Source organism: Motacilla alba, chromosome Z, assembly GCF_015832195.1.
Source record: "Motacilla alba alba isolate MOTALB_02 chromosome Z, Motacilla_alba_V1.0_pri, whole genome shotgun sequence".
NCBI classification, from domain to species: domain Eukaryota; kingdom Metazoa; phylum Chordata; class Aves; order Passeriformes; family Motacillidae; genus Motacilla; species Motacilla alba.
In genome coordinates this window covers 30,285,601-30,429,779 of record NC_052046.1, presented here as the reverse complement: position 1 = coordinate 30,429,779, position 144,179 = coordinate 30,285,601, and the positions used below count along the sequence as shown (strand labels likewise).

General features: G+C 41.4%; 3 protein-coding genes across 6 annotated transcripts; 1 reads left to right on the top strand and 2 right to left on the bottom strand.

Annotated features, from left to right (window-relative positions):
• Positions 1 to 2,565: 2,565 nt before the first annotated feature.
• Positions 2,566 to 7,044, bottom strand: LOC119696050 (serine/threonine-protein kinase PAK 3-like). The gene is made up of 9 exons (XM_038125565.1): positions 6,702 to 7,044; positions 5,955 to 6,018; positions 5,276 to 5,324; positions 4,854 to 4,966; positions 4,478 to 4,595; positions 3,628 to 3,727; positions 3,146 to 3,342; positions 2,906 to 3,043; positions 2,566 to 2,667 (listed from the first exon to the last, which is right to left on the bottom strand). Exons 1-9 carry the CDS (start codon positions 7,042 to 7,044, stop codon positions 2,566 to 2,568), a joined length of 1,224 nt encoding a protein of 407 aa, XP_037981493.1.
• Positions 7,045 to 23,407: 16,363 nt separating this feature from the next.
• FAM189A2 (family with sequence similarity 189 member A2) lies at positions 23,408 to 54,374 on the top strand. 3 transcript variants are annotated; one of them, XM_038123359.1, is made up of 11 exons: positions 23,408 to 24,080; positions 26,504 to 26,560; positions 35,798 to 35,908; positions 37,337 to 37,465; positions 38,233 to 38,340; positions 38,459 to 38,574; positions 43,410 to 43,539; positions 44,123 to 44,195; positions 48,705 to 48,854; positions 50,608 to 50,891; positions 52,029 to 54,374. In XM_038123359.1, exons 1-11 carry the CDS (start codon positions 23,832 to 23,834, stop codon positions 52,236 to 52,238), a joined length of 1,617 nt encoding a protein of 538 aa, XP_037979287.1. In that variant the 5' UTR covers positions 23,408 to 23,831; the 3' UTR covers positions 52,239 to 54,374. The 3 variants fall into 3 exon arrangements, with proteins under 3 accessions (XP_037979287.1, XP_037979288.1, XP_037979289.1); XM_038123360.1 differs by lacking the exon at positions 38,233 to 38,340; XM_038123361.1 differs by lacking the exon at positions 48,705 to 48,854.
• A 212-nt stretch (positions 54,375 to 54,586) lies between these two features.
• On the bottom strand, positions 54,587 to 141,400 carry APBA1 (amyloid beta precursor protein binding family A member 1). 2 transcript variants are annotated; one of them, XM_038123357.1, is made up of 13 exons: positions 141,254 to 141,400; positions 96,842 to 98,046; positions 86,239 to 86,337; positions 82,946 to 82,985; positions 79,144 to 79,289; positions 74,297 to 74,329; positions 73,065 to 73,151; positions 72,299 to 72,484; positions 68,774 to 68,953; positions 67,775 to 67,987; positions 60,268 to 60,387; positions 59,469 to 59,609; positions 54,587 to 58,130 (listed from the first exon to the last, which is right to left on the bottom strand). In XM_038123357.1, exons 2-13 carry the CDS (start codon positions 97,991 to 97,993, stop codon positions 58,059 to 58,061), a joined length of 2,469 nt encoding a protein of 822 aa, XP_037979285.1. In that variant the 5' UTR covers positions 97,994 to 98,046; positions 141,254 to 141,400; the 3' UTR covers positions 54,587 to 58,058. The 2 variants fall into 2 exon arrangements, with proteins under 2 accessions (XP_037979285.1, XP_037979286.1); XM_038123358.1 differs by lacking the exon at positions 74,297 to 74,329.
• Positions 141,401 to 144,179: the final 2,779 nt, after the last annotated feature.

The following is a 144,179-nucleotide window of genomic DNA, read 5'->3' as shown; positions in this document are numbered from 1 at the left end:
AAGCCAACAGGACTTTTGGTCCCAAAAGCTTTCACTAAAAGCAAGTCTGCTTCTTCTAGGTGCCATCCTAGTTGCTTCTGAAAAGCCTAACTTCTTCAACGACATTTAGGGCACAAAAGAAGCAAAGAGAATAAATTTCCAGAAGTATTGGAGGGTGCAGTTGCTGCTTGAGCACGCAGGTGCATGCTGACCTTTGCTCCGACTCCGTTTGGAGGCTGACCTCCCTTTGTTGCAGGGAGATGCTGGCTTAGCTCTTGACGCAAAGCCCCTCTCCTCCTGCTTGCTGCTTCTCTGGCAACTGGAAGTCCCAGAACATCCAGAAGAGCTGGGTGTGAGTCTTGGGCTGCCGCTGTTGTGTTGTGTTGTGTTGTGTTGGAGCTCTGGCAGCAGCCTGCAGCCCACTGCTCTGCAATGCCCTGCAGTTGTCGAGGCCAAAGGAGGCTCCTTTGGAACAGTCCAAAGCTGCAGCGTGACAGATGCTTACCCAGGCTTCACGTTCCCTGTAAGATTCCTTGCAGAAATTTGGATAGCCACATCCCAATAAAAATGAGGCTGCAGTCATTCCCTTCTCTGTCAAAATCTTGAGCTAGACCCAGGAGGCATCTTGAAAGTGGAACAAAACAGAAGGTGGGAGGGGGAAAAAGTGCACGCTACTCCTCTGGAAATCACCTCTGTTCACCCGTGGAATAATGGTCCTTGGCTTAGCTTGCTTGCCTGGTGATTTAGCACAGACGTGTCCTGCGATGGTGGACAGCACTGTGCCTTTAAAGGAACTTTGCCCTGGGCTCTTCACACTTTGAATGCCGAGGGAGGCATTTGAAAATCGATGCAATTGCTGAATGGCCCAGAAGCACCTTGAAATTCTGTTGCTGCTGCAGTTGTTGCCCAGAAGAGTTCCCCGCATTTGAAAGCATCTGGTTCTCCCCATTTCCAAGTCAGCTGGCATCAACCAGCCAATTGTAGGGGTAAGAGAAGGCAGCATGACAGCTTAGCGTGGAAAGCCGAGTGTAGTAGGCCCTCAGACTCCCCTCGAGCAGAGCCCTTTGGTGCCGCAGAGGTTTAAGAGAGGACACTGCTAGGAAGATGTGCCATTTCAGCCCTCCTTTACTTTTCAATAGCAAGTGATTGCCAGGAAGGGGGGACAAGCAGGGCCTGGTCCCTCCTCCTGCCGCGCGGTGCGGTGCCGCTGGCACTGAGGGACACCAGGACACGGGGGAATAACGGCTCTGCTAGGCAGGTGGGGCGGTGCGGGGCAGCTGTCAGGAGGTGCGTGGGGCGGGGCAGGGGGGAGAACTGTGAAGGGGGAGAGCCTTGGGCCGCTGGGAAGCAGCGCAGAGCCACGAACGGGACAGCCCGTCCGGAGCGCACACCTTCCCAGGCACTGTGCAGCTTAGGCACAGCGTGCCACGGAAGGGAACATTCCAGGGCTCTGGAGGGTTTAGAGTTTGTATTGTCAGTCCTGCTGAAAGCAAGGGCTCCGCCAGAGCATCTTCTGGTTACTTCACCACCGTCATCTTGGTCATTCTGTCCTCCAGGTGTCCTTCAGTTCAGGCTGACAGCTCGTAGCAGCTGAATCCCAGGTGATTCTGCTGAATCCCAGCTTCTTCTTTGGTAGCTTCATTCTACTGATGACGATTCCTTCATTTCTCCTTCCAGCATAATTCTGTTTTCCTACATCAACAATACTCTGCTCCGAGCTAAACAATGCTTCGTGAAGGAAGCTTTCTGTGCTCTATAGTGCTAATTTCATACAGCTTAGACAAGAAAACCTCAGAACATGACCTTTCCTATCTATGGCACAGCTCCTTCTAAAACTCAGGGGATGGCTGAAGCTCTGCCTAAAGACGATGCATCCCCTTTTCCCTCCTCTGGGCTGGCGGGGCACATGGGCCTCCTCAGCTGCAAGCGTCTCCTCTGCAGTCCTCCTGCGCTTGCTTTGCCCAGTTAGGCAAGCAAAGCTGCTGAGCTCAGTATGTTCTTTGGGCCTCTGGAAGGGACTGTCCACTTAGCTACAGCATGGCAAGGAAGGGAGTCTTACAACACTCTGGATATTTTAGACTTTTATTGTCATTCCGGCTGCAACAAAGTATCCCCTCACTACTTCTACATCTTCAGCATTCTGTCCCGCAGGTGGCCTGTTCAGGCTGATAGCTTGTAGCGCCTGCAGGGTCCAGTTCTGCTGCAGCACAGCTTTTCCTCTCCCAGCTTAATTCTTCTTAGGACAATTCATTCATTCCTACCTAAAAGATACCTCAGAGCTTCCCTAAATTAACACTACTCTATTCTAAGCTAAACAATCCTCTACTAGCTAAGCTCTCTACGTTCTAGAGTCCTTAAAATCGCTCCCTACATTTCCAAAAGTTTTCAAATTTAATCTTCTGAGGAAAAAAAAAAACATCAACTGAGGTATAAAGGGAAGACACCTAAACGGACCAAATTACAAAACCATGACATTTCCTATCTACAGCACAGCTCCTCTCAAAACTCAGGGGATGGCTGAAGCTCTGCCTAAAGACGATGCATCCCCTTTTCCCTCCTCTGGGCTGGCGGGGCACAAGGGTCTCCTCAGGCGCAGGCCTCTGCTCTCCAGTCCTCCTGCACTTGCTTGGCTGAGATGATCAGAGCAGCCAGGCTGGAGGCAGGCTGGCCTGAGGTCACAAACGGGTGCTGCCCAGAGGAAAAAGAGAACAGAAAGGAACCGTTACTTCCCATGATCACAGCCTCACGGGCTCAAGCAGCATTCCTCGGCTACCAGAAAGACGCACAAAGAGGAGCGAGGGCAGCCTGTCCCCCTGCGTCTTCCTGTCCTGTGAGCTGTCCCACCCACGTGGCCCACACTCCTCCCCATCCCTTGACGCAGGTGTCCTCCGCTCACAGGGCTTTCTGCCCCTTTGCTTTTTCTTACCTGCAGGAGTTCCTGGGCAGACCAGCGCCTGTCCTCGTCTGCCTGCAGGCAGCAGCGGAGAAAGTCGCGCAGGAGAGCCGAGTGGTGCCTGGGGTTCTGCAGTTTTGGGGGCCCGTTCCTTTCTATCAGCTCAAACACCTAGAGCAGACGGAGATGGAAGGAAGAGGACACTCTAGCTGCTCCTTTCCTAGCCACAACAGCTCTCTCCACACAGAGCGCCCTTTCTAAGCTGCACCTTACCCTGAGACGGGCTTCCCTCTGGTAAGGAGCTTCCCCTTCCACCATTTCCAGCCCCATGATCCCCAGGGACCAGATGTCCACTTTGGGGCCGTAGGCTTCTCCTCTCACCACCTCCGGTGCCATCCAGCTGGGAGTGCCGACGCTGGAGCTGCGCTTGCTGCGCTCAGGGCTGAGCTGAGCGCAGAGGCCAAAGTCCGCTGAGGAGACAAAAACAAAGGCTGTCAAAGCCAGCTGCCGCTGGCAAAGCAGGCAAAAGGATTGCCCACTCTCAGCCGGACAAGGCCCTGCTGAATCTAGCTGAAAAAGCAGCCGAGCTCTCCTTCCACGTGGCTGGAGCCAGCGAAAGAAGGCATCGGCCACTTCAAAAACACCCTCCCGCTTCCACGCACTTGGCCGAGCAGCGCTTCTGGCAAAGTGACAGTCGCCAAAAAGCAGCCCCGCAGCACATGCTGGAAATGCTGCACCTGAGCAGGGATACCCACCCAGCTTGACAGAGCCATCCATGCCCACAAGAACGTTGCCGCTTTTGATGTCTCTGTGGATGACTTGGCGGGAATGAAGGAAATGCAGTCCTTGCAGGCACTGCAAGAGAAAAAGGCGGGAGGGAAAGTTAACGCGCAGGATCCGATTTCATCCCACCAGAAAGGGAAGGGCTCGAGGAGACTGACTGACAGCTTTCTCGGGAAATTGGGAGCGAGGGCGCGGCATCATGGTGCTGTCAAGAAGAAGAGCTTGCTGCTTTCAACGCTCTTAGGAGCGTTGCCTGTATTTCCAAGCCAAGGCATCTGGGCTTCCAAAAGTTCCACGGGCCTTCCGTACGAGGCGCGCTACCTTTGGCTGGGAGGCGGCACGGCAGAGGTTTCTGGGGAAGCCTAGCGGCAGCAGAGGAGCGAGCAGCAGCTTGGGCCTGTTCCAGAACCCGTCGCCATCTGGGCTGCAAGGCTGGCCTTTGAAGCTGAGCGTATCTCTTTGCCCTTAGCTTGAAATTCTGCCAGCTGCATGCTGGCTTCCAGTGGCAAGGAATGTAGGACAGACAGACAGGCTCCAGGCAAACCTTCCGAGGCAAAGCTGAGAAGAGGAAGCAAGTGAAAGCAAGCCAGTGAGCGAGCACCAGCGCCAGAGGACAGACGGTATGGAAGAGTGCAAGAGCAGAGCCTAAGGAGCGCGGGGACGGCGGCAGGCAGCTCACTCCCAAATGCTCTTTCTTGTCCTCTGTGTCGTGACAGCAGCACCAAAGGAAAGCTGAGAGCGAGAAATCTCTGCTGCCCTTAACCTCCAGTTGGCAAGCACCATCCTGGGCAGGCCTGGGGAAGCACAAGCGGGATCCCTCACCTCCCGACAGACAGCGCCTATCTGTCCTTCCTCCAGGTACACTGCCCTGAGCACATCAAGCAACGTGCCGCCGTCCATGAACTCCATCGCCAGCCAGAGCTCTGCATCGACCAGGTAGCTGAAAGAAGAAAAGCACGGCATGGAGAGAGGGCAATGGGCACGGCACAGTCACCCGAGGGCCTGACCCAGCTTTTTGCAACTGCTCTCCAAGCCACGTGTGCCACAAGAGCTCACTGAACAGCAGGTCAACCTCCTCCCATGCTCTGGAGACGAGGAGACAAATCACAAGGAGCTCCATGCTCTGCCAGTGACCAAAGGGCATTGTCTCTTCTGCCTTGCACTCTCTCAAGCTGCACTGACATGAGAATAGCCCAACCTGTCTAAGTAGGTGACAATATTGGGATTCCTGTTGTCCCTCATGACCAGGATTTCACTGACAGCCAGCTCCTCGGACATCTCCTCCTGAAGCGACATTATCTTGATTGCCACCTAAAATGACATTGGCGACCCTTAACTGGAGAAGTCACTCCTTGCCATGGATCCCCAGGAGCACGGAGCGAGCGCTTGCGCAACGAGGCAGCGAGCTGTGCCAAAGTGCCTTGTCAGCAGACAGCAGAGCTGAGCAGAAGCACCAAAGCCCATCCCAAGTGCAGTCTGCACCCTGAGCCTGGACTGTACTTGAGAGGAACAGCCCCTGCTGCAGACATGGAGCGGCCACCCAAACCTCCAGGCAGGGCTCCCAGCAGCGGGGAAAGCGCTCCAGAGCTGCAAAATGTGATGGGGCTGGTGGCACTTTACCTGTTGTCCGGTGCTGGTGTCAAGGGCTTTATAGACAGCTCCGAAGCCCCTAGGAAGAAAAGAGCAGCAGAAAAAGCCCTTTATCCCTGGCAGAGACAGCAAGCCTAGGCAGGAGATCTGCCCAGGCTGCCTGGAGGCCTTTGAAAATGCCCGGCTGCAGCATCTCTTCAGCCAACAGCACATCAGCCCCTGAGCCTTCTGCCACGCAGGGCAGCGTGTCCAAGGAAACACTAGGGTCCAGCAGGAAGACCAAGGGCTGCTGGAAGTCTCGGAGGCACACGCCCTAGAAGGTCATTTCCAAAATTAAGGGCGGCTCCCTCTGTGTGGGGGTGTGCATGCGTGTGTGTGTGTGTCAAAAAAGGCGAGCAAAATGATAGTCAGAACGCTGTCTTTCAGCATCTGACGTTTCTTGGATGGCAAGGTGCTCTTTCAGCCCGTAAAGCTGCAGGGGCAGGGGATTTTCCAGGCGCTGCTCCTCATTGCTGCAAGCAAGACATTGCCAGCACCAACTTGTCTTGGAGGAGGCCTTGGGATTGCTGTGACTCAGCAGTCCCGGGAGGCGACAGGAGGTAAAGCCAGAGTCTGACCGTGGCTGGAGCTTGCCTGACTTCACGCTTGATATTGCACCGGCCAAAGACCTGGCCCACGGCTTTGTGAAATGAGCTGACGTCCCCCTTACCCTCGTCCAAGTTCTTCAAATGCCGTGTATCTGCTCATTGGCTCGCCCAGACTCACAATGCTCCCTGAAAGACAAAAGCGGCGCAGGGCGCTCACTTTCACACGGGGACGCCGCTCCCCAGACGATGCCAAATGCAGCCCCACTGTCGGGAGCTCGGGGCCCTCCGCGGTCGCTTGGCGCCCAACTGCTTGCACCAGCAGGTGGGAGGGCCATCTTCTCCACCTTTCATCGGGTGGCCTTTCCAAGAAGGACTTTCTTCCTTTCAAGCACATCATCCCATGCGGTAAGGCAAAATGATGAGCCCTCAACCACTGGGTCCTAAGAGGTCACAAAGGGCCTCGGCAGCCTCTGCGGTCACACCCACCGTCACTGGCAGGGCCGCTGAAAAGCACAAAGTGCCTGAGCTGGAGGAGGAGTAAGAAGGAGAGGCAGAAAACAGCTGGGGCCGGAGAGCTCCCTGGGGCCTAGCCACTTGCTAGGCGCCAGCCTTCTGCTCAACCAGGAACAATCTCTGCTTTTGTCTTGGGCACAGAAGAGGGCTCTGCCAGGCAGAGCCAAGGCAGGCCCAGCTGCCCTCACAGGCAGCAGGAACTCCCAGAGCCCTCCCACGCTGCCTCAGAGCACAACAACAGGTTCTCTAGAGAGGCCAAAGTGCCTCTGAGACCGAGGAGGAACTTCAGGCGCAGCCTACACCGAGACACGCACACAGCACGCTGCTCTGGCAGACAAGAAATAGGCCAGACGTACTCAGTGTCTTCAGGCCCTGCTCCTCTCTCGTCTCGGGCTGCTGGGCTGCGCTGCTGGATGAAGTGCCAGCAGCGGGGGGCGAGCTGGCTGCTGCAGGCGATGCTGGTCCGGCGGCACCTTGAATTGCAGAGCGTGTGCTGAGCTGGGACAAGAAAGGATTGCCCGTCAGAAGGGTGGCCGGCACACAGGGCCCGGAGAGCGCACGGCAAATGCAAGGCCTTCGGAAGGTGCTGTCAGCCGCCCTCAGGCCTCTCCAGCTGGGGCGTTCCCAATGTCCCCTTCTCAAAGGCCACGGGAAAACCCCAAAGGCTACTTTGATGCAGCAGCTCGTGGCCACTTCCATGCTCCATTTGCTCGCCTTTTCTGCAAGACACCGGCAACACGCTATCGATGGGGTGGCGAAGATCCAGCAAGAGATCAGAGCACGGCCCCAGAGCCTTGTTGCTTTCCTCCTCCTCCAAGAAAACCACGCCGGAGTTGGCATGCAACTGTCTGATCAGAAGGCCGCAGCACGTCCCTTCTCGGATCTCTTTCACTGAGTCCCCCTCTGTATGTCAGGCTTCAGGGAGCGGCCCTCCGCTGCTGCCTTCCAGGCCTGCCGAGACCCACCCGCCCTTTACAATGCAGAGCTGACGAGCACTCTCCTCTCCAATCTCTGCTCTGACCGTGCGGCAGCGACGCGCAGTCTACATTGTGCCTGAAGCTACTTAGTCCTGGAGAGCGGCACGTCCCCTCCAGGGGCCAGTGTCTCCCAAATATCCTGCAAGGCTGTCAACTGCGTCTTTGGGCCGCTCTGCCCGCTGAGCACAGGCAGCTTGCACTGACAATGGGCACAAGGGGCCTGTTTCCACGCTGGGAATAATTTAATGCTGCCTCTTGTCTGATGCCAAGAGACATTCTCGGGCCCTCTCAGCATCGCAGCAAAGTGACGCTTAAACGGCAAAGGTCAGAACCCACTGGCCAGGGCTCCCTGGCTCGGCTGAAGCAGCACTGCGTCACGGCAGGCACACAGCCCCAGCATCTTCAGCCACAAGGACCAAGGGCTGGGTCGTGCAAACCTTGAAGCTTGGCCCTGCGCCAAAGGCACTGTCAAGCTCAGCCACCGCTTACCGGCTCGGCGAGTTCAGGCTGTGGAGGAACAGCAGCTGGAGGCTTGATGTTCCTTTGCTCCTCTTCAGCCTCTTCCTCAAGAACAGAGGGAGCCAGAGGAGGTGCTGACCCTGCGGTTGAGTCCTGCAGACAGACAGAAGTGAGAGAGACTGGGAAGAGCCAATGGCGCAGCAGCTGCTTTCTACTGAGCTGCGTCAGCAAGCAGAATAAGGGGGAATCATAGACTTTGATACAAGTGGGTCTCTGAGTCGTGAAAACCCTGTGAAGATGGCGGAATGAGGTGGTGCTCCATCTTTCAGCCTCCCACGCTGGCACTCCACGCTGGACTGCAACAGGCCAAGCTCACCCAATTGCTGCACTAATCTGACACGCCAGCAACGTCACAGGTTCCTTGGGCACTCACCGAAGGACAGGCTTGTCTCCATCGGCGTGCCAGGTGACCTGCAGCGAGCAAGGCAAAAGGAAGCAGAGGCCCTTAGAAAAGTGCCTGTAATAATGGGGACTGCCACAGCACAAGACAGTCCCAACAGAGAGCATTTCCCTTGCCCAACATGCCTCCAGGAGCACCAGCTCTTTCCCACAGCAAGCAAGAGAACAACAAGGACCCTCTGTAGGCTCTGTCTACATTTGGGCCTCTTTTGCCAGGCGAGAAATAGAAACACGGCCATGGAAATGCCGGTTGTTCTTGAACCCTCTGAGATTCTGTTCTGCCCAACAGCTCAAGCAGCATTTCCCTCTTCTCTTTCCTGCATTTTAGATGTGGCTATTCTTTTTCATTGCATCCACTAATTCCCATCAAGTGCCAGAAGATGATACCCCAGGAAAGTTTCCACAGAGGGCCCCTTCGCTGTGGCAGCTCTCTGCTGAAGCTGCCCAGGAACAGCTCCTGGGTTCAGCAGCAAACCCTAACTGCACTGGAGTTTGTGCTGCATCGCCAAGGGAATGGCTATCTTGGCACACCGTGAAAGGGACGGACAAGGCCTCTCAGTGGCAGAATTTGGAGCAAAAGGTGCTTTCCTCCACTCCTGCAGAGACCCACAGAGTTGTTGCAAGTCCTGCTTCTGAGGACCTCTCCCAAGAGGCTGCAATTTGCAGGTGGTCCTGCTTGAAGCAGCAAGCTGAGGAAATGACAGACTGCACTGCCACGCACTCTATCCAGGGAGGGAACGCGACCGCTGCAGGTTACGCTGCAGATACTCTGCACCCGCCACCCAGTACAGATGCCCCCTTTCCAGCTGATGCTGCTGCCAGGAGATTTACCAAAGTGGTGGCATCTTAGTGGCAATTCTGTTCCCGAATAAAGGCGGCCACTACCGCGGCACGAAGAGCAGAGTGAAGCAAAAGCCAGGGGATGCCAGCCCCAGGATAAGCCTTTACTTACGGGTCAGCTGGGTCAGGAAGTAGCCAGAATAGGCAACAGAAAAGACGGTGCAAACCGCGGCACAGACTCGCCCGATCATTCTCGCGGCGCTGTGCGGGTTTGCCCACTGAACGCCACCCAAGGGAACAGCAAGACTCCTCTCGGGGTGCAGGCCGTCTGCTGAGAAGTCCTTGATCACAAGGATCCTCCTGCAGGGAGCGAGCGGAAGAGCTGCTCTGGGCAACCGGGCCTTGCGCGCACCGGGACAGCGCTGAGCTGACAGCGCTGTGACGTGGCACCGCTCCCTTGACCTCACAATAGCAGCTGCTCTGGCTTTGTTGCGCCCTGCAAGCAAACCTTCTGTTCAGCTGACGCAAAAGAAAAGCCTGGGAAGTTCTCCTCAGTCCTAAAGCAGCAGAAAAATGTCCTCACCGTCCATAAGCCAGTGCTCAAGGCATGCCAGGGGCACGCAGAAAAACGAGCCAGCCCAACTGGCATGCAAGAAATCCAAGCCAACAGGACTTTTGGTCCCAAAAGCTTTCACTAAAAGCAAGTCTGCTTCTTCTAGGTGCCATCCTAGTTGCTTCTGAAAAGCCTAACTTCTTCAACGACATTTAGGGCACAAAAGAAGCAAAGAGAATAAATTTCCAGAAGTATTGGAGGGTGCAGTTGCTGCTTGAGCACGCAGGTGCATGCTGACCTTTGCTCCGACTCCGTTTGGAGGCTGACCTCCCTTTGTTGCAGGGAGATGCTGGCTTAGCTCTTGACGCAAAGCCCCTCTCCTCCTGCTTGCTGCTTCTCTGGCAACTGGAAGTCCCAGAACATCCAGAAGAGCTGGGTGTGAGTCTTGGGCTGCCGCTGTTGTGTTGTGTTGTGTTGTGTTGGAGCTCTGGCAGCAGCCTGCAGCCCACTGCTCTGCAATGCCCTGCAGTTGTCGAGGCCAAAGGAGGCTCCTTTGGAACAGTCCAAAGCTGCAGCGTGACAGATGCTTACCCAGGCTTCACGTTCCCTGTAAGATTCCTTGCAGAAATTTGGATAGCCACATCCCAATAAAAATGAGGCTGCAGTCATTCCCTTCTCTGTCAAAATCTTGAGCTAGACCCAGGAGGCATCTTGAAAGTGGAACAAAACAGAAGGTGGGAGGGGGAAAAAGTGCACGCTACTCCTCTGGAAATCACCTCTGTTCACCCGTGGAATAATGGTCCTTGGCTTAGCTTGCTTGCCTGGTGATTTAGCACAGACGTGTCCTGCGATGGTGGACAGCACTGTGCCTTTAAAGGAACTTTGCCCTGGGCTCTTCACATTTTGTATTTACATCTGTGTATTGCAGTTTTTCAGGTGGAACATGTGAGTACCGCATGTGAGTAGGAAATAGGTTTGCCTTAGCAACCCAATACATGTACGCTAATTTTTAATTGTGAGGAGAATTTTCTCAAGTAATGTAGACTTGAAGACCTCACAGTATTTGATTGCCCATTCTGTATCACAGTAGTGCAGGGTGACTTTTTAACTCAGGACTTTCAGAAACAGAGATTACTAACCAAAATGGATTTACTCAAACTTCTACAAATTTACCTCTGCTTTGTGAGTAAAGTTTCCTTACTTTTCCTTACTTACTTACAAAAGCTTTCATTACAAAGCTTTTTCATCAACTTACAAATCCTCTCATTTCCCCTACTCTGGCCTTAATCACGAAAGTAAACTACCTGATTTTGAATTGCAGCTGAAATGCAACTGTTTGTTCTACTTTGTATAACTTTTCTTGCATGAGTTGGAAATACTCAGTTTTGCTGTGCTTTATTGCATACTTCATGATTGTAGTAGTGAAAACAGGCCACAGGAACTTCTCCCAGCTATAGAAAGTATGCGGAGTGGCATTATAAAGATGCTCTGGCAACATTCATTTTATGCTTTATGTATTAACTTCATTAAATTTATACTTCAGAGTAAATGCTACCTTTCAGGATTACAGCTCAATTATAGCAATTGAGTTCCAGTAGTCTAATTTTCCTGTAAGACTGGACAAGGAAAGTAATCATTTAGGAAAATGAGTTTTCCACACACAGGTGCAGTACTCTCATGTCTGGCTTATTCTTGAGAAAGTCTGAAATCGCTCTATCTCGTTGACTGAGCCCACAAGAAACTTAGTTTTTCTTGAAAAGAAAGTATACTGATCCATTAAATTACAAAATGTCATCTGAAACACCACTCCAATGTACTATGTACGTCTAGGACCAACAGCTCCAGGGTAGATCCCTGTTGTGGATGGATCCCTCAGAATTAAAATCAAGTATGCTTGGGAATCTGGAGTTTGATTCCAGATATATAGTCAAAAGTCACACCTTGAAACATAGCTCCCATCAGTTTCAAAATAAAATAAAATTCTTCCATATATATGCAATTCACAGATGAAGAGGAAGGGAGGGAATGTGCTGGAAGATTCTGAGAGAAGGAAAAAAATACTATAAAACTACTCGTCCTTGTCCACTATTCCACCTGAGTGAACTCCTTGCTGTTCAATTGTTAGAGTTATATTACAAAATGATCAGCCACTGTATTAAAGTTTAAAGTGTTAACTTAAGAGTTATGTTCCCTCCTTCCCGTACCACTGCTCTGAGGATGGGGCACATTGTCACTAATTTCTAATGCAGTAGATGAATATATTACTTCAAGTGGATTTTGTCCAAGAACACAATGTGGGCTATTCTAAGTAGTAATTAAAGTTGCAAGAACTGAGAAATTTGTCAGAACCCTATTTTTCCATTGCTTTTTGATTCTTGGTCCATAAATTCCTTTGACAAGCCAGATTGTTCATGGGACTAAATTTTCAAATACACTCATGTTTCAGTATGTCCAGCTCTCTCAGTTGCTAAAGGTTGGACATTTATACTTTTACTCAGACCCCGGGTGCTGGAGGACTGCTCCCAGGCACCTTCTGTAAGCAAGACCTGGGAAGGTGTCTGGGTGACCAAAAAGTTTACAGTATTCCATATCTATCTGCGTCCAAATCCTACTACTGTGTGTTTAGGGTGCAGCAGCACCATGGACCCAGAACTGCGGAGGAGGTGGAGGTGATGTCACTCCCTTCAATAAGGTTGGAGTACCTAGGCAGAGCACCCATTTTGCCTTTTGGCTTGCTCTCTCACCTCTTGTTTTACTTGTTTCTTGGCTTTTGCCTTAGAGCTGAGGTAGACTGGGCCCTTTTAGGCCCTCTTTTGCCTGATGTCATTTTGCCAAAGGCAGAGTGGTGTTTGGCATGTGTTTTTCTAGGCTCACAACAGCAGCAACTCGGCAAAGCTGCATCTCCCAACCAGAAACTGCTTCCAAATGACCTTTTCAAACCCTGTGGTGAATTTTGAGCTGTCCTGGGGCCAGGCCACCCCATGTCAGTGCTAACAGACTGTTTTTTCGCCCCCAACCACAGGCACAGTGCAGGGGACAGCAAGGCCAGCACTGCTGGAGTCCAGCAGGTGGCAGGAGGAAGCGGCTGGTGGCAGTGCTGACCCTATACACACTGGCTCTTCACCTCTGCCACTAGAACTTCTCTGTAAACTCCAACCTTCCTGGGAGGGTTTGCTGCCACCCTTTCCCTGTGTCTCTCTGACCACATAGCCACCCATGCAGGCTGCTGTTTTGAGGGGAGGGTCAGACACCATTTTCCCCTTGTCTCCCTGTGGCAGGCACCATCTTGGAAAGGGTATTTCTACCATTTTGCGTTTCTTCTTTTTCTGTTGGGGGGGGGGGAGAGATTTAGCAGTTCTGTAATAGTGATTATTTACTAGGGATTTTTGACTGTTTCAATTTTGCTTGTTAGTAAACTGCTATTTTTTTACTTATGTCCACTTGTATTTAGTTTCTCCTTATTGGTGAAAAGGGATTAAAACGACGGGGGAAAACTCATTTTAGAGTGTTCCCCTTTAAACTGCCTTAGGTGAGGCCAATTCCTGAAGATGGTGTGGACTTCAGTGGCCCCAGGTTTCATCACTTCATCTGAGGGCTGCAGGGCTCAGGCAGCTCCCTGCCTTGGCCTCTCGTTGGACTGAAGAGAATCCTGGGGAGTAGGGGCTCGTCTCTTTTGAGCATGCCAGGGCCTCCCAGGTGAGCAGTCCCTGACCTGGCCGGGAGTGGAGGGGCTGTGGCTATAGCCCTGGGCAGAGGGACCTGCCACCACTGCCCTTCCTGGCTCTTCCTGGGGTTGGTCCCATTCTGTGGGGACAGACACAGTTTGTGGGGAACCACAACTTCCATGGAGGGCAGCCTCTGATGTACCAGCTTCCTCGTCCACGTTGGAGCATGTAGTGCTGCTGGCAGAAATTCCCACGTAGGAGCTGCTGGAGGTAGAGCTGCTGGAGCTGGAGCTGGCAGGCCTAGTGCTGGCTGAAGGTCTGCGGGTTTCCTCCTCATCAACATGCGAGTGCAGCAGCCTCTGAGCTTCCTCACTGCACTGGCCCACAATGACATTGGTGAGGCCACGAACCAGTTGTGCTGTGCCTTCCCCGAGGCTGTTCTGCAGCCTCAGGACCAAGGTCTCCACATCCAGACCATAGACACAGAGATCATTCAGAATGCTGCTCTCCGCAGCCTGTACCAGCCACCACTTGCCCCGGAATATTCTCTGCAGCCTCTGGCACAGCCAGGGCAGCACAGGATCCAGGAGATGCTGTTGTTGTTGGAAAAGTTCTGCCCATTCCTCAGGCAGGATGTCAGTCATGGGCTCTGGCCCTGCACTTGCCTGCTGAGGTAGGGATAGAGTCTCCTGCGGAGAAGATGGAGGGGACACCACAGGATAATGGCAGCCATTTTCCCTCATCACTGGGGCCACTGTCAACTCTTCAGGAGTTCCTCCTGCCTGGCTGCTGGCTTCTGGTGACTCACTGGAGGGAGTGATGACACACTGTAGATAGTCCCATTCACTCAGCTCAGAGAACCTGATAGATCTTACCAGTGTTCTGCAGAGCGGGCACGATGGATTTCTCAGTGCCCATCGCAGGATGCAGCCCAGGCAGAACTGGTGGTGACAGGGCAGAGCAGAAGCCATATCATTCTGAATGCCCCGGCAGATAGGGCAACTCCAGTTTGTTCCCATGGCCATTTCTGTCCCCTGCAGCACGCTGGGCAGAGTTGAGGACCAGGAGCTGCTCCCCCTTGTTGGTGTCACACAGAGCAGTGTGTGACTACGTGAGAGCCTTCCTGATTGTCCCAGGGAGGGGAAGAAGAAACGCCAAGCACCATCAAGAAGGAAACCATTCTGGGTGCCTGACCCAATCACCCACCCCAATTTAGGAGGATGTTTTCCTGCACAGCCAACCTTCACTGCTGCAAACACCTGTGGTGCCCAGGTGACTAAGCCAGGCAGGGTCAGGGAAACAGTACTGATGGATCCAGGATGGGCATCAAGAGCTGCCAAAGACAGCCCCCAATACACCACCCAGCACTGCAAGAAGCCTGGCTACATCCTCCAGACCTTGCTCAGCAGGAGTCAAGCCTGGAGCCAGACTGGTCAGATTCTGCCAGTGCATGAATACAATTAACAGAGAGATGTGATGTCACAATCCATTCCCCAATGATGTTACAATCTGACACGGGGGATGTCACCTTCTACCACTCAGTGATGACATCATAGGATGCTCCCCACGTGTAGATGCAGGGTTCCAGGAGAAAAATAAAAGAGCAACTGTTAACCGATGGCCACCTTGTCAACTAGGCCATAGCACCAAGTGCCACATCCAGTTGTTTCTTGAATACCTCCAGGGATGGTGACTCCACCATTTTCCTGAGCAGTCTGTTCCAATGTTTAACAACCTTTTCCATGAAGAAATTCTTCCTGATGTTCAACCTGCACTTACCCTGGAACAGCTTGATGCTATATCCTCTTGTCCTGTCACTGGTAGCCTGGGAGAAGAACTCAGCCCCACCTTGCTACACTCTCCTTTCAGTTAGTTGTAGAGAGTGATGAGAGAGATCCTGACACCTTATAATCTCTGGCTAATCCAGTGGCTTTCTACAATGCAATGACTGCATCAGTGGAAAAGGGAAAAGTCACAGAAGTCATCTACCTGGACTTTTGTTAGGCTGTTGACAAAGTCTTCTGCAGTATTCTTGCAGCTAAATTGGAGACAGATGAGTTTAACAAATGAAGTGGTCAATGGACAAGTAATTTGCTGGATGGCCTCATTGAAAGAGTTACTGTCAATGTCTCAATGTTCAAGTGGAAATCAGTAGCATGATCTGTATTCCTGTGAACAAGAAGCATGAAAATAAGGAGCATCCAGGACTCACTGGAAGATGTTAGAAAGAACAACTCTCTTAAAGCATAAAGTATTGATTTAGAATTTGCTCTTGTCCTCAGCTTTCCAAATCACAGCATTTCTTGAGATTTAGGATTTGCACTCTACTAGCGTGATGTGGTTCATTTGAGGGGGCCCCCACGGTGTCCCCAGGGGGCCTCCTAAGCTGTATGTTTGCTGGTGGCAGCAGGCAGACAAGTAGACTCCACTCGGCTTCTGAGGGTGCTGATCAGATGAAGGCTGATTATTGGGGGTCCCACCCCCGGGAGCATCATGGTTTCTGAGGGGGAAGGGGGACGGAGGGGTAAGGCAGGGGGAGGGGGAAGAGAGGGAGAGCCTAGGGAGAAAAGGGGCCAAGAGAGAGCCTGGTCTCCTCCGCACAGCTTAAGAGGGAGATTCAAGGTGGGTGCGGAATAAGACTCGAGCCAATGGAATTACAGATACATGATACCGCAGGGGAGGATCACAGCTTGGAATAAACAGTACATTTTCAAGGGGTGAGACAGAGCACACCATTTAACTAAAATGCAACACCACACTAGTGTAAATGGAGTTGCAATACTAGTCTTTGAAAATGTAAAATCCAGTCCCTCATAAATTCTGTGGCAGTAACTACCCTGACCCGGTAAAGAGCCTCCACTTACAACATCTAAACTTTAACAGCTGAAGGCTGAAAATCTTCAGCTTATGTTTTACGTAAACTCCTAAATTACTGCTAATCTCTCTAATTACTCACTAGTTGCTAAAGTCAGTTGTTTATTACCGGCTTATTAGAGAAAAATTAAACCACAAAAAAAATCCATAATTCATTGCTCTGCTGTTACATGGCTCCCAGCAGAAGGGCATAAACTAGAGTTTACTTTGTCTGGGACTAAAAATTCTACAATTGGCATAAAGAGGCAGATGTCTTTTTCTGCACAAAGTTGTTCTACAAAACAAATTTTAACAAACTATGTCAAAATCAGCCAAGGCAAAAGTTAACATATACAGATCATAGATATAGAAAAATTGTGTTAAATGAAAAAGATTTTTTGGGTTGGATTTGGAGCTTTTAAAAAATGTTTCTGAGAGAAAGTAAAGCTACTTTACATCACTGAACAACTGGGCCTGACGTTAAAAACAAATGTGAAAAAACTAGATTATACTGAAATTTCATTCTGATCAGCAGGAATTTAGAATGGTTTATACAGCAGTTAAGTAGGATTTCAATATCTGATTAGCATCAAGACTGCATGTTCATCTCAAAAGAAAAATTTGTAATTGAATTTGTTTGAAAATAACTGAGATACATTACTTTGGAATGCTATGAGTGACTACATCTGTCATACCCATTTAGAAGTGGGATCTCTCCCTCATGAACACCCCATAACATGGAACACCTTGGGAGGCCAAGACTAAGTTTCTTCTATCCAAAATTAAACATTTATTTGGATTGTCCCAAATATTTCGATGTTGAAACAAAATTCCTTTTTCCTCCAGAGGAAGTGCAAAACAAATTGCTGTAGGTGACTCCCTTCTGAGGGAAAAGAAGGGCTCAACATGCCAACTGAACCCATCCCACAGGGAAGTCTGCTGCCTCCCTGGTGCTCTGGGAAGGCACAGGAGTAATCCCTGAGAAAATCCCTGATGTGAGAAAATCCCTGATGTAAGAAAATCCCTGATCTGGTACAACCCTGTGACTATTAGCCTCTATTATTTGTTCAAGTGAAGAGATTAAAGGACAATCAAAAGGACTTTGGGGCTTTGGGGCTTTTGGTCAAAAGAGTAGGTTTTATTCTCCTGAATTCCTTTAGTACCAGCACCAAATACTGAAAGGAACAGGAAAAGCAGCCTGATTAATACATGGCTTAAAGGCTGCTGTCATAGGTGGAATTTTGGGTTTATTTCCATGGGGTGGATAACACAGCACCAGGCCTGCTGGTGACAGGCAGCATCCATCTGTCTTGGAGAGGGAAAAGTATTATGGCTCATGAGCTACCACAGCTAACTGAGAGGGCTTTAAACTACATTTGATAGGGAAAGGGGATACAGCACAGGACAGCAGTTTAGGAAAGTGATTATCCCACTGTACTAAGCACTGATGAGACCACCTTGAGTACTGTGTTCAGTTTTGGACTCCTCCTTCAAAAAAGAAAAATGAAACGCTGAAGTGTTTCCAAAGAAAGGCAACAGAGCTGATGAAGTTCATGTCTTATGAGGAGGTTGTAGTGAGGTGCAGGTTGTCCTCTTCTGTCATGTCTCAAGTGAAAGGACTAGAGGAAATGACCTTAAGTGGCATCAGGGGAAGATCAACTTGATAATAGAAAAATTGCTTTTTACTGAAAGACGGCTCAGGCATTGGAATAAGTTGTCCAGCAAGGCGTTGGAGTCACCTCTGGAAGCATTCAAGAAGCATCTGGATGTGGCGTAAGAGTAGTTATAGTGATGCTCTGTTGATGATTAGACTAGATGATCTTGAAAGTCTCTTCCACCCTGAATGATTCTGTATGATTCTGTGTAATTTATCAGAAAACTACATTTTTAATTAAAAAAAAAAAAAAAAAAACACTACTAAGAAGTACTTCATCTGTCCCAGCATGACTTTAAGCTTCTCAAGTGGAGCACTGGTACGGAGCTCAGGCTAAGCATGACAGCCCTTGCACTCAAAGATGCCTTTTCTGGCTAGGGCCAGCAGAGAGCACAGGGTCAGCTCGTATCACTGCAGAGCTGGGCTTTGGAGTGGGTCACTCTGTCCTCTACTTTCTGGTACTTTGCCTTTTCCTGGTGTGACAGTGACGGCTACCCTCTGGGCTGTACGTTTGCTCCCGTTCATGCCTGTGTGAGGCTATTGGCTATTGGTGAGCTCACCTCTTCTGGGAACGCATTCTTGCCATCCAGGGCCTGTGGGCTGAATCACATCTACAGATGCCTCAGGTGTCTCTACCAGAGTGACCCTGAGGGCTCACAGCAGCCCACTTGATCAGTAAAGCCAACAAGAGTTAATGGCCATGAGGATGCAGCATGGCAGTCATGCCTATTTAGTTATGGTGTTTGCTGCTTGCTTTAAAAAACAAGTCACAAAGCTACAACTTTTGCAGTGCACCCCATACCACTAGCATTCTCTGTGTTCAGAGTTACCTGTGGTAGGTATTTTGAAGAAATATCAGAAAAAAACATGACATGCTTATTATGGCTTTTCCTTTCCTTCTTCAACTGCCTTTAATATTTTTTCCTGCTCTCTAAGGAGTATCAACCACTAGATAAACTGAATGCATCTGGAAACAAAGTTTCCAAAGCTTCAAAGAATATTGTGTATAAACCTTCTTTCTATGTTTTGGGTTTTTCTTTTTAATTTTTTTCATTTTGGTCATGTTTGCATTTGGTTTTGCTTTGGTTTCATTTTGGGGTTTTTTCATTTATTTGAAATATCCCTGTAGTGTTCATATGAACAGTGCTTTTGGTATTATGTACTTTTCCTGTCCATTATCTGCTATACTGTTCCTTTTCTTCTTCCTTTCCTCTTAAAATACTAATTTTTATATTAATGCATAGGGGCTTCTTTTTTCCACTGCTTAAAGTGAACTCTAACTGCATTAAGGAAACTTTACTGTCTGACCTTACAGGAGCCACTCTTGGCAGTCACACTCCCACCAGGAGAGACTTTCACTTCTGGGATCAAAGCCCCTTTGCAGATAGTATTAAGATATAGTACTAGGTAAGCAGATATAGTACTAGGCATTATTGCAGTTTTCCTCATCTTGCATGAGGAATGCCTAGCCAATCTTCCACTCATGACTCCTCTATAAGCATGACTCTGGTGTTTCTTCAGAACTTCTTCCATTGTCAGGTCTGCATGAGAAAGCACTACTACTACTACTCTAATGGGACTTGCAGGGCTGGGAAGAGTCAAGGGCCTGGGGGCCTTCTATCTAAGGGATTACTGTCACACACATGGAGACCAACTTCTGACAGGCTGTGCTGGTCTGAATGCTGTGGAGGTGGACATCCCATTGTGATGTTACAGGGTAGTGGAAGTAGATCACTGGCAGTGGACTGTGACATCACCATGTTGGTTGTCTCCTTGTGTCCCTTACTGTGTATATATGGATTTGGCCAGAGTCTGGCCTAGTATGGATTATGCCTGGACTCCTACTGAACATGTCCACAAGGTCTGGAGGGTAAATCCAGGCTTTTTCCAGTGCTGTATGCTGCCACTGGCAGCTCTCAGTACCCATCCAGGAGCCCTCAATAGTGTTTCCCCAGCCCTGACAGGCCCAGGCAGCTGGGCACAGCACAGGTGAGTTGTGCAGGGAAATGTCCTCCTGGGGGGGCCATAGAATGAGTGCTCAGGCTTGGGGAACTGGGAGGGTCCTTCTTGAGGGGCCTGAGCTTTTCATCCTCCCCCTACCCAGGACAGCTCATGACCACAGCATATCCCCATTTTGCAGTGTGTGACAACTTTTGGGAGTGCCAGCGATGGGGAGCATCTTCTCATTCTTAATTCGATCCAGACTGCCAAATGTCATAGAAAGGGCCACAGAAACAGAGTGGAACTGCCCCATCTGCCGTGATGCTCGAGATGACCTCACTTACGTGATGCCCTGTCTCCATCAGTTCTGCCTGGCTTGCATTATGCGTTGGGCAGAGATGCAAAGAGTGTGCCCACTCTGCAGAGAAGTGATAGAGGCTGTCAGGTTTTCTGTGCAGACAGACAGCTACATAGACTGTGTCTTCACAAGTTCTGAAGAGTCAGTAAATGCCAGCAGCTGGACGGGAATAACCCTAGGACAGCTGGTTAAAAACAGCCCCTTTGTGGAGTCCCCTTCTCGTGCTCGACGGGAGATACTACACACAGCAGGGCACCGGGGCGCACAAACAGAGCCCGTGGGTGGCCTCCTGCCTAGAGTGTGGGCAGAACTTTTCCAAAGAGAAGAGCATCTCCTTGACCCTGTGGTGCCCTGGCTGCGCCAAGAGCTGGAGGCAAAGTATGGGGTTAGATGGTGGATGGCAAGGATTGCAGAGAGCATTGTCTTGCATGCCGTGTCCCTCTGTGGTCCAGCTAAAAATGTCTTGGTCCACGTGCTGCAGGACTTCCTTGAGGAACATACAGAACCTCTGATCCATGGCCTCATCAGCATCATTGTGAATGAGTGCACACAAGAGGCCCAAAGGCTGCTACACTCTAATGCTGTCTCACAGAACAATCCTGTGTCCATCTCCAGCAGATTTCAGATGGATACTACCACTCCCCACCCAACCCCTGCCAGCAGGCCTGCAGGCTCCAGTGAGGAGCACCAACACAGTACATCAGAAACTGTCCTCCACACCCTCCATACATCTGCTCCCACTCCTGCAGAGCAGGAGGAGTTGGGGGAGGAGGCAGTGGCAGAGGAACCTGCCAGGGAGGAGACCAACAGCACTGTGGCCATCTTCCCTAGCCCTCAGGCGGAAAATCATGCCCCACAGGCAGCCCCTGCCAGCAGCCCTGTAGGATCCAGCATGGAGGACCAACCCAGCATATCAGAAGCTGTTCTTCACCCATCTGCTCCCATTCGTGCAGAGCAGGAGGAGCTGGAGCCAGCAGCAGTGGCAGGTGCGTCTGCCCAAGGCGACAGCCACAGCCCCTCCACTCCTGGCCAGGGTAGGGACCCCTTACCCAGGAGGCCTCGGCGTTCCAGAAGAAGGAGGGCTGCCAGCCATCTGGACTATCCCCAACCCCACAAGAGGCCACCCAACCAGCAGCAGTAGCACGGCTGCAGTAAGTCCTTATTAAAGAAAAAAGAAATCAATTGCTATATCCCTGATAAAGTCTCTGGGTGCTGCTTTCACTCCCTTCTCTTACTATCTTTTTCCGACCCTGCGCAACCTCATCAGCCAAGGGCCCTGGAGATCCAGGATGATATTGCGAGTGCCTCCTCCCACAGAAATTTCTTCTGCAGCCACAGCAACAGAAGTGTTTCTGAAAAAGCCTGGAAAAGGAGTATTGCATTTGCAAAGGAAAATGTGCAAAATCAAGGCTGCTTGTGCCTGTGCCCAGATGACACGACCATGCTGCTCCCTGCATTGCATTTCATCTGCAGCTGAGGGGACAGAAGGGGCCCTGTAGCTGCCTGGTCAGAAAGGTTTCTGGGAAAACAGGCCAGGGAGCTTCAGAGTGCAACTTCTCTGCATCCAAACACCATTCTGTAGGGATAACCAGAGCTCTGTGACTGGTCATAGAACACTGTCAGAGAAGATTTACTCTGGCAAAAGAGAATGGTAGTTTTGAGGCTCCTTGAAGAGCTGCATTTTTCATGAAACAATGCTCTCCATTGAAGACTCTCCCAAGTTAAGCCCTGACTGATCCTCAGGAACAGTCCAATGACCTTCCTGGAAGAAAGCTTTTTCATGCCAGAAAGAGAGAAACTTTTAAAAGAGAAAAAGAGGAAAAGGAATTTTTTGCAAGGTAAATTACAGCCGCAGAAGAAGAAAGCCATTATCAGAATCACAGAATCGCTAGATTGGAAGAGACCTTTAAGATCATCAAGTCCAACCCATGCCCTAACACCTCAATTAAACTGTGGCACTGAGTGCCACATATAATCTTTTTTTAAACACATCCAGGGATGGTGACTCTGCTAGTACTCTTGGAAAGCAACACAAGGGAAAGGGAACTGGGACTCCCAGTCAATGTCAGGTTGAACATGAGCCAGCAGTGCCCTGGTAGCCAGGAGGGCCAAGTGTATCCTGGGGAGCATCCGGCACAGCATCACCAGCTGGGCAAGGGAGGGGATTGTTCCGATGTGCTCTGTACCGGGCCTCCTCACCTCGAGGCAATTTTGGGCACCACAAAAATATGTTAAAGTGTTAAAGAGTGTCCAAGGAGGGCTATGAGGCTTGTGAAGGGTCTTAAGGAGAAACCTTATGAGGAATGGCTGAAGTCACTTGGTTTGTTCAGCCTGGACAAAAGCAGTCTGAGGGGAGACCTCATCACAATCTACAAATTCCTTACAAGGGGAAGAGGAGGGGCAGGCACTGATCTCTTCTCTGTAGTGACCAGTGACAGGGCCCAAGGGAATGGCCTGATGTTGTGTTAGGGGTTTAGGTTATATATTAGAAAAAGATTCTTCACACAAAGGGTGTGGGTACTGTAACAAGCTCCCCAGGGAACTGGTCACAACATCAAGCTTGACAGAGTTCCAGGGGCATTTGGACAATACGTTCGAGCACATGGTGTGACTCTTATGGATGTCCTGTGCAAGGCCAGGAGTTGGACTTAATGATCCTTGTGGGTCCTTCCAACTCAGAATATTCTGTGATTCTGTGATTTTTTTTTTAATTGGTAAGGAGCACTCTAAATACTGAATATTTTAGTTTAAAATAAATAAATAAATAAACCAAGAGATGCAAGTAAGAATGCAACTTCAAAAGTCACGTCTGCACCTTTCTCTGAAAAGGAGCAATGGCTGTTATCTAAGCCAATGACCCTTTTCAACATGTCTTATTTTCCTAAAGTACCAAAACCTGTATTTTTTATATTTCTTGAAGCTATGTTCTTGAAGCCAAACAGGTGTAAAATTGCTTTGGCTGAGCTGGAAAGTAGAACACACAGTTGAAAGAAATTCCAGAGCCTCCTTCCTTAGAGTGCATCAAGTGGAGGACAGACCACGGTAAAGCCAAGATTTTCCAGGGAAAACAAGGAGGAAGAGTACTGGGGGAAAGTGGGTAGGGAGCAGAGAGAAAGATATGAAAACTGCCGGGTAAAGATTCCTCTGCCCCGGTCTCAGACTACATGGCATCGGCAAGCACCCAGGCACGCTCATGCAAATACAAGACACAAGTCGTGCTGTCTGCCAAACCTCGTCCTCTGACGGGCTGGGCGCCAACGACGCGAAATGCAATCCAATGGCGTCCCGCACCCTCCTCCCAGTAAAGTTATTTTAAAACTTTACGCATAGTGCTCGGTAGCAACAGTGACCAGGGATAAAAGGACAAAGGAGAAGGGCAAGGGAGGGAGCACAGGAACAAGAGTTGGGGTAAACCCTAGCAAAGCTGTTGCAAAACGGCTGCAGCAGCATCAGCGGGGAGACCCGGGACGGGAAGAATGGCTCAGGGTCCGGGAGAGTCTAGGACAGAGTCGGAGCTCCGGAAAAGCACCTTGCGCCGGGCTCGGCGCTGGCTGCTAGGGGGGCCCCGGCCCCGCCGGGCGCTGAGGGCACTACCAGGGCCGCTCTTCCCCGCGGGGGAGCGGAGCGCAGCCCGCACGGGAGGCGAGGCTGCGGCAGCGCCGCAGGAAGTCGGCGCCCGAGGGGGCTGGCACAGGGGCGGCGGTGGGGCGGCCCCGCCCGGCCCGGCCCGCCGTCCGCAGCGGTCGCCCGCCGATAGCCGCCGCCAGCACCCGCAGTGTCGCCGCCGATGGTGCTGCCGGGGTCCTGCTGCCCTCTCCCGGGACTCGTCCCACCGCCCCAGGCAAGGCCCCTCCGCCTGGGAGCACCGCGGCGCTGCCGCCCGTGCCCCCTGCTGCTGTTGTTCCGATCGCTGCTCGGGCTGGGGCTGCTGCAGACCGGCCTGGGCTGCGCCCTGGTGGCTGTGTGCTTCGGGGCGCTGTCGCTGAGCAGCGCCCCGCAGGTGAAGAACGCGTGTCCCCTCTGGGCCGGCTCCTCGGTAAGTGACGGCCGCGGGCCGGGACGCGCCATGCTGGGGTCCGGCCGTGCGTGCTCGGCACCTGCGGGCCTGGCTGTCCCAGGGATGCGTGATCCCGCTCCTCCGCGACCGTTTGGAAACAGCCTCTGGGTAACGGGGTAACGGCCTTTTGCTGGCAGCTTTGTAGGATGTCTGCAGGACCCCAACGGAGTTACAAACGTCGAGACAAGTAAATAGGGGATTTATTTCCTGACGTGCGTTTTTGGAAAAACGAAAAACGTACTCGGGTATTTTGCGGTATCAGACAGGATTTTCAAAAATTGTTGAGTGTGTGTAGATGTTGCATATTTGTGCTTTGTGCCTTTGATCGTAGGCATAATGTGGAGATAAATCAGCAGTGTTCTTGGGGGAAAAAAAAGGATGGACTTAGCACAGCTTTGGAAGGACCACTGAAAGAAGTTATTCCGTATCCTCTTGGGCCCTGCTTTAAACCACTGCTTTATAAATATGGAATGTATACGAGAGTTTATATTGCAGAAGCTTGGCAGCAGTAAGCAGAAATTAGTAAGTGTAGCAGAGTCAGATTGATTGGTCCCAGTGTTTGGGCCCTCCAGCAATCAGAAAGTCACGTACTGGGTTGGACACTCAGCTCCTGCTGCCTCTGTGAACAGTACCAGCTTATCCCTCGCTTTAAACATTTCAATTAAATTGCCATGTTGTTCACCACCTGTAAAACTGCTCTCAGTGCAGTAGTTTGGGGATCAAGTAGTTCCTCTTTATCTGTAAAATGCAGTGCTCATCCTTGAATGTACACAGTCCTTGGTGGGTGAGGGAAATCCAGATGTCTGTATTTGGTATCTCTCTTGTGATCTTTCATCCTTTCTGTTTTGTTTTTTTCTTTTTTTTGATTCCAAATCTAGATTAAAAGAAGTTTATGTAACCAATGGACTTTCTTTGAATTCTGCACATAGAACCATGTTTGTTCTTTTAAAATGCTTTAAAATTACATTTGTAAGATAGAGGTATTCAGTATTTTTAATAATCAAGAAGGATGTTGGTTTTGTTTGGGGTTTTTTAAATTATATTTCTGAAACAATAGTACACTCAGAAAAGTTACTGAAATACTGTTTGGGTGTAAAAATATATGTGAAAATTTTAACACAGGAGCAACCTGGAAAAGCAGATGCCATTAAAAGCTGACTGATGTGTCTGGTTGGGTGCTTTTTGGTTTGGTTTTCTTTTCATTATGGATGCTACATGCTGACTTGTGAGGGGCATGTCAGGAAAATTTTGGGAAGGACTTTCTTTTCTTATCTTTAACAGATGTAATGAAATAAAATTGCTGTCATTAAGGAAAAAAACCTCCATCAGTATTGATGTGCTTTGTTATAAAATCATGTGTCCATTTTGCAGTCAGAGAATTCAAAAAATACTTTGTTATGAAACTGCAGTTATGTATGTGGTTTTGCAACACCAGTGGTGATATCAGTAGGTGTTTTGGCCAAGTCATATATGCATGTTACGCTAGATTAGATTGATCATGTCAAGTAAATGAAGTTACAGAAGGGATTTATTAAAAATACTAGAGGATGACTTCCTGCTTGTTCCAGTCTCTTTTTGGGGTAGGAGCTTGGCTGACTTAGTCATAATGTCCTTCGAGTTAAAAGTATAGCTGCTGAGAAACTTATTTGCCTTTCTTTATAGGGTTCCTGTTCTTCTATGAGACAGTATTTGGGTGTGCTGTTTGTTTCAGTTCTACAGCAATTCTTTATAATTTCTTAATTTTTGGTCCTGTAAGGTAAAGAAAGAATCATAAGGATCAGTTCTGTGATTTAGCAGGTTTGGTCTAAAAACTGCTGTTGCAGAAGGATGTGCTTTTATTTTAACCTTTTTCCTCACACTGATAGTGGCATCCATCTGACTTAATAGCAAAACTTTTCAGGGAGGTAGTGCTGGTGCTCTTTATTGATTTTGGCAGGGTACATGCTCTGGGTGTTAGCTCACCAGAATGGTCAGAAGTCAGCAAAAGGGAAGAACGAAGTAGGCACTTAATGAAGCGCTGAGATGATGATGGAGAGAGGGGAGGAAAAGGACAATTTTTAGATTTGCCTAGCCATGTTGCAGAGAACAAATACTTAATTGGCTGAAAGCAGTTATTTAAGACAAACATGAAGGTTGGAATTGCTGACGTACTACTGGTCCCCATGCATGTTTTCTGGGAGGGAAGAGTAAGAAACGAGCAGATTTAATTTGGTTGTTATTTCGCAGGATGCTCTTAGGAGCAAAGAACTTCATCAGCACGAGCATTCTCTGCTTTAAAGTGCATCTTCGTATCTTCCCAGCATTGCTGTAGTGTTCCAAACTACAGTAATAAAAACAGTGTAAATAGCATTTTGTGAACAGTTCTTTGCTTCTTGGTGATGCTACATTTTTTTATGTTGTAGGCAATCTTATGTGGAATCTTAGGGTTAACAACATGGAAGAGGCCAATGCGGCTTTTGGTAAGTATGGATTGGACTTTATAAGGAAATTATATTAAAAAAGAGCCTAATATAATAGTTGCTGGTAAAAAATAATCACTTCTTTCTTCTTTCAAAAAAGTAATGTCAAGTCTTTCTTTTCAAATTGCAGAATTATAATTATTTAAAGAGAAGTCAAAGACCATGCAAGGCCATATTCATTCCTGCATGGATGAAGTCCCCTGTAAGGGCAAGAGTGGACCATGTCTGGAAGAATTGTTAATGTTATTTAGAGCTAACATTTTGTGGTTTTGTATGTATAAGAAAATGCTGGCTTAGAACATGTAATTTAATTCTCCAGGTTAGAGCAGCTTAAACTGAAATGAAGGAGATGACTTTAAGTCCTAGCTTAGTTGTAGTGTTTTAGTTTTTGGCAATGGGTTTGAGAGCTAATTTAACACCTTACAGCAAGATCCAGTGCTAGTTTCATATACAGTTGACATTGCATTGCTGTGAGAGAAGTAGATTGATGTGCCGAGTGTGTAAACTGTTTCCATTTGTAAGTGAAATCTGAAGCTGTGTAGCTCTTAATGTCTAAGAGTTGGGATTTGAAAAGGAGTTGTGGAGTTGCTTTTGTTTGTGTGTGAGTTTAGGGAGTTTTTCATTTGGTTGGTTGATTTGGGGTTGTTTTTTGTTTATTTGCTTGGAATTTTTTGCCTTACTGTCACTTCTGATGACTTTTTTTCAGGCCAGGGCAGTTTAATTTTTCTGCAGCACTCTTTTAGGATCCGCATGGGTATCAGTGAGGAGTACCAAGGATTAGCTGTGCGAGCTGTGGATAGAATCATAGATTCATCAAGGTTGGAAGGGAGATTTGAGTCTCCCTTCATCAAGTCCAACTGTCATCTGAGCACTGCCCCAAATCCCTAAACTACATCACCCAATGCCAGATCCAGATGCCTCTTGAACACCTCTAGGGATGGTGACTCCACCACCTCTGTGCTGCATCCTATTCCAAAACATGACTACCCTAAGAGCAAAAAAAGCTTTTTCTAGTGTGTAATCTGACTCTCCCTTGTCTCAGCCTGAGGCCATTTCCTCTTGCCCTCTCACTGCAGGCACTGTAGCAGATACAGGCCCCGACTCACCTCAATCTCCTTACAGGGAGCTGCAAAAAGCAATGAGGTCTCCCTGAGCCTCCTCTTTTTGAGGGTAAACAACCCCAGCTCCCCCAGCTGTCCCTCATGAGAGGTGTTCTACAGTCTTTTCAGGAGCCTCGCTGCCCTTCGCTGGACAGGCTCCAGCCCCTCAGTGTCCCTTTTAAAGTGAGGGGCCCAGAACTGAGCACAGACTTGAGGTGAGGCCTCCCCAGTGCCCGGTACCGGGGCACGATCACTGCCCTCGTCCTGCTGGCCACGCCGTTCTAGACACAGGCCAGGATGCCACTGCCCTTCTTGGCCACCTGGGCACACTGCTGGCTCATGTTCAGCTAGCTGTCAACCAGCACCCTTAGCATCCGTTGTTATTTCTCAGTGTGCATTGGTTAATATGGGCAAATTTTTTAGGAGTTTTGTGGATATAGAGAGGAGCCTGCTGCTGTTAGAGACTTCCAATCTGGAAGGACCAAATGTTCATCAAGATAAATGTATGTGCTGTCAATCTCAAACTGCCTAAGGCTTGCACAGTACTCCTGTGTTAATACTGCCTGGGTTCTGTGCCGTTTCTATAGCATGTTGTTGCTCTTTCACTCTTTCACATCCTCCTTTGTATAAACCTTATTTTCCTTTCCTTGTTTTACCTAAATAGAAAACACAAATTCCTCTTGATCCCTTCTTTTATTTCAAATTATGTTTAGGATGGTCACATGCTGAAGGAGATTGCCCTGGGATATTATGCAGCAGGAAAGTTTTTGATGTGAAATTGATAAAAGCTCTGAGCAGCCTGCCATGATTTCATAGCTGACCCTACTTTTGAGCAAGAGATAACACAGGAGTTTTCCTCAGCTCTCTTACAGCCACAGTTATTCTGTGATTATGTAATTCTATGAAACTGTTTGAGTTTTTTCTTACTTGTATGTGTATTCTATGGAGGTTTGATTTTTGATAGCCAGATTAGATCAGCCTTGACACTGGGAAGCATTTCTGGTAAAAGAGCAGTGAAACCCGGGAACAGGCTCCTAGAGATGCGTTTGATGCCCCAAGCTGTTAGTGTTCAAGAGGCATTTTGGACAATGCACTTAATACTGTGCTTTGATTTTTGGTGAGCCCTGAAGTGGTCAGGCAGTTGAACTAGCTGATTGTTGTAGGTCCCTTCCAACTGAAATATTCTATTCTATGTGGAAAAATAAAAATAAATAAACATTACACTCTTCTTGAGGGTAAGGAAATAATGCCTTAAACCAGCTACAGTCTTTCAAGGACAGATTGTTAGTTTCTGTGAGCATATTTATGCTGTGCTAAATATCTATTATGTCTACTCTCTAGTAAATTGAATGTTTTCTCTAGGGAGTTATGAAGATGCACTATTACATGAATTGTAAAAGCAAGCTTCCTAAATGTCTCAGCAATGAGAATTGTTACACAGCCATGACTTAGAATTACAATATTCATAAGCAAGACTAGAAAACACATTCAGAACTAAAACATATCCATTTGTCATTTCTGACTGTCCTCCTCTTACAACTCCTTGTGTAAAGCCTTAGCACTCCCAGTGATGGTTTCTCACTACCTATGTTTGGGTTTTTGTGAAGGGTCAGGCTGTCATGGCTGCCACTTCAATCCAAGGCCTTGGTAATGGAGAAAAGAACCAGACTGTAGTTTTTTGTTTTTTTTTTTTTTTTTCTGTGATGGCAAGATTCTGGTGCTGCTGTTGCTTGCAGAAAGCACAGGACTGCAGTGCTGTGAGAAAGGAGCTGGGGGTGGGCTGTGGTGTTTCAGCCACTCATGTTTTTCCTTGGAGGGGAGAAAGGAAGGGAAACACATTGGTTACAGATGTAGTGTACCTTTAGCAGCGCCATCTGTGAAAAAACAGCAGTGAAGATGGCTGTGATAAGACCTTTTAGTAAATAAAATGGAGAGCCATTTTTGGGTTTTGCCACCCACGCTGTTTAACAGCTCTATTAACAGTTTGGAATGATACTAGATAAATAATATATCTGAGAGAGAGAGTACTGCAAGGCAAAATTAAGTCGTATATTTTGAAGGACATATTTTTGCAAGGAATGCCTAGCCTTGAGTAGTACAGCTGCTGAGAAGTCTGGTTTCAGTCCTTCCTTGGTTTTAGGTGTTTGAGGAATTCTCTTTCCTGGATATTGGTATCAAGTGTCAATCAGTTTTGGAAGTCAGGTTGTAATGCTTGTGCTTTGAAGCTGATTTTTCTTTGAGGTAATGCTGAGTTAACACTGGACTCAATGAACTTGGAAATGTTTATGATCCTATGTTTCTTCTTCCTTAGGACTGTCCAAATGTATTAATGTGGAAAAGGGAACTTACCACCACCTACCCTCCAAGTTACTTGGGTTTTGACTCTGAACTGTTCTGGGATCAATCTTCCTCTGTGTTACCTTCCTCAATGCATAGAATCTTTACTTTCTCTCTGCTCCTAAGCTCCTTCCTTTCACACAGCTTTAAATCTTAGTTTTACCTGAAGGAACTTAAATTCTTTCAGAGAGTACATCAGTTCTCCATTGTTAGTTTGATTGTGTACCTTTTGAGGGCAGTTCCTGTCTTTGACAGGTCATGCTAGCTACTATAGTGTCCGTCCTTTCTTGTATGCCAGATTGGACAGATTTGAGTTTATGTTGCAGTCCCAGGAGTTGTCAGGAGCCGTACATGCTTTGCCGAATGCAGAAGCCCTTAGCTAGTGAAGCATCCTTTCCTTTCAGTAATGCACAAATTAGTTACAAACCTGTAGAGTGCTTTTAAGTGACTCTCTGATTGTGTTTGTTTCTGATTTTGGGGTTTTTTTCACCAACTGAAACAAAGACTTCAAGTTAAGCATCTCTCTGGTGTCTGCTTGGTGCTTGAGTTCTGCTGCTAAAAAGGAGACTTAGCTGTGATCTAATGAAAGGGAAAGGAGTGCCAGTATCCAGCAAGACACTAGCCTGTTGTGCTGTGCAGAGTTTAAGTGCTGCAGCTGCAAGTACTGGGGAGCAGTTTGGTACCTGCAAAATGCATGGGATCAAGAGGTCAACAGAACACATGCAGGCTGGCTGGATATGACTCTTGGCTTTCAGCTCCATCAAGTACTGCATGCTTAATGTTGTTTGCTAGCATGGCAGCTTTTGTGTTCATACCTGACATTGTTTTCATGTAAAGCTTTGAGGGGTTTGACAAAAAAGTCAGAGTTGCGCATCCAGCAGGAGTCATTCAGTCTGGATGCTTCAGATGTTTTACAGTGTGGTCACAGAGGGATTTGAAATTTTTATTTCAAACACTTTCAATTTAAACGTATTAATATTTTTGGTTTATGACAAATATTTACAGATCTTACTTTGAAAACAGAAAAGTTTATGGAATTCAGACTTTATTTATAACCTGGAATTTTTTTTGAAGAATTTATTTGTGATAAACCTTGTATTTAACTGAAAATTTTTATCCAAAGAAAAATATGTTCCAGAAAACTTTAAATAAAGATTTCTTAGGGCTGACTACTGCTATGATATTTGCACTTTGACAGATTTTCATGAATTTAACTAAAATTTAATGTATAGATCAAGATACTTCATCCAGGTAATGTTCTTAAATTTTAGCTCTGCTAGTAACAGTGAACTGTGAACAGAAGCTCCATATCATATCCTTAACCCTGAAAACCAGTCTCTCCCTAGGCATGTGCTTTATGACAAGCAGTCATTTGACTTGTGAGAGCTACTGTAGCAGTATCTTTTTTTCCTCGATTTTAGAACTAAAATAGTTCTGTATTAACCTCTTTGCTCACACTCTAGACTGCAGCATTCAGTCAATGTCGTAATTATGCAAAGGTTTTAAAGTCAGTATAAGCAAATAGAAATACGCTTTTAAGTGTGAGATTATGAAAAGCCATTAAAAGCTTATAGCCATTTATATGCTGCAAAAGCTTTTGTCTCATACGTGGGGTGTTTTAGTGCTGCATTTAAAATACATGACTTTTTAAATTAATTAATTTGTCTTTTCTTGTGGGGCTTTACTGTAGGGCTTTACTTTTTACTGTGACCTTTGTTCACAGTTGTATTGTGGGTTTCCATATGGTGCAATGAATAGCCCTCACAACTGACAGAAATCGAATAAGATCCTATGAGTTTTAATTATTGCTATTGCTGCTGTGCATGTGGACAATTAATAGACGGATGTACTCTTTTCTACAGAATGTTTATAAAGAATATACATAGGCTGTAAACTGATATAAGAGTTGCTGAAAGAGCTGGTTTTTCTTTCATTTAAGTGCCTGCTTGAGCATCAGTCCTGCACGTGCATGTTCAAGTGGAAGCAGTTCCTCTCTGGCATTAGATACTTGCTTCAATGGCAGCAACAGCAGCAGGACAAAAAGGAGCTTCCCCATGCAGAATGTCTCAGAGCTTTACTATGCGAATTTATTCTTCCTTTGAGTCCTCAAAAGGCATTATGATACTTTTTTACCTGAAAAAAAGATCATACATGCAAGACCTTAGCAAATATTAATAGAATACACTTCACTTTCATGTAGTTTAATTCGTATGAAGGTTCCTCACAGCTTTCTGCAGCTGCTCACAGTCCGTGTGTACCTAATGCTCTGAAAATGAAGCTGTGAGCCAAATAAGGCCATAGTTTGAGTTGTTTCCGTTTTTATAACTGCAGTCATGACCATCTGTTTTGGTTTTTGAAATACCATGTTTGCCTTTCTCTTATTTTTTTTCTAAACTGAGAAGAACTTCTCTCCTCTGGGTAGGATCTTCTGTCATTGGGATAAAGTGTAACCCCTGTTTTTATTTGCAGGTGAGTAGATGTTTAAATTTGCATCTGCAGAAGAATATAAGTAATTAAATAAGCTGACAGAGTACAAGTTAGATTGGACAGTGAGTGACTGAATAGGTGGGCACAGAGGGCTGTGATCAGTGGTGAAAGCTGAGCCAGCCAAGGACCAGGGGTGAGCCTGAGGGGTGGAAGCTGAGGTGCCAGTACCACTGAAGTGAGTGCTCTGCACAGTGGTTCTGAGTGCACTCTCAGCGCAGGCAATGCCAAAGTGGAGGAATGGCTGATACACTAAATATTGCCATTCGGAATGACCTGGTCCGGCTGAAGATTGTGTCTCTTGAAGTTCAGCAATGGGGATTGCAAAGTCCTGCCTGCACAGGGAAATTATGCTATCACACAGTAGGGAACAACATGGTGGAAAGCAGCTCTGCAAAGAAAAACCTGGGGATCCTGGTGGACAACAAGCTGTCCATGAGACAGCAAAGTGCTCTTGTGGCAGAGAAGTCTACTGGTGTCCTAGGCTGGATTAGGCAGAGACTTACCAACAGTTCAAGGGATGTGATCCTTCAAACGCCTGGAGAGGTGTGAAAGCTGTGGCTGTTCAGCCTGGAGAAGAGGAGGCTCAGTGAAAATCTCCTGCATCTCCATTAATAGCTCATGGGAAGGAACAAAGAATAGTGAGCTGAACCTTTCTCAGTAGTGCTTACCACCCAGAGAAGAGGCCGTGAGCAGAACTGAGAAAATGGGAAACTCATCTGAACATGGAAGACAACTTTTTTGCTGTTATGATGGTTAAAAATTGGTGTAGGTTACATGTAGAGATAGTCAAAACTAACTGGGCATTACATTCAACAGCTTGCTGTAGGTCATAGAATCATGGAATGTTCTGGGTTGGAAGGGATCTTGGGGTTCCTGGTCCCTTGTTGTGACACCTACTTGAACAGGAGATTAGATTTAAATGGTCTCAAGAGGTCCCTTACAATCTCAGTTATTGTGTAAAAATGCTGACCAGTGATGAAGCAGAAAGAAAAAAGGTTTTTTCTCTTGATGGTCAATTACAATGTCTTGTCCACTGTCAGGATGTGTGGTAGAGAATTTTGTGGTTATGGTTCAGATCATGGTAGTATTTTAGATTGAATATAGAGGAATTATTCTTATCTTCTGCTCATTTGGCAGGATTTTCTGAATATTGGATTATTCAGTCAAAAATACACTATGTCTATAATAAAAACCAGATCAAGATTATATTGGCGTATGGTAGAATTTATTAGAACATAAATGCAGAAAATACAATCCTTGCATATTTATGATAATGCTCCTTCTCTTCCTCTTTGTTCTTTTATTTCTGACATTCCTTTAGAAAAAATATTAATGATTTTGTTTGTTTTTCAAAATTTTTGATTGGAAGTCTTGATTTTAACTGTAACTTTTTATATAGCTATAGACATAATTGTTTCCATTGCAGCTTCTGTACCACAGGAGACAACTTAAATGTGAGTTTGCTAGCTTGTTTTTTTTTTTAAATCTTTCTTTACTTTGGCTACATAACTTCTTTTCTCCATTTGTCATCAGCTGAAAAAGGACAAATACACCTCTTATTTTTCTTAATATAATTTAATGAGATTTGTGCTATAAATATGTTTTATGTTGAAACAGCTTCTATTTTACTTACAGTACTGGCTAATTCCTAATTATTGGTGCCCTGTGTAGAACCCAGTTGAAAAGTTTTCTTTATATGAAATACCTGTGTGTACCAATTTTTTTTCTCAAAGTAGTTTTTTGTTAGAAGAGTAACTAAGATAATTTAGGTAAAAGCATAAGGTATGGGTTTCATTCATTTGCATGCTGAGCATAGTGTAATTTTTAAAAAATCATTAGATTCTGTGTTTGTATGGAAAAAAAATGACACTCAGAGTGCTTTCTAGAACTAAACCCCTCTTATCTGTGGCTTTGTGATTAGTACAAAGCTAGAACAACATACTCTTCCTCTTAATAATTTATAAATTATTTTGTTTTTAATATGTCTAACACAAAGTAATCCCAGTCCTCTACAGAGATTCACTGATAGCTACATCAATTATTGTTTTCTTTGGGGTTAAAATCTGCCTTACCAGGATAATGTCATGGTCAAACTAGTAATGACTAGTAATGTTGTAATTGAGGAATTTAGCTTGCATGGTAATGCTCTTTGGGTCTTGTCCATTCATTGGGGATTATCTCCCTGAATCTCAAAAAATGGGGACATAATTTGTGCAACAGCTGTTACCTCTTTCTGCTTCAGATTCCAGGTAGCTAACCATGGTACATCAGATAAATTTATTTGGAAGGCCACAGTGTTCTTTGCATGTTTAGGAAGTCCTTGTTACTGGATCTTCTGTAAAGCTGTCTGGAGCAGGACTGAACTCATGTCCCTCATAGTGTCCTTCTCTTCCTCTGTTTTTTGTGATGTCCTACTTTTTTAATTTGGACAATTTTGCTACAAAGAAACCTGGGTGAGCAGATTGTTATTAAAAAGGATGCTTTAGGACATTAAGCATCTGATACTTGCTTTGTGGGATTGAATGCTTAAATAGGAATCTTACTTTAATTTGTCTCTAAAGTAGTAGTCTTACCCATAGTAGTTTTTCTTGAAGTACAGGATATTTTTGCCTGTATGAATAGGGACAGGGATGGTTCTTTTGTATGTCCAAAATCCATATCCAAAGTCATGTAAGCATATATTGTAAGGGCATAGGGGAAAGCAACACATCATTTATTCCACTGCTTCTGCTTGTCCTTTCTTCATGTATTTATTGCTCTTGCCGTTGCTCGATTTCTGGTGGTTTATAAATCTGAAAGTATTATCTGATGTACTAATATTCTAGTTTTAGTAGCCAGGAGGAAATAAAATCATGCGGCTCAAGTCTCTAAAGTGTTTCCATCCTTATTGTGCTGGGACAGATATTTTTCATATATTTGTGCTGCAGAATAATTCTGGAAGTGTGCGGAGTAAATGTTGGCTTAAGATGTTTCTTCCTCTTCAGGTTTCTTTACTGTTCTGAATGTGTTGAAAGTTAAACTTGGTGGAAGAGTATGACACACAGTGGAAGTTACACTCCAGCAAAACCTTTAATTGCTTGTACTATTACTACTGACATTTTCAATAGTCGCGTAACTAGTCCAGAATAAGGAGAGAGAAGACAAAGAATTTTAGGAATGGGTTAAGACACCTTGGGGCACTGAAGTCATGGGCAGTTTTGAAAAAGCAGAGATTAATTCCCAGCTCCAGTTTGTGAATGGGATTTGCTCTGTAATAGGTTCATTGAGTTAGGTTTCTGTGCCCACTGCAATTAACTTTGTTTTGGTGTTCCAGGTTAACCTTTTTGTTCTGCTGTCTATGATCAGTTTTATGCTGAACGTGACTGGATTAATACTAGGATGTCAAGGCATTCAGTTTGTGTCCGGGGTACCCAGATGCGATTTGGTGAGCACGCATACTGATTTACACGGATTTCTTCTCATAATGGCATATTAGCTTGCTGTGCTGAGATCACAAAATGTCCTGATGTATAGAGTTGCAAGTAATTAAAGGACTAGCACAAGGGATTTTTGTAGTAATGTAAAAATTATGACCCATTGAAAAAAGCCTCTGTGTGGGTAATGGTGAGCTACCTGCAAAATGCTCAGTCCATTGTAATCTGTGGATGGATTATTCTTCTTGCTTTGCCTCACCTGGGAAGGACCATTCTGTGATACCTTACAGCAGCAGCTGTGAGAAAAAAACAATAAGATAGATGAAATCATTGTAGCTTTTCAGAACACTTCACTTGAGGAAGATGCAGTCTGTACAAGGCAGGACAGAATGTAAAAGTTTTTTCTCAAGTGATTGTGATGAGAAATAGAAGAATTACTATTGATGAGCTGGAAACTGTGGAATAATTGAAATTTAAGGATGCAGTATATAGTCACTTGTTGATGAAGATGATTGTTTGTAAAAGCTTGAAGGACTTTGTGGGTTAATGGAACAGATCCTTGAATATCTATTTTCATTCGTTTATTCTTTCAAGAAAGCTATTATTGGTTCCTTGACATGCCCGTAGATATATTGCAGTGAGAGTCCAAGATTATAAACCCATGGGAATCTAGATTCATCCAGTATCACTGTACCAAAGCCATCATGAAAATTAATAATGATATTCCAAATGAGGTGGTCAAATATTGCAGGAGTTTCTGAGTTGTCTGTAGCTGGAAATACAGGGTACAGCAAAATGACATCCCTGATATCATCAATTATTTTGTAGGGTGGCTTGTGTAGGTGGAAGAGTGTCAACATTGTGACTCCAGAGGTTGAAAGTTAAAACCACAATTATTTCTAGATATGGAAGCATTGAATTTCTACTTTGAAAACTAAGATGATAAGATTAATTTGAAAGTGAAAGTTACAAAAAACAGTGGTGTACAGATATGGCTATTAATGATTTGACTGGGTTGAAATGATAGTTGTGGGTTTCATTCCATCTATAGAAATGGAAGATATATTCTTGAACCATAGAAAATGTGTACAGTTCATATAGAGTGGTTTACACAGCAGTCAGAGAAATAATTTCCAGGCTGTTATGCATTGGAAAGAGCATAGGTAATAAAATTGCTTAGTAATCAGTGCAGCTTTGATTACAACTAGGTTGTATTTAAATGTGTTAATGCATTACCCATAATGCTTCTCTCAAATAAGAAGTGTATAGTACAGCTTTATAATGCAGGAATCATTGGCATACCGAACTGTTCAATTATATGACACTGTATTTCCAGTCTGCTTTGTGGTCATGGGCTTAGTTTAAGACAATAAGTTCTATATTTTGCAGGTAAAAATATTGCATAAAACAATTAAAAAGTAGAAATTTGTTTCTTAAAGATGGATATGGATGAAAATAAGACTTGTTTTTGCTGTGAAGAACTTCATCCCACTACCTGCACAGAAGCAAAGGCTGTACTGAAGCTATACCATGTGAAGTCATGCAGTGCTGCTCACCTTCTTCTCAAGGTACCCTGCACACCCATCAATAGTACTGCTTTTCGAATGTCAGTGCTCATGCAGCAGTGCAGAGCTGAAGTGTTTACTGGGAAAAACTCTTGTCATTTTTCTGGTCTTCCACAATGGTCAGAAGCTCTTTATGGTGCTGTAACATGGCGGTTGGGGAGGGTTTCATGTCCGGGTTTTGACCAGCCCATTGCTGAGCCAATAAGCAGTTCTTGCCTGTTTTTTTGTGTTTAATTCAACCAAAACTGCTGTTGAATCCAGACAAGATTACAGGGGTAAATGAGATCTAAATTTTAGTTAATGATTTGATGCCTTTGTTAGTCTTTTGCACTGCTCAGCCTTTTGTGGCTTACAAACTGCTAAAATAAAGCTCCCAACCAACACCATCTTCAAATATCAAAAGGCTTTGACATTTCTTTAATGGTGATCATCTTGAATCTGTATTTCCCACAGAGGAGTTATGAGGAAGGTTATAATTCTTGGATGAGTAGATGGATAAATCACATCTGAGCTATATTAAACCCTTCTGGATCTCTCTGTCAGGTCAATAAATAGCGTAAAACAAGTTTTTGCAAATTACTCCAGTCTTGAAGATTGTGCTGAAGACTTCATCCCATACATTTCTTAGAAGTAATTGCCATGATCATCCCTGTGTTTTCTCTATTTGTTTTAGTTTTGTATTATCATTTATTTTTATTATTATTATTTTGACATTTACAAATACCATGATTTAATTTTTTTTTAATTTCAATAATCTTCATGTTCTTCAGAAGGTTCTCTTAGCTCTTAGTGCCCTGAATGCACTCACTGCCGCAGTTTGCTTCACAGCAGCTGCCCTGCATTACTTACTGACACTGGCATCCAGAAGATCCTGCACAGTAAGTGAGCACCAGGCATTGCCTGCCATGGACAGTGGTACAAACAGTATTAACAGATTATACTGTTGAGCCGTATTTATAGCTCAGAAGGGTTTTAACACAAGTTTCGTTTGAATAGGATGAATGTGAGATTGAAGGTGAAGATCGCAATTTGGATCCGGATGACTTTGTCCCACCTGTCCCACCTCCCTCCTATTTTGCAACTTTTAATGCTTGTACTCCACAATGTCACAGGTAAAACTGTACACTCCCTTTTTTTTAGTGTCTTTTGAAACACTGCCTAATCTTTTTATTTAAGGCTGTTTTCTCTGGTGAAAAAGGTTTGTGATTTTAGGGGCATTAAAAAAAAGAAGAAGAAAAAATCCATTGGTTTGGAGAAAGCATAAATACAGTGTGGGTAAGGGGGTAAAATTTTGTGGTTTTGAGTTAAGATTCTCTAGGAACTGTTTCTGGGTGAGAGAAATACTACTGCTTGACGCAGCTGAAGACTTACACGATGCTGTGAAGAGCAGGTGAGGGCAGCAGTGGGAAGCCAGACACAACCACTTGGCAAGCCAGAGACCCTGAATGGTGTTCCCCCCATGACCTGAGTCATTTTCCTTCTCCCTCTTGAGCTTTTAGGGCTGACTGAAGGGTGTGCTTTCACTGCACTGCATGGAAAAGTAATCCCTTACCCTGCAGATACTTATTGGCTCTTAAAAGTTGCAGGTTGGCTTTACTAGTTTATGACTCAGGTGGGGCTGTGTTGGAGTCCTGTATGCTGAGAATTTTCAACTTTCTGTGCTTAAAGGCACAGACCCACAAGAGACCACTGCATTTGACCTGAGGCTGTGAAGAAGGCTTCTAAAATTCATTGATAGTACTGGGATTACGGGTGTGTAGTTGGTTAGAAGTGTGTAATATCACGAGGTGGAAAACTTAGAGTTTGGCAATTTAGAATATGGAAATAAATATGAAGCAAGATGGAGGTTTTAGGGTGGAGACAGGTGGTTCTTCTTTACCACCTTCTTCCTTCTTCTTCATGGGTTTGGGTGATGTTTTGTAATTGGGCAGAAAAGTCTGCACTGCAGGCTTCCAGGGATCAGTTATTGGGTTAAAAGGGAAAATAATCTAGGTATCTGTTCTTAATTGGGTACTTCAGTTCTAAAAGACCTTGTAACAAGAAATTGTTAGCAATTTTGTGCTTTTTAATGAAAAGCTGCCAAACTCACAGTAGTGAGACTGTTTTACTGATAAGAAATAATAAATAACTGAGTCCAAGCATGAACTACCATCTCAAGTGCCTTCAGGGCTGCATTATTCTGTTCTGGACATACAATATTTATACAAAAAGTATTATGATGCTCAAGGAGACTGTATTACTCTTGTTCAAAATTACTCCTTTTTGCAGTGAGCAGGAGTGTTTAGTTTATTTCACTGTTTCATCAGGAATAGCATGCATGACTTTCAAGATTATATATTCCTGGCAGAGGTAATTACAGATTTTGAGATTGCCTAGAAAATTATAACATGGCAAAACAGTAGGATTTAGAATGAACAGGTCCTCTGAAACATCAGAGACTTAATTTGAATTCAAAATACTACTGAAATCCTCTATTTAAGTCTTGGTTCAAGCAGCTTATGAGAACAGAGTGGAATGTATAATGATCTCTTTGTAAGAATAATTATTTATGCTTTTCAGAGTTCTCCTGCTTTAAAAAGGACCAGTTGTTCTTTGTCTAGCATGTCATGTCATTCTGGATGGTTATCTCTTTCCCAGCAGCAGTGTGTGTGTGTGTGTGTGTGTGTGTATTAATTCATTCATTCATTCATTCACTTAATTTGGTGGTTTTGGGCACAAAAGAAGGAGGGTCTTCTGAACAGTATTTAAGGCTTCTGTGGTCTAAAATTGAGTAGCTACCTCGCTTGTGACTGTGTTAAAACTGGTTGATAGTAACACTGAAGTGTTGATGACATCTTTCTGAGGTCAGGCTACTTGTTTTAGGGTGTTCTGGGTAGTTACACAAGAGTGCAGAATTTAAAGCAACAGACAGGCTTTATTTCTGTTTTTGGAAGATGAGTAATTATGACTCAGCCCAGGCTGAATCCTGCAAGAGTGGCTGAGATGGGACGTGGCCATTTCTCAGTCAGCCTTCTCACATTTCTTCCTCCCAGATTGTACCCTGACCTCCTTTTAGCACCTGTGCCCTGGCTTTCTGTGCTGAGCTTCCTGGTCCCTGCATCCCAAACCTTTGTGTGCAAGGAGGGTGTGACAGGAACCACATTCTGGGAGGTGAGCTCCATCTGCAAGCTCCAAGACAGATATATCCCCTGAAAAGGGAAACACTACAGTCATCAAAATTTGTGCCAAGGACATGTTTGGAATGGGCAGGCCTTCTCTGCCACCCTTTAAATTGAAACGTCAGGGGTCCAGCTGTCAAAGACAATTGGTTTGCTCACTTGTTCATGGGAAACTTTTACATTTGTCGTATTTAATGGCAAAAAACAAACTAGCCTTTCAAGTGTCTGGTCAATTCCTACCTCTATTCTTGTTATTTCATACATTAAAAAATAGCAATTACATTAGTTTTCAGGGTTGGCACAACATAAACAGTGAGAGCTGAGTTTCCAGGTGAAAATCAAAATGTGAAGATTGACAGAAGTTGGCCTTTGATCCTTGTAGGTCCCTTCCAACTCAGGATATTCTGTGATTCTATTATAGTGTCACAAGACATGTAAATTTAAGGGAAGAGGTGATGTATGTTGGGCAGCAAGGCCTAGAAATCTACCTCAGTTCAGTTTAAAGTACTGTTTGGGTACCTCCTGGAAATTACTTTTATAATTAAGGGACTCCAGGGAATGCTTTTCTAGTTGAATAATCTGTAGTAAGTTTTACCATAATTGTTGGACATAGCATTAATTTTCAAGGTATGACTGAGCTGGGTAGGTCAGATCAGGCCTGTTTAAAAACAAAACTAAGATTCAAAATGTATATAACTTTGTGGCTTGTATTGAATGTAAATTCAGCATGAACATACTAGGAAAATGTGAGGAAGTAATGTCGATGGAGAATCTGTCTCCATCATACTCCAGAATTATTCTGAAGCCTTTTGGAACAGATTAAGTAGATTGTAGTTAAAAACTATTTTAGCCTATTTTGTTTTCCCCATTTTTAAGATTAAAGAAGATAATAGCCAGCTGTCAAAATACCTACTTTCCTAAGATTTCTCTGTGCATTACGTCCATTTGCCTTCACAGGAGCCTTTCATAAGAGGGCTTCCAGCTTCTCATTTTGAAAGTTTTATTCTTTTCCTCTCTGTGCAAGTGGTCTTGTATAGGTATTTCTGTCATTCTGTCCTTTCTAATGAGCTTTCAAGAAAAAAATTTTCACAGTCACCTTTGTTCCCTCCAGCCAATGTCCAGAGAAGCCCTAAATTCTGGGAAGAAGGGCTTGCTTTGTAGAGAGTAGCACCCACTAGTGATGGTGAATGAAACCTGACCAAAGTTCTGAGAGCAAAATATGGGTTTCTGTGTGTTTATGAAGGTTCCTGCTCAGCACCAAATCAGCAACTAAAAATTTAAAAAAAAAAAAAAAAAAAAAAAAAGAAAAAAGAGAAGAGCTGAGATGCTTTGGATCACAGACTTCTCTGAGGATTGTGTTGGGAACATCTTCTTGCCAGCTCTGCTGTTGACCACCACACTTTGTTACAGTGTTCCTGGAGCAATGTAAATGTATGTTTATAAAAATAAAGGTTTCTCCAGGCACTGTTCTGTTTTCTTCCTTCTCAGAGCTACCTCCTAAGAGAAGGATGTTGAAGTAGAAGGTCTTTGGGATTTCTCCTGTGGTAAAGGTTTCAGAGAGCTCTTTGGAAACTGAGGAGCAAGGTTAGCCATGAGGTGCATTTGCCTCATACAAGCCTTTGGAATTGGTCAACTGTCTCCGTCTCTATCTGGGAGCCTTCTCAGCAAACCCCGGCTGGCCCGGGCCGGAACACAGCGGGGGGGCAACCCCCAAAGCGGACCGACAGCGGGGGGACACTCTCTCGTGCCTGGGCGTGCTGCTGGCTGTTAGGCTATTTGCCTTTGCAGCAGAGAGAATTCTGGAGACAGCGGTAGAAGATAAAAGGCCGACTCTCAGCAGGAGGCCAAACCAAGGTTTATTCAGAGCCCCAGAGGGACCCTGGTTGCCTCAGGGCGGGGGCCTCTAGCTCAGAGCCCCGAGGGAAATGCGGAGGCTACATTTAAAGATGGGAGGGAACGGAAGGTATATACATTGCTTGACCAATAAAGATCCCCCAGGCATCAGGCCATGGGGAATGGACATTTGAGATAACATAGAGGACAGTAGTTGAGGGGCTGACCTTTGGCCCCTAGCAAATCACCCAATGACTTTGTCCGAAAGTTCTGGATATAGGGGATGGGATACCAAGTGATTGACAGGGAAACTAGGGAGGGGGGTTTGGGGATGATCTCAGCAAAAGGAAATGCCTAGATAGGCAAAAGGGAAGGGGCACACTCTGGGATAAACGTTTGGGAACAATAAGGGAATATAAAATCATGCAATTACAAAGTATTACAAAATATAAATGCACAATACTACAGTCAACCATAATATTGTTGCATCATCACAAAAACAGCCTTTAGTTTGAATTTGGCTTTTTCTGTGCAGCTGTATCTGAACATAAAGCACCAGGTCAGAAGTATCTTGAATTTAGGTTATAAGTGAGAACTCAGTGGTTCACAAAACTCAGAGCTAGGCTGTCACATTTTGAGTGACAGCCTGTACTTTAATATTTTGTAACAAAACGGAATCTCTGAAGTAAAACTGGAATGGGTTCCTCAACCCTGTACTGCTCAAAGATGTTTGAACTCTGGGGAACACACTGGAGAGGCACGTCTTAAGGAGCCAAACTGGGAATTACTCCTGCCGTCTTCTGAGACGTCTTGCAAATCTTGACGAGTCCAATATCTGTGACTTACATCCCAAAATCTGAGCTGGCACAGAAAGCCAGTGGAGTTTGGTAACAGGTGATGTTTTTCTGCAGCTGGAAAGCTATACTAACAGATTTGATCTGTGTTATTTATTGCAGCACACCTGTCTCTGATGTGATTTCACTGCACTATATTTATGTAACACGAATCAGAGGGGTTGAAGTGTACTGCCCTCTGGACCCGCCTCCACCATACGAAACTGTGTGCAGCTCAAAAAGCTCTGAGCAGGTATGGGCCACATGAGTTTAATGTCTGATTAAGTTTTTTCCACTCTAAGGGAGAGGTTGCACTCAAGCATGGTACATGTATGTCAGGAGGATACATTTGATTATGAATGTAAGTATCACCAAAGAGTTTAATAAATCACCTATCTCTGGAACTGAAAAGTTTTCTCCAGTTGGAAAACTGCCCAGGCATAGGGAGAAGGAGCAGAAAGAAATGTGGATTATACCTGTTGCTGGTTATTCTAAAAGACCTCCTTGCTTTACTTCACTTATTTCACTTACTACTCCCATGAAGGACTAGGTCAAGGTTTTTGCATCACTGGTCATCCTTTTTCACTGGTGTTTTCAAAAGACAGGCACTTTTTCCCAGAAAATACTGGGTAGGATAAAATTCACTCACCTGGATGATGAATATGAATATTAGACATGCACTGGCCTTGATTTTGCCATGGAATTAAACTCATATCTTACATTCTCTGTGTAGTTAAGAACAGGTATTCCATTTCTAAGGTGGATGTTGCAGTTCTTAGGAAATGCCAGAGAAGGATGGTGACTTGCGATTTTTCAACTTTTGCATTTTATTCCAGGGAGGTGCACTTGAAATAAATGGCGTGGAAGATGTTGATTCAGGGGAAGTAAGTGGCAGGCAGTCCTCTCAAGGTAAAAAGTAATTTTAATGTTTGTTCTAGAATGTTCCCTCCAACACATACAACTTAATGCAGCAGCAGCAGCATTAGTGCTTTGAAAGACAGCCACCATACTGCAAACCAGAGATACAGAATCATGATTGTTTTGGGGGTGGGAACAAGGATTAATATTTAAAATGTTTAATAGCACAACAAGTTGTTTTCATGCAAGATACAAAAAGGAGGATATGTTTAATTTTTAGTAACCTAAAAGTTATTTTTTGATACTAAGTATTTTTTTTATATCCATATGTTTCAAGAAATTATGTCCAGCTCCAGTGCTTCCATTTGCTTAGTGTATGTGATGGGGCCTGTTAACATTTTGCTGCTGGTAAAAATAGGAAAAGGATAGAATAATGCAGTACTGTGTGGAGCTAAACTGGGAATTACTCCATTATCTAGCCTGAACTGGAAGAATTACTAAGTAATTTCTGCATCCTGGTATGGGACATAGCAAAACTACTGTTAAGAGACCACATCAAGCTTTGCTCTGCACTGTTTTAGAAAACCATGCCTACGGCTCCAAGGCTTTTTAGGCTAATGTTTGTTGCAATGTAGGCTTATGGCTGAACGTAGTTAACTTCCAGCTTTTCCAGTACAGCCCATAAAAATGTGTTCCAATTTTCATTAGGATTTGGCAATTATGGCAAGATTGTCTCATTTGCAATTTCCACACAAGAGAGTAAAGACTGGGGCAGGGGGGAAGCCCCAAATATTTCATTTGCCTGAGGCCTGTCTTCTGCCAACCTGCTTACTGAACTGTAAAAAAACCTTGGGTTTGAACTGCGTTAGTTGGAATTGCTGCAGTTATTTGGAGTCAGGGGAAAAAAAAGAGTTTGCAGAAAATCATGCTTTAGCCAAATGTCAACTCTGTCAAAACCCCTTAAACTCTGACAGTCTGCCTTAAACCTCTGAAAACAAGAACTTGGGTGCTTATGGTGTCTTGCCAGTTGTGATAATCAGAATGAAACCTTTTGCTACAGCTCCTCTGGATTGCTTTATCAAAGCTTTCCTACTGGTAAAACTCCTGTTGCTTTCTCTGAGCTTCCTGTGCTCAAACAAAAAGAGGTTATCAAATACAAGGATACACGTTAAAAAGCTACGAGGACTGGAAACAGGAAGAAAATAGCATAGAAAATGCACTTGCAGTGAACGACAGTCAGGAAAGTACTTTGTTTTGTTTTGTCTTGTTCTGTTTTGTTTTGTTTTGTTTTGAAAAAAGGCTCTGATGAGACATTGTTTGAGGCATTTGAATTTAAAAATTTCCTTTGGAAGAATCAGACCTACCTGAGCACATATGGCAAAGGGTACCCTCCGCTCTATCATCCTAACTGGTTTGTCCACTATTTTTTTTAACAAAAATGTCTGTAAAGAGGCATTTAATTATCAGACTGCCTGTTAAATTCAGATAAAAAAAAGAAAGTAAGCCTCTTAAGAAAGAAAATTACACTGCTGCTGCTTCTACATGCCAAGGCTTCCTAGAATTTAGGAATAAAAGAAATACATAGAGCAGTATGTCTTCCTTTATTTAATTGGAGAGGTGTACTACATCTGTCTGGAATGGAATTTATTTCCTTCCGAGCAGCCTGTGGTGCTGGTTTGGATTTGTGAGCTGGGGGGAGTGTTCCTGTGTTGTCACTGTTCAGGGACTGGCTGGGCATCAGTCAGCTAGTGGTGAGTGACTGCTTTTGCATCACTTGTTTTCTTTTGAGTTTCTTGCGTTTTTTCCCTCCCCACCTCAATCCAGCTGTCCTTATCTCAGCCCATGAGTTCTGCCCCTTTTGTCCTTCAATTCTTCTCCCCATATCACTGGGGAAAAGTGAGAGTGACTGTGAGGGACTGAACTGCCTGCTGGGAGTTAAACCATTGTAGGAGGGAAATATAAAGGGGGGGCTTATGTTGGAATTGTGGCAGAGGAAGTCTGTGGGTGGTCTCAGCTGATGCAGTGTAGCAGTCCATAAATAAAACTTGATCTTACAGTTGCAGCTGGTAGGCTGTCATGCCAGGGCATTTGTATATGATGCTGTGATTCCCTTGGCATCATCAGGGCTGATCAACTGAGCATAGCTCCCAATGGAAGTTAAAGCTGTGGACTACTCTGCCAGCAGAATGAGGGGAATCCTGACTGCTGTCTGCAGGAGGAGTTGTAAAGATTCTCTGTGCCAGTTAAAATTGTTTTACTGACTTCATAATCACTCCTGTCCATCAGAAAGGGATTTCCCCTGCTGACTGTAGTAGGCAGGCAATGCAACCTTTTGCTGGTGGCAAGAAGTCCTTAGTAGCTGCTCTGTATCATCACAAACTAGGTGTATGCATTTCCACTACAGACCACCATAAGACAATTATCTCTCTGAAACATTAACATTATTAAGGATTATGTTAAGATCACAAAATCTGTTGATTAATCTGTGTAGAATTTAAAAAAAAAACAACAAACAACCTCACCAAAGTAACAGCATCATTGTACCTCCAGGGCTTACTGGTAACACAGCTCCACTGGTGTTGAAAAGTTTAGATTGGTGATGGATTCTTTAATCCTGCATAATTCTGGGTCTGCCATATTTTGTTGCTGGGCCTTACCTTCTGATTTGCTAGGCTGGTACCTGTTTTGTATAGGTTGTGTCACTCTTTCTTCTCTTTAGAGATTCTAAGTTGCATTTGTGTAGATGATAAGGTGCTGTGCTCAACAAGTACATATCATCAAAGCCTAAATTTTCTTGATGCTCCTGCCACTGCCACATACCTGTTAAGAGTGACACAACAGATTTCTGCTGTGTTCTGAATAAAAGACTGTTTACATGAATTTGGTTTTGTACTGGGTTTGCATGACCGGCTTTTGGTAGTGACAGGGAAGCTGCTGGAAGGTTTGAAGCTTTCTCTATGCCTGGCAGAGCTCCAAAGATGGACCTGCTGCTGGAGAAATTTGGACCAGTTAGAAATTATGGTAACACCTCTCTGACAGCATATCTAAGAAGGGAAAAAAAGCTACTTTGCAGGTGTATTGGGGGTCAGAGAAGAGTGAAGTGAGAGTATGTGAGAGGAACAGCCTTGCAAACACCAGGGCCAGTGGAGAAGGAGGGGCAGGAGGTGCTCCAGGTGCTGGAGTGGAGATGCACAGGGATGCAGAGATCCACCTGCAGGTGATGGAGAACCCCCCACTGGAGCAGGCTGGTGTGTGCAAGAAGGCTGTGAACCCATGGGAGGCCTGTGCTGGAACAGGCTCCTGGCAGGGACCTGCAGACCTGTGGAGAGGGGAGCCCATGCTGGAGCAGGTTTCCTGGTAGGACTTGTGCCCATTTGGGGGACCCAAACGGGAACAGGACTGACCCCATGGAAGAGCGACCCACACTGCAGCATTTTATGTACAACTGTTGCCTGTGGAATGGACTCAAGCTGGAGAAGTTCCTGGAGAACTGTCTCCTGTGGGAGGGACCCCACACTGCAGCAGATGACTCCTCTCCCTGAGCAGCTGCAGGAATGTGTCATGAACTGACCATAACCCACGTTCCCTGTGCTACTGTGCTGCTGCAGGGCAGAATATAAAGCCCAGAGGAGGGATGGGAAAGGTGTTTTTAAGATCTGTCTTTTCTTCTCATTATTCTGCTCATTTTTGGATAAAATCAGCTGATATCCACGAGCCAAGTCTGTTTTGCCTATGATAGTAATTGATGAGTGATGTCTCCCTGACCTTATTTCAGGTCATGAGCCTTTCATTATATTTTTTCTCCCTTGTCCAGTTGCAGAGGGTGTGGCTGTGGTAGGTACCTGGCATCCAGCCAGAGGCAGCCCACTACAATTTTTTTAACTTCTGAATGATCAAGAAAATTGTTTTTTGTAATACGCTGGGTGCCACTAGATGGAGGTACAGAACCAAGCTTAGTGAGAAACATACACAGCTGCATCCTGTCCTGTTCATTAAGTTTTAGCACATAGTTTCACTCTTCGGAAAAGGAGGAATGGGAAGGATATAGCATATCACAAGCATCCAGGAAAATATTTAAGTAAAGATTTTAATTCCTTTTTAGGGGCTGGTCACTGTTTTACAAGATACGTAATTGCAAAAGTTGACCGACCTCTCTGATCATATGCTGTCATATCTTGGTACAACTGCCTATAAGCAGGAGGATTTGGGGCTCTGTGAGATTTAGTTTTTTGCCAGTAAAGCTGTAGTTCCCTTCCCTCTGATCAGGTAGTTTAAGATGAGTTTTGTACTAGGGTGTACTGGACTGCAGTCTTCTGCTACTCCAGTTACATAAGGCTAAACAGGTTTTGGCAAACATTTAAACAAGGTTTAGACCGATGTTACTGTTCAGTAAGTGTGGGTCTGTGCACACATACATGTGCCTCTAGACCTTTGTGTCCAGTCATTACAGATTTGCAGATTTCCCCATTACAGATGGGGAAAAAAGTCAGTCTTTAATAATGGCTTCTACAGATTAGCTTTATGTTGACTACTCCTACTTTTCTGTTTCTGATTATTCAGCTGAAGAAATTCAGGAGCCTTCCAGCAGAGTGAGCCTTTCCCCTTCAAATGCCAGCTGTGTGCCTGCAGGAAAAAACAGGAGAGCCTTCAGTCCCTTGTGGAAATGTTCTAAAAGTGACCCTGTGCTCCTGCACTGCCAGCTGCCTCAAGGTGACTCTGTTTTCTCTGTCAGTGATTGTGTAATGGTTCTTTGAAAGAACTTTTCAGAAGTTTGGTACATCAAACCTAGTACCTGCAGAAATCAGCTACTGTTTTCCCAACAGAGCACCTACATAACAGCAGTACTTTGTGCTTTGCCAAACCTTCTCCACCTTAACTCCTTAATCTTGCTGCTCTTTAGGTTTTCATATTTAGGAACAGGGTGTGTAGCAGGGTCTGGGTGTGAGGGAGGGGTAGTAGAAAATGAGGAGAGAGAGCACGCAGGATTCCTCAGTGCACTGACATCTAAAGTCTTACAAGTGCAGTTGTCAATGTGAGCAATTTAAAGCAAAATTGGCTTGGGGATTTGGTATTAGCTTATAAATTCACTCCCCTTTTCTCAATCCTCATATTGTCAAAAGAAACCCTCAGAAACTCAACCCATGGTGGAGAGTTGATGAAATTGCTTTGGTGTCAGTGATCTAATTCTAATCCTGTTGCTGTGGGAAAACTGCTAATGTGACTACACAGTCCGTGATACTGCTGACAGTCTTGAAAAATGCAGCCAGGAGTCTTGCATTTTTTACTAGAGGATATTGGAATCCCCACAGTAGCTGCTGGTAGGTACCAGCACTCAAAATGTAAGTGCCAATGGGGCATGTTAGTAACAGCCATTTATTCTGGATATTGGGATCATGCCTATCTGGATTACACTTGCTGTTTTTGTGGAATGTTTTCATGGCTCTGCTGTATCGTGTTTTTTCTTGTCCTTCTATCAACTTCCACCACAGCAGCCCAGAGAATCTGCTGCTGAAGCAATAGCTACATGACACAGAGCCTATTCATAGCTGTGAAAGCAGAGTGCTTCCAATGTACAGAGACCCCATGTCAGGAGCATGTGGAAGCTTTAGGCTCGGTGTTACTGAGGTTAGGTCTGTTCAGCAGTTAGATCTGAGTTAGTCACAAGTGCTACAGAATAGGAACTCACTTCAACAGAGGAATTTGCTTCAAGTTAGTGCTCTTCTTGCTGGGAAGTTTTGCATCTCCTCCTAATATTTTTTGGTCTGAAGCCTACATCAGAGTGCTTCTTGAACAATCTGTAGGTGTGGTTTTGGGGTTTTTTGGTTTTTTATTCTTTTTAATGGGGTCAAAATTCGGTAACTTGTTTATACCAAAGGCATTGAATTTTTGGCCAAAGGCAGTGAAATTGATTCTGTATTGTCCTTTGTTTAGTCATTGCAAGGTAATTTTGAATGCTTTGGTGTGGGTTAGGTTGTTTTGGTTTTTTTCCATTCAATTCCTACTTTGTAGTATTACTAGCTTCCAGCTTGGCAGGTAGTTATTTTGAGGTACAACTTGTCCTCTTGACTCGTACTAACTAAAAGTTATAAAGAGTTTAGGAGACATCGTAAAAGCCTTCTACCTTTATGTTTACATTAACACTCAACAGGCATTTCGGGTCTTTTCAGATTAGAAACAAGAGAAAGGAACCAAGTGTACACAAAATGACTAAGAGCTTTCCAAAGGGGAAGAGTCCCTCCAAATGCTTTGACATGTAATATGCACTCAGTCACAGCTATGCCTATTTTACAGGCATTTTGAGTAAATCCAGTAGAGTGAGCCTTCCATGCCACCCTGACCATGCCAGACTGTTAAGTTGTACAAGGTTAAACCATGTGCTGCATCCTCATTGAATGAGGAAGGGAATCTCCGGGAATACCATGAACTATGCAGATTGTTTGCTTTGTTTTGTCTTTGTCTTCAGAGACAGTGCTCAGGTGTGAAACTGCAACACTCAATGATGTAAATCCACTGCATGCTGTCACCTTGCGGAAGAGTTCAAGAGCAGGAGCTTCGAGGGGAAGACCCCAGTCTCTGATAGACTATAAGTCTTACATGGACACTAAACGGCGTGTGGCATGGATCCTTGAGCAGTCCTGCAGCATGAGCCCAGACATACATGACTTGGTGGAAAATATCAAGTCTGTTTTAAAATCAGATGAGAAACATATGGCAGAAGCTGTCACTAGTGCCACTTTCCTTGAGCAGGTATTTCATTACTTGTACTGATCAGATGATGTGGAAACCCACCACCCCTAGTTTGGAAGTATAGGTTTCTATTTGCCAGTCTGTGTGTCAGAGTTTTTGGACTAAATTTGCTTTCTTCAGCTGTTCAATTTTCATGTAGGGAGTGTGTGAGAGGCTGTGACATTTTCTGCTCTATCAGCTAGAAGACACGAGTATGTGTGTATTTAAAAACTGAGTCAGTCTTCTGTTGAGGAATCATGAACTGTAAATAACATAACAGCATTTTATACTGAGTGTGGCAGGAGAGAGGGAGATGATGTTATAAATAAGCATTTGCTATTGCAAACCAGAAGGAATGGAGGCTGACAAGGAAATTTTTATGTCAACCCACTAGAAGCAACTTTTTTGAGATTGGCTCCCAGGATAAAACAAAGACCTAGTACTAAAGAAAGAAATGCAGAAGATAGAAAATATGTGCTTACATTAATGGAATGAATATCCAGAAGTTTCAGACACTGCAGACTTCATCAAACAAATGTTCTGGTAACTTACAGACCATTTGGGTAGATAAATTGATTCATGCATAGCACAAGTGATTTGCTGTGACAGCTGATTTTGGTTTGGGTTCTCATGCAAAACGCATCAGTGTCATTTAGGCTCTGGAAATAAAGTGGGATTTCCCACTGCAGCCTTCAGGCAGCAAAAGCCTTGACAAATTTGACAGGAACAGGAGGGAAAAAGGCTCCTTATGAGAATTTAATTTATCACACAGGCCTGAAGGTTATTACAGTTCAGTGGCTTCTACAAGAAAGCAACATTTAGGTTCCTGCTATAACAATATCAGACATGCCATAGGTTGGAGTGAAAGAATTCCTGTGCACCTTTAGTTTCCCCTTTTTGAGGGGAAACTAAACCAACCTAACAAAAACCCCAAAAACAACAGCAAAACAAAAAATCGCTCCACTCCTTTTCCCAAGTAGGACTGCTTTTCCTATGCCTCCTTGGCAAATGCTAGGGGTTTTATAGCTTTTTAAATTACTCTTTAATCATAACAGACAGCACTACAACTAGCTTCTTCCTAGTTGGGTAAAAAAACTATTTTAACAGAACAAGAACCAGAAAACAAAACTGATTTAAACTTCTCTTTTCTTTTTAAAGGCGATGACAACACCTGCCCAGCAAGCCGCATCATTGAGAGTCCATGTGTTGCCTTCCAGATTGCATCCTGGATTGCTGTACCTGGAGAGCTGTGGTGACTTGAGTACTTTCACCACAGAGGGAGAACAGCTAGCAGAGAGGAGGATCCAAAGAGCAGAACATGAACGGCCTCACAGTGTTATTGGTGTTGTCAGAGAAACTGTGCTTTAAGCTGGCTTTTTGGCTATTCCTCAGCAGAGCACTTCTGTCAACATACACATACTGCAGAGGAAAACCATCTTTGGCAAGTGGGTGGATGGGTTTGTCACTAATCACCTTCTTTTTTAATACTCTTATGCACAGACTCCAAAGGGTGAAGATCATTCTACAAAGAGTAATGAGCAGATTGAAAGCTGACCTTTACTGGGCTCTCAGCTGCAGCTCATCTGTTCGTGATACACTGGTGCCCTGCATCTCTGTGAAGTTTGGTAAAGTGTAGCTGTGGGGTATGATGATACATCATTCTTGTGGAAGGAGCTGTCAAAAGCAGTACTGAAGAACTTCACAAATTTTTGGCACTTTGGTTTAAATTAAAATCTCCTGTCATAAAATGGAGACCTTCAGATACAAACTAAGTTAGTAAAAAATGGTGTACAGAATTGTAAAATCATTCTTTACAAAGGAAGGTTGTTGATGGGCAAACTGTACTAAAAATAAAATCTGTCTTCAAGAAGTGCTCTTATGGTTCAGTAAACTTCTCTCTTAATGGCGGAACATTATTTTTGTCTTAATGATGGAACAACATCCAAACCCAAAAGCACAGGTGTTTTGCAACAGGTGGTGCTGGCTTGTTACTGTCCTGGGAAGAAAGGCACTCTGTGTGTAGTTTCATTTAAAATGCTGTTTGTTGCAGTAGGTGCTATGAACAAAGAAGCTGATATAGTTAATTTTATATTCCTTCAGGTGCTGCGAACCCCAGATTGTGCAGCATCAGCAGGGCACAAGTTATGGAGATCCCACCATTTTACCCCATTGAGGTCATTTGACGTAATAAAAAATTTTCTTAGAGAACAATTCTATTCATCACTTCAGCAGTCAAAAGGGCTGTTCATGTGGGACCTTACTGCTGCACTTCTAGACAAAGGCAGGGACACACATGCACTGCTGGGTGGTAGTTACCATTTTGAGTGCCACTGGGGCTGCCTGCAGGCTCTCTACTTAAAATAAACCATCTAAATTTATTCTGTGGCCAAGGGACATCCCTGGAGGTCCATCTGTAGGAGCAGCACAAAGCACAGCACAGGCCTGGCCCTACTCAGGTAAGAGGCACGTGGATCATGAACTCTTCATGTACCATGATTTTGGGTCAGGATTGCTCCATATGTTTCTGCATTGAACAATTATTTGAATTACAGTCCCACCACTGACACTGTCAGTCCCTGCAGGTCACCAGCATCACTCCTTCAGCCTGCAAGGCTCTACAGGGTGCTGGAACTGGGGTGGGGTCTGCTTGTCCTCTGTGTGGATCCCAACCATTAAAAACACTGAAGGAGGGGGCAAGAAACATGTCCCCTGTGTATACAGCAAATCTGCTGACATTTTTTTCTCTGTACTGCTGGAGTTAGGTCTTATGTTTATCCACCAAAATGCAGAAAAGTTTGTAACACAGAAATTGATATGTACAGATAATGGTAAGAATAAATAGGAGAATGGAGGGTGGTACACAAGGGAATGCAGAACTCAAGCTCAGCCTGTCTACTGCACCCTTACCAGGGACTTCACAATTTCTTCTGTCATTTAAGCAACTAAGGTGAAATATTTCATTCTCTGATGTTGATGGTATGTGTATTTCATGTTATGAACAGCCACTAAGTGGCTGAATGCCCATGTTTAGTTTTCTTCTTAATCAGCTGTGATCTGTATTGTCATTTCTGTGCTTTCAAAGTACTCATGAGAACCTATGAGGCACAGAAAATCCTATGAAGCCTCACCAGATGAAACACTCTCTGGATGACTTTTTTTTTTTTTTACTTTCAAGTATGATCATATTTTTTATAATCTCTCACTATATATTTTTATTTTATTATTATATATTTTTAAAAAGTATTTTTAACCTTAGCACAGGCAGTTCCAGGATTAATTCTACGGACAGACATATCACAATTCTACTTTTTATTTACTGAAATGGTGTTAGGTCTTTAATAATAAATCATGCTGATGACATTTAAAGGAAAACAGTGATTTCAGAAACTACTCTGTGAAGAACTTTTATCAAAGCCCCATTTATGAAAAATTCCTATTTAAAGTTGTTCAGTCAAAGAAATACTATTTCTGTCACAATCACAGTAGATGAAGAATCACCTTTGTTTAGGAGCACTAGTGTCATGTATTGCCTGAAAAGAATGCTGTTTTAAAAATAAAGGTAACAGCATTGCTTCACGCCTGCAGAAACACAGATAAGAATTACTCCAGACTAAGTGACAAAAAAGAAGTTCAGACACCTTCCAATTATACATGCATTCAACATTGGCAAGTCAGCCTCTAGGTCAGTATGAGCAAATTCTCAGCCTTGTCTGAGGTATTTTTGTTTTGTAGTTTATTGTTGCAAATCTTACAGACATTAGCGCTCTGTTAAATAAAGGAATGTAGCACAGTAAATACATCACAACAAAATAACTGGCCAGAAACCCCTTACCCGTCCCATCCAAAGCAAAAAGCCCACTCTTCTCCCCTCTGTCTCTCCCCCAAATCAAACCAGCACAGCTTCATTAGAGAGGTCAGAGATCTGTGGCAGAAAACATCAGAGAAATTACATTCAGTAGATGTGCAATATCAACATTCCAGGCTCACATATATTTATATATATATTTATATTTTTATATAGAGATCATTAAATGTTTACAAAGAACAATATTGTTACAAATACAATACTATGCTTTTCCCAACGCTTTACAATAATTTCTATTCATCCTCTTTACAGAACAATAGTACAACTTCATAGTCTAGGTACTGCGCTAAATATATACAAGAGATCTCAACCATGTTGCTGTCTTGAGAAATACATTTCTTTTAGAAAAGAGGGAAAGCTAGCAAACCTGAAAATCCAAACTGAGACTCAAACAAGATTCAAAACAAACATGAAACTTCTCAAAAATAAAAAGTACAAGGGATGTTTCATCCTTAATGTAAACACTGAAGAGTTAATTAGACTGTACGACACAGCAAGGATGAAAGAAAAATAATTCAGGTCTGTCACTGAAGAAGGAATGTAAACCTTTGAAGGAATGTTCCTTTGCATCTGTTAAAAATCCCCATATCTGATCTATCAAACCGCTGCAACAGCCTAGAGAACAGCCAGCTTTCCCATTTGAGTTCCAGTTTCTTGAAACTCTGTTTACAGAGTAAAATGGGACGGTTTACAAGGCTGCTCTCAGAAGTGTGCACACACTGTGGACCTCTCAGTTTAGAAATCTTATGTGCATACTGTAACTGAAAAAATGAGATTTTTTTTTTTTTTTGCTAAGCTCTGGTCCTGCTTAATTAATTCATTTGCTGAATTTTAAGCACCTATTTAGGATGAACAGTAACTTCACAAACCCCTAGCTGCAAGATATCCAAAGAAACAGTGGTTTCTTCTCTTAATACATTTGCATGTTCAGATTTTCATCATTTCCCCCTGAAGTGAGCTAAAGACTTCACCACATGGGCTAGACAGAACCACAGAATAAGTGAAGTAGAGGGCATACACACAGCAGGAACCAGAAGCATGATAACTGTGTCTTCAAGAGTTCACTAGGTTTCCTCAGGCAATTTATGGAAAGGCTGCACTGTATATAATCTTCTAAATTGTACATGGTTATATACCATATTTACATTTATTACTATATATATGGAAAGTTCTAGAAAAAAGGTTCAAATTACCATAAACCAGATGTCTACAATTAAACAATATACTCACAAGCCATTAATTATCTTGTTGCATCAGTGAGGCAGCAGAGTTAACTACTAACCTGGAATACTAACACCATTCTCTTGTGCAATCTGCTATTCTGGAGCCTTAGATTAAATTATATAACAACAATAAATGCAGTAAAATCAAGTCATTGTACATTAATCTCAACACTAAAACATATCCCCTTACTACAACAGTTTATGCACCACTTCATTATGTCCCTTAAATATCTGCTTCCCACAGAAATACAGTTCATCCTCTAACTCTGATCAGGCCATGGTTATCCATGACTTTAGAAAGCCAAAAAATGGACCCCTGACAAGAGTGCTCAGTGGTTCTCAGCAGTGTTTGCAACAAGTGCACATGCACACACCCACTTCCATGAATCCCCATAGCAATGTCTAGGATCATCACTGGACTGCAAGCAACGCTTACATTGCACAGCTCACGTCACAACAAGTGAGACACAAGTGACTATGAACAACACCGCATTTGCAAAGCAGAAGTGGCGTGTGGCTGTGTGTTGTCTGCTCTTGTTTTCACATCACTGAGCCTTTCCATCATAGCAAAACACAGCACAAACTGTTTGTTTAAAAGAAATCAACATACTAGCCTGGACTAAACGCATGGTTCAACTTCAGTATAAACACTAGTGTACAGTCCTGAAAAAAAGTAACTACAGAGAATGTAGAATTCTCTCACTAGGAAGAAAAGACACTGCTTCTTTTTTATTTTCCCTCTTAAAAAAAACCAAAGAACCCAACCCAGCCCCCTTTTCCCCTTTTGTCTCTAGCATGCAACTTAGAGGCTAATCAAATACAAGATTTCATACATCCCTACAGTTAATCTTCATACAAGTGCATATAGTACACACATATCTCTTGTAAGTGCCATATATATGGGAAAAAATCACAAGCTAAATTATGTAACAAAATAAATAAGTTTATTCCTGCCTCATTCTTTCAACTGTTACCTATATCATGAACTAAACAGGAAGTCAATAAAATTAGACAGGTCTTTGGACAAAAATATATGTTAAAACTGGCTCAGAGAACAAAATTACTTAGAATAGTCTGCAGATCTCTTATATTCAAACTTCATAAATAGGAAGCACAATTTTAAAAATGTCTATATACACTGGCACACATGGCTATGTGCACCAAAATCAGAATTAAGAGCCTAGAAAAAGTGTAGCTATTCAGCAGATCCCCTCAATATTTTTCTTGTGGCTATTTAAAGATTCTCCCCCCAACTTCTTTAATCTCTAAAATCAGGAAGGGACTATAAAACACAAAGCTGAAGAAAACTAGGAGATAGAAAGCTGGGGGCAGAGAGGGGGAGGCTGCTGTAAAAAATGCCTCCCAAATTTCTTAGTCTAAGTAAAGCAAGAATAACATGTTTCAGGAACTTATGGAGTATCTTTTGGAGTCCTACTATCATGAAGAACTGATGACAGAGGGGAATTAAAAGGTGTGTATTTGGACAATTCATTTTACAACAGCAGCATTTACTGAATCTTCATAAGCAGGCAATTTTTCCTGAGGGCAAAATAATCCTTTTGGTATTCTACTTTCCCCACAGACACAAGCCTTTAGTACTGAGCTTGGTGCCTGTGAGAAAACAGGGCAAGAGAAGCAAAGTCACAGGCAGGATATCCAAGAGAACACCTTTTACCCTACACTTCTATCTATTTGGTAAAGTAATTTTTCATTCAGCAACATTTAATTTACTCAGTTTGTAAAATTACAGCCACACAAATAAAACTGATTATGTAGCATGAAATAGGGCCATCTGTGAATACTGCTGTAAACTATGCTGCTGTTATTTTCCTGTTTTGCATGTGGAGCTGTATGAAGTTTCACTTGTAAAAAGATGTAACCAAAATAGTTCCACAGATACATTTTGCCCCTTACCAAAATGCAGGAAAATGGTGAGAAGAAGAGGAAAAAGGAATGAAGGACAGAGCAACAGTGTATTTCTGTCTGTGATGAGGGGGAGAAAGAAATGTCTTGGCAGACACAGAAATGCAGTACTAGAGAGACAAGCACTAATGAGGAAAAAACATCTTCCATGCGCACTGTGGCGGTGAGGTGTCGGCTTCAGATGTAAACTGGTTGCTCTTGTGCAGTCAACAGTCTGTACATGGCAGCTGGCATAGTCTTCATATGGATCTAGAGGAAATAAGCCAAATTAATCGATGTTCCTAAACATTCATACCTCATGTGAACGACCCAGATAAGGTCATACAAGGCAGAAGAAAAGGTAAAACTTGAGTGTTTTCATACCCTTATTAAAGTATTGCAGGTGATGATTTTATGAAACAATATGTTTAGTATTGATGAACCATGTAAAATTGTTCACGTCATATTTTCAAGATATGGTTCTTCTAAAGCACAGAAGTATGGGGCAAATAATGAAAGAAATGGTGCGCAGGCTTGCTCTCACTTCAGCTTTTTGGATTTGACTAGCAATAGGCCAATAGAGGTAGAACAGAATTATGGAACAGTTTGAATTGGAAGGGACCTTTCAAAATCATCTAGTCCAAACTGCCCTGTTGCAGGTATCAACATTTTCACTAGAACAGATAGCTTAGAGCCCTACCCAACCTGGCCTTGAACACTTCTAGGGAAGAGCAATCCACAGCTTCTCTGGGCAATCTGTTCCAGTGGCTCACCAACCTTTTAGTGAAGGATTTCTTCCTATGCCTGATCTAAATCTACCCTCTTTCAGTTTAAAACCATTGCCTATTGTTCTGCACTGGAGACCATGATAAAAGCCTCTCTCCATTTTTCTTAGAAGCCCTCTTTACACATAGAAAGGCTGCTGTCAGGTCTCCCTGGAGCTTTCTCTTCTCCAGGCTGAACAACCAAACCTCTCTCAGCCTTTTCTCACAGGGGAGGTGCTCCAGCCCTCTGACCCTTTTTATGGCCTGCATCTTCATCTGCTCAAGCAGGTTCATTTATGTTGAGGGCTCCAGAACTGCACACAGGACTCCAGGTGGGGTCTCACAAGAACAGAATACAGAAGGAAAATCACTTCCCCGTTGGCCACACTGTTTTTGATGCAGACCAGGATACAGTTGGCTTTTTGGGTTTCAAGTGTCCATTCCTGGCTCATGTCCAACCTTCCTTCCACCAAGTTCATCTGTTCAGGGCTGTTCCCAATCCCTTTAGCCCCAGTCTCTATTGATGTTGGAGATTGCCCAGACCCAGAGGTGGGACCTTGCACCTGGTCTTGTTGAACTTCACAAAGGTTATATGGGCCACTTTTCTAGACCTGTTCAGGTCCTTCTATTGGCATCCCTTTCCTTAAGCACCACTCATCTTTATGTCACCTTCAAACTTGCTGAGAGTGCAACTCAATCTCATTGTCTATGTCACTGATGAAGACATGACTAAGTGCTGGTCCCAGTCCCTTGAAGGACACTGCTCGTTACTGGTTTCCACTGGTTGTTACTGGTAACAGCAATGAACTCTGCTATACTGCCTAGACACATTGCTAGTTCTTACCTCACCAACAGCATTTGAGAGGATGTGAACAATTTTCTCATGGGGTGTTGCTACAACGCTCTGCCCATTGATTTCAATGATCCGATGGCCAACACGCACACCTCCTCGCTCTGCTATGCCTCCTCTCATAAGGCTACAGATCTGGAAGGGAGAGCACAAATTTATCATGGGCTGGATAAGAAACAGACACTTTTCACTATCCATTTTTTGCCTGCAATACATGAATCAACATTTAAACGCAGACTTGCAACAGCAAATTCTAAGATGAAATCAATCATTGACTCAAAAGCAAAATTTGTTAGTGACAGTGAGTAGCTAATGGATATTCTCTTTCAAGAGCAGAACAAACTGTCCGAAAAGGCTGTTTGTGTTGCACATTACATGTCTTGTGGTTTGGAAATTTGAGTGTATGAAGGACCTCAATTTAATGATGTTCATTAGGCAGATGCCTTCCAACAAAAAGGATCTAGAACAGACTTTTTCTTTTGAGACCATGCAATGGCTTGGTTAAAAAAATATATGATGCATGCCGAAAGCAGACTCTTACACACATTTTTGGTTTTTTTAAGCTGAAACAACTTTTTTATTCCTCTGTCTGACTTTACATTTGTGAAGTAAGTGGAGTCAAAGCAAAACCTCTTATTAAAACAATTTTTACATCTCAGACTTGACAAATGCAAAATCCTGCTTGCTGTAAGGGAGAAAACAGCAGCTTCCCTCTTCTCACACTGAAACTTAACCACAAATAGAGAAGTTTCATGTGTGTTAAAGCTTGATCAGAAACATGGAAGCTACTCACAATCCCATTCTGCACACTGAAGCCCAACTGATATCTGAGGTCTGGTCTTCTGATCAAGACTGTGGTTACTGGAGGACATCTAACTATGTTCAGTTTAACCCGGGCCTGGTTTTTCAAACCCTGAAAAAAAATACCAAACTGAGAGTTAAACAAGTAATATGAGCAGAACAAAAAAAAAAAGGTGTTAGAACGATGACATGGGAGCAGCCTTGAATAAACAGATTTTTGTATGCATTATACCAGAATCTGATCACTGAATGACAGACACAAGCAACAGAATATTCAGTGAGATGAGTAATAAAACATCAACCTTTTCTTGCCAAAAATTCGGCACAGTTGTGTTAGGAAAACTAGATTCCTGTTGGCAGTTTCTTCATTTGGTAACAGAAATCATATATAAAAGGAGTATTAAAACAGGTCTATGCAGCTCACCAAATGACCAATGACTTTTAAATAAGTAGCTAAGTTAATTACTGAACAGTTGCTTCCCTAATGAAATATACTAAATTCTGTGAAGCAAACCGTAGGTCCCCCTTGTATAAACAGTGCTCGTATAAACAGTGCTCACATAGTTTCTATTATTCACAGAATCACAAGATGAGTATAGTTGGAAGGGACCACTGTGGGTCATCTGGTCCAGCCTCCCAGCTCAAGCAGGGTCATCCCAGAGCACACGGCACAGGATTGTGTCCAGATGGTTCCTGAGTATCTCCAGTGAGGGAGACTTCATAGCCTCCCTGGACAATCTGTTCCAGTGCATGGTCACCCACACAAGTTATTACTTTATGTTCTCATGGAACTTCCTGTGCATCAGTTTCTGCCCGTTGCCCCTTGTCCTACTTGTCAGCACCACCAAGAAGAGCCTGGCTCCATCCTCCTGGCATCCTCCCTGCAGATACATTAATGAGATCCCCTCTTCTTGAACTCCCTCAGCCTTTCCTCATAAGAGAAATGTTTTGGTCCCTTAACCATCTTTGTACCCCTCCCCTGGACCCATTCCCGGAGCTCCATGTCCCTGTTGTGTTGAGGAGCCCAGAACTGGACACAGCACTCCAGGTGAGCCTCACCAGGGCTGAGCAGAGGGGCAGGATCACCTCCCTTGAGCTGCTCTTCCTGATGCACCCCGGGACACCATTGGCCTTCTTGGCCACACAGACACACTGCTGGCTCATGGACAACTTGTCCCCAAGTCCTTTTCCACAGAGCAGCTCTCCAGCAGAGCAGTCCCAGCCCTCCCTGGTGCATGGAGTGGTTTCTCCACAGGTGCAGGATCCTGCATTTGCCCTTGCTGAATGCCAGAATGTTCCTCTCTGCCCATCTCTCGTGCCTGTTGAGGACCCTCTGAAGGGCTGCACAGCACTTGGGTGTTGGCCACTCCTCCCAGCTCAATCAGTGAACTTGCTGAGGAGGATCTGTCCCTTCATTGAAGACATTGATTAATAACTTAAAAAATACTGCACCAGTAATGAACCCTGAGAGACACTGCTACCTAGAGACCTCCAACCTGACCCTGTGTCACTGATTATGACCCTCTGGGATCTGCCATTCAGCCAATTCTCTATCCACCTTACTGCCAACTAACCCAGTCCACACTCCCTGAGTTTGTCTACAAGGATGTTGAGAGAGACAGTGTCAAAAACCTTGCAGAAGTTGAACATCCACTGCTCTCCCCTCATCCATTCCGGTAGCTGTTCTTCCATAGAAGACAATTAATTTAATGAGGCATGATTTACCATCAGTGAATCCATGCTAACTATTGCTGATCACCTTACTGTCATCCACATGGATAGAGATGGCCTCCAGAACAAGGTATTCTATCACTTTCCCAGGGATTAAGGTGAGGCTGACTGGACAGTAGTTCTCTGGTTCTCTTTCTTGCCCTTTTTGAAGACCAGGGTGACATTTGCTTTTCTCCAGCCCTCAGATAAGTCTCCAGATTGCCATGAACTTTCAAAGATGATGGCCAGGACCCTTACTGTGGCTTGCCAGCTCTCTCAGCACTCATGGATGCATTGTATCAGGGCCCCTGGATGTGCAGATTTTGAGTTTGCCTAGGTGTTCTCTAACTCAATTCTCTTTGACCAAAGAAAAAATATTCTTTCCAACATTCCTTTACCCTGATTTCCTGGGTGAGAGATTCCTGAGGGCTGGTCTTGACAGCAAACACCAATTCAAAGGCACTATTCAGTAACTCTGCCTTGTCTGTGTCCTGTCACCAGGGTGCCCCCTCCATTTACTAACAGGTCCACATTATCCCTTGTTTTCCCTTTGCTGTTGATGTATTTGAAGAAGCCCATCTTGTTTTCCTTGACATCCTTGGTCAGATTTAATTCCAAATGGGCCTTAGCCTTCCTTGTCTCATCTCTCCTTAGTCTGACAACCTCTCTACATTAATTCCAAGAGGCTGACCCTGCTTCCATCCTGTGTATTTCCTGCTTATGTCTGAGTAATGACAGGAGTTCCTCATTTATCCATGCAGGTCTCTTGACCCCTTTTCTGACTTCTTGCACATTGGGATGTGTAGTTCTTGAGCTTGGAGCAAGTGATCCTTGAATATCAACTTTCCATGCAGGGCCTCTTCCCATGGGATTCTGTCAACATCCCCAGAGAAGCTAAAATAAGCTCTTCCAAAGCCCATGGTTACAATCTTAGTTGCTCAGAGGCTGGCCCCACTCTTCACACCTCCAACAAGCCCTTTCCTGTTTGTTGGGTGAGGTCATGCAGTACACCCATTTCTTGTGGGATCCTCCATCATCTGTGACAGGAAGATGTCACCAGTGCTCTCCAGGAACTGGAGTTGTTTGTGCTTTGCTGTGTAGCTTCTCCAGAAGATGTCAGGGTAGTTAAAGTCCCCCTCAAGAACCAAGGCCTGTCACTTCAGGGCTGATTTGAGCTGTCTGCAGAAGGCCTCATCCACCTCTTGACCAGGCATCCTGTAGCACACACCCACAAGTGTCACCCTTAGCAGTCTGCCCTTTTATCCTAACCTTTAAATTATCTACTCACTCATCATCTACCCCAAGACAGAGCTTGATACATTCCAAGTACTCTTCCTCTCTTACAATTGAGTTATATCACATTCACCATGAACTCCTTAATACTAGAAGAAAATTGAATAAGAAAAAATTATTTTCACTGTCAGAGTGGTAAAACAGGTATTACCCAGAGAGGCTGTGGAGAATCCATTCCTGGAGTTATTTAAATCCTAGTGGGCACAGCTTAAGAAGCCTGCTCTACTTTGAACCAAAATGTTGGTCTAGTCGAGCTACAGGAGTGACTGTCTGACTCAAGAGATTGTGCTCATATGGCTCCGTGAAAACAAAAATGTAATAAACCACAAATAAATGCCATCTTGACCTCTTGTATAACTTCAAGTACTCAGAGCTCTAGGAGATTGTTAAAAGAGATTTTTGAAATGCTTAATTCACACAAAATATAAGCCATAAATCCATTCATAAATAAAATCCACATAAAGAATGAAATTCTTTCTAAAAAATACAGCAACTTTCAGCTCGCTTAATTAAACACCTGCCAATTCCAGTATCTGCTTCTGAATTTCTTTCATATATACAATAGAAATATAGGTCCCACTGCAATCAAGGTGTCAGACACTGACTTAAAATGATTAATTCTGGAAAGCAGTTTCTACTGTAGCTAAAGTAATATACTGAAGTCTCTACATAGAGTTTACTGCTGCTGATTCTGTTGAGCTGAGCTCCAGATTCAGCAGTGACTTAAGTAACTAAACTGGCATCCAGGCATGGTGAACTACCTTGAAGTCTGTTTTCTTGTCAGTGCCTTAAACTGGATGTAATCAACATTGGGTATCAGCTGTCCACACGGTGCTGAGCTCAGCTTTGCTCATTCTTGAAAGCTGCTGCAAGACAATAAATGGGTGTCTGACCACAAAATGACAAAGCTCACGGCTGTGGGAACTGCCTGTACTCCACCTCAGGAGAAAGAAGATCTGAACTCCACCTCTTCCATGACTATGGACTCCTCTACTCTGGTGAGGAATTAGCAGTGCACCTCACATGCTCAAGGGCTATTCACTTTCTACAGGCAGGTCTTGACAGCATCACATACTGTAGAGAACAGGGACTTCTCAACTTGAACTACGCTGTGGGCATGATGTTTATGGAAAAGTCTAAGGGGCTTTTGACTCAGCATTCTAATCCTGAAAGGTAGGAGTCATGCAGAGTACTGGGGATGCCCATTTCTATGAGGAATTTAAGTGTCTAACTTCAGTCATTTGAATTCACTCAGGGTACATAGATTTCATATCATCATGCCCTTACTTCCCTGATGAATGTGCAAGTTACTTACATGTATTCCCTGGGGTAAAAAAATAATGTTGTCCCTAATGAAAAATCCTTTTAATTTTACAGAAAGTGTATATGTTTCAGAAGTGGGTGATCTTCAGAAGTATACAGACTGGTAAAACAAAATGATCAGAAACAAAAAAATTGTATTTTGATCACCTTTCTTTGTTTTTCTAGTTCCTGAGTATATTTCTGATAGTAGCCAGCCAGATGCTTTTGAAAAAGACAGAAGTAGCATAATCCTATTAGGGAATAGCCACAACACATGGAAAGCTGCTTCCAAGCTCCATCAGTTTGCAACTGGTTTGTGGCAAAATAGGAGCAGAGATTACATCTGTAATACTGAATTATCTTGTTTGAAGTGCTTGTGACATATGTTTATCCACATAATATTATCATCTTTTCATAGGAATCCTTCAGCATGCTAAGGAAATCTGAAATCTGGCATATTTCTACCACATTTAATGACCTGCACTTAGATCATTCATATGCATACTTGTTTCCAAAAGTGCTATATGAATAACTTCAGATGTGTGGTTATGAAGAGCTGCAACCCTACAGATTATCATCTCTTTAGAAAGACAAAAAAAAAAAAAAAAAAAAAAAAAAGGCTGGCAGTTCCTGTGGAAACTGTGGTAAGTATCAGGGAAGAAGAGAAAGGCCTGCAGAAGCTGGAAACAGCAAAGCTGGTGGGTTCTGCATTGAGAAAATACTGATGAGCACAACAAAATCTCCATATGAATAAGGGATGTATAACTTATTGCAGTTTTAGAAATAAAAATTGTGCGGGATAGGAAGCAATCACAAGGAGCCTAAATTTGCAGGGGGTTTTGTTTTGATGATGCTGGCACAAAGATATTTAATGCAATTTTTTTTCTTCCTTTCTTTACAGATGTAAGACTGTTTTTGCCATATTTTCAGTTTCTCACCCATGCTGTCATTTTTACTCACTGAATCTAAAATGACTCGTTTGGTGACTTATGCATCTATTCCCTATCAAAACTCAGTATTAACATTTTGGGAAGCCTGAATGGAAAGTCTTTATAACAAACATCTCAGTTCAAGTATTAAGACATAATCCATTAAGAAAAAAAAAATCACTTTGCACTTTTTTTTTAACTTGGCAAATTAATCTTGTAAATGGAAATTTATTTTTCAATTTAAAAAATACAAAATGAAAGAAAAATTTGCATACTATATATAACTTGTTACCAAAAAGTTGCCTAAATGAGTAAGTCCAACAGGTACGTTGCTAAAAATGAGGGAAGAATGTCTGTATAACGTACCATCAGCATCACATTATGCATCTGCATGTGATGATCTGCAGGGCTAGGCAGCACCATTTGAACAAATAACTAATTTCAATAAATAACTTAAAATAACTAATGAACTTTGTCTCAAACACTCTCTAGTGATGCATCTTTCCTGCTCTTTAAACATTGATATTGAAATACTTATTCCTTTGTATGCAACAGATGCCCCAGGCACTGTTCAGTTCCAGGTGACCTGCAAGCTTTTCACTCTCACATACTTTTCTGACAACTGGAAGAAAGCTCTTCCAATTAAAATGTCCCCTTTATGCAAGTGAAGAGAAGCACCAAATAAGTGAAGCATTTTGAAATAACTTGGGCAAAGATGCCACAGAGAATATGTCTTTAGCCAAAGTTTTAAAGCTTTAAAAATAGGTATAAGCAAACAAACAAAAAAGCTTTTACTCTATTTCATCCAAATATTAAGAGGTATTTGACAGCTAGTAAGGCTTATGACAATATAAGGCACCTGTGCCTCCATCTGTGATATTCAATTTCAAGTGTGTACCTGGTAGTATCTTCCTTCTGCACAAAATATTCCCTTGTGAAATTGCGCACAGAGCCCTGGTACACAAGCAAATTGCACAGCAGTCTGGAATGGCACTGGATGTTGTCATTCTGGACTTGATCAAGACTTTTGATGCTGCCCCTCAAGATAACCTTATGCCAAGCTCAGGAAGTGGGTGGTGAGGTGGACTGAGAACTGGCTGAATGAGAGCTCAGAGGGTTGGGATCAGTGGCACAGGTCTATTTGGATGCCACTGTCTCCCAAGCTTCAATACTGGGTCCAATCTTATTTTATCTGTCATCAGAGATGGAGTGCCTCTTGAGCAAGCTCACTGATGCCACAAAAGCTGGGAGGAGCTGCGGATACCCAAGCACTGTGCAACCCTTCAGAAGGACCCTGACAAGCAGGGTTCCTTTCAAGCTGGGCAGAAAGGAACCTTCTGAAATTAAACAAGGGCAAATGCACCTGGGGAGGAATGATCCCAGGCCCCAGCACAAACTGTCTATGAGCCAGCAGTACTCTTGTAGCCAAGAAGGCCAATGGTGTCTCGGGGTGCATCAGGAAGAGCACTGCCAGCAGCTCAAAGGAGGTGATCCTGCCCCTCTACTGAGCCCTGGCGAGGCTCAATTGGAGTGCTGTGTCCAGTTCTGGGCTCCTCAGCACAACAGGGACATGGAGTTCCTGGAGCAGGCAGGTCCTGTTGAGGGCTATCATTAGGGGATTGGAGCACTTCACTTAGGAGGAAAAGGTTTACCATTGCACTCCATGATCTTAGAGGTCTTTTCCAATCTAAAAAATGATACAGTTCTGTGAAAGGCTGAGGGAGCTGGCCCTGTTCAGCACCGAGAAGAGACAACCGAGAGAGGGGACCTCATCAATTAAGTATCTGAGGGGAGGATGTCAAGGGGGTACAGTCAGGCTCTTTTTAGTGGTGCTGAGCAATAGAATGAAAGGCCAAGGGCCAACACTGGAATGCAGGAAGTTCCACCAAACATAAGGAAGAATTTCTTTCCTGTAAGGAAAACTGAGCATAGGAATACATTTTCAGAGAAGCTCTGGAGTCCCATTCTCTGAAGATATACCAAAGCTATTTGATATACAATCTTGAGTAAGATGCTCTAGACAACCCTGCTGGAGCAGGAAGGTTGGATTAGACTACTTACTTCCAGTGGTCCCAACCTTACCCATTCTGTGGTCCTGTGGGGAGTCAGAAAATTGGTGTGGCATAATTTATACTATTTTTTCAGATCATGAAATGGAAGGTGCTATGCAAACATTTGGTAAGAATTTACTTCAGTTTTATACTTTCTGCTCTTCAATTATGTCACAATTTTAAAATGCGTAGCTTCCAGAAACATTTTCCCTACCTTTATAATGCTCTGACATGTTGAGAGTGGTAAACCAACCAAGCTGGTCCCATTGATCGACATGATCTGGTCACCTATGTTCAGCTTCCCAGACTTCTCTGCTGGTCCTCCATGCATCATGTTGGCTATGATTACTGTAGGCAAAATGGATCCCCAGCCAGACTCCACAATCACCACACCTAGAATTTCTCCCTTCTGCTTTTCAATGTAAACCTGTATAGTAAGAAAAAGTGTTTAAAAAAAGAGTTACTTTCACACCCATGGAACTAATATCATCCCCCTCCAAACATTCACAAACCCAACAAATATACCCCTCTTCATTTGCAACCTGCCTTCCTAATTCAAAGGCAAAACAAGATAGGGTACACGTTTTACTACCTTTCATTTGCATTCAAACATTAAATGACACACAATACAGACTTAGAGCTGAACACCCCTCAGAAGTAATTTCTGTTTATGAAAAGAAATTCCAGTGAAGGAACTCTTGGTGCCATGAGCTTTGGTGGACAAAGCTCAATAAGAAGAGATTGCAAGACTTTACAACTTTGCATTAGAAAAACATTACCTGTGTGTTCCAGTTTCACACTGGTTCATTTTTATTAAGCAAACTGCAAAGCCTTCTGGCACATACAGTTATTTAAAAACTGGAAACAATCATGTTCATAAACACCACTGCTTCTATAAATTTTATGTTGCTCACTGTAATTTTTTAAATTGTATTAATCTGTTAATCTGCTTTAAATTCATGTTCAAACATGTCTGGAAATTGTTAGGTAAAAAGAACAGAAACAGATGGTAAATCAGTAGACTGCTAATAAATTTGAGGTTTACTGTTTGCATTTGAAATAGAACTGATGATAGGGTGTCCTATTAGGGAGGATATTCTAGACTGAGATAATTTATAGGAAGTACTAATGATTTTTTAGTTTCTACCAACATAGGCCGGCAACTGATAAAGAGCAGCTGAATATTTGTGGGGGAAAAAAAAAAGAGACATACATCTTTGCAATTTTCTGATTTGGAGAAGTGAATCAGATCATCATTGTACATGTCCTGGGTATTAAGTAAGTCGCTATATTCCTTCTGGCTAAGGTCTTCTGGGTTGATTCCATTTGCCCTCAGAAATTCTTGGTAGGCCACACTAAATGCTTGACCTATGGACTGTGCAATCAGCTGCGCCTGTAGCAGTTCCCAGAAAAGGAAAGAGAAAAGAAAAATGTGAAACATTCTGATGACCATGTCCACTGACACTTTCTGTTACAATCACACTGTAAAATGGATCATCAAGTTGATGAACCTACAAGTTACCGCAATCCACTCTAAAAATATTTGTGCCTTATGAATTAATTTTAAAGACCACAAAATCTCAATACATTCACCTCTGCCATGAATCTAGCTCAGTAAGCAATTATAAATTACAAGTATGAGAAAGAAAGACATCCTTTCACAGGTAAGAACTGCTACTGTAAGTGTAAAGGTAGAGCCACTGCAGTGACTGTGGCTTGCACCTATCATTCTTCCCACACATGCTGCTCCCAGATGGCACTCCCTTCCAGCAGAAGCAATGTCATTCTCTGACAAGCCAGCAATGAAAAAGAAAATGTCTACTAGGAAACATACAACCACATTTGAAAGGGTATTTCCAACTTTTCCTATCATCCTTTACAACATTGACAGTGACTACTCCTACCTCAGCCTCATACAAAGAAGGAAAAAGGTAGCAACTTGAGACCAGATCAAGCCCTAAAGTAACTGGAAATAGTCATATGAATCTCCTTCTTCATCCTGCTACTACCTTCAGCCTCTATCCCCTACACTTATTTCCCTCCTTTCAACTCACATGATACTGGGAGTTCTCTGCCTCTTTCCTACTCATTCTGTCCTTTGTGAGCACCCTCTTGCACCTGCAGCTTCCCAGAATCTTGTCTGCACCCAAAGCCACCAAATGCACCTCTCAATACACTGCATTGCTCCCACCATGAGCTGTTTTATTTCTGCAGCTGTGGGACTGAAACTGGGCAGCAGGCAGATGCAGGGAAAGCTCTGTGCCAAGCAAGTCCACAGGGATGCCCGCCTTCAACAGAGGAATCATGGTCAGGCAAGTAATGGGCAGGAGAGCAAAGCACAGCATGGTGCAGAGTACTGCTGTGTATAGGTGGAGAGATTCACACAGTGAGCACTGTGTAGTGCACAGGAGGTGGCTGTGATGTGCATTGAAACACAGTGCTGCCTATGGCAAAGGCAAGGAAGAGAAACAGAGAGCTCCACAGCTGACAGTGGAGGCCTGGCAGACTACTGATAATGCATGAATGCTGCTCAGGTGCACTTTTATACAGTCTGATGGCCATTTTTAAAGTCCAGTTTGGTCCCTAATAAAGGAAAGGTTCCCAGCACAGAAATAAAAATGTTGTTTTATCTTAGACAGCTCAAACTAGCACTAAACCTGCTGATGATAACAGCATGTTTACTGGCGCTGAAAAGACCAATATGTAGACCAGTAGTATATTACTAAGGTAAGATCAACCTAATTTTGACAGCAAGGACAGCAAGAAAATGGGAAAACTGCACCTCCATAACTCAGTAAGCTAAGTGAAGAGTGCAGACTTTACATTCATACACATGCATCTTCACACTAGGAAGAGATTAGCTCCCACTTAGACACCCAGCATTTGGACATCACTAAGGTTCAACTCATTTAAAGGTACACCTCTAAATAGTTGAAAATCTGGTGTTGTCCTCTTTAGACAAAGATTCATCCAAGCAGAGACATGTTCTGGCCAATGGGCATACAGCTTCTGTTTCACTTACTGTGTAGATTCTGCCATGTACTCAGCTGTCTCAGAAGAAGAAAAGACAAGTTTTATAATATAAACAGGCCACATGACTTCACTGGAGGCATAAAATCTTCGAAGCTGCCATTTCGTTGCTGCTACAGTCCTTCCATTCTGACTGTTAGTCACTTCAGTATTTGAGATAAATTTGGCAAGTTACCTGTGAGCTACAAACCGTGACTAAGGAGAGCTGATATAATCTGCAGTTTTTCAGCATATTTTCCCCATCAATGAGCAGGGCTTTTATTGGATCTACAGGCATTTTACATGCCAGCTGGATTTACAGGCACAAAGAGGATCACACACGACACAAATACAGGCTGATCCAAACAAACCATAGATTGGGAAGCTCAAATTTTAGCTAGCCAAAGTATTAACAGCAGCCTAGGAAACAGATCTGGTAAGTACGGATCATGCAAAGGGTCAGGTGAAGGAAAATAAGCCCCAGACTCTGGCACCTGACAGTTTGATTTCTGCTTTTTCAACTGGCCAGTAAAAGAGCAAGCAGTGTCCAAACCTGTGACTAGAAAGACAGGAACAGCAGCCTCAAAGTGCGTAGCATGTCAAATGTTATTAAGCAAAAAATACACTGGCTACTGTATTTCACACTAGATTCTTAAAAGGCTTTACAAAACAGGTTTACATGTTACTTTGTGGAAATAATCCATAATTTTTATATGCTGTCAATTTTGGTCCAGGATTACTTTCATCAGTGCTCGTCCTTACTTTTTAATTCAGCAGCAGGTCATGTGTACACATTCATGTGCAGTAATATATTGGTGTGCAAGAATATATTCAGATAATATATTCAGACACAGGTTTAGAGCAGATTACATAAAATTATTACATACAATCAGCTCCTTATTCAAGAAAACCTTCCTATCTCAAAGTCCTTGCTGTTCACTGTAGTTTGGAAGACATGGAAGAAACTGGTATTTTCACTTACTTCTCTTGAGTATATTAGTTTCCTAGATTACTAGGACTAATTTGAATATGATCCTAAAAACTACAAATCTAATCTCTTCAATCTAGTAAGTCTGATTTTACTTTTCAGTTACTGAAAGTTACTTCTAAAAAGTACATAAAATCAGCAAGTTATATATACTGATTGTGAAGTCAGGAGATCAAGTCCTGTGTAAGGTAACTTAGTCCTGTGTAAAGTACCTTAACTATGCCATATATTAAAATTTAGTAATTTGTGTCTCTATTCAGCATATTTTGGGATTGCTGAAATCACAAACTTTCTTTGCTGGCTTTTTGATATGATGACAGCAACTACAGCCCCTATACAAACCACCTGAAAAATAAAAAATCATCTTTCTGGTTTGCATCAGTGACTGATCCTCAATGCAAGACTTGGGATTAGAATTTCCCTATGAAAATAAGCAACTCTGATAGACTTTCCCTCTCTTATGCAAAATTTGAGCTGCTATCTATAATCTTCAGCAACTGGACCCTCTTATCACTGTTACTGGAAGGCACTAGAGAAACTTTAAAAAAGCATTTCTATAAACACCAACTTCCTGTGACATGTCATGTCCAAACATATATATGGCAGGCAAGTTTCTCTGCTTAGATTAAATACTGGGTGCAGTTAAAAAGCAAACAGGACTACTCACAATGGACTTTGGGCCTATCAAAACGTGCTTACTTTTCAACTCCTAGAAAACTACAAGACAATGTAATTGCTTACATCCTCAGACTCAAAGACATGACAAATCATTTTGTACTGCCTCTTTCCATCTTGAGAGGGGTGAGATGCTTCCACGTTATCCTGGGAGTTAGAACGTGGCATTCGCCTACGAGCCATCAAAACAACTATATTTCCTATATCAGCAATGTAAGAAATAGTCCGCAGGGGATGATCCATCATGGTTTCCTGGGGAATAAGAAAACCAACATAAGCAGCTGCTTAAACTAAGTTCTTATTGCACATCTAGTATTATCAAAACACACAAATAGATGTACGACCTCTGCTAGGTGAAGTCTGTAATATCTGTCATGCATGAAGGGAGATACAACAGGAACCAAGAGCTTCACTTTCCAAAAAAATAAATAAATAAACAAAGAGAAAATTTTACAGGGTTTTTTTTTTTCTGTGGAAAGCACATCAAGACCTCAACTGCAGAACCTGCATATGCTGGGTATATATGTGTACAGGATACAAACAAATTATTGCAGCTAAACATTTTGGGCCACTCTGGGCACAATCAATACTTGAGGCAGCATGGCTCAGAAGACATAAGCTGACTACAATTATCTTACCCACAAATTCTAATTATTTCTATAGTCAGACACACCAGAATAATTGCTTGTATGACATGGCTCTTGGCCACGGATTTCTGCCTAGAGGGAAATACAAGATCCAGTACATTTTAAAGACAAACTTTAACATGTACGTGAAAGTTTATTCCAGTAGTCTACTCCAACAATACTAAAAAAGATGTCTATGTCTATACCTGTGTGTCTGCATTCAGTACTTTTATTCTCTGTGTAGAAATGAAGAGGTCCACCTCAGTCATGGGTTGAGATTCACCTTCTGGAGCCTGCAAATAAATAGATTAGAGTCAAACAGAAACATTATGTAACATACTTACTAATAATGATGTTAGTTCACATACAGGAGTACACTAAGACACAGTCAACGGAATAACAATGCAGGATAGAGTATTAGACTGCAGAAGCAAAAGATAAACACAAAGATGTGGAAACTATATCATATATGTGAAAGTGAATTGGGTATTGTTTGAAAAAAAAGTTAACCTCATAAAAGCTTGCCTGCTATTTTTCCTGATTCAATAAAATTATACCTGACTGCAACATGAACTATAAAGATTTCTTGAAAAGTAATATGATTTTACCATTTTCTGCACACTATGAATCCCACTTCAAATAAGGTTTTCATACAAGCCATAGAAAGGCCTAACAGTATCTCCTGCCTGAGGAATTTCTGTTTGGGCTAGCAGTGGCTGCCAAGACCAATGGAAAAACCTGTACCACAGGAGGTACTGTTTGAGCTATTCATAATGCAGTTCTGGCAAGACCTTCACAGTCGGACAACATACTTTTCAAGCAGTAACCCACTTAATAAGTATTATTTTGTTAAAAGAAAGCAAACATTTGTAATATTTTTAAAACTACATTTGTTAAAAGGTAGTTGAAAGCTCCACAAACAAAACTTATTACAAAGATGAGTCAATCTCAGTATATTACTTTATGTATAGACATAAACTTTTTTTTTTGCATCCAGCAATTTGACATCTCTGTGAGTCAAACAAAGCACTTCTACATAAAGATTAAACTAAAAAAAAAGTAAAAACAAAAGTAAAAAATACCAAAACAAACAAAAAACCCCCACATTTCATTTTAATCCATCATTTTACAATGTTTAAACCTTTGCCAAGTCAATCCTGATTCTTTAATATGCATTTTGGATACTGCCTGTAACCATTTGATAAATCCAATCTTTCTTCTATTTCTAACATGAAATGGCTAATGAGAAGCAACAAAAAATGGCCAATCAGGCAACTGATTTCCCAGATATGTCAACTCGTATGGTGGCTCAGAAATAAATCTGAAAAAACCTTGCTGGATGCAGAAAATAAACCCACAAAATAAAAAGAAAGGGAAAAACCCTCCCAGAAAACAAAAGAACAAGCATAACATCAAGCTGATGGAGTTTGTACTGCACCTTCTTCCTGCTTTTGGCTAATTTCTGGGCCATCTGCTTAGCATGGAACAAACAAAGACAGAACAGTTAGAGAACAACTTAGACTCCAAGTCAAGCAGGAATCTACGAACTAATGTCAGGGCTCACAGACTACCAGCTGGTCTAAATTAGTCCCTGCTTAAATTAACTTCCTCCTTGTTTTTTAGCTTAAAAATTGTAAAATTTCATGTTTAGCACAATTAATTTCAGAAATGAAAAGAAACAGCACCAAATGAGTCAGGAAGAACACAAAAGGATTTTTTTTCACTTAAAATGTTACTTGCAACAAAGTTTTTTTGAGTGTAATTGTTTTTGAGGTTTGGTGGGGGGAGGATGGTTTAAGAAACAGAACAGAGCTTCCCCTCACTTACAGCAGTGTAAACCATTAACTTATTTCTTTTCAAGGTACACCAATGTAAAAGGTGAGAGAAAAATTGTATGCCTTATTATTACAGGTTGTTCAGATCTCATACTTCAACGGACTTCAAAAAAACAACCTCCCTAACACTATGCTACTTTTTTCTGGATAAATGAAATGACAGAAGGTAACTGTCACCTTCATTTTCTCCTCCTTCTGAGCAAATAAATCCATATCAACATTCACACAGTGAACTGGTCAACAAATTTTCCTGTGACACCTACACAAAGATATATCCACACTATCACGTTTTTTCAAGCAAGCCGTGGAGCATGTATTTCAGCTCCAGAAACACCTTAAAAGACACTTCTACTAACAATCCAAACAAACATAATTTTTACAGTCATGAATTCATGAATTCAAACCAATGGTGAACTGAACTTTACAGACCTGCTCACTGAAGGAATGCAATACTCACCAGGCTGGCAATTAACCCTTAACTTCCAACAGTAACAGGCTCTTTCCTAATTAAATTTACAAGTGTGCTCATGGTGGGAAGGAGGCTTATAGTTACAAGCTCCAGACAGATTCAGCACTAGCTACTTCTACAAAGAGCAAATAAGAGGCCTGAACCATGAGATACATCAAACATTTTTATACTGATGATCACAACTTAAATCTGTCAGGTTTTGTCTAAACAAATCTGAAAGCAGCTACTTAAAGTTTAGGCCACGCTGCTTATTTACAAATAGAAACATTCTCAAAATAGCTTTTAGTCACCTTTTTAAAAGTAAGTAGTATTTTATAGCCTGATAGGTTATTTTGCAACAGGTGATTGCAAACTATTGCAAAAGCAATTAAAACTGCCTTACATGGCAGGCTCTTCATTACATTACTCACAATTTAAATTAATACTCAGAAATCACATATTGAGTAACAGCTGTCTGTCATACACTGGGCAAGGAGGAGACACTCCTGAGACAGAGCATTTAGATATCTTTCCAAAATCAAGCTTTTCTTTCTCACCCTTCTTAAACTTTAGAATGATGGACCTTCAAAAAGAAGAAAAGCACAGGTCAAAATTAAGGAAGGGGGGGGCGGGAAATCCTTGAGCTAAAACTTTACAATGTAGAATCAACAATTTACCAAAATACACTATAATTCAATGTACTGAAAATTCTGTTCTTCAAATGGAAGCATATTGAAGAACTACTTTCAAATATTTCATAAAATAAGGCAATGATATGGATCAAGCACTTTTAGGAAGTGATTTAACACTGCACGAAAATGTCACAAAAGAAGTTATGGTCCATGAACAACAAAAAAATTAGGATAATTCTATACAAGACACTTTATTAGACAAATCCTCTTTATCACCACAGTATTTTGCTTACTCAAATCAAAGATTATTTCTGTATTCCTAGAAGAAAAAAAAAGAAACGGAATATACCTAATCCACACAAAATATTTTTAATACACAGAATACAGGACTTTCATTTAAGGTAAATTAAATGTATTTATTTATATAGATGCAATTTCCAAAATTACAATGCATTACAACTCAACAAGCTTCTGCTTTTGCTACAGAAAGGTCCTAAGTTTATTCAACCCATTTAGTCTCTAGAAAAAATTTTTTGCAACTCAGTGAGCATCTAGAGGATACCAAGTGTGTGAAAATATGCAAAATACTAAAGTAAATATCCACATATGAGTTCTATCCTAAATTACAGTCAGAAATTAAATCAGGTGTTATCTAGAAATGTTCAAACCTACCCCACAGCATGCTAAAGGTGCCTCCTAATGAAATATTCCTAACTACATTTGATGAACACCTTCAAAGCAGTGAGTCTGTTTTAAATTAGCTGGACTTCACAGGGATGAAGGCCAAGCAAGAAAACACCTAACTCTTGTACTTTCAACTGAAAAGGTAGTTCTTTAAAGAAGAAGCCTGGAGAACTGTTTTCAAAGTCTGTTCATATTCCAAATGAATGAATATGTGGTCTGAAGGCTCTGCTACAAGGAAGCACTTTAGGGATTATTAAATTCAGACGGTACACACTTTTGTGAAGGTATAAATAGCATGGCTTAAACAAAGCTCTTCACTTCTTTTTAATGGTCTGCTTCAAGTCTGTGTATTTTAAAAGCTCACTCTTAATTTAAAGCTTTGTTTTCTTCAATAGTGGAGAAATGGTTGACATGCAACAAGTAAGGCACTGTAAACAAGCATGAGTAGGGCACAGCCTTCACAGTCACTGTGCAAGCCGTCATTTACACATCTAGGATATGGAATATCTGATGCAGTGATGAATCTGGCAGCAGGAAGTCCATCTGTCATAATGAATTTCTCTCTGAAAACTATTAGCTTTAATTGCAACCAGCAATAAAATCAGCCAAAACCAACCTTAATAAGCCAAGAAGCCTAAGGTGCAGGGGGACTGCCTGCGCTTTACTTAGAAGCAGAAAGCAGTAACTGTCCAAGAAGTCTTCAAAGGTATTTGTGGACAATACAATACAAGTCAATAATTTTCTGAAATACATTGAGTTTCATAAAATTAAATACACCAGCTAGGGTTTTACCAGGTCACAAATGCTATCACTTGAGCCTCAAGCCTGAGGCAAATACACTACAAGAAAGGATATGCATGCCTGCTGATTTACATAGATGCACAAATTATGGTGTTAATGAGTGAAATGCATTAAATAGATTTCTTCTGGTTTGATGCACAGAAATGCTGAGGCACAAGAGAATCCTCAGAACAGTATTTTGTTAACGAATTTCTACAAAATACATTTTGTATCAGAAAAATATTCTATACTCTTACACCTCCTAGGCCCCATTTGAATCAATTCAGTTTCGTTTTGGTCTACCATATCTCTGCAATCTTTTTCTAATGTGTATTCCTACACAAGCTTTACCTTCTAGGTGCAAACTCCCTGTGGTTCAAGTTCCCCTCCTGATACCTATTTCCTATGATAGCAGATGCTAATCTTTCCTTTCACCCTCCAGTGACATGTCCCTCCTAGATCCAGCCTCACCAAAGCCCTTGTTTCTCTCAAATCAGACAAGTTTTCTAACACACAGCCAAGCATCAAGAAGGAACACAAAGAGACTACTAAACAGAAGGGTACAGCCTTATTTGCCCAGAGCAGGAAAAAACCAGACACTATAAGAAAAACTCTTCACTGCAGGTTTGGGGAGAACGTTCCAAGACCTGTCACTGTTGAAAAAGCTGCGTGAAAGATATTTTTAAAGAATGTCACTTAATCCAGAGTCACCAATGAACAAAGATAAATCACTCTTCTGCAAAAGGTTCAGTCTTACAGAGATGGTGGAGTATAATCTCAATCAGGAAGGCTACATTCCTGCCTTTTCTAAAATGTGAGAGTGTTTATAATTTTCAGAGACAAGGTTACAAGAGTTTATGCATTTGAACACCAGCAAAATTACAATTTTTGGAAGTTGTCTCAATGGCTCTATTTAGAGCTTTTGTGTCAAAGTTATATACAGAGACTAAACTGAACACCCGCCATGGAAAGCAGTGTAGGAGTAGGAAGCATCAGCTGACCTTAACAGACAATATTATTGGTCTTGCTGATAACCTTCTCTCCTCTTCCTCTCTCTTTTATATAATTGCACACCAAATCTGAGTTGGAACCCAAAAAAAAAAAAGTACAAAAGAAGAACACACAAATATTAAAGTAAGAAAAATTCCCAGAGTGGGTTGTGTTGATTAGCTGAACAAGCAGAAGATGAAGCTGTGTGCCTAATAGCCAGTCATGTATGGGTAGTGGGAATGTTGCAGCATCCTGTACAACCGTGCAATACTTCATCCACACACCTTAATTTCAGCTGACAATGTCATAATTGTAACTTACAGTACAGCAACATTCCCATTGCTGGAAATGGCCTGTACAGAAATCAGCTGGAATTTCTCTTTTGAAACTAAAATTTTCAGATTCCAGAACAAATTTCTCTGTACCATCACAGGTTTGTTTTTAGATTTATTTTTTTTTTTGGTGTGTGTTTTTTTTTTTTTAATCAGCTTACAGATGTTATGTGTGGAGAAACAAGTATTCACAACAGAGTCATAAATAACTGCAGTCACTACCACAGTAGCCGTTCCATTGAGTGCCAAGCCAAAAGCAGCTGCAATACTTACTAGTTATTTCCTTAACCTGTTTTCCCTCCACACCCAGATAATATATAACTTTGATCATCACTCACTTCAGATTCTGGTTTAGTGTACACAGCACAAGTATTACCATAGTGAGTTAAAATCACCTGGTAATATCCCTTTATCAGTCTTGTTCCATAAGCAGCATATACGATTTACTTTGCAAAGAAAAGGTGAGGCACCTTTTGTTCTGCAACTACAGATAACCCCACCTGAAAAAATTACTGCATAAGAAAGAAGTTCATATCCACAATCGTAAAACAGCCATAGAAGAAGCAGCAGGAATTACTCCTCACCTTGATCCTGCTGACAGCTTCCTGAGCCTGCATCATTCTCACATTCTTGGATGGAGTTTTATCAGAAAGGAGTTGAGTTGAACCAAGGTAATTGGCAGCAAAAATTATTCCATCAATTAAGTCTTCAGGATCGCAAGGTCCAGGAACTGTAATGCAGGAAAGCCATAACTGAAGACAATCATGGTGAAACACAGCAAAAGCAGAACTGTGACAACTTGAGTCTGCACCTGATGGCTGCAAATCCTCCTCTGAAATACTTCAGTTTAGCATGACAAAAAGGTAACTAGTACTTTCAAAGGCACAAAACATCAAACTAACTGTATTAAATTTGCAGTGAACTGACCCTGCCCAACAAACCCCTTCTATCGCTCCCCTCCTCAGAAGGGTAGGAGAGAGAAAATATAATGAAAGTCTCATGGGGCAAGGAAAGAACAGGGAGAGATCACTCATCAGTTACTGTCATGGGCAAAACAGACTCCACTTGTAGAAACCTGTTTCATCTATTACTAATGAAGACAGAGTAGAATAATGAAAAATAAAAACAGATGCTACAACACCTTCCCCTATCCCTCCCTTCTTCTTGGACTCACTTTTACTCTCAATTTTCTTTATCTCCTGCACCCAGAAGTACAGGGGAATAGGGGCTGTAGTCAGTTCATCACATGCTGTCTCTGATGCTCCTTCTTTATCGTGGGGAAGAGGCCTCACATCCTTCCTCTGCTCTAGAATGGAATACCTTCTTCGGCAGACAGTCCTTCAGAACAGACTGCTCTGGTGTGGATTCCATATGGCATCACAAGTCCTGCCAACAAGCCTGCTCCAGGTGGGCTCCTCTCTCCACTGGGCCACATATTGTGCAGGGAGCCTGCTCCAGCCTGGGATTTCCATGGGGTCATAGCCTGCTTTTTTGGGCATCCACATAATCTGGCATGGGGTCCTCCAGGGGCTGCCTGTGGGTATGTGTTCCACTGTGGAGCTCCACTGGCTGGAGGAGCACAACTGTTTTACCAGAGTGTTTACCATGGGCTGCATGGGAACCTCCGCTCTGGCACCTGGAGCACCTCCGGTCCTTCCTACTCCACTGACCTTGTCTTCAGAGATCCTTCTCTTATACATTCCCAGCCCTTTCTTCTCCAGCTGCAGTTGCTGTGGTACAGAGTCTTTTCCCCCTTCTTAAACACATTATCCCAGAGATGCTACTACTGTCACTGATAGGCTCAGCCTTGGCCAGTGGTGGGTCTGTCTTGGAGCCAGCTGGCGCTGACTCTATCAGACAGGCAGGAAGCTTCCAGCAGCTTCTCACAGAGGACACCCTTGTAGCCACCCCACTACCAAAACCTTGCTACACAAACCCAGTACTACATCCCTCCAGCAAAAGCTACAATTGTTAATCCAGCCTGTTTCTCACAATAGCTCATTCTTTTGTGAGTAGGGATCAACTTGGAGCAAAATAACCTATGATTTCTCACTGTGGTAAAGGGACAGACACAGTTACTCAGCTTGCTCCTCTCCCACTAAAAACAGCCTTGCAATTCTCAGACCAACTGTCTCAAGCAGAAAGAGGAAAGGTGCAGTTTCATAGCAGCCATCAGCCTCTTTCTTGTTTATGCATTAACCACAGCTGGTGCAACAGGCAGAACAATCTCCCCAGAATACTCTACACATACCACACACCACAATATTTTTATGCCACAGACCTTTAAAAACAGTAGTCTTAACAAGGATACTGTGGTAAAGTACTGAGTTAAATAAAAATGTTATTAAATACATAGAGCATGGGCTCTCTTGATGGCAAAGCAACACTCTTAGTCCACAGATTCTTAGAGATGCAACACCTATCAACTTCTGGAAAAGTGGAAAGTGACAGGGTGTAAAGAGTTCATAACCAAGCAATGCAAATCCTTACAATGCAGCCCTTATGATTTGTAAGATTTTGATGTTTGGTAGCCTTATCTAAAAATTTTATACATGAAAATGTTCCATTTTGACACTAAGTTAAAACTGTCATGATCCGAAAGTGAATCTGGTAAACTTAAGAAACTTCCTGTTCTTAGAAGTAAGGGAAAACAATTGTTGTTCAAGACAAGTGAGAATATGAATCATATTAAAGAATACTCATGGTAAATATGCTCACATTTTATCACAAAACACCTGTGTTTATGTTTGCCTTTTTTTTTCATCTAAAATCAAGGGGTATCTTGTACTATAAGGTGATGGGGCTTTAAGTTCCAAATTACTAAGAATGCCAATTTTGTTCTAATGATAACATAAAGGACTAACAACCTCTCAGAATGAGCATGGGTAGCTATGGCCTCAAGGAAAAGCAAGTCATTACTATGATTGAAATAAAAAAGAAAGAGCTGGAGACAAATATCACACCGAAACTATACACACAAAGAGTCACACACTGTGAGCAGGATTGTTTCCTTATCATTTTTTTAAATACAAAAATTTATGACTAGCAAATTTAAGATGCTCATCTCCAGAGTGTAGTTTGCTCAGGCAGTATGTACCTCAAAAATTCTCAAAACGAACAGCCACTTGCAAGCACATGACCTAAAGAAATTGAGTTATTTCCTTAGGGAAATTCATGCATCTGGAAGTACTACATATTTACACAGAAATCACACAGCATTTATAAGTGTTGCTATTTATAACTCTACACATTAAGGCCTTTTCACCAATTCCACCACTATACTAAAGAGGTTCAAAACCTTTTATAGTACAATTTCTGATCAAAATGGAAAAAAAAATGGGCAAAGGTAAAAGACTCCAAGAAAGTACATACTAAGCCCCAAAATGACACTTGCTCCAATTGCATCAGAGGTAAACACACAGACAGCACTGCTTTTTTGAATACTTCCTCCTTTTATTATCCCTGGCAACAAAACTATTACCTTAATGAAAACATAGCATAGGTGCTAGCAAATTTTTCTTTGCATTGCTGGTGCATAAACATGGAACATTTGTAATTTTAAGGAAATTTGTGCTGGACCAAGCACCAAGAAAATTTTAGTGTATTATTTTTTTTTTCCTAAAAAAAGAGATAATTACTTTTAAAATACAGACATATATTCCTATACATAGAATATAGCCCCTTGATAGACAGGACTATCAATAGGGGATGAATTTAAATTCTAAGAGAGATCCTTAATTGTTGCAAAATTTCAGTGCTTAGCTATGAACTAAGTGACACTCTGCCCAGACACTCCAAAACAGGCAGCTTCTGTCATAACTGCACACAACTTGTGTTCCTCCTGCTGTATACACAGATGCAGACTCATACAAAAGATAACAGCAGTTCACATGGCAGGTAACTTGCTTTTTCATCTTGTTCCAAAAAAATTCAGCTGTTAACCAAAGCAGATTTTCACTGGCAGGCCTGCCCATAAATCCAGCTGAGATTAGATTGAGCCTGCCAACTGAAATCATTGCCAGACAGAGCACTACAGTCTTCTTGCTTAGTCTGTTTTCCTTGTCCACACACATTCTTATGTGTTGTGTAAACACCATAAAGAAAGCAGTGTTTTAAGTGATACTGAGGGAAAAATAAAACAGCATAACTGATATAGAAACAATGAATGAAACCCCAAAAATCTAAAAGCTCCATGCTTCCAAATTTCTGAAGGAGCACAGTAGGATTTAGCTCAGGTTCTAAATTAGACACAATTTAATCTAAATCCGTACATGGAACCCTAGTAGCTTTTCTGTTCAGCATATAAAAGTAAAATTTCATACATTATAAATACAGGTGAGTTTTTTGATGTGAAAAAAACACTTATAAACTGTAGAACTATCTTACCTTCAACATACGTTGGAAATGAAGCCAAGCTTTTTCTGGACTGTAATTAAGACAAAAAGGATTTCAAACAGAACATAGCATGCACAAATATGCATTAAAATATTCTCCATGCCAAAAAAAAAACCAAACTTAAAATTAACCATAGCTATTAGTAAAGACAGAACCACTCATTATTTTTTAAATTTATTGTTTTCAAGCTCTAAGCACCTACTGGAGTAAATTCAACATATTCCATTTGTGTCAATTTAGTAGACAATATGGTAAGACCAGACTTCACTTACTTGTTGGTCTTCACTAGTGCACTAATTATCTACCAATAGGTGCACTACTTTTAATAATCAGGAAATCTTCCAACTACAAATAAATGCATACAGGAATATAAAAATTGCACTTCACTGGTATAATTCAAGACTGAAGCCATCATTAACAAAATACAGTTATTCATTAGGAATGGTTTTAGATGTATCCCTCATATTAATAGTCCCTACAAAAAGCTTTCTAGGTTTTTACAGGTTATGGCGCAGCCTCTATTCTCTGGGATAACCAGATTCATCATGATCTTAGCAGCAACTGTGCTTACACAGTATGGAGCACAAAAACACATTTGGTAGGACCAGTTACATAAATAGTGAAGGAATAAATAGAATCTTGACCTGTGCATGTAAATACACACACTAAAGTAATACCACACATCCTACTGGTATTTTCTGTGAAAGACTATGAGACTAACCCTTCAGATTCTGGTGGCTACAACTTTCAGTGAGTGAGATTCACCACTTTGTTTAATTAGTAACATAAACCACATACAAAAATTTATCCAAAAAATTTGTGTGTGGCACTATATAATTTGTAATGGATATACTGAAATACCTGCTGCTATCATCAACAGGTAAGCAGATAGTTAATGAATCTATGACTGATTGTACTAACAGTAACTCCTCCAATGACTGCTTAATAGCATTCTATTAAAAGAAAATCTATACACATGATCAGCATAATGCATTAAATCTTCATTAATTTTAGGTATATTTCCAGATTATATACATAGAAATATATGCCTAATTATTTTTCTTTGCAACAGGCAACTTACCAGGGTCTGTGTACTAGTGGAAAACTCAGGTAAAACTAGAAAGGTGACAGTTAGGTTGACTGACTTAACCCCATGGAGTCTTTTCCTTTGTAAGATATGGAAAATTGATATAACAAATAATATTTTTAACCAATGATGCATGTCTTCCTATAAATAAAATTTGTGAATTAAAAACAAAAGGCATGTGACACAGACAACTGAGCCTGTGCAAGCTATAAGTTCTTTTCATTCCCTATGAAAATTACTAAGCCACGTTGACAATCCAAGAATCCTGTACATCAGGTTCTGTACTAGCATCAATGAAGATGTCAATAATCAGTGATCTGTTGCTGCCAACGCATTTAAGCTGCTGTGAGGACACTGACATGCCTTTTCACATCTGTGGCTCTTTCATCTCCTCAGATGAATGCTCCCACAGGACCACCTATCTATATGGACTCCAACAACTGTTTGTAATAGTTGCTGATGTAGTGCTGAAGGGGGCATTCAAACATTGGGCTCTGACAGGCATAGAGGACAAACCCCCTACCAACAAGAGGCAGCTCACATACACAAATACTTTACAAAGTATTTATTTCTTTTTAAGAAGTGAACAAAATCTTTGATACATATTTAGCAACTGTTCAGCACCCTTAACTAGCAACTTATTTTCAAGATAGAGTGGGGCAAACCACCATCATGTATGTCTTTATTCTCACTCACAAATATAATTGTTCTTGTTCATTACCCAGGTAGAAAGGCATTCTACAAAAACCATCAGAAGAGTAAAGTAAGAGGTAAAGTTACCAATAGGTGGAAACCTACACCTTTTAATTTTACATAGCCATGAATAATGATATATCAAGGTCATTAATATTTTATTACTTTCAATCATCTTGTTGCCATCTGCTATTATAAATTTATAGTTAATAAAAAATGTTTCTCTAAGACCTAAAATTCCAGAAATTATCAGGTTGTTTTATCACTTTTATTCTTGCATTAGGAATACTAAAGTGGGAATTATTCCCCATCTGAGGGAAACTAATAGCCCAATACATTCTACAGTGAAACCTGGTTTACCACCACTGTAACTATGTGTAAGCACATCCTAACAATTGAAATCAGCAGCATTTTGTTTGTTTTCCTTCTTTGGAGAAGTTTACTAAAACCTAAAAATAGCTAAAATACAAAATACAAAGTGATAAAGTCTGTAGCAAAGAATGCTTAAGGCTTTAATAAGCTAACATTAAAGCAGAGGAAAACGTAAAGATGTGGTCTATAGTTGAAAACTTAAGAATATGAAAAATTATGGCTTTTTTCAGTCTTTTGAAATTTTTCATTATTTTCTAAATGCAATGCAGACTCGCACAATTATGTACATGTTACAAGCTTTTCTATCCCTTGATAATTGCAAAAGCAAAAAGGAACAATTGGATTATTTGCATTACATTTTTAATCCACTTATAGTAGATCAGATTTTAATTTTGGACAATTACTCATCCATTGGTTTCAGTAACAATATGGTATTTTATTATGGCAGTTTCTAGATCGTTTTCAAGTTTATGAAAAAAGGCAAACAAACCAAATTTTTGCTGCTTTTTCTGTTTACAGAACCTGCCACTCTACCCAAATCCAAATCCTTTTTTCAGATTATTTTCTTTTTACACTATTAGCAATTCCATTCATACTTATTTTGTTTTGGTGGAAGTACTGCCTAAAGCACTACCAGGTGAGGGGAAAAACCCCAAACTATGCAGCTTTATTCTGAGAAGCCTGGAGTCAGGAATTGAATTCTGATTAAGAATCACTTGCAGGCCAGTTTCTACAATGACAAAATATTAAGCAGCATAATTTATAACATAATAATTTAATTTAAGCACTTTTTCATCTGGCTGACAAATACTCTTTCTTAGTGGGTGGAAAAAAGGAAAAGGCTTCTTTGTTTTGTCTCTGCTACAGAGGGGATGTTGGCTGTTTGATAAATCAGTGCCCTGCAGCCTGTCAAACAAATTTAGTGACAGCTGAACACAGAGTCAGAAATGCCACAATAAAAAGTCTTCAGTATGTTAGAAATTCAATTAGACAGCTGGGCAAGCATAAGGTAAAGTTGCACAAGGAAAGAAAAAAGAAGAAAAGGGATTGCATAGGTACAAGGGAGCAAGGAAAATGAAAAGGCATAAGCAGCATGAACCAGACTCTGGCCTTTAAAAAGGTTTTACTCTACCTCTTTATTAGAAGCCTCTGCTGTACTGCAGACATCCTGATGATGTTGTCTGCTTGATGATTCAGCACCACGAGGTGAAGAGGAATCTGGAGATGGAGACTGGACATGGCAAGAAAATCAAAAGTTATTGTGAGTGCCCAATGTAGAAATTATTCTTTCATTTTCTACATCTTATGCTCTGACATTCTAAGAAAGAAAAGGTAAAGTCACTTAAGAGTAAACTGTGATGGGAGACAAGTGAATTGATCTTAAGCAGCACACAGGGACTCAGCTACTCAGCTAAAGTTTATTTAGTGGTCAAACTGGGAGAAATTAATAAAAGACTGAAACTTCCTCATAAGCACATAGGGCCTCAGGCAGTATTAACTGAAGTGCTAAACTAATCTAATCTGAGCAGAGGAAGGTCACAGCGACTGTCCATAAAGGTTATTCTATTATCTTAGAAAACAACTTTTATAAATTGTGCAGATTAATATTGATGTATTCAAATATTTATTAATATATTCAATGGCAATTCAGTACCAGTAATCAAGAGATTCCTAAATCTAGATACAGTAAAGACTTGGAAAATATTCAACAGTTCATGCTGTCAGCTCAGTACATGCTCTTTAGATCAGATTTCCTCATTTTCTCCTTTTTCCATAAACAATTCAGTGGAGAAACTGTCTATGTGATTGATCAACAAATATCTCGATAAAGGGGAAAAATGTTCTGGGAAAGGATAGTCTAATCATAGACAATTCCTAAAGAATGCTAGGAATGAGAAAAAACTGTAGCAAGGTATCTGAAGTACAGAGCAAGGGGCCCTGATATGAGGGTATGACACAAGAACACAGAATGTGGAACTAATGAAGGTGACCAAAATGAAAGAGTACAAAGCTTTAACCCAGAAGGCATTTTTAGAAGCAGATTTTAAGGAGATACAAAATATATCTGCCCAAGCCAAAATCGAAATCCTCAAAAGGGAAACTTAGCATTTACCTACAGCTGGGTATTCAGCCCAATAGCCCTGGCATTCTACACTCTCCTTTAACATAGGAAGAATGCAGCTCTAGCTGTGCCAGCTCAACAGCTCATCCCTGATGGCAAAACAAGTCAAATGCTATTCTTATCTTTTCATAAACAGTATGGCATAGCTTTTCTCTGAGCCAATGAGTCCCATCAGAAAAGGGACACATTTCCAGTGGTCTGATCTGGCAGCAGCTCCACCCTCATGCTCTGCATGTAACTACTGCAGCTGAAAAATTGAGTTCCATGAAATAGTCTACAAAAAACCCACAAAACCAAACCAGGAACAATAACTAAAACCCCAAACATCTAAGTTTCTCTTAGGCTCCCTTAGATTTGAAATGAAACAAAAAAACATAACTCCTTCTCCACTTCTTTCTCTTTACAGACATTCCTCTATCTCTACAACAACTAAGTACTAAAATTATAGTTAACTAATAAATACTTCCAAGAGTTAAGAAGCACGTCTTTACAGATATTTCCTGTGTTAAACAGCAGTCCCTGCATCTCCCTGTACTTTGAATCACTACTGCAAGACAGAAGAAGATGCAGCTGTGAAACAATCCCCAGAAAGCTGGCATGTGGTTGCACCATTAGACTGAAGAATTACTTGCCACACAGAAGCACGTGAGCAGGGACTGTGGGAGAGATACAGGCTCCCTTGAGTCGCTGTGTAATTACCAGTCAACAGTACCACAGTGATGAAACTGCACAAATGGTAACTATTTACCTAAGGAAGAGTTTTCATAGTGCTCACATTTTTATTATTATGCAGTATTCCTGTATTAGGAATAAATTTAAAAGGTGCATTATACTACCAATGCAATTATGGCACCTAGATATTGTAGCATTCAGCTTTAAACAAGAAACAAATCAAGTTAAGCATATGTGTACATGCACACACACAAAAGCTCTCTTTACAATGGCTGAAAACTCTCATATTCACATACTGAAGGATAAAGATTAATGATTTCATTTAGGTCAGATAATTAGCATTAAGAAATTGTGCATCATTTGAAATGTACTAGCAGTTACTCCAGTAGCATTGTAAGCGCCTTTACTCAGGTACTTTTATCCACAAAGTATCAGAGTTATCACATGGCTTTCTATGCGCTCTGTTTCAATGGCTGCTCAAATGTGTATTCTGGGGTAGAAAAATCCCTGCACAACAACAAACAAACAAACAACCCCCCCCCCCCCCCCAAAACCAACCAAGAACCAGAACTACCAAACCCAAATATCAAACATCTCACAAAGTCTGCTGCATGACAGGACATGAGAGCTGCCCTTGAAAACATTTGTACAGTAAAGTCAGTCTTTGAAGAATTAACACTCACTTCTCTTTGACACCAAAATGCATTTTTAGAGGTACTGTACATAATGTACAAGGAAAGAATGCAGTCACAGCAATAACAAGAAATATTTTGATGGATCATAGTGCATAGATAATTTGCACAGCTGCTCTAAACAAAGTCTAAAATAAAGGCTTAACAACTGTTTCACTGCCATATGTTATTAACAAAACAAGTTTTAGAAGCCTAACAAAGTTGTAGTTGGAACAAACACAGTAAGGTCACATGATGCATGCTGTTATTAGGCACAGAGGTCTATCAATGGAATTAGGTTTTTTTTTACATGCAGCAATAAAAAACTGATAGCTATCCCTTTTTCCCTTGAATATCTACTTACATTTTTCTTATGATACTCAACCTGGTACATCCAAAAATTCTCCATCTCAATTTTGGTGTTGTTCGACTAACTAACATGCAACCCCATTCACCTGAGAAACCTTCCTTGCTCTTGTGCAGAGGGATTTAGTAACGGAACTTGTGAAAGGAGAGGATTGTGTTGCATCTAACCTATCCAGGCCAATCAGCTGTTTCCTATACAGTTCATGAAGAGACATGTAACTGACACTGAAACAGAGGAACTTATAAAAGCAGTGTTGTTTTACGTACTTTTAGCAGCAGATCATTGGAAAAGAGTACAGCTGACAGGTCACTAGGTTAGGACAGAAGGGATGAAATCATAGAATCATAGAGTCATAGAATCTTTTATATTGGAAGGTATCTTAGAGATAATCTGAATATCACTGCCCCTGCCATGGACAGGGACGCTTTCCAATACACTGGGTTGCACAAAGCCCCATCCAGCCTGTCCTTGAACACTTCCAGGAATGCGGCATCTGGATAAATTGTGCCAGTGCCTCACCACCCACACACTAAAGAATTTTTAATGGTATCAAATCTAAACCTACTTTGTCAAGTTGAAGAGATTCTCTCTTGTCCTATCGCTACATGCCCTTGTAAGAAGTTTTTCACTGACCAGCATCCTTAAGTCCTTACCTGTAGAGTTGGTCTCAATGAATCCTTCTTCCAGTTTGTGTTCGGAAGTGTCCTGGCCTATGTACAGGACCTTGCACTAGGCCTTGCTGAATTTCATGAGGCTCTCACAGGTCAGGTCTGCCTCTCAAGCCTACCCACGTCCCTCTGGATGGCCACCCTTCCCTCCAGTGTGCTGACTACACCACTCAGCTTGGTGCTGGCAAACTTGCCAAGGGTGCGCTCAATCCCACTGTCCATGTTGCTCACAAAGATGTTAAACAGCACTGGTCATTTTTTGTTTTGAAAAAGGTGGTTTATTCAGAGCTTTTTTATAGTACCATATGTGTGGAAAAATCAACAAATGCTTCAGAAATTCAAGATTCACTTCAACAACAGGACATTACTTATTTGACACTAATGTCTACCTACAGGCATTATGGCACAGGTATGGCAAAGTCTCCTTGTACATTAGCTCAGGAGACAATCAGATAAAGCAAGGGTTTAATTTTTTAAGATTTTATTTATTTTAGAGACAGTGCTCTGAAAAGAACCCATACGCATTAGGAAAAGGTCAAAGCGCTACGGAATCTTCAGGTCCAACGTGCAAGTATAGTCAGATGCATTCTATCACAAGAACTGCCTTTATCAGGACAACCGTGGCAGTCAATCTCCCAGGTTTTAGGCCAACTATGTGATGGCACTGTCCTCTGTCATTTGAACAGCTCAAATTCTGTTCACTAAAATACAGACTGAATCCATAGGTTTTAGTTGGCATAAATACTCATAAAGAAAGAAGCTAAAAGCTAATGATTATTAGTCATTTTTTGTTGAAAATTTGTTTTAAGTACAGTGCTAAAAATGGTGGGCTTGATAAAAATGATACCAACTTAGCACTTTACACATACCTGTAATACTGCAGCACAATCTATGCAATTCAATTTATAATTCTGACATGTGGATTTAACTTTGCACTGTGGCTCTGCCTCTGCACATACTCCATGCACTTACCCATCAGTTTGCTGGGTGGTCCAGGACCTGCCCCCTGTCAGTTTGTGTGTACATGACAGGACAAGATGACCTGAGACAAGGTTACTGGCTGAACTGCTCCTTCAGAACAACACGTCTGATTAACTGTTATAGGACCTCTCCACAGAAGAATTTCAGGCAGCCTAAAGAGATTCCCCCAAAAGGCTCCTCCTGTGCCCAAGACAACTGATAAGCACCACTTGTCATTTTAATTACTGCCCTAGGTAGTTAGCATCTGAACTGAGGGGCTCTGTCAACAGGCAATTGTTGTACCAGGACTCTGATCCAACAGCTGACTCATGCAGTTGCTGCCACAGAAATAACCGATTTGCTTATGGGTAAGACACTTGCTGGCAGTCATCAGAAATTATTCCTGCCTATGCAGATAGCATCACATACAACAGTCTTATTACACATTTAACAAAGGAGGTGTTTTGTATGTAGCTTAAGGCAAACAACAGCAATGGATTAGACATGCTGGAGTGATCACATAGGATCACAGATCAGCTGTATCTAAAAACAAATGCAGTCTGGGAAGTCTTGGTTTGTGGAATTTCCCCTGATCCAGGTGACGATGTCCTGCAAAGACAGAGCCTGCTGTCACTTACCACCATCTGGACAATGAAAAAGAATCCCACTTGAGAGATCAGACTCAGTGCTGGCTGCTTCCTTGAGTACTGACTTCCTTAGCCATAGTTTTACTTCAACTTCCAGTGCAGTTTTATGTGTCAGTCTGAAAAAAATCACTGTGGATTCCTTCTGTGTGTTCAGAAGATTTTAAATACAGCAAGTGCTGTTTTAGTTTTCAATAGCACAGAAAAATCAAGTTACTTTCATCTTTCAATAATTTAAAAATGTAATCAAACAAAGCAATATTCAAGGAGTTATGTATCCAGTGCTCACCATTTTAAAAGCCAGTAACCCATCTGGGAGTGTTTGCCTTCCAGCAGACTAATTACTAAATTTAAGCTTTCTTGTGTATGATTGATGAATAAAATGCTTTGTGATTTAGTTTGCTTTGGTTGTTTGATTTTTGGTTGGGGCACTTGGGGCTTTTTTCCCTGCATAAACTTAAGTCTGGGTCTCTCATAAATGATGGAAAGTGACCTATAGTTTGTGTGCTCAACCGACAGTTTTAAAAGACCTACTCAGAAAAAAACCCAACAATATACTGTCAATAAAAAATCATGTTTATTTCAATTGTTTCCTTTCTCTCTTTTTTCCCCTTAGTGTTTTTATTACTGAAACCTGCTTAATTATTTAAAAGACTTCTCCGTTGCCTTTTAATAATACATTACTCCTGCTGTGGAAGAAGCGAAGCAAATTCATCTCTATGAAAATACTGAGGTATCAAAATTGAGAAAATCCTGCAACTGAGAATGCAAGCATTGAAATAAAATATGCATAGCCAAAAACAACAGAGAAGCAAAACAATGCAGCTCAGTTCTGTTCCACCTGGCAGACTTGTCTTCACCTCTGAATTTCTACTTCACAAATCTAAACCACCAAATATGTGATTTTACTTTGTATTAGGGTTTATTCTAACATCCCACCACCTCAAATGTCTGCAGAGGAACAGAGATTATAAACACTAGTGACAGGGCTTTGCAAAACCAAAATCTTATCATGAAGAAACAAATCATGTCCTGGACATCAACAAACTTGGTTTTCAGATCTGTGACCCCATGGATAACTGAACAGAGCTCAGAAAAAAAGTCATGGTAATTGGTTCTCAAATGGACGATTTCTACCTCCAAACCACTGTTTATTCTGATTATGGCAGAGTTGAAGCAGTCAGCCTGCTTCCACTCTGTTTAATTCACAGCTCAAAAAATGCTACTTGAGTTTTTGAGCCTTTCAGTGCTTTTCTTAGTATGTTTTTGTACTTCCACAACAAGGTAAACAACTCTTCTCAAAGCTCTGTAACAAAGATACTTTTTTTTCCATACACTTTAAATACCAGAATATTTAATCCCATTTTGAATTATCTACTACACAAAACTGCAATCCTTTCCACTCGAACATACGGATGAACATTTATCCTCAAATCCAGATCCACGCGCTGCATGTATTCTATTTATACCTTTAAAATCACAATTTCTGTGCTTGGCTAGGCACATTCACCACAGGTTTCCAGTGGAGGATCTGACAAGAATGATGAGCAAGAGCTAACTTGTCCAGCCTGGAAAAGACAAGGCCTTGTAGCCTTCCAGTGCCTGAAGTGTGCCTAAATAAAAGCTGGAGAGAGATTGCATGCAAGAGCATCTAGTGACACGACAAGGGGGAATGGCTTCAAACTGAAAGAGGGCAGGTAGAGATTAGATACTAGAAAGAAATTCTTTACTGTGAAGATGATAAGGCACTGGAACAGGCTGCCCACAGAAGATGTTGCTTCCTCATCCCTGGAAGCGTTCAAGGCGAGGCTGGATGGGGCTGTGAATAACGTGGTCTAGTGGGATGTTGGAACTAGATGATCTTTAAAATCCCTTCAAAACCAAACTATTCTACGATTTCATGATTTTATGAGTGAACAAAATCTCTCAATTTCACATTCATAAAACACAATCTTATTCCACAAGAATCAACAATGCAGTTCCACAGCCTTTTCCATCAAGGGTCTGTTTCCTGATGCCAGACTTCTTGCAGCTGTGCAGCTCTGATGGTCTTGCTTTGGTTTAAAAGGTTTCTGATAAACAGACTTTGGAAATATATGCCAATTGTACAGATCTCATTTGTGTGGCAAATGTAAAAAAATACTCTTACTGCCTTTATTCAAAATACACTGAGGATTTTTCAGCTTTTATCAAATACACAAGTACAACACCTTCCCCACAAACTCACTGTCTGGACCACCTCTGATTCAAGTGAAAACATGCATCATTAAACCAGGGTGCACAAGGTACACAGCAGCTAATATTCTCCATTGTTAAATATTAAACAGGTACCTCTTTAAACTATTTATTTATTCACAGAAGCCCGCTCCCCGCCTCCTACACCACAGGACTACCAGAGTTTATTACAGAATTGTCCATGGGCAGTGTGAACAATTTACTTTTCTCATACACCTTACCAAACACCTCTTTTGAGAATAAATATCCATGAATAACTGATAATCCTGTGAATAAAACTGGAATCAGTACACACAGATGCAGTGATCTGTATCTTTCTTACTGTCACAGTCATTGCATGTCTTTCCTAACAGTCCCAAACTATCCCTAGCTGCAGGCTAGCTAAATACCTCTAAATTGTTAGCTTCTTAAAATAGTCTCTGGACACTTCTAAATGGCATCCCACCAAACACTCTGCTGTGAATGTACTACCCAAATGCTTGGCCCTGGGGGGTAATAGTCACTTTCTTGGGAAAAAAGGCAAAGAAAGCTGTTGTATTTAATGAGCCTCAACCACAAATCATTCTTCTTGCTTCACTGGTCCCCAGCGGACAGCTTCTAGCCAAATAAAAAGTGACTGTTGTTTGTGTCTAAAGAAATCTTATGAGTTTCAGTATCACATGACTAAGAAGGCAATATTATTAGAAATATTTCCAGGTAAGTTCTACCTCTGAAAGAAAATTTTTTAACACAATTTGAGGATAGTTTTCAAAGTTGACCTGCAAAATAACTGAAGGCAAAAAAAGCACCCAATTTGCATAATTTATCTGCAGCAATTTGATACTTCTGGGGCAAGAAAATGGTGTCTGCCTGAAGGTAAAAACACTCACATTTCCAGGTCAATACTACAAATCAGTCTGAAAAACATCACTGGCATATACCGGTTACACTGAAAAGCCTCCATCTGAGATTCTGCTTTTTTCTTGAGGGGGATAGAAGAACAATTTACAATTAGATTAATGGGCTCCAACTATATTTTTATTACATTGACCACTTATGGTTACTAAGTCAACACAAGCTATTTTTGCCCAACTTACAGCTAAGCAGTTCTAGGAAAGCTGCATTAAAAAAGCAGACACTTTTGAGTTGCCATCTGAATTAAAGAATACACTAAAACAAATATATATCTCTTCTTCAAGGAAAAACAAAATTCCTACTCACTCCCAAGTCCCTTCTACAACAAGTCTGCTCCTCAATCTGCTATAGATCTTCTAAACTATCTGTGCCATTTACTTCTTCCTTCCAAAAACACAGATGCTTTGTACATCTACAACAATCGTTTATCTCTTCGCAAAGCTACAAGAACTGTCATTATAAATCACTGTTTTGATTTCAGCCAGCCCTGAAAATTTCAGTCAGGTTCTTATCTTACATGGTACAAAAAATATTGAACGAGGAATAAAATTTTTCGTGCAAAATGGGAACCTCTTTGTACTTCAATATCTAATGTATGCAGAGACCACTAAAAACACCTGTTTTGCTCACTATATGAGCATACCAGGCTGAGTCATATCAGCACATCTCAGAAAAGTTCAATTCTGCAAGATGCACCTGGATTTTGGAGAGCAGGTGAAGCACCTTCAGAAGAACTTGGTGCTCTCAGGATCCACAACCTAATGTCACCAAGACCATCAGGGCACTCTGTTACAATCAGTTAGGAAGCAAGAGGAAGTTCTTTGATCCTCCAAGCAGTAACAGCATTTTCAGACAATACAGTAAACAAAATGTTTAGAAAAGAGTAATGTGACCTATTTGAAAATGGGGACAGAAATAATTTTAGCTTTGTAAACTTCTAAAGTTAAATTCAAAATAATTCCACACAAAATAATCTGGGAAGATTTCTTCCCTCACATGACTGCAAATCAACTCTGTAATAGATATAATTTTAAAAATATTTGTAGAAATAACTTTTGCAATATAGTTGTTTGTTTGGGCTTTTTTTAAGGTTCAATTAGATTTTCTATTAAGAATCAAGAAAAAAGCCCTACAACACCCTCATAACTATGTTTCCAACAGTTTTGCAGGAAAAAAAATCTGGAAGTATGTCTCAATCAGCTTGCATGTTTTTACAGCACCCCAAACACCATGCTCCAAAAATCTCTTCCTATCTGTAGAATACTAGCCTTCCTCATTTTGAAGACAGATAAACAAATCAGAAGCCTGTTAAAGATATACCTGGCATGTGATCTTTTTTCACCATCTGAATTCCCTTTGCATTAACTGAGGTGTCTTGAATAGTCCATGCATTCCTAAAATGTCACAATAATTCAGTCTAAAATACCAAAATAACACACAAGAAATTCTACTTCTGCTGTTTTTCAAAACAAACAAACAAACAAACAAAAACAAAAAACCAAACCAACAAACAAAAAATCAAAAAATAAACCCCAAAAACAAACAAACAAAAACCCAAAAAAAACAAAAAAACCCCAACCAAACCCAAACAAAAGGTCACAAAACCCATTCCACAGCAATATAGAGGAATGGAGCAATGTTTGCAGGTACTTGTCCTTGAAATAATAACATAGGAACATGTAATAGATACTTCTTGGTTAGTAAATTAAGCCTACCAGCTCTTTTTGTATCAGGCATAAATTTAACCCCTTTAACAGTTGTTTATGAGTTTACTTTATAAAATAATACAGAAAACTTGCAGTAAATATTAACTTAAAGACAACTGGAACCCCAGCCTGGTAGACAACCCTGATCCAAGTTAAACTTCATGCCAAAAGTACAAAATTTCAGAAATGCTAATGCTTAAATCTGAACAATTGCCTTCAATAATCAGGTCACTGTAAATACCACTTTGCAGTGATAAGGTAATACACTGAGGTCCATAATACACTGAGTTCTAGAGACTGCAAGTTGACATGGAAGTTTTCTAGAAAATGAATCGGAACTTGATATAATCATAAAGAATATTACCAGATTTCTGACAGAACTGTTGGGACTGTTACATGACAGAACATGAAACTTAGAAACTTAAAAACTTAAGAGTTAACAAAAGCATACGAAGATAGACAGTAGAGAACTGTTTGGTTGCTATTCTAAAATATATTGTGGCAGTAAAAAAACATAACAGCATTTGTTTCAAAAAAGACACATAAAGATCTTCATGTGACAAATTCTTACACAGCATACCGGGGGTCAGCAGCGTTAAATAAAGAAAAATCTGGCTACTTGATAATGGACATTTACTTCTCTTATGCTCTCCAGGGTACAAATATAAAACAAAGCACTTTTTCAAGAACGAGACACATAACAAGGATATAATGCACCCTCTCTCACTGCCATGCACATCACAGTTAAAAGAATTAGACACATATAACCTGAGAGGTGAAAGCTTTGTGTACTCACATCCCCATCTAGTGGCCTCTGGTCGTCAGAATCCCTGGATGGACTGATGTCCTGTCGCATCACCCAGATAGGCTCCTTAGGTTCATCAGGGGTATAAGGAGAACGGATGGTCCTCGTCTTCACTTCCTCAATAGCCTCTTTAATATCCTTAATGGCCAGTGAAATTGCATCTCTTTTTTCCTTGCTGTACCTCTGTACAGATTCTCCTGAGCTGGATGTAACTCGAGAACCAGATGTTAGCTGGCCATTACTTTCATGCCCACCACTGACAAGAGCCTGGCCATGCTCCAAACCTTGCTCTGACTCTGGCATGTCTTCAGCTGCCTTATCTAAGCTCTGGGAGCTCATGCTCTGCTTCACCTCTGCTACAATCTGATCAATGTCCTCCTCTTGTTCGTAACTATCCATTCTTGGGTAGGGTGCAAACTCTGCTTCCTTTTCAGGGCTGTCAGACTCTCCGTCAGACCGTTCATCATAATGGTGAAGGCGGGCACCGAGTGCCTCCTTGCGGTAATTGTCAGCTTCCTCCCTCTCCCGCTCATACTGCTGGATGCCCTCCCTAACATCAAGATCTGGTGTCTCTCCTATTTCCTCATACACATGCTCCTGCAGCCCATAGTCAGCGTAAGCTTCAGCATACTGTTCATCCTCTCCTCGGTGGAAGAGGCGATGCGTGTAGACATAACCCGAGTAGGCTGCGTTCATGGCTTCCTCGTGCTCGATGGAATGGAAATGTAAGTGATTAGGCAATGTTCGGTTGTGAACGGCCTCGCCATGCTCAGCCTCGGCATTCTCCGTGTACTCCTCGGACTCAGGCCTGTACTGCACTGCATATGCACTCTCATCCTCATTTTCCTGCACTCTCTCGACGTCATAACTGTCCTCCACTGCGGCTATCACATCCCCTTCTGCAGTATCCGTGTGATTGTGGAAACCACTCTCAGTGCTGGCTGACCGAGCTAACATGCCTTCCTCCTCCTGCCCAGACAGGCCCACGTGGCTGCTGTTGGTGTGCCTTGGGTAGCGAACTGCATACCTCTGTTCCTCCTCCACCTCTGAGTGCTCCAGGTCAGCTTCCACTGACTCACTCACTACTCCGTTTGCTGGCTCTTCACTGATCTCCCCCTCAGGTGGTCCAACCAAATGGTTCATGGCAAATTTTGGAGAGTAGGTCACTTATTCTGCTGACATTTTGTCTATCACAGCTGGAAAGAAATAAAAAAAAAAAAACAAACCAAACTCTGACATCACTCCCAATAAAAAAGTGGAGTTAATAAACAGAAGCAACAAAATACATCCTTCCTTCCCAGAAGACAAACATTTGACTAAGCTCTGCAGTCAGGTAATAGACAGCCCAACAGTATCATCTCCCATGCAAATAATCTCCAACTGCAGCAACCAACAACAACACCCTTGGGGACTGCACTTCCTCCTTCCATGGACAAATTATTTATGGAAGTATCATTTCCAAACAACCCCTTGCAGATACCTGTATACGCTGCAGTGGCATTGCAAAGATGCCAGCATATTAGAAAAGCTAATTTTTGCCAGGAGCTGAACCATGGCAGAGATGACAGAAATATTTCAGCTTTGCTCCCACACTTTCCCCACAGATCACTAACCTGGAGCAAAGGAAGGCTGCTGTAATGTAAAATAGCAAATTTAGTCCTACCACAGGAGTTACTCAGATTCATGAGAGCTATGCACTCAATACTTCTTCAGTGTGACATCTTCAAGTGAACTAGTCACCCTATGCACTTTTAAAAATTAAGTAGAAATTAAAGTTCTACTTTCAGGGTGCAGTACATCTGAAGCACCTGTTTCTTCTTCACAGAGAAGAAGAAATAGGTGCTTCCTCTTTTTCTTCCTAGATACAACACAGTTATCTTTTTGGAATTTACCTTTAATCAGTTTAAGATGGCTTCCTTCCTAAAACATGGTGAAGACATTTCTAATATTCATAACCATGACTGCATTGAGACTAGTGGGGCATCTCAGCCCAGCTAACTGAGTAAAGAATCTCAAAAGGTCATATGGTTAATAGAGAAGTCTGCCAATAATAAAAAACATGCTGGGAACAGAAAAAGGCCCATCTAGCTCATAAGGTTTTATTTTTATAAAACAGCTTCAGCTTTTTGGAACCTTGTTTGTGTTTAAGATGCAGTGTCATAAAGAGGACATGTCACATCCTTTTAGCTACATAAATTATGCCACATAACCATAAATAAAATACAGCTCTAGCTTGCAACTTACTGGTAAGTACTAAAAGAAAAGAAACCTATTGAAAGACTGCTAGCTTGAAGGATCTAAAAAACCATGTGTCAACTGTCAAGTAAAAAATAAATGTGAATGTGAAATAGAACTTGGATCAAATCTAGTAAATTGAGGCAGGGAGGCTCAGGTGACACTTTGCTGACTAAAAGAGCTCTGTGCAGAAGAGCAGTAGGAATAACTTCTGTGATGAGAATGCAACAGCCATTTCAGTTGCTCTCTGTTAGAGAAGCTGATAAGCAGGCAAGCCCAGGTGAAAGTCACTTAACTAAACTTTCACAGGAAATCCAGAGGGTGCAGCTTCCAGCTCAGTGAACACTCCTTGTTTTTGTTACATCTAATGTCTTAGCCCTTTAAACACACGAGTCCTTAAAAAAAATTACAGTTGTAAAGTAACAGCTAATAAATTGTATTAGGTGGACCTATAGGATGCTGCACACAAACTAATCCCTTTTCAAAATAACTATGCAAAAACCCAGTTTGTTTTTCCAGCTAATGAAGGTGTATAAGGTTTCAGTGACAAGGTAAGTCTTTTCCAGCTAAGACTTCCAAGACATTAGGAAAGAAGGGGCAGAACACAAGTGTATATACTAGTGTGCACCAGAACTAAACACTCTTCCCCCCACACAGCATATGGTAAGAAAGCAAAAACACAAAAAGGGTGAGGATGCCAAGGTTCAAGAGCTCTTTGAAAAGTCCTTCCCAAGGAGGATTAAAGCAGAGCAATACATTCGGTGCAGGTAGCTCAGTTTGCACCCTGCAGTGTGAGCTGCAGATTGAGCTCTGGGCGGCAGGAGCCCCAGGCAAGAGGCCGGGAAGTGCCAACTCTCTGCAAAACACAGGACACAAAGATGCTGGCGCCAGCCAGGTGGATGGACAAGATGGATACTGAGACACAGCCAGAGCCAAAGACTCCAGAGGGGAAGTAAGACTTTGGCACACTTGGACTGTGAAGGGACAAGAGCCCAGGGGTTCCTTTCTCCAGGCTCCCTCCTCAGAGGCTCAGAGCTTGAGCTGTTTCTGTGTTATGACACTGTGAATAAATGCCTTTATGGAAAGAGACATCCAAGCCTCTGCTGTGGGAAACTTCCCTCCAGGAAACCTAGGCTGACCATGTGAGAATGTGTACGAATCACGTGGGGACCCATCAGGTCACTGGAGTGGCCACCATGAAGGGCGGGGGCCTCAGTCCCAGATGTGACAGCCCCTGGTGGTCTAAGCGTGACTGTCAGAGTCTCATGAATGGTCAGGCTGGGAAGGTTCTTTAATATGGCCTGCTTTAAGTAAATTATAAAATTTCCACTCTTCTCCACACAGAGAGAATTAGGCTAAAATAGAGGGTTGATTTAAAAAATCTACCTAAATTTGTTGCATCCAACTAGCCCCTGACTTGTGACTCAGTGTCATTGGTCATCTCCAGAACAAGGACAGTGCTAGTCAAAACAAATCAAGTTACAGACAAACACAGGATAATGATCAGCTTTCTTAAGTTTTTTCACATGTATCCTGATACATCTTTAACTTAATTACGTTTTCAGAAAAGAAGGCAAAAAAATCAGCTACATGAAGATTACTCAAGTCAAACAAGGTATCAAATGCCATAATTTTTATGACAATAAAAGTACTGATAATTGCTTAGAAGAAGTTATCCTGTTTTAGAAGTCTTAACACAGGTTGCAACATAATGAGTTTTATGAACAGATAGCATCACTGACATGTCTTAGAGGGATTACAAACCACACAAAATATTGCTAAAAAACACCTGGACGACCCATCACTTTCCTTTGACAAAGTTATAGCTTCCAAAGTTCCACGTGTGAATTTTTTCTCATTTAAAGAATTTTCAGCTTGATTTCAACTACTGATATCACAAAACTTTCATGGTTGCTATTTTGAAGGGATGAGGAGGAAATCTTAAGCTTTACTGAAAAACACCTTTCTGCTTGCCTTTCCTCCTATAAATTCAATTCCAGCTTTTGACATTGAAAACAGTAACTTATTATTTATTTTGAAAGCTAAAAAAATTCTTACTTGTTTCAAAGTAAGTTGACTTAGAAATTTGATCTGAATGAATGGCCTCAGGTCACCTCAGTTCCAGTAACCTTCAACAAAAAGTAAGATTCTGACTCAAGAACATTTATTTTACTGTTTAACAATCAGTCTTTAGGATAGTGAATTAATGAACATCCATGAAGACTGGGAGTTAGAATTTACTAAATCCCTGTTTATACATGGTAGCTGGATGACTACTAAACCCCACTTATTATTTACTCTTAGCAGCCCTTTCCTCAAACAAATACAAGGCCTGCCTGATCTTTCCCACCACGCATGCAAAAAGCCCTTTATTTCCTGCAAGCAAACAAAAATCAATAATCAACATAAAATGCCATAGATAAAAGAGAATATAAGCAAGAGAGGTTATCCGACCTTGGAAATGTAGATACAGCACTGATCTGAATGATATTATAGTCTCACATTAACTACCTAGAACAGCAGCTGTGCTCTGGCAATCAAACATATTGGAAAAGTGCTCTCTAAGCACTCTTAGCTTTGCACACAGGACTTGATGGATGAGTCTGTATCCACAATAGAGTAATCAGAGGTTGATTACTACTGCAACTAACACTTTGCTGAAGGTTAAACTATCTTCCTGTCTGTAAAGAAGAAAAAAAAATTATACATCCATATATTCCTTAAGCAACATAAAGTTGAAAGTTTAAGAATTTTTCTCTACTACATCAAAACACCATCAAAGGGCAGACAATCATCCCGGAGCAAGAACACAACACACGTGCCAAGTTCTACTCAGGAAAAGATATGCAGTAAGAAAATGTGAAAGTGTGAGTATTCAGATTCCAATTTGGCTTGTTACCTCTTACCCAAGTCCAGATGAACAATTGTTTGATTTCTTGTATATGCAGGCAGAAAGGAAAATATTATTATTATTATTGTTGTTGTTTTGTTGTTGTTGTTGTTGTTGTTATAAATATTACTTTCAGGGTTTATTTTATAAGAGCATTATGCATCATATTTCCACAATTTAATGCTGACTTGAATAAAAGGTCACACTCTTGATACATCTGTTAATTAATGTCTCAAAACAAAGCTGTGCGCCGCATGGAACCTAGACACACACACATTTTTCTGTCACATAAAGGATAACAGGAAAACCCAGGAAGGGACCACAGGAGGTCTCCAGTATAACCCTGCCCAAAGCACAGCCAGTTTTGAGCTAAGACCAGGTTTCTCAGGGCCTTATCCAGTTGGGATTTGATAACCTGAAAGACTGGTGATGGCAACAGTTTGTCTGGGCCCCAATGCCAGCAATGGACTGTCCTTGCAGGAAAAACGTATCTTCCTTACAGTCAGTTTCATTTTCTCCTGTTTCAGCATGTCTCAGCTGCCTCTAACTCCCCCTCTCACCACACACTACAGTGAGGAGCCTGGCAGCATCTCCCCTATCCAGTTGGCAGTTGACATGGGAGCCATTCCTCCTCTCAGCTGAAGCAACCTGGTCCTGCAGCCTCTCCTGTGTCTCTCCTGGCTTCCCATCATTTCCCACCAGCATCATCCCTATATCAGGGACTCAAAAGGGAGGCAATACCCCGGTGGGTTCTGGCAGGCTCTGAGCAGAGGGGATAGTTCCTAGCCTACCCTGGCTCTCAGGATCATGTCTGCCTCCTACTGCCCCAGGTGCAGCTGACCCTTATTTTACTGCCTGGGTCTTGTCCCAGATCTGCTACTTGTCCCCACCAGACCCAGCCTTATCGTCATGAGGGGTATTTACATACACACACACTGATTTTTTTTATTTAAAGTTAATTATTTCATTTATAAGAAGCATAACTGTTTCTTCTTATTTGGCAGTTGAATGTGTGAGCAAAATAGTTTTGTCCTCATTAAAATACTTCAGCCACATTCACCCATGTCTTCCATGAAAAACAGCTATTTTTTCAACATACTTACACATAACTCCAAATGAAACTAGGAATACAAAGGCTTTTGACTGAATTTTCAAAGGCATCCCACCTCAAGTGGAAGGCTTCTTGGCACACTCTCTGAGAAATTCCATGAAGCACCTCTGTTTTTCCTGACTTCAGCAATACCCCAATGTTTCACTCGTACAGATCTCAACAAGGCATATGAACACAAGCTACTGCTCAAAAAACCAACACAGTCTTTTCCAAACAGATGACTGACAAACACCTTAATTTTTTTTTTCTTTAAAAAGCCCCTATGGTAGGAAATTTCTGAGAATCTGACAACATATGCAATGCCTAGGTAACTCTTTTCTGAACTGCAACCTGCTCGGGAAACCTCATTGCTTCTGCTGCCATGTGCTAAGTAAGCTCATCCAAAACAGCTTTAAATAAAAAAGCTGTGAAACTTATATTTCTTGCCAGTCAGCAAAAGCAACACCTGGAAAGTGACATTAACATCCAACCATATGCACACACACACATATTGGTTCATAATGAGGCTGAAAAGCTGTGAACACTTACAGTAACTGTAAAGCAGAAAAGCTGCAAGCACAATACTGCTCTGCACACAAGAACCCACAACTTTTGTTAACAGTAGACAGATCTAGAATTTATGCTCTATCAGCATTAGAGCACCCAAAACATTTTACACTTTTCATCTCTTCCAATTCGCATCTCATATACAGCTAAAATACACTCCTGAGCAAGAAACACCATTCAGTAATCTCCAATGCAGACAGTCCAGATCTCATAAATACTTTAGGGCACTGGAGATGGGGAACACTCTGATTAGAAAAGGAACAGATCCTTCTCACCACCTAACACTTAAGTCCTGCTTGCACAAGAAATAGAGGCAATATATGGATGGAAGCCACCCATCTGCTGCCAGACAAAGGTTAACAGATATTATGGCCCAAACAGACAAAATTAACTAAAAGCACAGAGAAAACTCTTGACAAGGAACCACAGGCAACCTCTGCAATGAAGTGCAACAATTAGACACACAAGACCAAAAAAAACTTTAAAACTACATCACAAATCCCAGAGCATAAGTGGTTGAGGGAATAAAACTGACTATTGTCACCACCAAAATGATTAAGCTTCCTAAGTAATAGTCTTATTACCAGCTAAACTAAGGAAATTTGGGGTTCGCTTTCACTCTGGTGTCATTTTCTGACACGATACTGCTGAGTTTATTCCTGGGTATTAGGTCTTGCATCTTTAAGTAGCAGACAGGTAATCTAAAACTTAGAATGCTGGAACTGTTATTCTGGTATTCAAATCATGGTTAGAAATAAAATCGATTTTCAAATGAGAATGAAAAATTTTAAAAGTACATAACCTCTGTCAGAGTATCATAGCATTTAAAATCGGTATTACAATGTGCAACTAATGTCAATATCTGTTAGAAGTACAACTATGAAAAGTGAATCTATACCAAATCTAAGTTCATGGCTGTGAGTAATTTACCATTCTTTTTCCCCTATGTAAAAGGGCAGAACCACCTCAGAGAATACAGTATAAAATGCTGGGTCTTCGGTGATGGATTCTGAATTCAAATTATCTTTACACTAGTGATATTTTTATAGCAATGAAGATGATCTTTTTCTCTCTATTTGAACAAAGAGGGATTAGATCTAATCTACCAAAAGGAAAAAAAAAGAAAAAAATCAGGCCAGGAAGCCCAATACCCTTTCCATCCCCTTAAGAGTCATTAATAGTGGAATATAAATAAATGCAGACAAAACTAAATTATACGATCCCGTGAACTGCAGGGCATAGCTACCTTCAGGGTGAATAAGAAGGCCTCAAGCCTTACTGACAGAGTAAGAACACGTATGTCAAAAAAAATCCTTGGATTTTCCTCCTCTGGCTCCACATTAAGACTTGACCAAACCTTTCTAGCTGTAACAGGCCTACTCAGCTGCATTCTAGGCCAGTGCTGCACAGTCTCGATACAACTACTTTGGATACAAGCAAGAAAAAAGATTCATTGAATTGCCCCTCAATTTTCCCTCCCCAAAACACATATTTTGTTACAGGATGCAAAGTTTTCAATTGACTTAAACTCTAGCTTTTTTGATTATTTTATGCAAACAATCCACAGGTTGTGTCAGGAACACAGAAATATTTGGATGATGTTGAGACCACTTGAAGGGCTTGCTAGAATGTGATAAAAGGCTTTTCAGCAAATTCACAGCTTTAAGGAATACCAAGCTAAACAAAAGACAATGAAGTCCAGCTAATTAAGTCTGTCAGCCTCATCAGCTTCTTCAGCTGAGTAACAGAACACTGTTTCAACTCATGGAAATGGTACAGAAATAGTGCTGAAACCCTAACAACTTCTGTCACTCAATCAGCAAATGCATTTGTTCTGAGACACTCATTATTACCCGAGAATTTCAAGCTAAGGACATTTCCTCATGAAAAGCAATCACGGTTCAGACAGCATAGAATTAAAATATCTGATCCTTCTTTAATTCACATTTTATTTCACAAGTTCCAAAGGAGCTATACCTGAATTAAACTCAAAAATGGGGATAGACAGGATACAGAACTTCCTCACCTTTCATGTACTTAAAAATGTACCACTGCCTGGCAACTGTAACACATATTACCAAAAACACTGGATTACACAATCCCCCAACCCTCCATCCTATTTTTATACTAGGAAAAGGAAACACCTCAAAATAGACAGATATTACTTAAACTTTTCTTTTTGTTATACTAGCACTTTACTACATGTCTTCTTAACAATGACTTTTCCAAGTCTTTCTCTGAGAAAGTCATTGTTGAAGACAATACGTATGATGTGGAGGTATTATTCAGAGTGGGGAAGTATGAGCCAGTCAGAGATGAGATAGCTAAAATTCCCAGGTATTTGGTCATGCCCATGCAAGTTCTCACCAACCAGAACAACTGAACTAACACTTTTTATCTGTGATACAAGAAGCTTTTAAAGGACCTGATACATATCTGGATTGCATTATTAAGAAGAAGCTTTTAAGTACTAGCGAGTTTGTCGCTTATTACTTGTTTCTGAGTGACAGCAAGACATCACTGATCTGCTTCCATTCACAGAAATTAATAAGCAAGAGCATGTAAGGACTGTAGGCTAAAAAAAACTCATGAAGGAACAGTGAAATCCCACCAACAAAGGTATTTCATTTAAACAATAGTCACAACTGAAGTTACAAACAAAACAAAAAACAAAAACAAACAAACAACCCACAAAAAACAAACAACCAAAACCCCAAAAAAAAACCAAAAAAAACCCCAACCCAAACAACAACAAAAAAACCTCCTTGGTGGTTTCAAACCACAATATTCCCGGAATTAAATGCTACTTCAGCAGATTCAGTCTTCTAGGTATACTTGCAGGTATCTAGCAGGGGAAAAAACACCTTACAAGAACTATGGCACAAAACAACAGATGCAAAGGAGAAGGAAGTAGGAATGCATACATGCAGGTTACAGGAGATTAAAGTTAACTTTTTTCTCCTCTCTACATGGACAGCCATCTCCTCTACTCTATTTTCTATTACCATTTTAGCCTATGTCATAAATCCAATCTCATCTCTAACCATCAACTTCTAACACTTGCAGATCATTTTACTAGTTCTATTTCACGAAGAAGCTGCTGATTCAATCCACATTAAAAAAAGAAAATCAAAGCTACACCGTCCAGCTCACATGTTTCCAAAGGCTCCAAAGAAAACTGATCCACCACTTGTATTTTCTCACAGATTGGCAGCTGTGTTACAGTGCCCTACTGTGGGGGCCAAGGAATCGGCCAGCAAATGAGCAGTTGCCTTCCCTTGGAGAGCCAACCCTTGAACCAGGCACACAACAGTTACGGTGAGGAAACCCTCCTGCCCCTGATCTTTTGCAGTTCTATGTTAATATGTTGTACCCCATTGGTTTTTCCCTTGTCACTCTTCCAAGTTACATGTATCCCATTTGTTACTTGTTTCTCCCCGTCCTTCTGTTCCCTATATAAACCCCTGTTTCTCCCCGTGAAACACAAGAGGCCGTCCCTGGCTCCCTTCACAGAGGGCCCTGCTCTAATAAAGGCCTCCACTCCGTGGAACTTGCCACACAGTGCTCGAGTCTCTTTTCTCCATGTTGCTGGCACTGCTGCTGAGGTGGGAGCTGAGAATCTCTCTGCTGCTGGGATTGTGCCTGTGTCCCTGTGTCTTTATAAAGGTGCTTCTTCAGGAAGGTCGCAGCACTCCTGCCATCGACACCGCCGCAGCACCCTACCATACAGATAGCCCCACAGCCATCTGCAAAACCATATGGAAAGATGTCTTAGAATTACTTCTAAGCATAGTCCTGAGGGAAGAGGTAAAAAACTCTCAAGCACATCTTCCACTGCTACAACCTTTCTAGAATGCTGTGGCCACTTGTCAGCACTAAAGCAGATGCACTGCACGATGCACACTAGATTTTTATTAGCAGGAGTGGTCTGTGTGGCTAGACCAGCACCTACCTGCATTTGACTGGTCTCACCAGACATATCTACCCGCTCCAGTCTCCCCAAACAATTTTTTTCCTAGCTCGTAACATTAGCAATTCTGTGCCTTCCATGAGTTTGAAAGTAAGCTACCACCTGTACTACCCCCCAGCACTGATGAGACAAGGGTTACTCATCCAAACAAGGAGGACATCATCATTCGTTTCTCTGAACTGAGGAAGATCTTCACTGAGACCTACTTTTTCAGGACAAGCACATTCCTGTTACTGGAAATAGCTGCTCCAAGGCAACTACACATGAAATCTGTTCCCCAGACATAATTAAACTCTAATGAAGGCTGGCATTTCTCCACAGCTGCAGCTTACAACAAAACTTGGAGTATTAGCAATTGCACTGTACACAGCTCAGGGTGCTCAGATGCACAGCTTGCTCAGAAATTACAGTCTGAGCAGGGAAATGGAAGTGATGCCTGGTTGCAGCCACTGGGGTCCCATCAGGTTAAGAAAAAAAAAAAATCCGTTGATGCTAATCAAGTTAACTAGATCACACACATTACTACCAGAGAGTGCAAATCAAAAGCAGATGCATTCTGTAAAAGGCACAATGTTTCCCAAAAACTTGCCAGTCTCTACCTGCTAAGGAAATAAACTGACCAGAACACAGCTACACAGGAGAGTTTAGAAGAAAATAAAGCAAGTTGAGGAGAGTCACCCAAGCAAGCTTTTCACATCTCTGTGCAGTATTTACAGCTAGAACCTCCACACAGACCAGTCCCAGTCCGGGTACACAGACAACAGGAAAAAGGATATGGTGCAACAGCATTTAAAGATAGAGTCACAGGCAAAACAGAACATAAATTTAAAATTTTCTCAACACACACAAGGTGGCAGTTGCCTAGTTTTAAAAATTATTTGTACCCTGGCCCACAGTGCTTTTGTCTACCTTTGAAGGAGAAATGACACCCAAATGAAGTTATTTTTTCTTCTCTTTTTACATAGCAATACTTAGATTTTAGTAGCAGTGTGTATTCCATTTAAAATATTTTATTATGCATTCTTAACGTTATAAAATCCTTTTATATTATTAACACACCTAACCTGTGGAATTACAGCAGAGAAAAGTGGCAACTAAAAAGGGTGATTCTAAGGTAAAACATATTTAACATGAATAAAATTAAAGGAAGAACAGAACAATCCTGAAATGTTTCAATGCTTGAAGTACTTAAAGTATTTAGCTATTCATTGGTTAGTATTTTTCTCCTTTTTGATAGCAGCCAGTCTGACTGTCAATGGCTCCTTTCACTTATCCTCAGAAGTTATTATTAAGGCAATGTATTTCAAAGGCACCCCTAACCCTTTTCCTACAGGAAATAGGAGCCCTAATTATTTTGCTTTTTTTATATTTTATAAAGCAAAGATAAGGTATTTCTTAAATGTTCCATTAAACCTACATAAGGGGGATTCTATAATTCCAGGGAATCATATATTTGAAATTATTCCGGGTTGTTTTTCTTTTATTCCTTTTCAAGGAAGTACCATTCCTCCTAGAACAGAACATCTTTCTCATCTGAGATCCAAGCTTAACTGGTATTCTACTTTTTGGTGGTAGTTAAATTAAAATCCATGCTCTGGTCTCTATTATCCATCAGGCAAAGCATTGGTCTGACCTCTCTTCAAATACCTGAGCTTTGCATATGTGACATTATAAGACCGCACATACTAACTTCCCTTTTTGTTGCTATACTAGAGCATCTTTTCATTTTTAGTTTCTTAAATTCAAGACAAAATTACTGAGGCTGTGATCTCTCTCATGCTTTAAAATGAAGGTAGGAAGTCACCGAATTAACTCTAAACATGGAACTAGATTGTAAAAGCAATGAAAATAAAAAAGAACCACATATTTCTTATAGCTTTGTAGGTTGTCACAGGATTATTTTAAGTTTGCCACTTTATGACAGAATTCAGCACCGTGTTTCAAATCAGTTAGGCACGTGGTCAGTATTAAGTTACATGAACTTCTCTGGACAAGTAAAATTTTAGCTCTATAGAAGTTGTAAAACCCATGATGATCAGTAAATCCAAGCTCCTAAAAAGCACAAACCATTGTGATCCATTAAGTTCTTGCTTGCCTGAACTGCAGCATACGCCATTCAGAAAGGCCTGCAATTTTCAAAGTTTGTCAACCCAAAACATCCTTTCCATTATCCTACAGGGGACTTACATGAACACAACATACTCTTCCTTACAGTCTTCTGAAACTCTGCCAAAAGGGTTACTAAAAACTAACAGTCCAAAATGCTCTTCTGCCACACACTTCCACACACGTTAAATCAGCCACCTGAATAGAACAATGTTGCGAGATTCGCAAGGGTCCCAGGAGGAGGGAAGAGATGAGAATCTTGACTCCATGTTTCAGAAGGCTGATTATTATATTATGATATATATTATATTAAAAATGCTACACTAAAATTATGCTAAAAAATAAAAAGAAAAGATTCATCAGAAGGCAAAACATAAATAGAAAGGAATGAATAACAAAGTCTTTTGACTCCTCAGAGAGTCTGACTCAGCTGCATCCTTGACTGGTTATTAAGTAAAAACACCTAATATGGACCAATCACCGATGCACCTGTTGCATTCCACAGCAGCAGATAGTTATTATTTACATTTCTTTCCTGAGGCTCCTCAACTTCTCAGGAGAAGAAAATCCTGGCAAAAGGATTTTCATAAAATATGTCTCTGACAGAACAACTTTTATGTATAAATGCAGCTGGTCAACAGTAGGAATTTTACACAACCAAGTTTCAAGCCTTTCAAAAGTTCAGGCCAGTTTTCAAAATGCTGACAGTTACTTGTGCAGATCCTGAGCTCAAATACACATCATCCAAGCTCTGGAACAAAAGGTGAGTCACTACAAGCTGAATGTTTCAAAAATTTCATTAAAGCCATGGTTAAAAAAAATGAAAATTAGTCCTGGGAAAACAGTGATGGATCTTCCAGGCCTATGACCAGGGGTATGGCTTTTCTAAAAGACTCTGAAGTTCTAATTCATATAAGTTCTAGGGGAAAAAAAGTCTGAAAAAAACGGAAGCAGAGAGGAAGGTGAGGGAAGGTGAAAAAAAATCTGCAGTTTGGAAAGGGAATAAATTGTCTTATACACTTGTCAGAGACAGTTTCTCAGAGCAGGTTTAGCTATGTGTTTTAGCTTAGATCTGAAGTACACTTTTGAAAGCAATTTGTGATGGTCCCCACAGACTGTATCTCAGTACACACTGTGGAGCAGACTTGGAGATCACCTAAATAGATTTCTTCAAAACAACTACCAGAATTGGCAGAAGAGAGGTTTTGAGCTAAGAAATGCAAGTGAATAGCTGCAAAATAGATAAATCTAACATAACAGCAAAATCCTGAAAAAAAAAAGAAATAATTGTAGTGACAGAAAAACCGATGCAATATTCAAAAAACCCAAACATAGAGTATTCTTTTCCTTCCCAAAGGTTCGAATAAAACCCAACCCAAGCCAACCCAATCCAAACAAACAGGAAAAAAAACCCCAAAAACCCAAACCCAAGAAAAAACCCTAAAACCAGAGAAATAATTCTTTGTACTACGTTATTTAATTCTGCATGGTTTGGGAATCTAAGTAACAATCATACTTCAGCTAACCAAGTAAGCTGAGAAGCCAAATACAGATTTATTTTACAGCTTATATGAGTAACACCATGCAGACAAATATTTAGAGGGCTCATCCAGGAAACCTGAATATTACACTGGAAAGCAAATGAAAAAAGTATCAGCAAACAGAGATGTTCAAGGTGCAATGAAGAAGAGCCAACAAGCTCAAAATCAATAACCCATACCTGCTGCAAAGAATAAGCCACCAAAAAACATTTAAGGAAAATAAGCAAGAGAGAGTTTGTTGGTACCCCACAACAGCAGTTCAACAGCACCTGAGTGACTACAAAACAGAGCAGCAAAAGGCTGCCAAGCAGCAATAACATCCCCCTTGGCTCCCAGCCATGGCAAGTGCAGTCAAGTCCCATCCCCACACATTTCCCATGTCCCAGCGAGGCTGGCCTCTGTACCATCACAGTCCAGGTTTTCCTCACCTCAGCCTCATTTATACATAATAGAAAATGAAGCTGTGGCTCTCTTTGCACTGTTATGCCTGGAGGAATCTAACTCAACAAAAAAACAGACTTAAAAAAACATGGAGACAACCTGTTTCTGTTCTCACCTGTCCTCACGCCGCAAATAACTCTTTTGAGTCATACACTGGGCAATTCCTCCTACGCATGCCCATGTATGAGGAAAGATGGATCCCTTCTGTGAGAGCTCAGCTGGCAGCAGGGACAGCAGAAGTCTATGTCCGGACAAGACCTGCAGCACCAGCTGGTGTTGGGGCTTCGCCAACCACAGACCTAAGCATTTGGATGACACTATTGAAGGACCATCTGCAAGCACATTAGCTTCCCTACATTTCCTACCAAGCTGGGGGGCTTGTTAGTTTTCCAATAAATCACACTTTTTACCGCTTTGGTCCCCACGGCCTGCATTTCTCCTGTCACCTCACCAAAAGACCCTGCCCAGAGTCACAGGCAGTTGCAATGGTCTCCTCTGCCAAATTCCAAAACCCTCAACTCTGCATCCCCTAAGCAAACCCAAGGCTGCCCAGAGTCCTTCAGCTGCCCACTGCCGTAACTGATTGTAGGCTCTAAGCTTCACAGTACAAACACCTGCCAAATCTGAGTCATAATTTAAGAAGAAACTATCTCACTTTTCCCTCCTAAGCTGCAGCTGCTCTATCTGAGCTGTCATATCAAGATGGGGTGCAGTGCCTACTCCAGGAAAGAGGAGGTGGAAGAGTCAGAAATGAAGGAGTCATGTTAAGCATGGAAAAAGGTGAGGGGGCCCCGAACAAGGAGAGCGGCTTTACATTTCGTCCTTGTTTCTCACCATGCAACTCTATTCTAATTGGCAATACATTGATTTTTTCCCAAATCAAATCTTTGCCCATGACAGCAACTGGAAATCCCCCTCCTTATGTCAATTTACAAGCTTTTCCATATTATTTTCTCCCCAGTATCGTACTGAGGAGGAAGAGTGAGAGAGAGGCAGGGAGATGACAGCCACGCAAGGTCAATCTGCCATAAGCTCAAAGAAATAAAATAATACTTATAAAAGCAGTATTGACATATATTCAACTCTAATTTAATGCAAATATGGGGGAAACTGACTTCACATGAGTAGACCAGGAAGGTTTGTGGCCATCTTTTTTCCCTTTGCCTCCTGGGCAGCACCATACTGGGGGAGTGAGCTGGTGCCATTTTCCCTTTGTCTTCCTGTAGCAGGCACTGTCTTGGAAGGGGTATTTCCACCATTTCGGGTTTTTCTTTGTTCTGGGGGAGTTTGTGAGACTAGCAATTCTGTATTGCGAGCTTATTTACTGTAATTTTTTGCCTGTTACAGTTTTGCTTGTTAGTAAATGCTACTTTTTGACTCTTATCAGTCTACTTGTATTTCTCCTAATAGGTGGAAAGGGACTGGTTGAAACTAAGGGGAGGCAGCTCATTTTAAATTGTCCACCTCTTTAAATTGTCTTAAACCAAGACAGACACACATGTTGTTGGTCTTCTCAATCCTCCAACTGCCTTGGCACTGAAAAGCCCATTTTATTGACCACTCTCCAGCAATAAGTCAAAAAACCCTCTGAAATCACCTTGCCTGGCTTATTATACAACACTAACATCAGCAATTAAAATCCTCAAAATTCTTATCTACACTCTTTTCTATTTTACTTAATGCTGTCTTAAATAAAATTTAAATGAAAAGCCAATTGCTTAGACTTTGTATACTTTCAGTTCTAATGTCACAAGACACTCTGTTTCTGTCACAAGACACTCAAACATTAAGAGTGACACCTTTCTACTGAATGTATGAATATGAAATAAGCAAAACCATTACGCCTTCAATAAATAATATATTCAAAAATAGCACAGACAAGCCACCATAGACTTCTGTGGTTCTTGCAAGTTTCATGATCACAGCTATGGAGGATAGTTTGAGTTTTTTGAGATAAAGTTTCTCTGCACTTTTTTCAATGCAGCAGAACACAAATACCACGATTTTTAGTACTCCCAAAACCTCTTAGAGCTGCTCTGCGGTACTTGTTACCTACAGCTGCCTTGGAGGACAAGGTATTACCTTAATAGAATTACAAAAAGAAGTCGAATTCTACCTTAACAGAATTACAAAAAAATAGTAAAGTCCAAAGTTATAATTCATTTTCAGATTTCAAAATTAAATCATTTTGAGCCCACATTTATTTTATCCTTTCCTTCTATGAGATTTGCAATGTTTCATATCAGCTAAGGAAACTGTTAAACTGTAATGCAGGCATTACACTGTCTTAAAAACAGACACTATACAGAATATAATACTACTAATAATACAATATATAATAATTAAATTATTAATCATAGCAGTTGTTACATTATTTATTATAATATTAATCCTTATATATTTATTTTATTTAATATATATTTATATAGTTTAAAGACTATAATAATGTAACACTTACTACCTTTTACTGATTGGATTTTTAAACAAGAAACTATATTACTGAGAATACCTGGCTGCATCACTACTAATATTACAGATATTATTTCTGTCCCAAGAGGATAACACTGATAAAACTAACAACTTAGTCTGATGTTAACATACTGACTACTGACTAAAAGTCTCCTGACATACTCTGGAGCTAGGCAGAGAATTCCACATAAATCCAAAATCCCAGCTTTAGTTCTGCTTTTCTTGTCAGGAATATCACACTATAAAAAATATTAAGTTGCTGTCTATAGCTGATGAATTCAACAATTTCTCAGTCAAACTAAATAAGGTATTATATCTGACGTGGGTTGTAAAAGATACCTTTTCTTTTTACAAACCAATTTACAGTTCGAAAAGGCCAACTAGTTTATTAAGAATTATTTTCATGTAAGTTGTTAGGTTATAATTGGAGTGTCTTTTCATTAACAGGATAAAGAATCACTGCTGCAACTTGCAAATCATTGCTATACTCATGCAACTGGAGCAAACTAACAATTTCCTTGACTAAAATACACAGACTGGTTCTCATTCCAATATGTGATATCTGGTACAAGGAGGTTAAGTCAGTATACTAAATTTTCAGAAATAATGTTACACAGTTTGCAAGGGGAAATCAGCTTCCCCTTCAAATCTTTTCCTAAACAGTTCAATGATTCTGCATTTCCTTAAATAACAAAAAGGAATTATTTCGCAACTATGCATTAATTCAGAAAAAGGAAAATCAAGTAACAGAACCAACAAACAAAGCACTTCCTAAAAGCTTCAGCTGGTAAACATAGTTTCTAGTACACCTCAGAGTAGCATGTCAGTAACTCTTGCTCTAAAGAGCTCTTGCTCTGACAGATCCAGGCATAGGATTCTGTCTGCAAATGTATTATTACAGGAATGTGTCTCAAGTCTCTGCAACGCAAGCAGGTGAACAAAAAAAACCCAAAAAGCCACAGCAACTACCCAATTAGATCTACGTCTGTAAAAACCTTTTTGGCCCTATACTTGCATGACGATGATTTGCAAATTCCACACAATTTCCAAGCAAATTGAACAGAAAGACTTCGGTAAGAAACGGATGGCGCAAGAAGGAAATGTTAAGAAGCGAATGCAGAGTATACTGCCTTTCAACAGCTTAGGCCCTAGTAAGGACCCATTACAGCCCACAGTGCAAGTGTGAAAACCAGGGTACCCTGCTGCTCTGGCACATGCTCCAGCACAGACGCTAAGAACCCCATCATGAAGAACTGGATATAGGTAGAGATCTACAACAGAAAAATTCTCCACAGTAATTGAAAACTGTAAACCAAATCCATGCACACTAAGATGGTAATAATGCATGAATTTTCAACTGCCGAGCACCCACTCTAAAGCAACCCTGTTGATAATACTGCATAAGGCTTAGGTTACCCAAAGAACAACATAAACTATGAAACCTGAGTATGGCTGTAGCAAAACTGGGACCAATGACAAAAAGGCAATTATGAGGGGGCTGTTTTCTTCTGAAAATTTTTGGCAGAGACAAGGAGGTACAAGGTGAATGAAAGGCTCAGCCCCAACTCAGAAAAAAACCAGAGATTAACATAGCAAATAAAGAATAAAATACCAAATCAAGGGGAGAAAAAGGAAGGTGGGTCTTCCACTGGTAACTTTGTGGATGCCTCTAGATGGTAGTCATGCTGACATGTGGATTCAAGTCCACGAGGAAAATGGAAGAAACCCCTTTGGATGACATGCTGGACCCTTAATCACGTTTCTGTTCTTAACATGGTCTGCCCCAGTTTTCTGGGTTTTGGGGGTTGGGAGGAGGAGAGCACCTGTGGAGGCAAGAAATGGATTTACACCTCAGTACACAGAAAACTGTAATACAGCAGTAATCACATATGTGATTCCTCAAAATCTGCACTCTGCATCATTACAGAATTGTAACCTGTATACCTGATTTCACAGATTATAGATTATTTTGCATAGACTGCTGCTCTACCTGTTTAGTCTTTGAGTGTTCATTAATCAGTAAATATCTTAATAGCTCGCACCAGCTAAGTCTGAAGTCTCCATTCTAAAAAAGGGAGTGTCAAATCTTGGCAGCAACAGAACACTATTCACACAGCAATTTTTTCTAATGTTCTTCTGCTTCATATGAGTGAGGCTGTGTGAAAAAATCCAAGGGTCATAAAGCAGCAGCAGCAGCCTCACTTTCCTCAGACTGCCCAGTCCAACAGGATCTATTTTTCTCTAACAATGTAGTATTAAACCAAACAAACCTGACACACAAGCAGTGCACTGCTCTCCTACCAAGATAAATCAAAATCCGGTTGACTCATGTTACTATGGATTAAAAAACTATTAAGTAAAAAACATACTAACAAGTATGGAGCAATGTAAGAATCCAATTTTCTCCATTAAGATTAACAAAGAATTAAGCAGCCACAATGCTTAAGTGATTTCTATTACAAAGTTTGTGCCACTGCTTCAAGTCTGTAGAGTTTTGATTGTTTTTGTAACGAGGCAGAAAAAACAAGAAAATAGATGGCAGTCAGAAATTCTGGATTATTTCCTTCCTGACAGCGGGCAAGTCACATAAAAATCTCTCCTTCAGTGCAAAGAGCGTGACTCAGAAACTTACCAGGCTACTAGACTGAAATGAAAATTAGTAAGTGGTTATCTGTAGTAAATTCTGAAAATGAAAAGGACTATTTGAATCAGCAAGGAATTCTAAAACAGCACAGGACTGGCAACATGAAATACAGTGGGAAGAGACAGTTCTTTTGAAATACGGTTTCCTTAAGCATAAGGAACAGTTACTCTCTATTTCCCTCATCTATGTTATTTTTGTAGCAGGGGGAAAAAAAACCTAAAACAAGGTCAGTCTTCTCAAAACACTGAATTTATAAATAAAAAACTATGTCATCCTGAAACAAATCTCCTGAAGATAATAAGCTGGGAGAATTTCTGAGAAATATGTACATAGTACATAAATGCACACAACCACAGTAATTAAATTAAACACATCTCTCGAGCATGTTAATTATATGTGATGTGAATTTTTCATTTTGAGTTAAATCAGGCACACTGCAGCAGACAGAGATTTAAGTATATAAATACAGATTATTTATATAACTATAAAATGTATTATTAAATACTCAACATCCTAAGGGAAATGCAGGAAGCTAGGAATAGAATTAACTTATTGTCTTTAAATCAAACTGGGTAGCACCTGAAATAAGGTATGCTTGTAAGACGTCACAAATGGATGGAGTGGGTTGAGTTACTCCTTGTGATGCAAGACCATAATGTCCTTCAAGTACTAAATAGATGGTGGCCAAGCTGAGCAACGCACTTCTGTGTTTAAAATTGATGCTAAATTTTTCAGCAGAAGTAAAGGAATTCTCAGTTTGTATGCTCAGGACTGCTTGGGCAGTTCTATTTGCTGCAGTCTTGCTGAAGCAAATGGGCATCAGGAAGAGGTCATGTTCCTTGTAAATGTTTCTACACATTACAGGAAGCCGAATGAATGGCAAAGGTCAATCCAGCAGTTTCACAGTACAGGTGTTCCACTCACTGCAGCGCAGATCCAGATGCTTTTGAGAAGAATCACAGACTGAAACACAGACTGATATCTTTAATCCATGTATGCTGTATCTTGGAACCACTTTGCAAGGAAAACTGCAGGGGCTTCAACAAGAACTCCAGGAGCGGCCACAGGCTTTCCCATCTGCTATAAAATATTTAATATCCCAGTTATTTTTTTCTTCAAAAAATGCTTGAAAATTTTACTTGAAAGTGACAAATCTTTCTTCTGTTAGAATTCAGAATTGGCATTTTTTAAGTCCACTCAGCAGAGTGGGATACCAATAGGAAAGGCTGAAAAACTTCCAAACATAAGTTTTGCATTAACAATGCCATCTTGCAACTCATTAAAAAAGACTATATAGTTTTTGATGTACAGGATTAAAAAAAACCCTACCATCTCAGAGACACTGGCCTCAAAATGATGGCTAAATTCAACTCTGTTGAATTTTACCAGGGATTACAATTTCTGCCCTAAGTAACTTATTTTCTTATTCCATAGACAGCTGGGGAGGAAAGCTTCCAGGAGAGTTTGCTCCTGGAAAAAAGGATCAGTAATCACAGAAATCAGTCCCAGCTTCTCAACTAGCCATGTAACCCCAAGGGAGTGACCTTTGGTGGAACCGTAACAGGCAGCATACCAGGTGGCTTCCTGAAACACAGACTGCTATTTCATAAGGCAAACTTGCATACTGTCCCCAGAGATGGCACATGGTCCAAGGTACAAACAACAGGCTGCCATGCACACATCTGCTTTCTCAGTAGACAGGCCCAGATCTGAATGCACATGCAGATATGAAATGCACCTTAAATCTCAACTATTAAGGATCAAAAGCTGCTGCCATGCTGGCAGGTAGCATAACCACAGTGTACAGGCAACCATGCTGTATGGGAAAGTCCATTCATTTCACATTTCTCAAAGGCAGCTAAGTGACAACGTCATCATAATATGACTATTATTACTCGATCCACAAACTTCCCAGCGACATAAACCGTGCAAGTGGACCCTGCAGCCCACACTACAAACAAGCAAATCTCCACGTTTACATGAAGAGATTTGCTCCTGTAGTCCTTCTTCTGATCCAGGAGTCCAATATTCCACGAACCTTACACTGCACGGCATCTAGCTCTACACAAGACAAATACAAACACAATGGCAAAAATGAGTTGGGGGTTTTTCAGCTAATTTTAAGTACGTCTTCACAACATACTTTTCACAGGTGTCCTGTGGAGACTCAAAAGGTATTTTAATATGAGGGGTTTCGTCTGAAATACTTTCAGTGTGAAGCAGCTTAAATACAGCACTGTGAAAAATGCTGTGAAAGTTCCTGTTTCCTTTTCTCTGGCTCTCACATTAGAAATACACTGAGGACTATTTTTCTGAAGCAATATTTTATCATTCTGTTCTATATTTTACACACCAATTCAGCATTGAACACAAAACCCCGAAGGATCAAAATTAAAATTTCAGATAAAGGATTCTAGGCAAGAGACGTGCAGAATTTGCAAAAGAATTAATAAAACCTATAAGGACCCATAAGGGCAGGATTATGGTAAAGACACAACTCAGAGGAATGAAATACCTACCTGCATAGATTCCATTATTTTGGCTTGTTTTTTCCATATTTTAAAATACTTCAGATGCCCTCTAGACTACTGCAACTTGGAATTTAGTGCTTAAGAATTAGGCATCAGTTTTAAATGCTGTAAACACATCTTCATGGACAAGGGCAGAGAATACACTCTGCTACATGTTAGTCAAAGGGAAGTAGCTACAAATATTCAGCACTGAAGGCTCTATCAGTCTGTGTAACCCATGTCTTGAACAAGAGTAATTCCTGATTGCTTATTTTTAGCACTCATTTACTTTGTGCTATTTAACGTGTTACTGTTTTGCTTTTGTACTCTAAAAGAAACTTCCAATTTGAAACCTTTTGTAAGTTGAACTATACTGTTCCATCTGAAAGCCCCACAAACATTACACTGCACTAGGCAGCCTGCTGTGCCAAGGTACAATCTGAATGGAAATTCAACAAACAGAAATGCTGAAACAGACTAATTACATTAGCCATTTGTTTATACTGAGACCCCCTGTTATACTACAGAAAGGCACAGTGTAAGAATCAGAGCAGAATGGATTTGTGTATTATATTGGTACCCAACAAGTTGCAGTTCACTCTCCCTGCATAAGCAATTTCCATTTCTGCTCTCTCAGGCCCAGCACGCTATTTGTGACATGAATCAAATTATATTGCTACTCTCAATTACTTAGATATAGGGCAGTACTTTACACCAAACCAATCTCCTTCAAATTTCTTCACTTCCTCTGGGAATTATGTTGGACATTATACCTAATGTAGAACGACTCAGTAAGCAGAAATAGAGAGCAGAGCTCATTTTAGAGACAAACACTCAGGAAAACTGAGCAACAGTAACATCAGCCTGCAGACTTGTTATTGAAGGCTTGAGTTGTGGCTTTGACTTTATTATAATTTGCAAATACCTACTCTCCTTTTAAATTGCATCAAAGAACTTGCATACAAAGGGAAAAAAAAAAGTGAAGTGGCAGGAAAGAATCCATTATCAGAACTCACAGTGTAAACATATTTAGTCTAATCCAGTTCATGCTCCATTCCAAGTAAAGATTCTCGGACTATCAACCACACAGGATGCACGTCAGGTGAAAATACTTAACATGCACAGGCAAGCAGCTTCGGATTCAGACAGAGAAAGGATCAGCCAATCTGGGCTTTCTGGGATTTCACATCTACTTGAAAAGAAAGAAAGCCACACTCCTTCCACTCCCCCTACATTACCTGTGTAGAGTGCGCTCAGATGTGCTACAATTATTAACAAACGTGGGAGGCAGCTAGGATTCAATACAGAATTAATACAAGTTAACATGTTCAAATCACCAGTAATCAAGTAGCCATTACATTGTGTTTACAGCTCTCCCTTAAAACCACAAACTGTAAACAGATGCTCTTTACAGATACCTGCTGGGTATGTCACAACATTTCAGCTCAACATCTAAATTATATATTGGCAGTCAGTGGTTACAACTTTGACAAAGCCATTGGTATTTTCTGTATGGTTATTCTTTTATCTGCTACAGATTACATATGATATCTAACCAGCAAAAATGGAAAAATAATGAATGGAGTAAAGAATTATAAAGTTGGTCATAAAAGTAAGTATATGAATATTATGAAGGAGGCACTTTTTCTGTGAACACTTGGGATTACCACTTCATGAATTAAAACAATTCTATTGCTCAGATAACTCAAAAGAAACACAAATCCCTATGGCTGGCTCGTCTTTGTCTTCTAAACCATCTTCTATTACTACTAAACCAAAATTAATTCTAAAACCTGAAGAAATTCTGATTAGGCAAGAAATAGAACAATATAATCATATGCTGAATTAGAAGGGACCCATCAGAATCATAGGGTACAAACTCCTGGCCCCTCACAGGACACCCCAAGGGTCACACCATGTGCCTAGGACCATTGCCCAAACCCTCCTGGAACTCTGTCAGGGCTCAATGCTGTGACCACTTCCCTGGGGAGCCTGTTCCACCTGGGCAGAGCAGAGCAGGACATCCCCTCCCTTGCCTAACTGGAGATGCTGCGCTTGATGTCCCACAGGGCACAGGTGGCCCTCACAATCTACAAGGGGTCCAGAGCTTCATGAACATACAACTGCTTTGGCAACTGCCAAGTTCAGTTTATGTTTTTCTCAGAGGAGAAATTCAATATATTTTCCCATTATCTCATCAGCAGTTTCACAAAAAAATGAATGGTTTTATTTACTTTTGTGGTCTCTTCTTCCAAACTGGTCTGGAACTAACCAGCAAGAATACTGCTTGCAGAAAAAAAAAGTAAAATAGACACTTTACAAAAAAAGGAGGTGGTTCCAGGTGGATTCACTTTACCCCCCTGCCTGCAAAACCAATCAAACTGCAGTTCTGTAACAGCATACCAAAAACTCAGCAACCACTGAGTCTGACATAACCATATAAATGTGCCTGTCCCTGAAGCATCAGTGATAGCGATTGCATTTCTCATATGTGTATTTATCCATGGCTACTTAGTCAGATTTGAGTGTTTCGATATTTTTACTGCTAGCAGTTTTCTCAAGCTCTTATCAGACTCTTCACTATCTCAGTACAAGCTGGTTAGCTATACCCAGTCCTGCCAAACCAAGAACAGATTGCCTGCTGCCTCTTTTGTCACTGAAGATACTTTCAGGGCTCTGTACACACCATCCCTTCTTTGGCTTTAACAATATCCCATTAATTGGGGGGATTCCTTCTTCACTCAGTCTGTCCTCTAGAGACTTCCACGACCCTCCTTCAAACTTTCACCAGCTTTCTCCAGCACAGCATGCCAAACAGGATACACCACCTGAGCCCCCACTGAGCACTCTGCACCTCTCCTAAGGTTATATTCCTCTTCTCAGTAGCACTTCAGTAACAATACTCCACAGCCAACCCATCTCACATTAGCTGCAATCCCCACAGAGGTTTAGGCAGATGCTACTGCTACTTATCCAGCTCCTCCCTCCCCACTATTCCACGCACCTTGCTTTGGCACTTCCTGAGGGGCACCTCCCATCCTCTCTGAATACACACTGTATACATCCTGGTGAATCCCCTTCAAGACTACTGCCTCTCCACTCTAGTTTTCAAACCTTTGATGAAAATGTTGAATACTATCATCAAAATCCTGAAAATACCACCTTGATTCAGGTTTCTACCTCAATCATGAGATTCCTCTCCGTGGATTGCATACTATGTTTTACAGCTGAGATTACAATGAATCTCAAGGTGCAACATGGAATCCACTGACTCTCCCCACTGCCACTGAAATTAATAAATAATTAAATAAATTTAGACCAGGGGCTTATCAGGAAACCTTCTACAAAGTAAAGCAAAATATTAAATTTAAAATTTAAAAATATTATCACCAAAAAAAAGTTGACTTAACTCATAGTAAGAGGATATCTTTGCAGCTCACCTTAATCAGAGGAAAAAAAATGAAAACACGTCCAAAAAAAATCATCAAAATAAATCACAGCCTTTGAACAATTCTCCCTCAGGAAGTCAAATTAAAAATGCAGAAGTCAACAGAATAATAAAATCATATATTGATAAAATAAAACCCTATCTTTATAATTCTTTAAAAAATGAAACTAGAGTAACTCACTACAATTAGATTCATTCTACCATCTTTAATCTGCTTTTAATGGCAATCTCTTGATTCAGTCATGACAAAGTAATTTTGTTTGTCAATCATCTGTCAATTCAGACAATAATATCCAAAACAGAAAACAAAATACAAAACAGAGACGAAAATGCCAACCCTTTCCACTAAGATGTGCTAATACATCAATTTTGATGGCCTAACTTCTACTTTATCACAGGGAAAAGGTTATTCACAAAATCAATCTACTGTCTTGAAAATGTATTTCTAACAGATGAGTTTTCCAATCTATAACCCATTATTTTCTCTTATTTGCCACTACAGCAGCAGTCACACAATACTGACAGCAACAGCAAGGATTCAAAATTGTTTCAAATATTTAGTGAAAAATGTCAAGAAAACAAAAAGGAAAAAAGAGAAAAGGTCTGATTATCACAAAGTTCTGCATTTCTTCTGAAGTAACTGAAACTACTCTCTTGAGGAGCTCATTCACTTGTAAAAACATTGTTGGTGCAAATAAAAATACTACTATTAGCTGCATAACCTTTTAATGAAAGATGACTGCAACTGCAAAATGACAAGTGCTGAAACTAAAAACAGTCCTCTAAGGATTCTAATAATCTCCTTCAGCAATATTTTATTCAATTAATCATAACTTAAGTCTCAGACAGAAAGAAAAAAGGAAGTAAAAATGCAAAATTAAGTAATCATGGTCTGACATTTAGCTTATGAAGAACTATAAATAAATAGTTTTTAACATCAAAACATTTAAATTCTGTTTTTAGAAACATAATTGAAATTCTGTATTTCATATAGCACCAACTCTTTAAAGATCTATGGAGAATGCAAATACCAAATCACCAAAGCCATACGCAAGAATGAACTTATAAAGCACAAATAATAAAATTATTATCTGTTCATAAGCAGTTTTGTGGAGAGCCAATTATATATGTGAAGAATACATAATGTTTTTATTCAAGTTGATACCATTCAAACAAAAATGCTGGCACCATTAAATCTTCATTAAAGATTTAAGATATTCTGTCCCTGATTTTCACTTACTGTTCACCACAAAGAAAAAAAAGAGCCACTCAAGCTTGTAAGATTACAACCTATAAATAACATTACACTGGAAAAAAACACCCTGTGATTAAAGAAGCTGGAAGGTAGGCTAGGTAGGCTGTTTTGCTAATCCACAAACAACAGATTTTAAGTGATAAACATTTGTTTATTTCTCACACTTAATTTTTTTAGCCACTGGCCAATTTTTAATTTACTTTATAAGAGTCTCAAAGATAACAGAATTTCTTAAAGTTTCAGAAGCAATCCCAGCAGGTGAAGGGTGAGGTCCAGCAGCAGCTGACAGGCCAATCGACACATGGCACGACCAGGCCCACAGCTTAGCAGGTCTTTCACGTGATCCTATCCTCACCCTCTTCTCCTTCATGACCAACTTCCCGGCTTTCTAGGGAGAGGTCTAGTAAGGATATGGGGAGTGGACAAGAAGGCAACGGACCAGTATAAGAACAGTAGAATTAAGAAATCCTTATGAATCTTACAAAAATCCAGCTCCTTGTGTCTTTGTCCAACTTCTTATGAGTGCTCTGCAAAGCATCGGAGGAATCACAGACCCGTGGCTGTATTTAGTGCATCACACAGATCCTCAATGCCAGCCTCCCTTCATTTCACCAGTCCTGGCTTTGGATCAGACAAATCTCCCACATCCTCTCATGGAAGTTCTTCCCCATAGCAGCACTTTTCTGTCTATACTGTGCTAGCCACCCTTGTGTCAGGTTTCATAACTTCACTTTCCCTCATCTCCAAACATAAACTAACTGTATTGTGAAAGTGAGTAGTCCAGACAGCCTAGTGCTTTGAATTATTAAAGATACTGAAAAAGCTTTAGATTTTGAAACACCAGGGGTTGACACAGTTCTATACCAGTGTGTCAGTGATCAGAAGGTGCCCCACCTTCTCTTGCCAGGTGCTGATGCCAGGGCAAAGGAGGAGGCAGACAACATGGTTACAGGTCATACATGGGAAGATATTTGGTTTGCCTATTGAAACATTTTCAACTGCAGGTCCATTTTATGAGATTCTATGCAAATTTCCAAGTATCATACTACCTAAAAGTTCAGCTCCTTCCCTGTGCACAGAATCGATTTACTTAATAATCACTTCTTTAATTAATTATATTCCTGTTTGGATTTACTCCAGAAGTGATTTCTTCTAAATTTTGCAACCTGCCTACTGAAATTTTCTGAACTCTGACAAGACCATAAGTAGGGACAAGCTATGACAGAAAGCAAAAGATAAAGCATAGGAGGAACTGTACAAGGGCACAACAGAGCGCACAAGTACAGAAATGCATCAGTGTCACTTCACTGAAAGACCATTTTCCCATTCACCTATTACCTCCCAGGAGAAGCTAAAGAGATAGCCAGAAAATGAGTCTGAATAGTGCCGATTTCATCCCAAAAGAACACACAAGGGTTTGATTGCTGGCTTTTGTATTAACCTATACATTTTGTCCCAGTGGACAAACCCCTGATGAATTCTAAACCAGGTAGTGTGGTGTCATGATTCTTATTAATGCCAAAAACACTGACTAAATTGTGCAGAAACTTACAAGTAAACAAACAAAATAGCAATTAAAAGCTCTTGAAAATTTCTGCATAATCTAAAAAATACATCCATATTGTTAAAGACAGACAATTTAAAGCACCTCAGTCATCTACGCAGAAACTATTATATTATTATTGTTTCAGAAAATTTTTCCAATCTATCTACATTCCCACAAATACAATCTGGATAGGAAGAAATTTTTTTTTAAATTCCCTCAAACTTCATAAGCCTGAGGCAAGCCTAATGTTCTCCACATTAGAGGAGAACAACTTTTAACTGCTCACAGTAAAAAACACCTTATTAACAGAAAAATCGCCTTGAAACAGCTGCCCAGAGTCCAAATTTATGAGCTTCTGCAGTTTTGGAGGGGTTCTGTTTGTGGTAAGTTTTCTTTGGTTAGCTCAACAAAAATTTGGAAAAATCATATATCAACCAAGCCATTCTGTTAGGACAGTGTACGCGTAAGAAGAGCATGGTCTACGTGCAGCTCACAAGGGGGAGGAAGAAAGTTATTTACACAGGTATCTTTCTTGAGAGCAACATAAAAAACAACAGCAAAAAACAAACAGGAAAAAAAACAACCCCAAAGAGCAGAAATGTGGAACTTGTATGGCAAAATCTCTTTCAAACAGAGTACGGGCATGTTCTCTCGAGGTCCACAATGCCCCTGTGCCACCTCAGCTCAGTTTCCAAGTAAACCTTTGATGGTATAAGTAACAAGCATATGGATTACACGGCAAGGAGGGACTCTGAGTTTATTCTAAATAAAAGTAAATCCTAAATTGAATACAGTTTTGTGCTAATGGCAGGATTAGAGCAAAGCTACAGAGATTTAAATCAGATGCCTCTGAATTGTTTTCTCCTCATTAAAAACACTGCTTCTTCTAGATTCCTGGAGCAGGCAAAAATCACTATTTTGGACTTGGCTAGTTGCGCTAGAAGCAGATCAGTGAGACCTGCTAAGTCAAAAAAATCTTTAAGACTCTTAGACATTTCTACTTCCTACTTTTTCAAATATCTGGAGATTTGCAATCCTGGGATCCCCACAAAAAAAAAAAATCTCATTTAGGTAAGATATAGTTAAGCTCAGAAAATATGCTGTTGATAATACCTTTCACTCCCACTAATTTCCACCTCAGAGATTTTGTATGTTGAGGCTCAAAAGCATAGCCTCAGCTATTATCCAGGGCTTCCACAATGCCATGCTCAGCTAGCCTCTTCATAGCTTGGAAAAAAGCTTTACAGAGCTTTACTACAAGCTATTCAAGAGCAAGCAGTCAGTGAAAATGTAAACAGAAGCATGCAATGTAATAACTACTATCAAAATAAACTAAGTGCTACTTTAAATTAAAAGGTCATCTCCTACACAGAGAGGATTATCAATTCATTACTTTTCTCCTTACTCCGTCAACCCTGAAACAGCAATGTCACCTCCATTACTTTTTATTGTTGCTTTACACAGAAAGAAAACAAAGAAAATGTATTTTTCAGGTATTTGTACTATTTTTCAAATAATACACATTCAAGTTGAAGCTCTGCACAAGCTTTAGTGAATCTTACAAGAAGTCATGGAAGACTGTGAAATACCTTAATAATAAGCTCCAGGCAGCAGGCAGAAGTTGCTTAATTACATGTTCTGTATTTATTGAAAGGATAAAGCTAATGTTATTAGTAAGCTAGTTAAAGTCACAAACTCTGCACTTGAGCTGCCCAACCATTTCACCACTCTCTCAATGACTTCTGATCTAGGTTACATATGCAGCAACAACTTCAGCAACTTACTATCAAACTTAGAACCAAACCCAGAAGTTGAGAGCTCCTGGTGGATTTTCTGGTGTGCCTTCAAATGGCCCCCACAGCACAGCAGAAGTAGAGCAGTCACAAACCACAGCTGGCAGGCAGGTAATCAGGACAGCAGTTAACTTCCCTCTTTCATCGAACAGGCTTCACATCAGAAATCAGAGCTGCAGCAGGTCTTTTGGGGCACCCCACCAGGGCCAGCAACCCATGTGGACACACAGCTACGGGGATCACACTTTCAACTTTTTGCATGCTACTTCATCGTTACTCCAATTTTAAAGATCTAGAAAGGGCCGTCAAATAAATGGATTTCATACAGATTTCAAAAGCAGGAAGAAGACCTTAAAAATATAATTAATCAATAACTTCTGTATACATGTTGTAAAAGGTGCTTTATTGAAAACTCTAGTTTTTTAGCTCAGACTCAAAACCCTCTTTGTTGGAAAAGCTAAGGGGTAAGGGAAGATGCTCAATGCTTGCAAGCAAAATACATCCAAGGAATTGATTAATTCAGTGACATGCCATACAGTGATTTCCTCAATTCTGAGTAGCACTGAACCCACAACACCAGTTTCATACAACTGCAGTCACGCCACGTGCAATCAAAACTTCAGCACTCACTCAATGGAGACAGCCTTGATGCCTGATTATTGCCTTTTGGTCTGCTGCAAGTTGTGGCTGTGCAACAGGCAGCACTGCCTCCTTTGAATGCTGAAGGTATTAAAGTCATGGGTAACACAGAAAATCAAAGTCGGGATGATTATAGCAATCCAGAAATCATGTTAGTAATTCCTCTACTACTAACAAACATTTCTACAATGTCAGATTTTAACAGCATAGGAAAAAAGATTTGGAGAGAAGTGACAATAAGAATCCTCAGTGTTACAGTGGCACTGCTTGAATCTCCTATGGGGAATAAAAGAGAAATGTTCTGAAATAGCTCAAGGCATATTGCAACCAAAATACCTACCTCACCTTTCCTTAAAAACTTTTGCATACAAACACACAGCACCTTCTTTCTATAGGAAGCTGTGGCAGTCAAAGATACTTCAGCTAGAAATGACATTCCCCCTGGAAAGAAAATCTAACAATTAGGAGCTAAAAGAGTTTTATTAAACTATATAAACTCCCAAATCCCATCAAAAAGTTTCCAAACCTATTCTCTAGAAGCAATTCTACTAATTCATCACTACTATTACAGTTACTCACAACATTTACAATTATTTTTCCCAACACTTTAAACTCTGAAACATCCATCTCTGTTTTACCACTTTCAAAAAAATTAACAAACCCTCTTCCCATGTTGGCCATTATTTCATTGAGAGTGTTTGCCTAATTTTTACTATTTTTTTCTAAACTCTTTTTTACCCAGCATTTGATTGCACTCCCTCTGCCACTCACTGTGAATCCATCTGGTCCTTACACATGAAAGCTGATTTTTTTACAGGTTTTACTTCCCCTGTATTTTTGAAGGAGGAAAGGCAAGTGGCACAAATTGTGGTAGTAATGTGTGAAATTATATCAAAGCTAGATCCATTGATACAGGGGATCCTTGCTAAAAACATCCCAATCAGCTGCAGAGGAATATAAAAAATCGCTACAAAGTGTAACCATATGCAATTACACTACAATCATCTGATCTTCCTTTGTAAGATCAAACAAAAAAGGTACATTCCCAAACTCTACTGTATATTTCTCAAACTTGAAAGATCACCATAAAAAAGTTGACAAGTGAAAGAATCATGGAATGCTGCTTCAAGGACAAAACTCAAGTTCAGAATCATCTACTACATCATCAAATTGCTGTTCTCATGGAAAAAAAAATCAGAAAACTACATCTAGTGACAAACAAAAGAAGAAAAGAAAAGCTGCTTAAATCAGTTTCAAGGATAAATTCATCCTGGATTGTAAAAAGCAAAACTATGTGAAAATACCTCTGAAAGAGATTGTTCAAGCTGAAGATTGCTCCCTACAGTATTGCTGAAGCCCTTGCACCACTGAGTATCCACTTCTCTGAACACGTATCTTCTCTCACTCCCTGGGAGATTGTTTCACAGTCTGGTAGACATCAGTGTTGAGACAGAGAAAGTTTTTTCCAATGCTTAGTTGTATCTCACCATATCATTCACAGTTAAATCCTCCTCACCATACATAGCTTTGATTCAGACTATTTCTACCAGGGTTTCTTATGGTTACAAGGTAAGACTATTTCTCTTTATTAACAAAAAGGAGATAACATTTTGTTCCTCAAATTATTAAGCATCATTCCTGCCCTGTGAACATCTTTGTGTTATCCGTACAAGACAAGGAACCTAAGTTGTAGAAGGCAGAAAACTCACTGTTCAAAAGATTTTAAGTGCATTTAAAGCAAAGAGCTTCAATAGCAGAACACTTCAACACTAGAAACTTGCTATCAAGATTCTCATTAGTCCTAAATCAGTTCTTCTACTCCTCGTTCTCTCTCTTCAACAGGTAAAAAAAATTGCAGTGAAACCTTTTCCTCACAAGAGACATTAAAAACCTTGGACTTTTGTCACGCCTCAAATGTAAAGAATCAAAGGGAATAAAAAAACCAAACCTTTTTAAATTTAGAAACAAAATGCCATTTTCACAGGGTGGACTGACTACCCAATTTCTGCCCAAAATTACTGTAGTTCTTTCTTTGATAGGGTAAAATTTACCAGGTAAAATGGAGAAAGAATCCAGGAATGCATTTGTTCGCAATAAATTGAATGCCAAACCCTCACCTAAAGCAGTGTAGAGTAACAGCAGCAACACCAGCATAACTTCATTTGCTGATCAGACACTACAGAAGTGCCATGCACTTGATATGCAGACAAGAACAAGAGAAACTGTTCATTCCAGGCACAATGAGGTCTTCTGTTCCTGTAATTCACTAAGCACCTTAATCAGCAAGACAGAAGAAAACCAAATGCCATCTTATTCAGATGCTCTAGGCCAGTGGCTCCCAGTTGTGGACTGCCAAGCTGTTTCCATGTTCAAAATGGCCAAGCATCTGTCAATTTTTAAGCTCTAACATACCGCCATTAACTCTGTCTATGACTGTCCAATAATTTCTAATAGTCAAAAGTGGTGTTTTTTTCTGAAAAATATGTTTTTAGATTAAATGCAACTCTCTCCCCAAACCTCCAACACACGTTCATCAGATCCTCTGCAAAGGCTTTTTTCTAAATTTTATCCCTTGCATATAAAAATCAATCCATCATTGTTTTTTCTTGGGAAATACACTACACGTACTGTGAAGTCATGAATAGGGCTACATTTAGAGCCAGAAGAATTAATCTCCTCAGGACAAAGAAGAACAAATAGAAAACATTACAGTGTTACTTACAAAACAAATACAGATGGAAGAGAAGAGAAAAAGAAGGATTACTAAATCTCTACCACAAACAATTCAAAGGCATGTAAAAAACAAAGTACCTTCAGCAAAACTATTCATGCAAACAAAACACACCAGATGCAAAATACATTATGTACATGAGATTATGTTCCACTTGTCACAAGAGGAAATGGAGTTGAATGGTGACAATGCTGTGCCTTAGAAGGAGGAATACAATTTTTACATTCTACACTTAGGAATAGGAAAATACAATTATAACTAGCAAAGAAGAAGATTTCCTCTGAGGCACCTGGGTCTGAGACTGAAGAATCTGTGATCAGAAAGATAATACTGGAAACAAAAAAGGAAGGCACTGCTACCACCCTGAGTCCCCAAGTTAAAATTTCCAACAATTCCACTGCCAACTCAAAAAATGTGTATCAAAATTGGTGTAGTTTCACTCTGTGTTTGTTTCTGACACTTAAATGCCTCCTCACAACCGAAACTGGCAAAAATCTCATCAGTTCCCAGCGTCAGTGCTCACTTGGTAGGCTATAACCATCAGCAAGAGCAGACTTGGGAGCCACTACAACAGAATTCAGAAACTACTGCCTGTGGGGAAAGCCTTATCACAGCTGATGAGCAACAGAACAAAAGCTTAGACTTCTAATGCTTTCGTCTCTCCTTAGCAGAAAATAGCTTCCAGATTTATACTCCTGAAGCTCAATATGTTGGTCTGTACATCTTCTCTTTAGGCAGGACTGCAGTCACAAGATTTGCTCTTTGAATAAAGAAAGCATGTCAGAGACCTCTTGGGAGATTCCTTCCTTTTTGTTAAAAAAGTTCCTATTTCATGAATGTTGTTTTAAAACAGCTGTGGTCATTGGTTCTTTAAGTGTCTTCAAAATACTCATTTAACAAACAAGTATGCAAGAATAAACAGACTAAAGAAATTATAGCAGTCTGAATATGTAATTCAGGCACAACAGAACAGCAAGTGCTTTTTACATTGTATGCTAAAGTCCCTGTTACATATTTGGCATTGCCTTGGTTACAGCAAGTAACAGCGCACCAACAGGCTGTGTCATCAAAATGCACCAGATGGATGCTCCACTTACACAAATCTCTTCCCTTCCCCACTCCTCTCCTCCAAATAGGATGTAACTTTTAAGAGCAGGGACAGGCATCAACATGGAAAACCTATGTTGATAATCATTTCCCTGCCAAAGTGTAATCACTGTACCAATAACTTTAGTCAAAAATAATGACAGTGAAAGGCTTCAGGAAGTTTGACCAGGGGAACATGAACTACATGCAACTGAAAGTCTCAGTCAAGTCTCATTTTTTTTCCCTAAATAATCTGCTCCTATAACCTGCTCCTGTTGCCAGCCTCAAGCTCCCTGGACACTGCCAGAAAAGGTGACTGATATTTTTTGCACTTTCAGCATCCCAGTTTGTCTTCCTAGAGGGGAAAAAAAAAATCTAGACTCCTTTGTTTCCCACATTTTCCCCACTATGAACTCACATTTGCTACTGACTGATGTCCAAGTAGACCAGACATAATAACAGGGCAAGGCCTCTCCCTCTCAGGTGGCACCAGTGGAAAACAGAAGGGTTTTCCATGAGGCTGCAGAACAGACTACTACATTACACTGAACATCTTTTCTCTGCAACCACAGCTCTCCTTCCTAAAACCCTCCAGTGTTACCATCTGTTCAAACTAAATGCAAATAATTACAGGTATCTTCACAGCACAATACCTCACATTTCAAAGATGTGATGACTTTGCACTGGCAACAATGTCTTCCCATCTAAGCATGAATGGCCACAGGCAGCACGTGAAACCTACCCAAAGGGGTGAGTTTTATCGGGACTGCACCCACTGTACCTCACTACATCTGAAAAGTTAACACAGACAAGGCGGGCACCAAAGTTTGTACACTACTACACCATAACAACTTTGTGAGATATTGCAAAAAGCCATGAAGCCACGGGATTCCTGTCATACATGGGAGCGCAGGAGTCTTCAGCAGCAGAGTAAATGAAGTGACTATGGATTTGCACATTTGGAGGAGGTTAGTCTTAAAGGTAGGAGGTGTGTGCCTGATTTTTTGATACACTGAGCATAATAACACAGACACAGAATATTATAAAAACAGATGAAGAGCAGGGCTTTTTGTGTATTATCCTTCAGTCTTTACAGTTCATACGATTACTGAACTTTCAGGTTGATTTTGGAATTATTTAACTGACTGAAAAAAATATTATCATCTTCCTTCCATCACAAGAAACTCTGAATTAGTCAGATCCTGTGACTATCCCATCCTGGTAATTTCACCCTCTGGTTTTCAGGTGTGAGATACCAACAAAAGTATACATAACCCTTAGTGTTTCAAATGGCCAATGGCCCTAAAATTACTGTTTTACACACTGCTACTTGAAAACACAAAGTTCTTGGGCAAGTAGCTAAAAACCTTTCTTTTACATACAAATGAAATCCTGCTTCTTAATGCAAAAAAGGAACTCTTACCTTACTGTTCTTCATGCTATTCTGCCATCCAGATCATACCTGGTGTACATATACAAACTTGCACTACAGTGCCTGTGGATGCCACTGCTTGCAAGATCATTATACAGACTTTAATAATGAAGATCAAAATTTGAGTTGTAAACTGTCCAGGCTTCAACAGTAACATACTGGAAGGAAAAAATTAAAAAGTATTTGAACCTCTAGTCATGATCTTAATGGATAAAGTGGCTGAAGGAAAGGTATCTTCAATAAAACATGAATTTATACACTAGAAATGTGACATATAAAAATTGTCTTTGCTCCACGCACAAAAAGGTGGTTCACTCCACTTTCAATTCCTAGAGAATCACCAAAAGTCCATTCACTTTGAAGAAGGGACCTTTCTACTTTTCTGAAAATCTACTGTATGAATGTTAACTGTATACAAGCTGCAATTGTGCTTCTAGTATTTAATTTTCATGCAACTATATTTCCATGCTGATATTCAGCTTAAACTCCTTCTATTTGCTATCAGGAAGCAATTTATCCTGAGGGGGGTCTGATAGGGAACAACATCTCCTTTAGGAAATGCTAAATGCCATTGTCCTTGGTCAATGACAGCTAACAATGGGACACCAGTGACACAGGCACTGTCATACCCAGAGCAATGGAAGACATCAACTGATGCTCCATGTCACCTGGATAACCAATACAATCCAAAGAGTCATCCAGTACATTACTGAGAATACTTTATATATAAAAAACCAATTACACAGGTACACACTTCCTAAGCAATATATTCTTCTCTTCCAGCTTACTTACTTGGCCTTCTTTGAGAGAAAAAAATTTTGTTTAAGAAGCTGGGTTATCTTGACTTCAAATCCAGAAATAACCGAGTCTGTAGCTAATGAGAAATATTAGTTCTTTTTTTTTTTAACAGTGTAGTTAGATTTTGATACAAAATATATTAGAAGTATTGTTGATCAAAGCATTAAGTCTGTGTTACTCTTAAAATATAAATGTTTCATGTAGCTTTTAAATTTGCATTCAAAAGGAGCATAACCTAAGCTGAAATAAAGACATGCAGTCTTTACAGTTTACCGAGGTAAAGAAATAGAAAGATCTGTAAGGATACGTCAAGTCCGCACTCAACTTTAACTGCAACTAGAATCAGCGTGGGCCAAAGGGTGCCACACTGAAAATACAACGCATTAGAACTGCCTGACTTGGACATGACTTTAAACTAGGGCTAAGCAGTCAGACTAACCATCATGAAGCTGCAGTTAAAAGTCTAAAGGCTGGATGCTGAAGCTAATGTAGAGTCAATATTATGAAGTACAGTGCTGTCCCCTCAGGCTAATGCCCATCTCCCCACCAAGAAGGAATCAAGCTCAAACATCTCCTTCCCATGCGCCTTGCAGCTGGGTCCTACGTGAGGAAGATTTTGAGGACTTTGGGATTTTCACATTGTTATGAAATAAAATTAAGATGCCAAAATCTGAATGATGCTGTAGAAATCTCATAAGTGGATTACACTAATCATTTATCAGCAAGGAATGATAATTGTTAAGCAAGAGCAGAACCCTGAGCTCATCCTTATTTATCACTGAGACAAAAGGTATAACAGGTGTGAATATCAGAAATACACACCAAGTTTGGGGAAAGGTTATGTAAAATGTCCACTAAAAATGCAATGGAATTACAAAGCTAAAGGCTGGTTTTGCACTGATTCCTATTTAATACCAATTTCCATCAGCTCACCACAGCCTTCTTAGTGGGAGAGATTTTCTCATTTCACATTAAATTAAATGTGACTGCACTACACGTACATACTAGGAATGCTGTTTAATGAGTCTTCCATTTCTTAAAAACAGTGCTCCAATTTTGAAACTGCTGCAAAATAAATTCACACCAAGAACATAATTTTCTAAACTACTGGGCAATAATTTCCTCCATCCTGACCATCTTAAAAATCCAACTAAAAAAATTAATTTCAGGTCATTGAATTGGCTAATACAGCAAATACACCTGTATTTCAGTGCTTTCCTAAGGGGAATGGCAGTGGTAAGAAGGACTTAAAAAGCAGCACCCAACAGGAGGAGATCACCGTTACCCTCACATACATACATGCCCTTCACCCCAACACTCCCACTGCCCCAAATGCCAGCAGCAAAGCAAGCAACTTTCTGCAGGGTGGCTTGTTCGGCAGAGGATGAGGAGGGCAGGCTGGAGGAAATTCTCTGTCCAGCAGTCGCATCCCATCCCACCAGGATTTCAGCAAAACCTGCTGCATGAGCCGGTACTGGACATCTCTAAGAGGCACAGCACTCCATCTTCAGAGCTTCCTGCCCTGGTTAAGCCAAGAATTACAAACATGGCATGTGTAGCCCTTGTCTCAGTCACTTGATTTGAGTAGAGCTTAGATCAGATGGCATCCAGGGATCCTTTCCAATTCAAATTACTCTGTGATCATAAAAGAGCTGGTGTGAGAAAGCTGTTAAGGAAAGAGAACGGAAAACTCCTCAGCTCCTCACACACACCATACAAAAAAGTACCAATCTCCTCTTCGAACAGAGGAGGAAGTATCAACCCTCCCAACACTTACCTGGGACAGAAACATATAAAAAAACCTACTTTTTTTTGCCTGTTTTTTGGATTTGAAGTGTTAGTTAAAGCATTCTGCTGACGTTAGCCTGAGAAAAACCTGGAGCAAGAGCTTTTACCCAGTGCTTCTTCACCTGACTCTGATGAGAGCTTTTTTAGTCTCAGCTAAAAAAGCTTTTAAAAATGTTTTTCCCAATTTAATTTCACTTACTCTAAAGGGTTACATTTGAGACTTCCAAAGCATCAAGATTTCAAACATGATCAAAGTCCCATCAGAATAGACACTACACAAATACATGGTAACACTAAGACTGTTGGCATGAACTGCAACTTACATATCAGAATAAATAAATAAAATTTTTAAAATTTTTAAAATTTTAAAATAAAATACGACAAATAAAACTTGAGCCTATATTAGGAAAACCAAGTCACAGTCACGTGTGTTTAAAATCTTCCATTATGTTATTTCTTTTTTCTTCCTTCCTCTGTTTAAAAAAAAACAAACTTCCTTTTACCCAGACCATAAGTTTTTGTCCACCCAAGTTTTGAGAAAGCATGTTTATTAAAAAAAAGCTCAAATCAGAATGACCATCACAAGAAGAATGATCAGAAAGCTATTGTCTTATGTACAGAAGTGAAAATTCTTGCAGAGAAATAAAAATATTTAATCAAATCAGTATAACACACCAAACCAATAAATACAAGATATTGAACGAACACCTTAACTACATACATACAGAAAGGCATTTCTTATCCTGACATGCATCCCCAAAATGGAAAAAATAAGGCAAAAGTGAGTCAGTGTAGGGTAGTCACTCAAATGATCTTTGCCAAAATGGGTAAGTTTCGTAGCCTCCATGGCTCTGCTGTTCTCATGTTTTTCTGACCTGCGTTCAACTTTTGAATTCAGAGTTTGAAAATTAAATTCAGTAGGCAAGTTCCTGATATACAAAAAAGGTTCAAAGAGTTTAATTAGTTGAAAAAAGAAACTATCACTAAAAGGATTCAGCCTAAATTCCAGGGATGTGTTGCTCAGTTGTGACTAACTCACAGACTTTTAATGAAGCCTCTCACTCCCTACAATTACATTTTACTCAGATGCGTGACAAGGTGGTCATCTTCTTAAGGCAAGTAGCATTTATGGAAGTACTCATCAGAAAGAAAACATGCAAGTAATTCTTAATTGCTGGCTTGTGAACAAGATCTGATGGACCAAACAGCTCAAGAACAGGCTCGAAAACACAAAGGGAAAGTATATGGCTAAAATAAAAAATACTTAAACATTCTGAATTTTTCGTTTTAATTGGAAAACATCAAAGGACATCTCCTCCTTTTGCTAAGTGATAGGAAAAACAGAGGTTCCCAGTGTTTACCTCAGGCAGACTAGACATTGTTTTAAATACTTTTAATATATTTATTTCAGCTTCCTCGATGATGTTCAAAACTCCACTGCTTATCCACAGACAGCTACTTAACAGGCTCATGGGTGATGGAAACTTCTCCCAGTACATATTTTTAATTAGACAGAAATCACCACAGGAGACACAACATACCAGGTGAGATGCCACCTACCTAGCAGCATCTCCGTAGAAACAGAACTGCACTTTCATTCCTCCTCTCATGTCAACATAGATGGTTTCTAACAGAAAGGGTTTAGTGTGAAAATACACATTCTCATGGTTCTGGAGTATCTTCAGCTAAGTCCTCTGCCACCCACAGCTGTCATGCACCCATTGTACTGCTTCTGTATTTATTTCTTCAGAATTAGGACAGACATTACCATCACGTGCCTGCATATGTGAAAGCAGCAAATAAAGATGTTTCCCTAGGTCCCTTCAGGAAAGCAACAAACATGCAGGTTTTTGGCAGAACACCGATGCATGCAGTAGAAACAGAAAAATACTATCACACTGCTCTTAGTAGCTGACTTACCAAATCAATCATTATTATAAAGAAAAAAAAATTCAATCTGTTTTTCAGAAACCTTTAACCCCTACGCAAAATATATTACTGGCAATCTACTGGAAATAAATGAGCAGAGGGTTGTTTGCTAGAGCTCACATTAAGAAGGAATCTTCACCTTCTAGGAAACATATTTAAAAATGCATTTATTAAGGCTTCACTTAAGTGTAACAAGATCTTGTTCAAAGTTAAGATTTAATTAATCAAGCCGCACCGCCTATGGACAATATGTATTAAACTATCTGAAGCACGTCTAATATTTTTTAATAATCTTTTTTTAGATCTTAAGAAAAAAGGTCTGATTCTTTTAATGCATAATCTCATGTAAATCCAGAGCAGCTATGATCAATAACAGACAATTCACGTGCCATGGGAAAAAATGCTGAATTTGAAGTATCTAGGCCATGAGATACAAGTGAAAAGTTTTAGCTCTCAGCTTGATTTTTACTGCATTTTGTATATTTGAAGACTCTGAACTTCATATTATAATTCCTTTTTTGTTTTTTTAGCAAGTTCACTAGTTTTGGTTACTAACCCTGAACTCACATACATGTGGCAACATGGTGTTTACTTTCCCAGACACCTTTTCTGGACTTAGGATTGGTTTTTCCTGCTTTTGCTTGCCATAAACATTACCACACAGTGACACAATCTAAAGCCCAGCAACAAAAACACTGCAAATGACTAGCCACACTGGCCTGCTAAAAATACAAAACAAGCAGCTGAACAGGAGATTCCATTTTGTTTTAGCCTCATGACTTTTCTGCTGGCTGTAGTGCTGATAAGCACTGCTTATAAAATGAAATGTTATCAATGTTATCTACATTTACAAGATGCATACAGTGCTCACACTGAAGGCTTTTTAAGGTTAAGAACATAAGCATTGCATATGACTGTGGCTTAAAATGGTATCAAAGAAGTCAGAAGCCAGCTTCCGGTCCAATTAAAATCCATTCAAATCTCATATGCAAAGAGTTCAGGTTTCTCATTTGTGTTCCCATTCAGATAGATGACACAAACTTTAGCCTCAAAATTAGTACTCTCTTTATTCAAAGTGTTATGGATTACTTACATTACCACAGAGCAAACAAAATCCTCAGATTTATAAAATCCTCAAAATAGTAACAGCAGGGTGAACTACAAGATTCTCACCTTTGGCATGCCACTGTATCCCATAGCCCAAAATCTCTTCTAAAGCATTAGCTCCCATGTTTTAAATACATGAAGGCAATACTATTATATTTTTAAAAAAAGAAAGAAAATTTTAAAAAAATAACAGAATGCATTCCCTTCCCAACAGATATGAAATTGCAAACTTGTCATAAACAAAGAATTGAGAATTAAATTGACAACTAAGGAAACATGTGTAAAGAATTTCATATTAAGTAACCAAACAGGGTTATACTAAAAAGCTTTGGCATGTCTCCCTCTTAACACACTATTTTTCTATCTACCTAGATGTACCACATCACCTTTCCAGCATTCTTACATTTATGAGCTGAAGAGCTAATCAGTAAATACTTTTGATAGCCTTTCACAGGCTGGCCTTGCATCTGTTAAAAGACAGCACAGTAGCCAGAACATTTGCTATTTTAAGGGAAGATAATGCACTAATGTAAAATAGAAGTATCATTTTAAGCTACAACTAGAAATGTCTAAAACTCAAGAGCAATGAATTGCATGATTCAAAGTACCCAGCCAACCTTGAACCACCATTACATGTAGAAATCAGTTTGGCCTAAAAGCTCATTGATGTATCAATCTCAGATGACATTTTCCAAGGAAGGCAAGCTGTGTTTCACTAACATTTACATTTCACTCATTAAACATCCAAAACACTAATATAGGGGGCACTACAACACTAAATGTTCTGCCTTTTCAGAGTTTCTTGTGTTCGTCCATTATTATTCATCCGACACTTAATTCTTCTGTACAAACACACATGAATGCATAGAATTCAAGAGTGACCGTTCTCCTTCCCTCCTGAACAGCACTTCTGGGCAGTCTATCCTGCTCCTTTCTCCCACAGCATTAGAGACAAAGGCAAACATGCATCTCACTTTTGATTTGGCAGCACATAGAGAGTAAACACATTCTATGTCACCATCACCTTTTGGGAAGAATAGACATCACATGCTTGTTCCTGATATGGGCTGTAAAGGCAGGTGCAGGTGGTCCAAATTTAACAGCAATGCAGCAGAACCTGGAGTACTATGACTGGAATACTGGCAAGTTATTTGGGACCCCATGGGCCACAGCTGCAGAGCAGGCACAAAACTGCAGCCACCTGGGTGTACTCTCATCAGCTGGTGTAACGTGATGTATGTCAAAGACAAGAAAAACGCTACATGGCTGATCTGCCCTGAACCCACATTAGCTCACTCTTAATGTATGCAGAGTCAGGCAAACATCTCTACCTTCTAGTTCCTCAGCAGCTACGAAAACAGCCAGATCTGCAATGCACTCTCTAAACCAAACTGTAATTCCACAGCCCAAAAAATCTACAATAGGAGAAAGCAAAAAGATGTAGTTCTCCATCCTAGACCCACAGCCTCATCTCTCTTAAAGAGGAGATTTATAATGGCAGTAAAACAAGTCTTGGTAGACTGCTCCTATTGACTCTGAGCCTTACAGAAAGCAGACGTAATGCATACGGCTGCACTGACCACGACTGTGATTCAGGCAATCACTGTTATCAAACTGCTTCACCAGGAAAAAAGAAATTAAAAAAAATATTTAAAAAAAGAAATCAAGACGCCTTCCATTTCCAGAAATCAGAACGTGATTGTAGCAGATGTCGCCTTCCCCTCAACACAGGGGTGGAGAGCACGCTTCACGGTGAGGACGGGGAGATCCAGGCCCCCTTGGGTTCCCTGCTGCAAACCGGGACGCGGCTGCAAACCCCGGCAGCATCTCCCGACAGAAGGGGCTGCTGAGACCGTCCTGCTGCGACGGCGACCACTCGATCGCCGGATGCGAAATCCCCACATTGCCCCCTCCCCCCGCCCCCACCATTTCTCCTTCCCACCACAGAAAAGGTGCGCGTAGGGAAAAAAATACCTAAAAAATAAAAAACGGCAAACCAGTGCACTGCGGTGTACACGGCTCCACGCAACACTATTCTACACACATCCCACGCCCACCAAATAGAATAATGGAATAAATAAACGGAGGGAAAGCACGCAATGCCTCGCCGGAGGCCGGGATGGAGGCGGTCATGGCCGCGTTGGCGCCGCTCCCCGCAGCCCGGGACAGGTGCAGAGCTGCCCCGCTGGCTCGGAGATGCGCGCACGCCCACGCAGCCGGACAGAGGCCGCCGCAGCGCCCACACCCCGCTGCGGGCAGGAGCCGCCGGGCGGGACAGGCCCGGCATCCTGCGCCGGGCATCCGCCCCGCGGGCCCGCTGCCTCCCCGACACGGCGGCGGGGGCGCGGCCGGGCCCCCCTCCCGCTCCCGGCCGCGACCCCTCCGCACCTGGTGCGGGTCCGCGCCGCCTCCTCAGCAGGCAGGGCGACTCCGGCGGGGGCGGCGATGCAGCGCAGGGCGGAAAGCCCAGCAGCCAGCCGCTCCTCCCGCAGCCACCATCTTCCTCCTCCTCCTCCTGCCACCGCCAGCACCGCCCGGGCCGGCCCCTCCCGCCGCACCGCCCTCACGCGTCAGTGCGCCCGCTCGCTCCCTCCCTCCCGCTGCCTCCCGGCGGGAGCGGGGCCCGACGGGCGTGGGCGGTGCCGCCCCGCTGGGCCGGCGGCGTCGGGGTCGGCGCGGCTCGGCTCGGCTCGGCTGGGCTTCTCTCAGCGCGGCTCCTGCCCCGGCCCCTTGCCGGTCGCAGTCCCGGCGCTCTCCGGGCCGGCTGCCAGCGCCTGGGCAGCTCGCAGCGAGGGAGGCCCTGCAGGGCACCGACCTGTCTCACCTTCCCTGGGCACGGGCCCCGCAGCCTCGGCGGCCCAGCAGGGAGGAGGGTCCCACCGCCGAGAAGGAGGTGAGAGGGTGGGTATGCCAAGGCGCCGCATCCGCATCGCAGTTGCGAGCGGGCCCTGGTCATCCTCCTCACCTGGGGAGAAACTGCAAAGACCGAGGTGCAGCACAGCTAACCCAATTGTGCACGCAGCCTGCAGGGAGGCTTACTGCTATGCTAGAAAGGGCTTGGCAGTGCCTCTTTCCCAGAATACCTACGGCCGTGTTCATGTACCCAAATACAGCGTTGCACCTAAGCTTGCATCTATACCCCGGCTGAAAACTATCTCGTATCTTCTCCAAGTTCCTGCTCCCTGTACTTACCTGCCTCAGTGATTCCACACATGCAAGCAAAATCCTAAAGTCCTCAAGATAGCGTCGGTATTTAAACAAAATAAACTACCAGGAGAAATACACCGTTACTTTTTCATAGCCAGATTGACACCTAACCAGTTTTTCATTTTAAAAAAGGCCAGAGCACTTTAAAAAACCTAACAACTGATGAAAAGTTGTAGTATTGGCAACCTAAATTGGTACATTTTAACAGTATTGTTAATTTATCTCTTCAGGGAACATATTGTGTTAAACATTTGTGAAGTGTTTAGGCAAACGCCACTGCAAACTATCAAAAGTAATCTGCAGATAAAGGCTTCTAACTAAATGATAACTTGGTGTTAGTTTGGATTTAAATTCTGTTTTCCCCCTTCTGGTGGATAGAGACTTTTTGGTTCTTGGTAACACCACCTATTCCCCTGTTATGATATAGTTCAGTCACCCTCTATTGCACAGCTGCATTTTTAAATGACCAATGCCATTGGCAGTATTCTGCAAATTAAGACTTCAAAAATATAAGAGTATGAAGAAATATGTTGAAAAGAATGAAGAAGTGATGGAAACACATTTATTCTTCAGACAACTGCTACCAAAGTCCCTTCCTTTGTTTTTAATATATTGTAACACTTCATTTCTTTCCCTCCTATGCCAAATAGTTTCACTGTTTATCTATCCTGTTCTGGAGGAACCTAACATTTGTAGCAAAAATAAATAAGCCGGGAGGCTATGTCTGTTCCCTTCCTCTTTGCTATGTCCTGTATATGTGGCCCTGGAACAGCCCCGGGTTACTATGACTTAAGGTGTATAGAATATGCATTACAGATTTCCAAAACTATCAATTCTTGGATAGTTTCGTTAGATAAAACACTTCACTTGCAGTCAAGCTCTTTCCCCCTGCTCTTCCTCTCAAAATAATGGAGCAGTTGGTCCCGAATGTGATCTTTGTCCTTAGAGAGACGTTTGCCCAGGTGACCTCTAGGGGTCCCTCCCGACCTGCGTTTTTCTGTTATATTTCTATCGTTAAAAAGATTAACAATAGCAGCCTCAATAACTGCTAAATTATATCCTAGAGAAGTTTCATGTCCTAAACGCATTTTTCTCACAGAGCTCCAATTACTACATGTGTTTCACAGCCCATGATGACAGGTCTTCTAGCACATAAGCTGTCTGTGAACCTGAAGAGACGGACACTGCTAGAACACAACAGTATTAGTATTGCTAATGCTGCATTAGCATTGACCTTCAGGCTCTCATTTTCGTTATCATCATTATTTAGTGAAATTTCAATCTAGAAAATTAAAACCAACTGAAAAACCAGTAGGAAAAGCACCAAGACTAATCTGTAACATTTATAAAATCGAGTAGCGCTGCAGATTGATCAATACTGTCTGCTGGATATTAAATTATAACCATCTGAGGGTGACAGTTTTGTAAGTAGCTGTGGTAATCACTGACAAATACGTATCAGCCAGCTTCTGGCATATTCAGACATTCTTTCTAGGTAAAAAGCGCTAGTTACACTGAACCAATTTTTTCATTCTATGGGGGGTCAGGGGGAGGGGAGGGAGGAGGAAGGGGAGGGTGTTGCTATTTATATACCCATTAGCCTAAATAAAAGCTTTGGCCCCAGCAGTTCAGACACATTTTTCCTACATTAGCCTACTAATCTAGTCAGCTTCTATGTGTTTTCAGGAACTGGACATTGCAATGATCTTGGGTGTACGTGTCAGGCTTGGCCCAAAAGCAAAACAGCTCTCACAGGTTAAAAGACGAGTGCAAGCTTAACATTTTTAAGGTCAGATAGCTCAAGACCCAGAAGGGCTGGAAATTAATGCTCTCTACTGTCTGCAATCTTAGGATTACAGCTTTCATATCTCAAAAAGCAATAATCACTAACTGTAGTGGTGTGTGCATTACCTGTTGCTAGAAGAGAGTAGGCCGTTTCAGGGGTGCTTGCTGGTACTGAAATAGGTGGGTTTCAGAAATCAAAATGTTTTCAAATTCTGGTACTGGACCAATGAAGGCAGTTTTATGAATAGTATCTTGCAGACTCAATCAACTTCTCTTCTTTACTAGCTTCTTGGTCTGAAATAACTAAGTCAATAGCATGGAA

Bases quoted from the DNA above. Each gene is read 5' to 3' on its own strand.
- APBA1 (XM_038123357.1), bottom strand. From the start codon at position 97,993: ATGAACCATTTGGTTGGACCACCTGAGGGGGAGATCAGTGAAGAGCCA. The intron at 74,330-79,143 runs GTGAGGAGTAAT...CATGCTAAGCAG, and splicing joins AAGCTGTCAGCAGGATCAAG to ATGGCCCAGAAATTAGCCAA. The intron at 67,988-68,773 runs GTATGTCTCTTT...CTTACTATACAG, and splicing joins AATCAGAAAATTGCAAAGAT to GTTTACATTGAAAAGCAGAA.
- FAM189A2 (XM_038123359.1), top strand. From the start codon at position 23,832: ATGGTGCTGCCGGGGTCCTGCTGCCCTCTCCCGGGACTCGTCCCACCG. The intron at 43,540-44,122 runs GTATGGGCCACA...ATTTTATTCCAG, and splicing joins GCTCAAAAAGCTCTGAGCAG to GGAGGTGCACTTGAAATAAA. The intron at 44,196-48,704 runs GTAAAAAGTAAT...CTGATTATTCAG, and splicing joins TGGCAGGCAGTCCTCTCAAG to CTGAAGAAATTCAGGAGCCT.
- LOC119696050 (XM_038125565.1), bottom strand. From the start codon at position 7,044: ATGGAAGTGGCCACGAGCTGCTGCATCAAAGTAGCCTTTGGGGTTTTC. The intron at 3,044-3,145 runs GTAAGGTGCAGC...CGTCTGCTCTAG, and splicing joins AGAGGGAAGCCCGTCTCAGG to GTGTTTGAGCTGATAGAAAG. The intron at 2,668-2,905 runs GTAAGAAAAAGC...TCCTCTGGGCAG, and splicing joins CTGCCCAGGAACTCCTGCAG to CACCCGTTTGTGACCTCAGG.